The sequence below is a fragment of the Microtus pennsylvanicus genome, chromosome 6 (genome assembly GCF_037038515.1).
Source record: "Microtus pennsylvanicus isolate mMicPen1 chromosome 6, mMicPen1.hap1, whole genome shotgun sequence".
Taxonomy (NCBI): domain Eukaryota; kingdom Metazoa; phylum Chordata; class Mammalia; order Rodentia; family Cricetidae; genus Microtus; species Microtus pennsylvanicus.
In genome coordinates, this window is record NC_134584.1 from 7,058,316 (window position 1) to 7,202,494 (window position 144,179).

At 45.6% G+C, this 144,179-nt stretch overlaps 1 protein-coding gene across 1 annotated transcript; it reads left to right on the plus strand.

Annotated features, from left to right (window-relative positions):
* Positions 1-10,861: 10,861 nt before the first annotated feature.
* On the plus strand, positions 10,862-104,035 carry Adamts16 (ADAM metallopeptidase with thrombospondin type 1 motif 16). The gene is made up of 23 exons (XM_075977796.1): positions 10,862-10,921; positions 11,030-11,132; positions 17,973-18,304; positions 40,615-40,876; positions 44,194-44,393; positions 45,783-45,866; positions 49,335-49,494; positions 50,723-50,828; positions 56,792-56,929; positions 63,611-63,764; positions 65,701-65,796; positions 68,840-68,988; positions 69,969-70,141; positions 71,896-72,026; positions 73,440-73,563; positions 74,130-74,374; positions 78,623-78,761; positions 83,571-83,697; positions 93,456-93,657; positions 93,789-93,983; positions 96,350-96,574; positions 102,575-102,722; positions 103,907-104,035. Exons 1-23 carry the CDS (start codon positions 10,862-10,864, stop codon positions 104,020-104,022), a joined length of 3,669 nt encoding a protein of 1,222 aa, XP_075833911.1. The 3' UTR covers positions 104,023-104,035.
* The last annotated feature ends 40,144 nt before the right edge of the window (positions 104,036-144,179 follow it).

A 144,179-nucleotide genomic window follows, 5' to 3' on the forward strand; every position in this document is an offset into this window, starting at 1 on the left:
GATGTCTCACTAGGTGCCCTGATCGAAACTCCGTGCTGCTTGGTTCGCTTGCAGACAAAGGGCCCACCCTGCTTGCTGCAGGCGGGCTATGGGGACAAAGAAGCCCCCGAGCTCCCCTTTACTCTACGCTTGGGGTTAGGACCCAGCGCCCAAGCAGGCTGAGCACTAGGCGCTCTGCCACCAGGGAAGGGAGGGGGGAGAGAAACAGAGGGTGGGGGGATCTGGATGTAAGCTGGATGGGATAGGAGGAGAGAGGAGGTACCGGGCAGTGTAGCCCTGTAGGTTGCTCAGGAAGTGTAGGCGGGCTGTTCCCGGGTGCCACAGCACTCACTCACCACAATGATGTCTCACTAGGTGCCCTGATCGAAACTCCATGCTGCTTGGTTCGCTCGCAGACAAAGGGCCCACCCTGCTTGCTGCAGGCGGGCTATGGGGACAAAGAAGCTCCCGAGCTCCCCTTTACCCTACGCTTGGGGTTAGGACCCAGCGCCCAAGCAGGCTGAGCACTAGGCGCTCTGCCACCAGGGAAGGGAGGGGGGAGAGAAACAGAGGGTGGGGGGATCTGGATGTAAGCTGGATGGGATAGGAAGAGAGAGGAGGTACCGGGCAGTGTAGCCCTGTAGGTTGATCAGGAAGTGTAGGCGGGCTGTTCCCGGGTGCCACAGCACTCACTCACCACAATGATGTCTCACTAGGTGCCCTGATCGAAACTCCGTGCTGCTTGGTTCGCTTGCAGACAAAGGGCCCACCCTGCTTGCTGCAGGCGGGCTATGGGGACAAAGAAGCTCCCGAGCTCCCCTTTACCCTACGCTTGGGGTTAGGACCCAGCGCCCAAGCAGGCTGAGCACTAGGCGCTCTGCCACCAGGGAAGGGAGGGGGGAGAGAAACAGAGGGTGGGGGGATCTGGATGTAAGCTGGATGGGATAGGAAGAGAGAGGAGGTACCGGGCAGTGTAGCCCTGTAGGTTGATCAGGAAGTGTAGGCGGGCTGTTCCCGGGTGCCACAGCACTCACTCACCACAATGATGTCTCACTAGGTGCCCTGATCGAAACTCCGTGCTGCTTGGTTCGCTTGCAGACAAAGGGCCCACCCTGCTTGCTGCAGGCGGGCTATGGGGACAAAGAAGCCCCCGAGCTCCCCTTTACCCTACGCTTGGGGTTAGGACCCAGCGCCCAAGCAGGCTGAGCACTAGGCGCTCTGCCACCAGGGAAGGGAGGGGGGAGAGAAACAGAGGGTGGGGGGATCTGGATGTAAGCTGGATGGGATCTGTGAGTTCCAAATTTAGTGAGAGACTCTGTCTCAAAAAATAACCTGGAAAGTGATACAGGAAGGTATTTAGATATATATGTTCACACAAACATGCACACACACACACACACACACACACACACACACACACCCCAAAAACTAAAGAAACGAAGTTTGATTTGTATAATAATTTCATCTGACCTCATAATTCGAATGTTTTCGTCCCTGTAGAACATCAAGAAAGAATTGACATGAACGACTTAAAAAATGGAAGCAGGATGAGCATTACCTATGAGCACTGAGGCTCCCACCAAGCCTGTCCACGGCATTAGGCACAGAATGGCTGTGCTGGCATTCGGACAAGACATACTTCCTGAAAATGGCTGCTCCCCACCATGCCTCACAGTGAGCGATGCAGAGTCTCTTCTCCCATCATTCCTGTGACTCTGATGGACGGTGTTTTCATTTGCGGAAGGCGTTTGCAGTGAGACATGGTGTGGGGGAGAAGAGACTGACCTCACCACCCTGCTGTGCAGCTCCTGTCTCCAGCTGCAGAAACGAGCCAGTCTGCTCCAAAAAGGCAGCCTTCATCCTTGAAGGCCCCTGCAACTGTTCCTCACGTAAAGCAACTGCTTGGGGGCTCCTGCTCTATTTTCAAATGACGTGTAATATTTTTCATCAAAACATTACACTTTTTAAAATTAAAGTTGTTTTAGATTCAGTAGTTTATCCATTCTATGCTCTGTTCTAAGTCCTTTTTATATTAACTCAACCAATCCTTAGAATCTCCTGTGGGGGGATGGATAGATAGATAGATAGATAGATAGATAGATAGATAGATAGATAGATGGGTGGGTGGGTGGGTGGGTGGGTGGGTGGGTGGGTAGATAGATAGATAGATAGATAGATAGATAGATAGATAGATAGATGGATAGGGAGAAGAGGAAGGGAGGGAGAGGGACAGGGAGGGAGGAGAGAGGAGAGGGAAGGAGACAGCCCTGGCTGGTATCCAGCACAGAAGTGCTAGGATTTTGGTCTGAGTCCTGGTTTCATCATACCCATCACAGAGATGAGAAAATGAAGACTCTGCATGGGAGGTGAATATTTATCCAGGGCTATATCCTGTTCTCCATTTTTTATGTTTACCTGAAAAATATAAGCCAGTTTAGTATTACTTAACAATTTTCGTATGTCTAGCTAACAAATATAAATTAACTTAATTTAATATTACTTAATGATCGCAATAGATGTGTGTTTTGAATACATGACTAAATCTCACTTCTGAAACAAAACCTAAGACTTCTAAAATCACCCTCAGTCCTGCTTCGTGAGTCAGACCCAGCAGGGTTAAACTTCCAGTCTACGAGCGGGCTTTCTCGGGTTTAGTTCCCGAGTAGCCAGCCATCTTGTATTTTATTACTAAAATTCCTCCCCATGCTTCTATCTTTCACGTATTATGTATGTCCTCTTACTCACTGTGGGGAGTTACTCCCGATACAGGGTGGAAGGCTGAGCTCAAGTTAGATATCACCAGGGAGGAACATTGTGGCTTAATACTGATTTTAAGTATTAGTGTTAATGCTAAGATGAATTTTAGATAATTTCCAAGGTTCCCGGGCTCTATAATGTAGCTTCTTAGCAGGAATTTGACTTCACTTTTCTGCCTCCTCTTCCCTTTCTGGGCCTTGAAAGTATTTTCGGAAGCATAAGCCCAGGATTTTACCAGCCTCGTTGATTCACATGCACATACGTGCTATGGTTATTTCGGTAACTGCCCTGGTCGTTCTAGGGTTTCATTAGGACCTAGCCTCTCAGTTATTGATCACTATTCATTCTTTATCGCTACACCTCCCAACAAGGAACACGTCCATGTGGAAATAATGGTGCCCAAGCAGGGGGTATACAAACAGGAGACACACAGGAATGGAGTGTGAGCTTAAGGGGTTCCAGGACGGAAGTGATGGTAAGACAGCCTGCCAGACCCATAAGAAAAACACAAACTCAGTGCTTCTGGAGAACTCTCTGTCTGATCAACAAAACAATAAAGGCACTCTTGTGCCTTCCACCAAAGGAGCTGTCGGGGGCAACAAGGACATCTCTGCAAGAGAAGCAGCAAGGTCTGGAGTTTTTATTCCAAACCAAGTTGTTGGTGGTTGGGATGGGAAATAAATTGTTCACTATGCAGCCTTTACCCACGGTGTCCCTTCCTGGCGGCATGTGACTTGAGCTCTGCCCCTATCCTGCATTCGAGAACACCTCCTTCTGCTCCCTAGGTACTCTAAGGGCGGTGGGGTGGGAACACCACAGGGGTTTGTTGCTATATGTTTAAAATATTTTAACAAAAGTGTGAAATTGCAAAGAAACCTGAGATGACAATGGGGTGAAAATAGAATCATTTCTTTATTTAATACATATTTGCAGGTCATAAGACCCAAATGTGCAGAAAATTTAAGTTCAAATTAGACAAGAGCTATGGAAAATCAATAAGTAAACCTCAATAAAAGTCAAATAATATGAAAAATAAAAGCAGAGGAAAGACAACTTGACGTTAGTAGATAAAAGCCAGGGACCAGCAGGGGCACTCAGCAAGGGACAGGATGTTGGTGTCTGCAGATGAGATCAGCACTCTGGCAGGTGCCATGCCATCTTTAGGAGAGCATCAGAGACTGTCTACCACTGAATGGCTGTTACTGGAGCCTGAGGAGCAGAGGTGAGAGACTGAGAGAAGGTATGGAAACTATCACTTCATACCATGGTGCTGTAAGATACAATCCTGGCAAATTTTCATAGAAGAAATACCCTTTCTAGGAAATATACATTTAAAAATGGCTTCAAGAAGAAGGAGGATGCCCAGCCTAGTGTTTTATGCCTGAAAGTCCAGCACTTGGGGGCTATAGAAGGAGAGGAGTGATATTTGGCATAGCTGAGGCCACAAGCTCAGTCTTATCTCATAAGAGAATAAAATAAAGAGAAGGTAGAACTAGAGAGAGAAAGAAAAAAGAGAGAGAGAAGGGAAGGAGGAAGGGAGAGAGGAATGAAGAGAGGGAGGGAGGGAGCTCACTTTCACTATTTATAGTCTTTGTCACCAAATCAGCTCACAGTTTGACACACAAAGCTTCAATATATAGCTGCGTGAGGTGCACACCTCAGCAGCTCACATTGATCTACTGCCGGCCAGCACCTGGAAATGGAGACCCCCCCCCTCCCCTCAGCTCTCCCTGGAGAAGGTGATTGGAGGCTGAAAAGGGAGTCTGACTCTATGGAGCTATTACAGCCCCAACGGAGTATGGTGCTGATCCCTCTTCAGCCCAATCCTGACTTCTTAGTCACTCAAATACAGAACACACTCTCCAAAGGCTAGCCCATGTCTCAGGCCACTGAATGGGTAGTGTGGTACCATGGTTTGAGCCTGAAATGTCCCTGCAAGCTCGGGTTCTGAGCACTAGTGAGTAGCCCTCTTCTGAAGCTGTATATGTTTTAGGAGTTAGCACCTGGATGGCAGAAGTGGGTCCCTGGGGAGAACCAGGGTTATCCCCAGCTCCAGTCTGTGTTCTCTGCTTCTGGTCCACACCACACAACAAACCTCTGCCTGTGTTCCCAGCACCATGCGCTGTAGGCTCAGCTGAGCCTCTCTCGGTGAGGGACTGTTACCCTCTGGAACTGTGAGCCAACATCGGCCTTCTTTCCTTTAAGTTGCTGAGTCATAAAGGGACAAACACACACAGAGAACAGCAGCATCAATGTAGGAACAAACACACAGAGAAAATAGCCCCATTGTAGGAACATAGGGAGACAGCAGCACCTATGCAAACATGTACAAGGATGGGGTTTGTAACAAAACTTAGTAGGCTGGAGGTGAAAAAAGCCACTCTTCTCTACCCTTCACGCCAACCTTCACTGGAAAGCCATAGTGTACATTCCCCTGCATCGGTACAGCTTGTGGGAATCACTTGGTCAGCAGAATGTGGCGGGGCGGGGGGGCAGTGTGACAGCCTCAGACTGAGACTGCTCGTGTCTCTCATGCAGCTTCTCCCAGGAAATATGGCAACCACCCCGACAACATTCCCATGCCAGCCTGCGGGGTAGGACCAGGAGCACAGGCCAACTGAAACACAAGAGAGTAAGCCAGATGATGTCCTAGGACCAGGAGCACGGGCCAACTGAAATACAAGAGTGTGAGCCAGATGCCCTCTTACTGGCAGCTCCTCCAATTCTGGTGGCTCCCGTGTGGCAGCAGCTGATTGACAGCCGTGACTGCCCAGTTCCCGTTACCTCTATGCCCAGGGGAATTAAGCAGGTGGGCTAAAGTCCCCACATTGGCGTACTATGGTCTTGGCTTAGAAGAGTTTTTACTTTCAAGGTGTCTTAGCAACAGCTCTGTTGTAGAGTCTACATTGTGGAAAGGGGAACAAGGCTATCACGACAGACACATGTAGAACGTTGGTACATTATTTCACGTGGGATAGTGGGCCTCACAACTTATGATGAAAACTTAGTCCAACAACTAAGATAGGAGAGGAAGAGGAAGTCCAGGGGATAAACACACAGGAAGGAGAAGGAACCCTGCAATCCAGAGTCCGATTGCAGCCTCTCCCCAGCTGGGGATCAACAATGGCTGCACAGTTCGTGTTTGCTGTGAAGGCTGTCAGCATGGACAATGCTCTTTTCACACGGAGCTGTTTCCAAACAACAATGTTAAAATAGCAATGGTCACAGTTAGTGCCGGGTCTCATATGACCTTGAGTGTGGCCTTACTCCTTTCCCAGATAAGTTTTTTAAGAATCTCATAATCAACATGTTACATTGAATCTGTCCCAACTTCCTGCACACCCTTGTGACTTGGCTTTTTACCTTGTCTGCTATAACTCTATACTGCCCTCATGCTTCTTGGGAGCCACACTGTGAATTCGAATCCTAGCAGGACTTGAAAGATAATAGCTTCAGAACCTGCCAAACTCATGTATCACTAACATAAAGACAGTAAAGTGTGACCCTCATTTGGGACATGATTTCTTGCATATCCTGATCTTCTACAAGAACCTCCCTTTCCATTAACCCTACCACCATACACACTTAAACCTATGTGTTAAAAAGAAAAACTTCTTTAATAAATTCGGCTTCAGGTTGTCACATCCTGAAATTCCTTTCTGCAGTGAAGTAATGAATCCAAGCTTCACCTTACTGGAGGCCTCTGTCAGGACCACTGGACTGTGTGTCTCCTACTGCACCACTGCTTACATAACTAAACATTCTATATTTTTAACATAAATACTTATGGATTGACTAATATGCAGTTACTGTTATGGATAGTGTAATTGCGGGACAGCAGTATATACACAGTGTAAAGCATGTTTTGATCAGAGACAAACTTCATCATAGTTAGTCAGGGAGGAGGAACACAGAGTGCACAGTTTGGAACTCAAGCCCCAACGTCATCTGTCCTCGTTTTCCATTTTCCCTTCCTCTGCAGACTTCGCAAACTGTGACCCCTCAAGGTGAAGAAGAACCAAAGACTCCTGGGATGTGGAGCAGCAGGTGGCAGGAATCCAGTATGGTTCCCCCTTCCCCCGCCCCCGTCCCAGCCATCAGTACAGTTCTGGTTTGCCCCGGAGACCCAGGGATCGCAATCCTATCGTCATTGCTCTGGTCAGGATAAACAGGGATCTTGACGTGATGTAGGCCTGGAGTAAGACTTTCCGTCTGGTGCCCCCTGATCTCCAAAGCAACACTTTCCTGTGTTCACAGGAAACCCTAATGGATAAGAAACAAAGGTCACAATGCTTATCTTCTCGCAGACTGAAATGCTAAATTTTCTTCCACAAAAAAAAGGTTATTTTAAATTCTTATTTCTTACTATGCTTAATTTTCATGGTAGAAGGAAATTCTATTTCCAGGCCTAGAACTCGCCCTCGAGTGGGGCGGAAGGAGTGGCTGGGGAAGAAGTGAAGCCTGGCCTGGTCCACCCTGCCCTGGGACACTGGAGCTATGTAGTATGTGGTGTGGCCCCCTGGCTGTTTTACCTCCTCTATGGGACAGCTGCTCGCCTGTGACTTGCAGTGGGGAGCCTGGAGCTTCTCAGTCTTCCAAACAGCAAAGCTTCTCGGCAATGCCACATCCCTGTGCAGATGGGACGGTGCTCACCCAGGCTACACAGTGTGCCAAGCACTGACCCAAATACTTAAGAAAAGAATATGGACTGCAAACCTTTTCCAGCAGGACCTTCTATTAGAGTCTTCTTCGAATATCTGTGACCACTGAGACTCCAGCTATTGGGCTGACTTCTGTGTGGGGTGAATCAGGAACCACAGTACGGCCTAAGCAGCCCCCGTAGCATGCACACATGCACGCACACACACAGAGACACATACACATGCACACACACATGCACACACACACACACCCCTCTGTTAAGCCACTTGTGGGAATGGCAGTTTTGCCTTATAGGTAACATGTCTCTGTCAACCTGTATTGCTTGGGTTCAAATCATACGTGCCTGACAAAGTCTAACAACTAAGCCGACTCATGCTCTAAAATGCTGTTCCCATAAAAAGTGGCTCTGCTTCTCCAGTCTGGAAAGGGTTAATCAGCATGGGAAAAAAATTCAGCACCCTGTAGCTTCTTTACTCCAGATGCTTGCGTGAGATCGTTCTATTTTCTCTTTTCCATTCCCTTAAATGACTCTGTCCTATACCACTAAGAATGGGACTCATGGCCTTCCTCATGGTACACAAGTGTCGTGGTACACTGAGGTATGCCACCAGTCCTTCCCAAGGGTTTCTTAAATGAGCCCCTGCTGTCACGAGGGAGATGATGCCACTGCGATTAGAAGAAGCAATGCATTGGCATAAAGAACCAATGGTCACAACCACTGGAATTAACTACAGTCATAGACTGTTTGTAAACCCATGGGCCAACTTCCACAACACCTGTATTCCAAGCCAGGCGGCAAAGCGGATTCTATCCAGGCTGGACCATGCTGACCTGCTGCTTAACAGAGGTGACAGAATGCATTCTGCATCACATCCAGAGCTGACTTCTCAGGGAGCTGCAAGATGAAGGGTGTTAGGGTCCTTGCCACATGTGTGCCCTGTGCTTTGAAGTGGGACATTTTTATATGAGAGCCATTCACATTCTGGTATGGATTATATCTTCTCTCTATACATGTGGAAGAACTGGTCCCAGTATTATAGGCCACGCTCACTAAATGTGACCATTCAATTCCACTCACCCATTTCAAGGAGGACCTGTATCTCACTGTTTGCCCTATTCTGCCCCCTTCTCTGTGGTTCCTCCTAAGACTGAGGGGTGGGTTACTTACTGAGACCTAGGACCTTCTGCTCTATACAGTCTCAATCCTCCCTTGTGCTGTCCCAGAGTCTGGTTCTAGGCTGATGATGAGACTCCTTGCACAGCCAAGGGAAATATCAGGAGCCCATCCTTGTACAGAGCTCAGCATCTTACCTCCCAGTGGAAACAGTCTCCTTAGAACTGTGTTACATTGTAAGGGTAAATGTTTAATGTCACCCATTCATCCTTCTCTGTGACTGATGGAACTTGTGCATGAAAGGCCCAGACATCTCCACAGGACAGTCTGGCTCCCTTCATGTTACCAGGAACAGGACTGGGAATAATTAGAAACCCCACTTACCAAACCCATGACGATCTGCACCCAGAGGAAAGATAAACTTCTCCTCTTTCTGGGGAACATTTTGGAGAACTCCAGGCACTGCCCACCTTAGTCTGTCTTTGCTGATGGGTGAGAGCAGGTACCCTGAGGTATAAACTAGAACAGACATATTCCTGGCATTGGGGAAGGGGCAGAGAGGGATAACAGGTGTTTTTAAGGCCAGTTTCAATGTCAGATCTTTACATAAAAGTACAAAGATACGTTTTGTTTGTGTTTGTCTGTGTGTGTGTGTGTGTGTGTGTGTGTGTGTGTGTGTGTGTGTGACTAAGGCTGAGAACAATGCTATTCTATGGGTGCACTGGCTGGTCATGCCTTTACTGTATCAGTGGGTAGTTCTTGCCTGGCAGACCAGTATTGTGAACTCGTTACATCACTGGTTGCTTGCATGAAACCTTCATAAGACTGCTGCCATCCATGTTCCACCACAGACAAGTCTTATAGGCCCCTCCCCTCCCAGAGGGACAAGACAGTTAAAGGTTGCAGGACTGAGGGTGTTGTATTCCTCTATTACATAGACACAGGTATGATTCACATACGTCAGGGAATCTCCATCCCGCTGTGTCCTTTCTGAAATGTATGACACCTTCAGCCAATGAAGAGCCATCCTGGGGCATCTCAACTCAATGTAGAGAGGGGCAAGCACCCCATAGACCACAGCCACTACCGCCCATGCATCCCTCCCACCCCTACAGACCAGGCAAGGTCAGTCTAGCTACAAATGAGGGACCCACAGAAGGTAAGTGGAGGGCAGCTGTTGGGGTGGGCAGTCGTTGGGGGTCACACGTGCAAACACCTACCTGTACACTCCTCTGTGCTGGTTGTACCTGTGCCCACACTGCAGCAGACACTATCAGTTGTCAATGGTCACGAAAAGCATTCCTATTCACAAACATGCACAGGGCATGGGTGGACTAGAACACAGGCCTGAAGGGAGAGCATTCACTTGTCGCCTTGAATATGACTGGTCTTGTCTAGGTTAGGGTCCCTAGACTTCCTAATAGGATGCCCAGTCATCTGACACTTGCTCTCTCAACGGGCCAGCCAATGGCTAAGGTTAACCTAGAACCAGCCATTGCTGACCTATACCAGACTATAGATGTGAGAGACCCAGCTTCCTGACTAGCTTGCCCTGCCCTGCCCTAGCCTGCCTTGTCCCCCATTCACCCCTCCACATCACAAGCCCCAGGACAACTCACATTCATTCATAAGCAGATCCACCCCTCCCGGTGCACCCCTACTAAAACCAACAGAAAAGAAGGCAAGCTCCAGATTGGTCCTTGGCCAGGGAAAGAGGACAAATGCCCTGCCCCTATGCTGCACAGTCCTGCCCTTAGGTGAGAAATCCCACGGAGTTGCAGTACTTGGGAGTCCCACACCAGGGCATTTAGTCGCAAGTGCACAGGGGCAGATGGCTAGATACTACCCCCTCCTGGCTTTGCCTCTTCCCCAGGCTTGCATGTAGGTGGGCAAAACACCCTCGGGCTGGGTTGTATGTGTGAAGGATGCCCAGTCCCTGGAGTGGATCCCCCTTCTCCTGATCTCTCCGCCCTGCCACTCTTCCTGGCCTTTTTTCCTACTGGTACCCCTCTCTCCTCCCAGCTTTACTTCCCCCCTCTCTCCGCTCCCCTCTCTTTCTCTCCTTTGCCCTCCCTCGCCCTGCCCTCTCCTTCCCTGCCCTCCTCCCTGCTGTCCCATGCTTGGGGCGGGTGTTCCACCGCCCCCGCCACCACTGCCACTCCACCCCTGGTTGCAGAGAGAAGCTGCAGTGATAACTCTGGTGTGCATAGTGGAGTCGCTGCCTGGAATCCCTGAGCTTCTGTCGGATCCGGCCCGCTGCTCCCTAGCACATTGCTTGCACCGGAGCTATCCAGTGACCCAGTGGAGACAGCTGAGCAGAGTCTTGTGAGCCCTCGCTGCGGCGGGGCCATGCAGCCCCGTGGTTGTGTAGCGCTTTGGGTGCTGTTGCTGGCGCAGGTCAGTGATCAGGTGAGTCGCGCAGGTGCCGGCGGAGTCCCTAAGACCGGGAAGTGCCTTCCTCAGGTGACTGGGCTCTGCAGCCCCGCATTCCCACTGAGGTGCTCTCACTTTTTCTAGCAAACACCTGCTTGCGCCCTTGGACCCTCAAATGCAGCGTCTGGGAGTCCGGGAGACCCGCAAACTCCGCTATCCTCCGGGTCGGACTGGCTGGAAACCGATGGTAAGTCTGCGAGGTGGGAGCTCGCGGATTCCCCCAGGTAAGCGTCCGACACCCCCCTGCTGCTAGTTGGCAATCCTCTGGGGCTCAGGACGCCAAGAGCTTTGAAGATGCGATCTTGCTTTTAAAACATTGTGAGCTCCTGCTTACGGATGACCTCCCACAAATATCTGTATCATATTTTCCAGAGAAGCGGTAAAGGCATGCCAGTGTTACACTGGAGAAAGGGTACTATATCTGAGCGTAGGAAGATCCTAGAACACTCTATATACTAACGTAATAAACGCATCATTAATGTAAATACACCAAACCTAACCCAGGCAGCCTTGCTCCCACGCCAGCTTCTTCACCGTCGCATTTCTTTCCCGCTGAAGTCTTCTCCGCCTTTGACTGACACACCTGGAGACAGAAGTGACCAAATCAGTATCACTAGCAGGAGGACATCACAAGTGAAGCTTTCCCTTGTGAGATGTTCTAGCAAGGGCGCCCGATGACTGAGAAAGCAGGCTAGCGCATAGTCGCTAGGAGGTTCTAGTCTGCGCTGGGTCCGCAGCACCCGCAACACGCAATACGTGTTAGTTACTCTTCTGTCCTTTCCTGGGTCGGATTAGCTGGAGAGTGTTAGCAGCATTGGCGACCAAAGGCAAGCCAGTTTTAATCTTTTTGGTGGATTTTCAGAAAATTCCCACGATTAAAGAATTGACCCTTTGGGAATCCTCATTATCTCGCTCTTCATCATGGTAAATTTATAAGAGCTGAATGTGCACACTGGTCGCTGAAATTCCCGATACTAAATGCGAGGGTAATTAGGAAGGGGTGGATGAGTCTCGACCGTAGGACTGAGCACCGCTGGAGGGCGCCAGATGCAAACAGTATAGTGCGGTTAGACCGGTTGTCAGAGGGTTTGGAAGGGAAAGTTATTTAGAGCCCACCTTCTGCAGCCTTCATCTCCCCCCGCGCTTCTGCCTCTCCTCACAGTCATGACCTATAGACGATCTTACCGCTCTAACATTGCACTTTACCCTATGTTCAGAATAAAATCATAAACATTCCATGGGGACTCATGATGCCTTTGGCATTTGTTTATTGCGTGATTTGTTTATTGCCTGTGTAGGGTGCAGGGTGCTATGGTGGTCAGAGGATAGACACTCTGATTGTCAGATCAAACACTGGTTGTCAGGCTTAGCACTGAGCAGGCTGGGGAATCCAGCCAGCCCACCCGGGTCATGTTTATTGCACTAATGAAGACTTTTCTAAGATGATGCCATTATAGACAGAACATCTCTTCAAGGAAGAAAAGACACGCTTACTGCCTGAGGCCACAGGCCTCTCACTGCCTGGCATCTCAGTTCCTGATCCCAAGGGCAGTGTTTCCATGACAGGCACTTACCAGCCTGAACGGGGCTCACAGTACCGAGGGTGTGAGCCTTTGCCAGGGTGGCACTTAGTGGAGACAGGATGCCTGCACAGCTCTCTCCTGGTGCTGTCACCCCTTAGCTATCACAAGACAAAATGAGAGCATGGACAGCCATCACCCAGCATAGGCGAGATGTGTCAGAACAGAGAGTGTCGGAATAGAGCGCAGGGCCAAGAGTGCTCTGTGACTCCGGGTCTGCACACGGTGAGACGCCTGGTCTCCAGGATACGCGCTGATTGTTAAATTAGCTTTGGAGCTGAGTTTGGCTGAAAGTGAGACTTGTGAGGTTCTTGCTATTTTTCTGGATGCATGAGGTAATTGTGCAGTAGGAAAGAGAGCCTCACATGCTCCTTGAGGCAATGATGGCTAAATAATTTGAGATCAATTTGATTAGCGAACATGAGTGCATCGGTTTACTTTTTTGATGACTCTATTTCATTTTCTGTTTTGTTTTTTTTTATTACTCAGCGGTTTTCCTCATATTTGTCTCTGTAATAGCATCCATGGTTACCGCCAAGAGCATAGCACACATTTTTAGCTTTTTAAAAACCTTAGGCTTCCAGATCCAAGGTAAAGTTCAAAAGTTCATTAGAATGTTAGCAGAGGGGGTGTTGTTGAAGTGATGGCTCTGAGATTATCTGAGTGCCTGCTGCTTTTCCAGGGGTCCCCATCTGGGTCCCAGGACCTAGGTGCCTCAGAGCTTCCTGTAATGTCAGTTCCAGAGAACCTAGCAATCCTCTGTTGGCACCTGCTCTCAGATGGTACATCAAACACACACACACACACACACACTCACACACAAAGACACACACAGGCACATACACACTCACACACAGACACACACATTCACACACACCGACATACACACTCATACATAGACACACACACAGACACTCACATACACAGACACATACACACACAGACACACACAGACATACACACTCTCACACACTCCCACACACAGATACACACACACACTGCACACGTACACGTCTAGTTAAAATGCATTTTTAAAAGTTACCTAACTGGACATAAAGGATTTATATTTTTGACTGTATATTCCAGGTTTGCAATGACGTTTATTTAGACATATATATCCTGAGACAGAGCAGGCCCAGGCCAGGCTGTGCTCATGAGTGTTTGGGGCTTGTGGTAGGACTGGGGGCTCTGACTCATGGCATGTACAGATTCCTACGATGGCTAATTTCAAGCAACCAGTGTGAACGCATGTGAGGGCTGGGTATTCCAGACCAGCCTTCACATGGCTTTTTGCTGTCCTCTCTACTAAGTGGTGGCTGCTAACCTGGCACACCCACGGGTACGCCTGATCTCAATGCCATCATTTCCAGATGGGAGCCTTCCCAGACATGAGGCTGTGCTCATGAAACCTCGTATAATCAAGTCACTGGGGGTTGTGAGTCAGGGAGCCCTTTGTGAACTTTGTCTCATTGCAAACATCTGCATAGCCCAGGCTTATTTAAAGGATTATCAGGCTGCAGGAGTCTTGTTCCTTTTTAAATCATAAGTCACTGGTTTGGGGAGTGATTATCTTAACACATTACACATTAAGTCAGGTTATAGCTTTCAGTTTCCTGCCGTTATTCTTTGTCTTCGCTGGTCCAGCAAGTGCGGTGGGATGCTTGCCTTCTGAGCTCACTCACTGTAACCTCCAGCCCTGAGCCGTCCACACATTTGTGAGCATTTGATTCTAGGCCTTGATAAAATCAAGGTTTCTCAAGCCCTGGCAGGAGTAACACTTTGCTGTGCTGCGAGATTCGCTGTCCACCAGCCTCCCTAGATGCAGGGGCAGCATTCATTCTCCTTTCCCCCTTAGTGACAGCCAAAACCATCTCCACAAAAAGCAAAGCACTTCCTAAGAGAAGCAGCCTTGCTGAGACCATGATGCTACCTGGAAGCCAGGTCCTGTCACAGCAAGGCATTCAGTCCCAGGTCTAGCACACAATTTCTCCTGAAAGCTGGCACTGGCCTTTCCAGAGAGTTTGGTAAATACAGTGAGATGAATTGCATCAAAAACAATTATTAAATATCAAAATGCTCAAGGTTCACAACTTAAAAGTTTGGGGCATTGAACCCTCCCTTGATACTGAAGTTTTTGAGTCATGGCATTAATAGCATGGTTCTTCGGAATGTCTCTTCTTCATGGTACCGTGCTGGTCACCAAATCATCCCCAATGAGAGTGTTTGCAAATCTTTATCCATGATTCACACCAAGTCACTCACCCCAGGAAGCTGGGTGTCAGACATTTATCTAAACAAGACTCATCTATATAAAGGCAAATTATTAATAATTGCCAGACACAATTAATACTCTATGCCCCTTTCTCAAATAAAATAGATTATCTCACCTCTAAAGTAGAGGCCCCAAGAATATAGGTTATACCGCTGGAGCATGGTTTGCATTGTTAGCTAGCAGTCACATCCTTACTTACTGATTGGCATAGATTCATTGCACATACCGGTTTGCAGGTTTCCATGCTTCCTGAGGACTTTTGTACATAAATCTTCCACGTACCTTAACACACCCACTCTCTCACCCTCTCTTCTCTCCCACCATTCTCACTCATTGCCCCAGAGAGGCTCACATCTTACTTAAATATTGTATATGAATATAAGGTTATACATCTGTGGAAAATACAGGCTCTCCACAATAATAGAGAAGATGGTATATTTGTTTTCTGGGTCTTTTTTTACTTACTATGATGATCTATGGTTGCATGCATACTTTGTCCTGCAAGCAAAGAGCTTGGTTCTTTACCCCTTTCTTGCATGTGTGTGCAAATCTATCTATGTCTATGTGTGTGTGTGCATGCGTGCGTGCACATGCTTGTGTTTATCATTTTCCCATATCTGTTCACCTGATGGCCAACACCTAGGTAGATTCTATCCCTTGGTTACTTTGAAAAGTGTTCATTGTCTCTGCAGTATGTTGACTGAGAGCCCTCCAGGTACATATCGAGGCAAGGTGTGGCTGGATGATGTGACCATGCTCACCCCTCTGTGTACAGTGACGCTCACTAGTTAGGCTGACAACAAGATTTGTGCCTCTTGCCTTTATTGCACCACCCTTGCAGGAGGGGGAGGCATCTAGAAGCCATACGGGGGACCCCTCATGAGGAGCCAGGTGTGCTAGCTAAGAGCACCCTGGCAGCTATGCCTACCCCACAGTGCAGAGAGCAGGGGAGCTGTCCCTCTAAGGAAAGTGCTTTGGGGAACTGCAAACCGACAATGTGCGGACAGAGGATATACCTACACTGTCTCCTCAGACATGCTGAGGCCTGCTGTGCTTGTCTGTCTCCCTTCACCAGATACCAGATCATCTGATCCTTCACACCCCTACAGAAAACAATAAACCAATGTGTCTGACCCCACCAAAGCTCAGTCACCAGCTCTGATGCAGGTGTCCAGTCACCAGCCAAGGCCTGCTACCTTCCTAATCTATAGTTGCTACCCAGTCCAGTCTGTTAATCTTACTTGCTAGATCTACAGATGAAGCTTGGGACTGGAGAGAGACACAGAGATGCTGTGGACCTGAAGGAGATGGGAATCTTAGGAGCAGAGCCCTGGCCTCCCTTCTGCTATGTGGCAGGCTCCATAATCTTGTCATCCTCGTGTCTTCACCCAGCATGGTTGTCAGAAGAACATCCTGACAAGGCACCCTGCTTTTAATCTCCAACCTTCCTCGCCTCTCCTAAACCCAGCCACATGCCTTTTGTGGCCTGTCATTGACTGCCACGTGTTTCTTCTGTTTCCCCTGTTTATTGCTTGGCAGGACAGAAAAGCATCACAGACAAGTGACTGTGTTCACTCAAAATAATTTAATGATAAGTACATGGATATTGCTTCCCTATAATTAAATAATACTTTAGACACAGTCTGAAAACTGTGTCTGCTCCTGATGAATCAGAAAAGAAGCCTTGGTTACCAGGAGTCTAGCAGAGTTACCTCTTATGTAGAAATCTGTTTATACTCCAGGGAGAACCCATGTGTTTAGAAGGTTGGAACCAGGAAAGCTCCAAAGGTGCTGTCTGAAGGATGACCCCTCCAGTCCCCATGCTCAGAGTGGGCTCTTTGCAAAGACACCTGGCAGTACCTCCAGAGCAAGGCCTGACACCATGCCGACATGTTGCTTTCAGCTATTAGAAAAACCGCAAGCACAAAAGCCAGCCAACACTCATACACAGTCGGACACATGCACTACATGCTTAATTAAATATTTTAAAGACATAAACCGAGCTAGCTAATCTCAAACTAAAATATTTTTTTAACCTTGGCCTCGACAAAGCTACCTTGGCCACAGGTCTCAGCTGATAACACGGCTGAGCAGCCAGCTGGGACCCTGACCTAGAAGCCCAGCCCGTGGCTCCTACCCTCCTGGAAATAGCCTCTTCCCAGATGGTAGACACAGAGAAGATATTGTAGACGGTGGTATGAACCGGGAAAGTCCTGGTTATCATCTTAAAAAATAAGATGCTTTCTCAGAATGGCAGAACAGCTTCGATATACATAGAACCATGTTGGAACTCAGAAAAGAAAGCCCCTCTCTGCTATCTGCGGAAGGTGGGGGTCCAGGTGTAGGACTAGATGATTCTTCAGTCTTAGCTATGTAGGTCTGATAGGATCTTGGAGGGTTTTTTATGGTTTTTGTTTTGTTTTGTTTTTGTTTTTTCTTTTACTTTTATGAATTAATTTAGTTAAATGTTCTTTAAACCAAGACACCATAGAGTATAGTGGTAAGGCCTGACCCAGAGATGTCCTGCTGACAGTGTCCTGAGAACCCAGATGGACAAAAGGGAAACCAGGGCAACAGGAAAGTCTATGGTGGCTCAGAGGGTCCAGCGCGAGTGAGCATCTCTGTAGAGTAACCCATGATTCCTGGGAGGTGTCTGCAGCCTACCATTCCTCCTGTGTGTTCAATGACTTCAGAATTAAATAAACAGCAAGAATATCTACCATGGTTTTTTTCTCTTTCAATTATGGTACTTGAAGCCAAAATGTCTTGTCAGTTCAGTATAGGTTTTTATACAAAATATAAAGCACATGAAGAAAGGAGTGCTTCACAGCTGTCATAAAACATAAGACCATCTGCTGTTTCCACCCAGTAAATGATGGGGGAGGGGGGCTTCAACATCCACCCAGTCTCAAATTCATATGGAGGGATAAACAACAGAGCTAAATGGGAAAGTGTTGGAAGCGACCTTCCGATAAATCTCCACTGCCGGGACAGTTTGTTACCCATACAGCAGATTCCACTATACATAAAAGGGAGAGCCAATGCCACATCAAACAAGAATTGCTCTTCCAGGGTTATGTTTCATTACTAGCCCAAGAACTATCCCGTGTAGCCGGTCTGAGACTCTTCTCAGAACTCCAGGATTCCTCAGCCTCTGTTTCTTTTTCGATTTCAGAGTATGACCTGGTTTCTGTCTATGAGGTGGACCACAACGGAGATTATGTATCCCATGACATCATGCATCACCAGCGGAGGAGGCGGCGGCGAGCAGCGGCCCAGCCAGGAGGTGATGCCCTCCACCTGCGACTGAAGGGCCCCAGGCATGACCTCCATCTCGACCTGAGAGCTGCCAGCGATTTAGTGGCTCCTGGATTCATGGTGCAAACTCTCGGGAAGGGAGGTACCACGTCTGTGCAGGTGTTACCACCAGAGGAGTTCTGCTTCTACCAAGGCTCCCTACGGTCCCAGGGGAATTCTTCAGTGGCCCTATCGACCTGCCAAGGTTTGGTGAGTATGGATAGCTATCCAAGGGGAGTGAAGTATCAATGGGGGCAGGAGAGGAGAGGCAAAACCAGAAACCCTGGAAACATTTTCACCTGTTCTGTTACCCAAGGAGACATTTTTATGGTCTGTGACAGCAGGTGGAAATTGCCAAGCAATTTAAAATTCTTTCAAATATTCCATGCTCTTTTCTTGGGTCGATGGGGGTCTCTGTACCCACCCTTTTGTCTTCTAAAAAAGGAAAACCGTAAGAATACTTCTGTTTTAAAGGAAAGCATAAGGAGTTGTGCCCAGGTCTGAAGACATGAATGAATGATTGTTATTGTTCTTGTTGTTGATTTCATGTGTGGGCCCACAGGGAAAACTGTAGAAACTGTCATTGTTTTGAACCAGTCACGGTGTTAATGACTTATTCATCTTGGCTATTTGATGGGTTGTCTGAACCCACTAGAATGTTGTGTCGTCCATCTTGACAATGGCTATGTACTTACAATCGGGACATTCATCCATGCTGGGGCCATGCTGGGTCCGTGCTGGGTCCGTGCTGGATCCGTGCTGGGGCCGTGCTGGGGCCGTGCTGGGGCCGTGCTGGGGCCGTGCTGGTCCCATCAGACTATGAATCTATCTGGTGCTTCCCTATCTCTGAGAATCTAAGCAGACATTTCTCGCAGCTTCAGGGATCTCAGAACAAGGAGCATGTGGCCAAACTGGGATTTTGTATCTGCGTCTTTTGTCTCATTGCTATGACAAGATGCCCTCGCAAAGGGGACTCAAAGTGTCTCAGTTTTCAGTTCAGGCCATCGTGGCGGGAAAGCCACGGTGGTAGCAGATGGTGACATTACATCTATGGTCAGGAAGCGCAGGGAGACAAATCCTGGCACTCAGCTTTTTCTCCCCGTTTGTTACAGTCTAGGCCTCCTGCCCATGGAATGGTCTTCCAACTCAGTGGACCTCATCTAAATGGCCTGTCACAGGCACAATCAGAGGGTTGTTTCTATGGACACCCTCAGTCCTGTCAAATGGGCCTTAGACAGTAACCATCGCTGCGGATATCCCCTAGGCTTATCCAGGTCTGGTTTACAGAGTAAGTTACAGAAAAGCTAGAGCTGTTACACAGAGAAACCCTGTCTTGAAAAACCAAAAGTGGGGATAAAAAAGAAAATACATAGTGTCAAAATATTTCTAGGTCTCGAGGATGTTAAAGATTTACCAGAAAATATGTGAGCATTGACTGCACCTCTAGAAAAGACTTCTAGTCTGCCTTATATTGAATCTCCTCCTTGCAACGGGAGAACTCAGTCCTTGTGTCTCATCAGAAATCTGTGCTTATGTGTGAGAGTAACAGATGCACAAAGGATGGTCATAGCCGGCTCCTTATAACACCTAAGCACATGCAAATGTCAAATGTTTTAAAACACTTTTAACATATGATAGTTTCCCTTTGGTGAACGCTGATGTGCGCTGATCTCATGCTGGCTTCTATTGTCAGAGTTTTGGGTTAGTGAGTGGACAAAGCATACGGGCTAGGGCGGGGGTTACCTAGAATTCTTGTCAAGCATGAAAACACATGGATGACTTATTATACACTACCAAGAAAAATAAATCTTCTGTGATTAAGGACCCAAACTTTCCAGGTATCACACACACACACACACACACACACACACACACACACACAAGACATCTTTGACTTTCTTCCCAAAAGACTTTAATCCAGAAAGGGAAAGTGTCTGTGAGCTCTGCCTTTCAAAATTCAGCCACCTTGGATTTGTCCATGGAGATTTGGGAAGGTGCTTTTAGTCAGCACTGGGTATGGAGGTGCAATGATGACCTGGGGGTTCCCAGAAGCAGAGCCCCCAACAGTAGCTTGGTTACTCCCTTTAATATGCCCGTTAGTCTAGATAATTGGCAGCAGCTTGAAATTTTTATTGTCTTTTAACTTAGGGGAATTAACATCCAAAGCTGTAAGCATACATTGTTTGAAGACAGAGCAGTGAGAGAGAGTAGACCAGAAGGCCTCCTCTGGGCTATAAACCATGGGAGCCGATATTGGGACCACAAGAATGTGCTTCATCCTTGACCAGATGCACAGAGCATAGCTTTTCTTTCTCGTCTAGCAAAAGGATTAGAGGTGTTCCAGGCAATGTAGGGCAAATGAATGGCATTTTAAACAAAATCACACATGTCCTCCATCTTCAGACAATACAGACATGGAGCTGGTCCCCAAAGAGCTGTGTGCTGACGAAGTTTATGTCCGCTTTTAAGCTGGAGTTATCTGGAAAGAGGGAACCCCAACTGAGCCAAGGCTGCCCTAAGATCCAGCTGGAGGCAAGCCTATTAAGGCATTTTCTTAATTAGCAATTGATGGGGAAGATCCCAAGCCCTAGCTGGTGGTGCCATCCTTGGGTTCTATAAGAAAGCAGGCTGAGGACGGTATGAAGAGCAAGCCAAGATGCTTGGTCTCTGCATCAGTTCCTTCCTCCCGGTTCTTGCTTGAGTTCCTGTCATAACTTCCTTCAGTGATGGGCTGTGAACTAGAAGCATAAGCCAAAGAAAATCTTTCCTTCCCAATTTGCTTTTGGTCACGGTCTTTCACACAGCCATAGAAACCTTAATTGAGACAAGTTGGTAAGTCCGCTCTGCGTTCCTGATTGTGGTCACCCTGTCGTTCAAACCTCTGCACACTGGGTGACAGCGCCTTTTGTGTTCATTGTTCTACTGATCCACATATTCAGTTGAAGTCAGTGGCAGATATCAGCTCTCCCATGAATTCTCCCACTTGCTGTTTATCCTGCGGATACAACCAAGGCCTCCCTGCTGTCAGGCAAAAGCCGTTCCCTGCAACGTACCTGAGACTCGAGCTGAGACTCACACAGGGTTGTTTCTCCCATTGGCCCCATGGATGCTGCTCTCCAATGGGAGGCAGGAAGCCAGAGATTTTGTGCTCTTCTTGACGTGTGTCCATGGTAATGTTGAACTTTTCTCCATGCGCTGGCAGTCAGCAAGGAGGCGGGGTCAGGGCGCTGCAAGCTCAGCTCGGCCTCTTAGATAGGTCTGTAATGGGAATTTGTGAGGTAAGAGAAAGGAGAAGCCCTTGTTAGTTTGGACGATGAGATCAGGCTTCAGACTTCTTCGTGCAAACGTAGATTGTCTCTGTGGTTTTATGCAGGCACGTCAGGTCCTACAGGGGAAATCTTGAGCCCGTGACAGCTGACGGCCTTTACATGAACAGTCTGATTTCTGCACAAATCCAGTCTTGTAGAAACAGCTCTAAATTGTCCTCCAGCGGTATCCGGAGGCCTTTTCTGGAAAGACAGCTTAAGCACTTTGTTATCTAAAGGATTTGTATCTAGTGAGCACAGGCTGAAGCCATAGATTTCATTATTACCCATGTTTCGGCTGAGGCCAGCTGAAGTGCTGGAGGCAAGATCTGTCTAGCAGGAAATGCTGTGTGCCCTCTGCTTAACCCAACTGCTTTCCATCAGAAAACATACATGCTTAAGAATGTAGTGTGTTTGCCATTCGCTAGAGAGACTGGTGTATGGCTGCAAGAAAACCCAATTTTCAAATAAGTATGTGCAGATACACTGCCCCCCCCCCCATCTATCTCCACCAGCACATTTGATCTCGGAAACATTCTCCTGATAGTCTTCTAGGGAATGGAGGTTACTGTGAAAGTTAATTGATAGTGCTATCCTGCTGGTAATAAATAAATGTTTACTGGAAAAATAAGATTAAAAAAAAACTAAAACAAGCAGTTCTTTAGATGCTACAGTCAGAACTTGGCATCCTGTCCAAGCTTAGTTTTTATTCTCAGCTTGACAACAGTTGGAATCACCTGTGAGAAGAAACCGTCAGCTGAGTAAATTGCCTCCAACAGGTTGGCTTGTGGCCGTATCTGTGAAAGACTGTTTTGATTGATGGTTAAGGTGGGAGAACCCAGTCCACTGTGGGTAGCACCACCCCTAGGCAAGTGGGCCTAGGCTGTGTAAGAAAGACCTCAGAATGAACTGCGGAGCAAGCCAGTAAGTAGCATTCCTCCACGATTTCTGCTTGTCTTCCTCCTTGAGTTTCTGCTTTGATTTCCCTTGGAGGTAGACTTGCAACCAGAAGGTGGAACCTGAGATAAGCCCTTTCCCGCCAAGTTGATTTTAGCCATAGTGTTTTTTTTTTTTTTTATCAAGCAACAAAAAAGCCATCTAGAATAGTTTTAATAACAAATGACCCCCAACATGGTAGTAGCTCTGCAGCTTGCTCACTCTGCACCCCAGAAGACGCTTGCTGTGTGAAGCAAATGGACAGACGAGGGAACAAGAAGTGTGGGCCGGAGGAAAACCAGAAAGAGGGTACCTCAGCCCATCTTGGTAGGAAGTGGGGACTGTCCAAAAGTCCAAGCTCCAGTCTCAGGCAGAGTTGGGTTGCTATAACCAAAAATAGAGGCACAGCAAACAGTGTATGGGGAGAGGCTGCTAACACTGCTAAACTCTGAAACCCCATGACAGCACCACCAGGGAGCCCTGAGGGGAAGGATTTTACATGTTAAACCTAAGAATATTACACTGGGTAAGACCTCTCAGTGCTGAAATTATTTCTGAGCATCTTGGTAACTGCCTCCAAATATTTTGACTGAAATTACATTTTGCTAAATAAACATACACTTTCTAACAAAAATTGAGTCTGTTAGACTACATCCTCTATCAAGTTGACATCCCCATGTCTGCTGTCACCGCCTACCACAAATACACTGAGCTGTGGCACCCCTGGACATCGTTGATACTTTGATAGCGTAAGAAACATTCCAGAGGGCAAGAGGAAGGGCATAAGCCCCGTTGTCTCTTTTCAGATAAGGAAGTGTTTAGTAATGAGACTTCCTGGACAAGGGTGATGATAGAAATGCAGTAAGAGTAATATTAACTTAGAGAATGGATGCGTCCATGTAACCTACTCAGAGATAAATACTGCCTGCTTGGTTGCACAGATTTACTGAGAGTGCATGCAGCTCCGTCTTCTCACTGTAAAATGTGCAATCAGCACAGTGTAGCTATCACCACACTCTAACCTGACACAGACACACCCACTCCCCCAAACTCCATACGGTTTGCTCCCTTCCCCTGGCCCCAACCCCTGTCAGTGCACGTATGCAGCTACCCTGTGGTGTCTAGAAAGCACTGGTTATGTTTATAATTATGGTTATATTGCATCATAATCATTTGCTGGTCCTAGGTCTCACAGGTTTTCATCCCCCCTCTCCTGTGATGATCCTTGAAACAGGGACGAAGAAACCAGATATGGGTATTCCCTTTGGGGATAAGCACTCTGCAATTCCTTGTTCTCTGCTCAATGACCGGATGTGAGTCTCTGTGTTGATTGTCATCTCCTGTAAAAAACACCCTTATTGAGCCAGACGATGGTGGCACCCACCTTTAATGTTACCCAACACTTGGAAGACAGAGGCAGGTGGATCTTTGTGAGTTTGAGGCCAGCCTGGTGAGTTCCAGGTCAGGCTCGAAGGTGACACAGAGAAACCCTATCTCTAAAAAAATAAAAATAAAAACGAAAACAACAACAAAACCCTCTCTGATGAGGACTGAGAATAATAATATATGTGCATAATAATAAGACACTTGGATGAGTTAGTTTGGTACTATGTAAATTTTAACAATGTAAAATCTTTAGGTTCTCCTCTAAGGCCTGTGACTTTCCTAGCTATAAGTTCTTGACCATGTTAGAGATGCCAAGCTTTTTAGACTAGCCTATGAATCTTTCAAGAGAATTTGTGTTCTTATCTTCGTGTCCTCAAATTGTTGTTATTTACTAAGTAAAATCAGTTTTCTTATAATGAATTACTGTCTTTCAAATTTATAAACAGAAATATTAGCTCTGGGAGGTAGTACAGTTCCTGAATATGTGCCAAACACCTAACAAGCCCTTGGATTCAGACCTGAGAACCACGCTATCGGAAGAGAGAAAAGGGGGAGAGAGGGAGAGAGAGAGGGATAAAAGTTATTTCCTTCTTTATTTTGGGATATTCATAAAAATAATATTAGTTCTATAATCCATTTCATCCAATTTCTTTCTACAATAAATGCTAAACACGAAATTCTCCTTTGGGGTCTATAGAGTGGTTTGACTGGCCACTAGAAGTTTCGATGAAACTATTTTAGATGCTCTATTAGTCGGTGCTTCCAGATGAGTTTGTTAAGAAATCTGTCTTATTGGCAATGACAAGAATATATTTCTTAAAGTATTTCAGGCTAGTTATATACTTGGAGTTGCCTTTTGTCAAAAAAGCAAATCTGGTTTCTTAATGATATTGGTCATAATGTTTATATAAAATTTAGTACCCCCAATACAAAGTATCATTATTTCATCACTACTCCTGAAATTAAGTTATTCTCTTGCTTTCAAAAATAAGAACACATACATGTCACAGTGATGTGATAAACACGTCCTTGGTGTGTAAGCGGCCCTCTCACGTGGTTGGAGAGTCGCTTGGGGAACTGGTTTGAATTGTACTAGGTCTCATTTCCAGCCACAAACTCCAGGAATTCCCTGGAAACTCCAGTCATTGAGAGATTTTTCCAAAGCAGCCAGTAAATCCTAGAAAATGTTGAAACTCTGCCAAACTGTCAACCGACGGGAAAATGCTCTAGGGCCAGGGCTATGAGAAAGCAGGAGTCGGAAGGAAGAAGTCAGCATTGAGGAGACAAAGGGGAGGATCCAAGTTTTAAAGCCTTGTCTGGCAATGGCATCTGAGGAAATGTCACTGACGGCATTGACTCCACCTTGGGAGACAGGGCCTGTGCTCAAAGGAGGTTCTTATAAGGAAGTATGTCAGGCAGCTGTGGGAAAATGCCAGGGGTTTCCAGAAGTCTCTACTGGTTACATTGGTTCCATAGGAATAGATACAATGGTTAAAAACAAAAGTTTGTTTGGTTTTTAATGTTTTGTGTTTTCAGATTATCATTTAATTACAACATTTCTCCCTTGTTTTCTTTTCCTCTAAACCCTCCCATACAACACTCATCTCTCCTCCAAATTCATGGCCTCTTTCTCATTAATTGTTATTCTATGCATATATGATAACACACACACACACACACACACACACACACACACACACACACACCACAATCCTAAATATAACCTGTTCAGTTTAGTTGGTGTGCTCTTCCCCAGAAAAGACAGGTTGCCTCGCCCTCTCTCAGATTTTTTTAGTTGCTCATAGTTCTTCGTATAGAGTTGAGTTTTATTATTCTTGCATCAGTTTGTTGAGGTTATGAAACTGAGATCTTAAATGGTGGTGTGCTTTGCCAACACACCAAGCCAGTGTGGAATTTAGACAGTCTAGAATGAGGCTATGAACATTGTGTGTGTGCGTGTGTATGTGTGTGTGTGATATTATATTTTTGTTAAAACACAAACAACTGGAAAACCTCAAATGGTAGACTTTGTGTAGTGTCCTTGGCAGTAAAGCCACTGTAGCCTTTGGAGTGTGCACCAAGCAGGCTGGGAGAATGGAGTGACAAGCTCCCCTCATGGTTTCCCTGTGGAGCTTCTAATGCCCTTTGGTGATGAAGCAGCGCTACCCCTGGCACCACCCAGGGAAGAACGCTTTGCTTTCTTACTGTGGTCAACCTTATAGCCATAATTTCTATACTGGTCATGGGATCCTAGTGGGATGGAGTTGTGCAGACCTGGCGCACACAGGCCTTTCTCCCCAGGCAGGCTGTGCTTGCCCTTTGTCACCGGTTAAAGAGCCTGTTCTTTGTGTGAAATGAAAAGCAGTGTAATTTTTTCCCAAGAGGCCCTGAGGCTGTATCTAATGACATGTACAGGGATAAAGTGGTGCTCAGGGGACTTGTATGCACAAGTGTATGTGTGTGTTTTCCATCTGTGCTTTTGGCACATCTAAATCATTCCAGAAGGAGCAACTCGGGAGCCATTATCCTTGACTGGAGGCCAGAGTCTGAATCAGTGCGAGTCTGTCCATTACCAGAGGTCTGTTCTTCCTCCTTGTGGTCAATTCTCAGGCACCCACAACTCAAGGGTGAACTCAAAACCAGCAGCCACGGCTGCACTTATGTTATTTCCCCATTCTTTTTCAGGTCTATATTGATTTACCAAATTTTATTTCAATCTAGAATATTATCATCCTTTGGCACTTACTGCTGTCTTTAGTAGTTGGCTTTTGTTTTTTAAAAAATTTTAGTTCGAGGACAGCCTGGTCTACAAGAGCTAGTTCTAGGACAGGAACCAAAAAGCTACGGAGAAACCCTGTCTCGAAAATTAAAAAAAAAAAAAAGGAAATATTTTTTTTTTTATTTTTTAAGGAATAATATCAAGCATTTTAAAAATTGGTGTTAATTTCATATTTTTTTACTTTGAAATAATTATAGGAAACTCAATAAAAGATAGCTGGTTTACAGAAAATCACTCTGTTTTTGGTTGTGAGTCTGGCCTTTCAACAGTGAGCCATCTCTCCAGCTCAGAAGGCAGAGGCAGGCAGATCTCTGTGAGTTCAAGACCAGCCTGGCCTACAGAGTAAGTTTCAGGACAGCAAAGGCAACACAGTTAGAATCCCTGTCTTAAAGAAAATGGATTTCCTTTTCTCAAACAACTGTAAGTAGACTTAACAAAATGACTATCAGATCAAGTCATAACAATTTTGAAAAAAATTTAAAAATGCCATTTTTTTTTAACAAAACTAAACCTTCCATAAGCTGGTTTGTTTCCAGCTCAATATGCATGAGGAATTGACTGAAGGAAACCCAGATTCGCTGATTTCTAAATTACAAACCTTGTGTTGATATTTTGCTGACATAAAACGTTGATTAAATATGCATTAGGAAATTACGTGATATCTGTTCAGTTCTGTCTTTGCACTTTCTAGAAAATACAGAGACACCACCGTGGCTGTGGCTCAGCCTCTCAGCCTTGTGTCTCACTCAGCAGGCACAGGGCAAGGATGAGGGAGTCTCTTGTGTTAGTGTCCTGAGAATGGGACTTCCTACCAGGCAGAGTCTTCTGTGAAAGTCCTAGCTTTCAGGGGTGGAGAGGCCACTTGGTGTAAGATAATCAGCACACTAGAAATGCATTTCCTTATGTCAGGTAACTGAGCCAGAGAGTGAACAGCTCTTCAGCCAACACGCAGGACTATCCCAGTCTCCTGCTGCTGGCACGAAATCCTCTGACAAACGTAGAAGATTACAGGCTTGTTTTAGGGTACAGCCCACGACAGTGCGAAATTAAGAAGTCAAAGCAGATGCTCACACTACACCCACAGTCGGGGCAGAGAGAAACAAATACATACATATGGAGACTCACCTCACACCTTCGCTACAGTTCATGATCCAAGCTGCCCACTTTAGATTGGGTCTTCCTGTATCAATTTAAAGTAATCCAGATCATACCCAAAAGACATGGCCACACCCCGTCCTGATCCACACAGCGCCTCACTGAAACTTCCCGGTGACATAACTAAGACCTCACAAAGACATAATGTGAACGGTCCTTCTAGAGCATGTACAACCCAGAACCCCAGAACGGGGGTGCTTACCTTGGAAAACAAACTGGGGGAGAGAGACTGATGGCAAGGGGATTCAATCAGGAAGCTGGTTGAAAGGGCACCAGGAATTCAAAGTAGGATGGAAAGGAGCATCCGGTGTGGGGCTGACATGCTTTCATCCGATCTGACACCTCTCGCCAGCCTGGCTGCTGTCCACAGAGCTTCTGCCTCCATTATTCGTGGGCAGTGGGGACCTAAAGGGGGAGCATGACCACTGAGTGAGGCTTCCTCAAAGTCCCCACCTCAGGACACCGTGCAGAGGAACTGTGTGATCCTGTTCTCCTCAGCCCCTCCCTGCCCATTATAAACAATATGGCACAGACAAGGCCAGAAAAATCATCACACTCTGTGACAAATATGGCTGATACTAACCTCTAGTGACATCCCACGACAGAATGCAAACAAGATTTCAAAATATTTTATTCTCTTCAGAAACGTTATTAAAACTAGACTGAGCAAAGAGAAGTATAAATATCAAGCCAACCCTTGGGTCAGGCCTTCTCCAATGTAAGGCATTGTTTGCACACTTAGGACGGCCGTTTGTGCCACACTTTGGGAAGAAGGTTGCCTATCCTCAACACCTGGGAGATCACTTGGTGTGCAACAAGGGGTCCTGAATGAATCAAGTGCGCGGAACAGCCAGCGCCTGACTCTGTACTCCCTGTGCAGCAGTCCTTTTATTTGCAGAGATTATGTAACTGAAGCCTGGGGAGTTTTGGCTATTCTCTCCGAGGGTCATCACTAGGCAATAAAATAAAGAGTGATGGATTGTGGAATAATAAGCCAAAAGAGAAGCTTGCATGTTTTATAGCCCGGATCTATTTCTAGTTAAAATGTACCCTTGCGAAAAATTCTGAAAAATATCTAGTAAATGCTTAATTCAGTACACAGGCCTTGTGCAAAGTCACAGTCGTTATCTGTTTCTGAAGGCCACTACCACAATTTAACATTTTCTGCGCCCATCCCCCACACAGCTGGCACCTCTCACGGCTGTAACCAGCTAAAAGCAGTTTGGATCTCATGTCGAGAACGGCTTTCCACCTCTTGCTCCGGCAGTCACTTATGCTAATTAGGAAAGAGCTCCGGGGTTACTCAATTTAATAAAGTTAAGCATCCAAATTGCCTGCGTTGGTTGGTTTCCTGCCCTCCCCCACAGGTAGGAATGGCCAGGAGGTGTTTGTCACTCAATCTGGTCTCTTCCTCATGGAAGGAATCCACCAAAGTACCTCCTGGTTCCTCAAAGTGTTAGGATTAAAAATTAAAAATTTTCTAAACAATCCCTTCAACTCCACTGTTTAGAAATAATAGCAGCATGGATACAGAACTTCATAGAGCCACGGTTTCCAATGAATTTAATTCTAAAATACTGACAAGAATTATGGAAAAGTTGCCATTTACTTAAACCAGGAAAATTATTCCTACTGTTGACTAACAACTGTAGAAAGTGAAAGGCAGACAGTTGAGAAACCCCCAGCAAAGCCTCTGGCTATGTCCTTATCAGCAGTGCCTGAACCTTAGAGAAACCAGCCTAGACCTCACCAGGGAAACTGCTGGCTCTGCTTGCCCTGGGGGAAAAAGCACATTTGCAAATCACAGGGTCTGAAACAACTTAACCACCTCTGTTTCCAAGTGAGAACAAGCCATTAATCTCCCAGGCTGTAATTTAAATGTCAAAAGGTCTTAAAAGCACACACTAGTACACTATTACAATTATCACGTAGCAGCTTTCATTAAAGTTGTATCTTATACTATGTGTGAAGTGATAAGACTGTAAATGACAGCAACCCTACAGTTTGTGTTCTTTCCAAAATCCAGATCCGACCACGAGGGCAGTGTGGATGGCTTCATTTTACAGCCTATCCCACTCGTTTGTAGAGTCTGCCATTTAAACCTCTTATTTGGCAATTATTCACAGATTATATTTCACATTCATGCCACTAGCTGCCAAGTGGATTAAACTTGGAGACTTCTAAGAAGTCTTTTCTGTTTGATCTTGGTTTCAATGCCAACCCTCAACCACTTCTGCATTCTCTAGTTTCATCCTTCATCCACCATAAAGAAGGTGTAACCATATCAGACTCTGCCACAGAGGGGGTGGGAGGTGGAGTGGCTGTGACTTCCCTGCAACAGATACAGTGCACACATAGGTGAGGCTGTGGAGTTGTAGGTGTGACTTGTATTTTATTCTTGGGCTAGGAGATGCAACTAAAGATTCAGCTGATTGCATAGCAGCCACAGTCAGAAACCTGAGACCAAGAGGTGCTGCTATCTAGCTGGCTTTCTCCTTTTCTACTTTTTATTCAGTCTGGCACTACCCGCCATAGAGAGCCAACCACAGTCAGGATGGGTCTTCCCTCCTCCTGTAATTCTCTTTGGAAGCGTCTTACAGACATGCTCAGTGGAATATCTAGTAGTTAATTAGAACTTGAATCAAGTTGACAATGAATATTAAGTACCATACCATCTTATATATAGGGGCTGAAGCATATGACCTGCCAAAAGCTGACATCTAACAGAAAGAGCCTAAATTCCAGCCCTTTGCCCAGAGATTCTGGAATGTGAGGAATTTTCCATGTTCCTCCTCTCAAGGACATTTCCACAATGTCTTTGCAGTTTCAATGACTAGCTGAGTAACAAAGGATCTTAGCAAGCAAAGAATTTAAATATATACAAGCCATGCCTTAGTCATTGTGCTGTGTATATGGGGTACCAGTTGGAAATACTACACAGCCTAGCTTAGTAAATGGTTTCCTCAAAGTTTGGAAGGCACCTTTGGCAATCCCAGCTCTAGTAATCATCCTTTTAACACAACATCATTTAGTTGGGAGAGGGGAGGGAAAAAGAAGAGAAGAGGAAGAAAAGGAAGAGGGCGAGGACAGGAGACGGAAACAAACACCAATAAAGCAATGCAATGCATTATATCAAACAACACAGAAGCCTAGAAGTTTAAATCACAGCCACAGTCGTGTCCTGACTTTAGGGACATGACAGTCCTTGACCTGTGCAGAGCTGTGTCTCTGGCAATAACTCTCCCAGTGTTGGGGCTCCCTTGATTCTTTAGGGGCAAAACCACCCTTCTTTCCCCTGGAAGTAAAGGCTCCCAAAGACAGAACCACAGTGGCTTAGAGTGACTGGCTGTGGCAGTCAACCTAGACTGGGCAGTTGTCTGCTGGGTATTTGTTTGCTAACCTTATTTTTTACCCTTTCCTTTTCTTGTTTTATTTTTCACTTTTGTTCTTCTAAAAGCAATGAATCCATCCAGGTGTTTTAGCAGTAAATAAACCTCCTGCAGATGAAGGTTCTTGCGGACTAATTGGGCAACTGTGACAACAGTGTTTCAAGGAGAAAAATTAGATACAAGCTGCATAATAAGTTCTTGACAGCAGCTTATTGTGGAGGTGTTCTTTAAAAGTCCGTTTTTGTGTGCTTTGTCTGGAGTATCAGTGGCCACGTCAAGTTGCATGATGATCACACAATCTGAGTTTAAGAGTCTTTCTGAAAATGCCATCTGTCCTCACATTTATGATCCTCCTGGGATACTGACGTGACCAAGAACATATGTAGTCATATGCATAACTGAGTCTGGAATTTATGAATGTTACAATTTGGTCTCCGTAGTAACGGATGTTTAAAGCAACTGCCTAGGTCTATACATGTGTAACAGAAGTCGGGTGAAGCAGAGAGTCGGGAAGCAAGTCCGGAGAAGACGATCACCTCCAGGCCAGGAGCAAATGGCCTTTGCAGACTGTCTGCTCAGCTCCTATGGTGAAGCTCGGAGACAGTGATCAATCAGCTCGCATCTGAAATTCCTCAATGACTTTTGCATCATTTAGGTGGCAAACGCTAACCTGTTTGTTTAAAACTAAACTAGGGGATTTATTATAAATTCCATCTGAACTCAGACTGTATCTGGCAGATAACTTAGGAAACCATGCTTTCCTTCAGCAATTGCTTCTGCCAACAGCTCCAGAAAACACAGACGGGGGAGCACAAGCCCGTAGGTGGGCAAGGCTCTGAGCGTGTCTTGGTGTCAGGGCTTGTGACTCTCAGGGAGCATTCACAGCGCAGTCCACACCTGCTGTTTCATATCGTCCAGAGAAGGCGGTGTGTGTCAGATTCCTTCAATACAAGGGTTTGGGCTGTGGGTGGACACGGAGGATGTGGCACACTCCTAGGTAACACTCCATCTCTAGCTTCTTTAGTAATGTCAGCTCTTCTACGGCATAGAACTCAGGGACCACCTCACCACCCTTCACTGGGACAGTATGGGAAAGGTTAGATCCCAGCTGTCTTCTTTAGTGATGGTTCTCAAAAGCATGGTATACAGGTCCTCTGCCCTGCCCAGGATCAAGAGAAGGTACTGAGTGCATGCTTGCTCCTGGGGCTGATTGTGTGCCCCCCTGCTTTTGCAACTCTCCTTTTGTAGACAGCTGGCCCTCTGTCATCATTTAGATCTCTGTGGGTTGCTGACTAGTTTGCATGCCTCCCAGGGTGCTTCTCAGAATTACGTCATCTTAGCTCTGCGTGAACTCCCAAGAACTGACATAGAGGAAGAGGCCAGCATAGGACCCCAGAGGTGCTGGGTCTCCTGCTTCTCAGTCCCACTCCCAGGGGCTCATTTATTTTGTTGTTTTTATTTTCTAAATGCTTTCTTGAGCTGTAGATGATGAAACAAGACCTCACCACTTCAAGTGGATAATTCACTAACATTTGAGCAGTTACACATAATCTAGTTTTAAAAGCTTATATCTGTGTGCATGTGTGCCCGTCTGTCTGCTGTGTGGTTGTCTACTGCTTCTGTGTGGGTACCCACAGAGCCCAGAAAGGGTGCCAGCTCCCCTGGAGCTGGAGTTATAGGTGGCTGTGCAGCGAATATGAGCACTGGGACCTGAGCTCAGCTCTCCTGCAGGAGTAGCGAGTACTCTGAACTGCTGATTCATGTCTCTGGTCCCCATATTCTGACTTTAGCCAGCCATGTGGCCCCAGAAAGAACCCATTCCCTTGATGCTCACTCTGTTTCCACTCAAGCATGTCAATCATTGCAACCTGCTTCCCACCTCCACTGCCTGCTTTGGAGCCCAACCAGCTGGGGACTGTAGCTCAGATTCCTCTCTTAGCATAAGGCATCTGGACTCCTCAGGACACTGTTTCTCAGCTTTTCAGTGCATTGGTAAAGGGCATCTGCTGTGTGCTCATGTCCAGGGCTGTCTATTCACTCACTAGTGGATAGGCATTCAGATTCTGACAGCTTCCATTTCTTCATAACGATAGCTGCTAAGCACCACTGTGCATCTCATTCCCCAGGCTCTCGTGATAACGTGGGACAGAAGGGATTATATTATAGGCAATCAAAGAAAGAGCACAATTCTCCAATGATGCATGATTAATTAAAACTCAGAGAGAGAAATTGAGGTTCAATCTGAAGATCAGAAAAGCAAAGCAGTCAGCCACTGGCTCTTTCCTCTTACTTAGTCTGAAACGGCAATCGTGTCTCCAGGAATCTCAGAAGGAGACTGTGGCTGAGAGCTGTCTCCCCCCCATTTTATAATCCTTTCTAGTTGTGGGATTAAGGGTATGTACCACCGCCGCCTGGTGTCTATGGCAAGCTTGCATGGCTACTGGGTTAAAGGTATGTGTCATTACTGCCTGATGTAAGGCTGGCCAGTGTGGCTGTTTTACTTTTCTGATCTTTAGGCAAGCTTTATTTATTAAAATACAAGTGAAATGCCACTACACTCTGACATCCACAGATACACAGGACACCCATCCAGGAGCCTGGGGCTTCAGGGATTCTCCTGTAGATGATGAATATAGCATGACATGAGAGAAAGAAAACACTGCCTCGGGGATTGTGTTGACAGCGGAAAAAGCAGCTGACTCATGAGCTAAGTGTCGGCTACATGACTCCATCACAGATTTCCCCAGCCTCTCCTTAAGTAGAGGGACAGGAGCCCAGCATTCACACAGAGGCGGTGCAGTCTATGGGGGAAACTTGCCTGTACTCATCACCAAGTGTGAAAAACCTCAGGACATACAGCTTCTGCTAGAAAACATGCGTGCTTTTTCTGGCTTTTTTCCAGAGTCCCCTTGCCACTGTGGCCAACTCCTGTCAAAATGTACCTAGCAATAGGTGCCCCCTGGCAATAACTGTCATCAGTGTGTGACTGGCCACACAGCCCGTGGAATTTTGGTATTTTCCTAGCTACACTGAGTCCCGCAAAAGCTGTGTCTGTCTCGTTTCAGGTTCTGAGCAACACCTCCCTCTTCAAACTCTGTCCTATGATCTTGACTGTTTACATTAACTTTTCCGCTCCACCTTTGACATAGGCATATTGAACATGCCCCGTGTCAGAGTAAAACAGCTACAGATTTATCCTGTTTCCAGAAATAGAAAGCAAGTCTTTCAACACAAACATATGTTCTGGTACACACAGGTGACGCATAAAGACACCTGCACAGATCAAGCCCTACAGAAAACCACACCAAGTCCTGGAGTCATGTCCAGTGGGAGTCACTGCTGACTGGGGAGAGCTATAGTACAGACACAAACCTGAGTCTGCATTAGTAACTGCACCACTGAAGAGTGCCGTGAACAGATATATCCATGATGGTTGATCAAAAGGACCACGTTTCTCCCACTGTGTGGAACTGAACCAATGTCTAAGTGTCAGACAACCTTGGAAAGGGAAGTTCCATCAGTGACACATTTCTTAGATTATGTTTGATAGCAGCGATAACATCCAGTCCTTGAGCAGGTGGTTGTTTGCTTAAACACTTTTGTCTACTGCTGTTAGTTCACATCGTTTTGCATCAACCCAGAGCAGTCTTAATAAGTAAGCAGCCTAGGATAGCACGTGCTCAATGTCTTAACTGCGGCAATATTGTTAAAATGCTATGCTGAGTGGTTGTTAGGATTCTTCATAGCCTGTGGCATACCATGCGCAAGGTCCTGAGCTCAGTCTTCAATACAACTGAAACAAAACTATTCCTTATGGACACCGTATGCTGTCCATCGCAGACAAATGTGAGAGAACCTCAGGCAGTGTTCTGAAACCATAATAACTATCTGACCTATCATACAGATATGGCGATATAGACATTAACACTGGCTCCTCTGCAGTGACATTTTTTCAGTTAATATCCTCTTCTTTAAATAGAAACATCAGACTAGGGTAGTGGCGCACGCCTTTAATCCCAGCACTCGGGAGGCAGAGGCCGGCAGATCTCTGTGAATTTGAGACCAGCCTGGTCTACACAGGGAGTTCCAGCACAGCCAGGGCTGCACAGTGAAACCCTGCCTTGAAAACACAGAAATAAAAATAGTAAATAAATAATAAATAAATAGAAACATCATTTCTCACCTCACATACTTGTTATTTGGACAGAAATAGCAACTACCTTATAAGACAGTACACTCCTGCCATGGGAAAAGTGTCAAAGACAAAGACATTTTTATATTTGTGTTTATTTTTTATCTAGTTAAAATATTTTTTAAATGCTTTACTAATTAATAATCTACCTAAAAGCAGATTAAAGACGCTGTGATTTGGGCTAACCTAATAAATTTTTTCTTATCTATATTATTAATCAAATGAAAAGCATGGCCTTAAAAGATTAACTCAAATACTAGACCCAATATTAATAGCACACCTCTGATCAAACTAGTTTTAAAGAAAGTGAAGTATCTGTCCCAGTAAGTGAAGCTTCTAAAGCTAAACTCCAAATTTAGAGCATGCTCTGGGCTTTAGAAGGTACCACGTCTCCGGTTGTCACCCACTTCAAGCAGTTGTCACCCAGCACCCAGAACTGTGCACGTGGTTGATAAACTGACCCCATGGCCAAGCCCCACTCACAGCGCACACTTCCTTGGGGAAATTTCTCCTGAGGGGAAAATGCTAAGCTGTCATGTTCTTATCTGAGCTCAAACTCACGTGCCAGGCCGCCTCTCCTCGGAGAGCAAGAACAAAAGGAGAAGACCTCACTCAACATGTCACTCCAACCTTGTTCTTCAGCCAGAACACTACCGGGAGCCACACGCGTCGCTGCAAGCCTCTGTGCGTATTGCTAAGCGGCAAGCAGATGGTTAACAGCCGTCCGGCCATCTTCCTACGGTTTTCTCTCCCCTTCTCCTTCCCACGTCCCAGGAGTCAGTGCTCCAGTGCCGAGCTGTGATCTGGTGCCAGCACAGCGGTAACTCAAGTGTGTGGGAAACCTAGGGCTGAGTCCTCTTCATTGCCTGCTGGTGACATGAGTCACGCCGTCACCAACAAGATTAAGCTTGAACTAGAAACTTTGTTAAGGCGTCAAGTGTCAAAATATTAGTGTTTCAAGTTGACAGATGAGCAATTGGAAAGTGTCCAGGAACCGAGTATCGACCTGAGTAGATCACAGAAACGCTGAAGCCCGGGTTTGTTTGGGTTTAGGATGACTGCGGTCCCTGTCAACTGCACACCAGCCCACTGTTTGTGAGGAAGCAGCACCAAAAAAGTCTAGATCCTTAGCCAGGTGAGACAGTAAGAGAAAAAGAACCCAACCCGAGAGGCCCTGGGAGGGCAAGCGCTTGGGCCTCTTGAGTTTTTGCAATGGTTTTGGATGAATTTTTACTTCAAACCATCACATGTCATCTTGGAACAAAACTGACTATAGTTTGAAGCAGACGTGGCTCATCAGTTGCTGGTTGTGGGCCAGGTTCATTTTGATCCTGAAGCTACGAGGAAACAACAAGCTGCTGGCTTTGATAAACACTTGTTGGGTGCTGAGACTATTGTAGCGTTTTGGGAGCATCACTAAAGACTCCTGGAATGAGCGTGATGTTGCTCCTCAGTACACATGTTTGAGAATAGGAGGCGTGTCCAAAGAGTATCATTTAGGAGTTAAACACCCGTGTTCATGCTGACACGATCCTTTCTTCACTGCCTGTGGGTAGACAGCTCTCCTGAAAGGGCACATGGTATCATCTGAGCGCCTTCCATGCAGTGCCTGATGGGTGGGATTCTATCAACCTGCAGGAGAGATGTTTCATGGATGAGACATACAGCCATCTTCATACCATTTCTATGTGTGTTTGATTCATTTAACTTACATGGCTAGATATTCTATGTACCCATATCAATGGATGTAGTGAGCAAAGTGCACAGGTCATAAAACTCAACCAACTTCTGTGTGATTGTGAATAGCGGCTACCAGAAGGAAGAGGTTCCGTTTTGACACTTGCTGAGAAACAGCAGGCTCCAGTGCTAACATACCTGTGTCCTTCCCTCCCTGATGGGGACAGCAGGAGACTACTCAGTTTCCAGGGACATTGATTGACATGACTGGCCGGCTGTGAGACGCAGGCCCTGGGAGGGCCCCTATGAAGCTTAGGAGGTACCAACTTCTGCTAAAGCCTGGTTAATAATCCACCCTCCGACAGCACCGGGAGGAGGTGTAGCAGGGCATGCACTATAGATATTTCATGAGTTTCCAAATTAATCCTCTTGGTTCAGTAAAGAAACACTTTCATAGCGAGAAAGCATATTCCGCTGTTTACCTATTCTCTTGAGTTAGCTGCCAAAACTGAGGTAATAGAACAACTTGTTAAAGCATTTCACCATCCATTGCTTTTCAACAGTGACCCGAATATCATTTTTATCAGTTACTGTGCTAGATGGTTAGTGACATTGAAGCTTATTTAAATATAAGGTATCATAACCAATTAAGTTATTAATTAAACAAATGCAATGCTTGAATACTTCGTTAGTGAAAAATACGCACAAATTCCCCTTGCTGTCTCGGGACCCCACTGCCTGAATGTGAAGTCTATTATCCAAGCCACAGAGGACAGCCTGAACCTGAGAAGCTGAAGATGATACTAATCTAGACAGCCATCATAGAACACAACGCCATCACACAGGAACCTGGAACAAGCCCACCACACAGAAGTGTCGGATTTGACTGTCTCATCAGCTGCTTCAGGGATCAGGGCTTCAGAAGGACTGGAAGAGGATCAGAGGTCATCAGGAAGGAAGAATGCCACATTTTGTTCTTGTTTGACTCCGCCATCTTCTCCCAACTCTTTATTAGAATGTGTGTTTTGAATAGACTAATATCTTTTCGTCTCCTTACCAGATGACAAATTACCAGGAGAGGCTGAACAAATCATCCAAAGTCACACAGCAAATATATGTTAGAATCACAAGATAAAAGCTGGGGGTGGGGGGGTCTATGCTACGTCCACCCTGGGCTTTCTAGAAACATCTGTGTTGGGCCTTAGTGATTTGAGGGTCTGATTTTTCCCTAAGAGTTGGTTTGGAAATTAAGAATTGTACACAAATGAGAAAGTTTATAAGAGTAGACCATGGTTTGTCTTTAAATTTAATATTTATTTATTAATCAAACTTGTTGCCTTCAACAGTGTAGAAAGCCAGTCTGAGCAGCACACGAAGCTGAACACTGTCTTGATTATTTATGCCACTTTGGGGTCCACTAAAATATCCAAAGAATGAGACTCGGCTGCTGGCCAGGGCTGCTATGGAATTCCAAATTTGTCTGTTCCCAGGTAGAGCCACAAAGCAGTAGCCCTCTTTCAGCTGAAAGTTCCAGAAGGCCAAAGTTGCTGCTCATGGGTGGCAGGCTGCTCCCTCTCTGCCTGGTTCGGATTAGACTTTTCAAGTACTGCCACTTCCCAGACCTGGGTGGCATCTGGGCCCCAGGAGGCAGACCCCCCCCATGGTCCTGATTGCTTTTCTGATAATTTAACCAAGTTTTCCTTTGTCCTTTCTGCTTCTCCAACAGGAGCTATGTGGCTAATGCTTAACTTTCCTGGTGTGAGAAGCCTGGACTCTTAGACCTCCCACTCCACAGCATTGTTCCCTGCCATCGAAACTGGCCTTTTCCTGATAGCTAGAAAATATTTCTCCATGCTTATCAAGGCAGCCTGTGTGAAACCGCAAACTCATGTGGATAACCTGGGGAGCTCAGGGTTCATTTGGTGCATCAGTGTTAGAGAGACCCTGTTCCCAACCTCTCCATGAGAATGGGTGGCTAAGCTGAAATCACAAGCTTAGCCATGTGTCCACCTCATCCAGCATGGACTGAATCATCAAACTAGGCTCGATTCACACACAAACAGCACGATAACAAGGCTAAGTTGCCACATACACGGGCAAGTTAGACTGAGTTTAAAATATCCTTCAGCAGTCATGAGCACTATGTGTCCTCCGTCAGTGTGTGGTAACTCTCCTTGTGGGGTCTTTGAGTCCTTCTTTTTTCTTTGTACCTTTTGTGCAAATGCTTTCCTGATTTCTCAGACTATCTCCCCACTGTTACTGATTTTCCTGCTTTAACTTTGTGACCTTCAAATATTTTTGACGAATTCTGGTGATTTTCCATGTGTATCTTTCGACAGTGCAGACAAATAGGCAAAGGGGGGGAGCTGAGGCCACTGTCCTCTATACATGTAGAAAGGTGGCTTTCTCCTTTCCTGTTTAAATGCTTTTCATTTCTTTCTCTTGCTTGATGGCTCTGGCTAAGATTGCCAGTCGTTTGTTGAATAGGAGTGAAGAAACGGCATCCCTGCCTTGCTCCAGGTCACAGCACACACACATTTATCATTTCTGCAGTTAGAATTCTGAGGCTGGGGCTGACTTTGAGTATGGCCTTTACGATGCCGAGATTCAGTCCTTCAATGCCTGCCTTGTTCAGGGATTCTATCACGAAAGGAAATTGAACCTTATCCAGTGCCTTTCCCACATCTGTGGTGATGATCACGCGGTTTCAGCCTTTATTATCCAATACGGCATTAGTAACTGGTGTGTATTGAACCATCCTTGCATCTCTGTGGTACCCTACTTGATTGTGGTGATGTGCTTTCTAACACACTATGTTTTCCCATACAAAAGTGTGCTTACAGGAAATAATTGTCAGGGATTGTTAAGGCTTAAATCCCAGGGTTTAGTGGTGAGTTTATAATATTGACATGTTGGGTAGCCAGGAAGCATGCCTGCTGAGTGTGGCCTAGGTTATCTTGCCATGTTGGACAGCCATGGAGCATGCATGCTGAGTGTGGCCTCGGTTCCTACTTTCAATTGTTTATTCTCTTTCTCAGCAATGCTGTGATATCAAACTTTGAAAGTGCTTGCCATTCTAAAAGACAGAAAATACAATCTCTTAATTTGTTTCCTCAACATATTTTAAATGTTATTTCTCTTATTCAATTTTGCTATATAGGCATTTTACTGTTGTTATACAATCATTTATCACCCATTTCCTAAAATATCTTGTCTAGAAAGATCTTCCTGTGCTCTAAGTGATGACTTTATGTTTTATTCTGCATTAATTCTGTTAGCATATTTTCTCGAATGTATCACATTTATTAAAAATTTGAAGTTCATTTGAATAGACTTGGAAATTATTAGCATTTTCTTTTCCTCTCTCTACTGGGACTAGATGCCAATATCAATATCTAACCCTGTGCACATTTTCTCAAAGGTCAAGTCCTTGTGGCTCAAATTCACTGTCTTTGGTGGACTGTGAGCCGCCCCACCCCCAGTGCATCTACAAATCAGGCTACAGACCGTTCTGCACCCCAAGCTCTCTGAGAAGGTGCAGATGAGGAGAACTCAGACCGATGCCGTGACCTTCCTTCCCTCCCTCATCAGCCCGGGTCCATCGGTGGGGCAGCCATGTTGGAGAAAGACATCACATTCAGTAGGGAACACTAGCGCCTTTTCTAATGGTGGTGTTTTCTCCTCCCCCTCCCTTCTTCCAGTTAGGCATGATAAGGACAAAGGATGCTGATTACTTCTTAAAGCCACTTCCTCCACACCTGTCGGGCAAGCCCAGCGGGTCTGCACAGGCTGCCTCTCCCTCCCACGTCCTGTACAAAAGATCCACGGAGCCCCAGGCGCTCAGAGAAAACGAAGTCCTGCTGGTCACCAGGAAGCGAGATCTGGCAAGATCTCACCTTCACCATGGCAACTTCCATCTGGGCCTCCCACAAAAGCAGCATTTCTGTGGTAGACGCAAGAAATGTATGTGAGGGTGATTTCGTGCATTGAATGACTTGGGTAATTATGTCAGATAATGGAATGCTTTCAATTTATTAAAAGCGTGTCTCCCCACAAGGTGAAACGTACTGACTGTCCCTGCTGCCATCAGGGTTGACTCTAGGGATGGTATTATGTGTCTCATAAGTGATGGATGAATGTGGAAGATGATTTTATTCTTTTAAATAGTGAGCATTTTAAAAAGACACACTCCTCAGAACATCTTAGAAGAAACCAGAGCCCTGGCATCCCCCTCAGTAACTCTATCCTTGAGGTTTAGACATATTAAAGCTCACATACTTTTCCCGCTGAGGTAACTCCTTTGTAAGCATACATGGAGTTTTCCACTGCCACATCAAAGAGGGAGTGGGAGGCAGAACTTACCTGCAAGTTGTCAGCAATCCTTTATGAGTGGGGCATTGTCCCGATTCCTCAGAACTGTCATTTGCACATTGTCTAATCGTATGCTCCAGAAACCCACAGCTCTCTAGGGTCTCCTCTTGGCCTAAGCCTTCAGGCATCACCTGATGGGCCTTCCCAGGGGAGACAAAGGAAACCTAGGCCTCCAACTTCAACCTTCTCTGGCTCTCAGGGTGGCTTTATCTGCCTCTCTGAAGCAGAAGAGAAACCTGGCAGGCATTCTGTGGATCTTGGAATAAAGAGGATGGATGAAACCACTGGTGCTCACTGAAGGAGCAGGTGTCCCTGAGGTGTCAGAGCCCATGCAGTGTCTGGACCCATTTTAGCCCATGAACAAAACACAAGAGCTGTGGGTGAAGGTCCTGGAAATCTCAGAGGGAATCAAGTTCAGGGGGGTTCCTCTTTGGTCTGCTTGGCTTCTTGTGGGGTAGGTCGTGATCTTCTCAGTGGATCTCACTCTTAGAACAACTGTCCCCATTAGAACCCCTGCTTTCAAAGAAACGTGTGTGTGTTCTCTGTACTCCCTGAGACATCTGAAAACAGGTGACCAATGCAGTGGATTTGTTAAAGTGGATGCTGAGGCTAGAGGTAGGGCTGGTGATGGGAATCTCACCCGTTCTCTCAGCTGTGACCATCCACTGACGTGGGGTTAGCTAGACTAACATGTTCTCTCAGCTGTGAGCACCCACTGACTTGGGGTTAGCTAGACTGACATGTTCTCTCAGCTGTGGGCGTCCACTGAAGTGGGGTTAGCTAGACTAACATGTTCTCTCAGCTGTGGGCATCCACTGAAGTGGGGTTAGCTAGATCACCTGTCCTCTCAGCTATGAGAATCCGCTGACTTGGGGTTAGCTAGACTAACATGTTCTATCAGCTGTGGGCATCCACTGACGTGGGGTTAGCTAGACTAACATGTTCTCTCAGCTGTGAGCACCCACTGACGTGGGGTTAGCTAGACTAACATGTTCTCTCAGCTGTGGGCGTCCACTGAAGTGGGGTTAGCTAGACTAACATGTTCTCTCAGCTGTGGGCATCCACTGACGTGGGGTTAGCTAGATCACCTGTCCTCTCAGCTATGAGAATCCGCTGACTTGGGGTTAGCTAGACTAACATGTTCTCTCAGCTGTGAGCACCCACTGACTTGGGGTTAGCTAGACTGACATGTTCTCTCAGCTGTGGGCATCTACTGAAGTGGGGTTAGCTAGATCACCTGTCCTCTCAGCTATGAGAATCCGCTGACTTGGGGTTAGCTAGACTAACATGTTCTATCAGCTGTGGGCATCCACTGACGTGGGGTTAGCTAGACTAACATGTTCTTTCAGCTGTGGGCATCCACTGACGTGGGGTTAGCTAGATCACCTGTTCTCTCAGCTATGAGAATCCGCTGACTTGGGGTTAGCTAGACTCACATGTTCCCAGGACGTTCAGAAAGCACTGACCTAAAACAGACAGTGTTTGTTCTCAGGAGCTTCTGAGAGCTCTAAGGTCACACCACACATAGCTGAAATTCTTTTCGATCACTTTCTAGAGAAGAACCAGGAGTTGGTTGTATTTACTCCCTCTGCCTCTGTGGTCCTACAGCATCCCATACAGTAGCTGACGTAGAGACTGAGTGACCCAGGACAACACCTATGAGGGCGTCCATGCAAGTGCAAGTTACAACGGCCACAAAGGGTCCATCACCCTTAGCTAGGGCTTATTGAGATACAGGCTGAATTTCTCACAGATGAAATATTTGTGATGGGAAAATATACATATTTCATCATATTTTGATTTGTACAACACTTGCGTGTACACATAATGAACGACCTTGGGGATGGATTCCAAAACTGAACAGAGGCTTCATTATTGCCTATATACCTTAACATGTACCCTGGGGGTAATTCTAGAGAATGTTCTTAGTGCACATGGGTTTCGGGTGTGACTTGACACAAAGACATGATGTAGAATTTCTACTTGTGGCTTCGTGTTTAAACTCAAATAGTTTCAGATATTGGGTCACTTCTGGATTCAGAGTTTTTAATTCAGGATTCTCAGTCTGTATTTCCAACTCACCAACCAACAAAAAGATTTAAAATCCATTGGCTGTGAGCACGAATCAGGCAGAGTTGTGTTTGTTCGTAGCCTCCAAGGGCAAGCTTGTATTAGGTGGAAGTTCAAATCACCAGGATGGGGAATCGAAGTACACTTCCCCATGAAAGGATTCTGTGTTGGCTTAGCCATCTTCTAAAGTTAACTGTTAGTGTTAATTGTCATAATTATAAAAGCATTCTAAAGGAATCCCTCCACAAGGGCAGAGTGCAGTTTGCTCTGTAATTAAGTCTGCTCAGCATACACAGCATCTGTTAGGCTCTTCTAACTGTGGGCAGCTACCACTGACTGTGTGAGACTGACTGGGAAGGAGATTGGAAAGTTAGTTATATCCAGATACCAGCATCGACGGTGAGAAGAAGGAAAACCGCTTGCTGTTCTGAATGTCACGGTGTGAAGAAGCCCTGTTTTGTAAATCCCTGTGCACTAGTGCCCTTGGTCCTAGGACATGCTCCTTTTAGATACTAGAGTTCAGCTCTTATTTTAAATCAGAACAAAAACAATGTGAAGTTAGTTCTAGCAATGATTTCCAAAACACCAAGACTATTTGAACCTCATTTAAATTTAGAAGGTGACTTGAACACGTCTTGGGTTACAAAGGTCGGTCAGTTCTGGGTTCTATAATGAGAATCCTATTGCTGTGTTTTAGATTCTTTATGTAGCCTAGGTTTTCTTTAAACTTGGAATCACCTTGGTCGGCATGAACATTCATTTTTCACATTTCTGTAGGATCAGTTGTGCCTCTGGTTTTGTGTTTTGCTGTAGCTTTCTCTCTCCATGCTCCTCCACAGACATGCCCCAGCCTCCCAAGGATGACCTCTACATCTTGCCCGATGAGTACAAGCCTAGCTCCCGACACAAGCGCTCCCTCCTGAAATCACACAGAAACGAAGAGCTGAATGTGGAGACCCTGGTGGTGGTTGACAGAAAGATGATGGAGAACCATGGCCATGGCAATATCACCACCTACGTCCTCACTGTACTCAACATGGTAGGCCTGGCCTTTCTGAAGCCACGGGCATATGTGTGTGTGTGCGCACTTGTCTGTGCATGTGTATTTCTGTATGTGTCTGCTTTTGTGTATGTGCCTGTGTGTGTCCTTGTTTACATTATGTGTATGTGCTCATGTGTGTGTGTGTTTGTATGTCTGTCTCTGTGTGTGCACACCAATGCAAGTTTCATTTCTTATTTGTAAACCTGTGTCTTGGTATAAGAAACTCTTATTTTACTAATTTCCAATCAAAAGGTGAAATTTCAGAACTTTGAGGAATTGAATAGGGGATCGCTAACTTGATCATTGTGGCAACTTGGTTGTTTCTGGATCACTTAACTCACTGATGCCTTCATATACTAAAAGTCTTACCAGGATGTTGACACATTTTGAGGCAACAAAGCTGTACCAGATTGACACACAATTTTAGGTTCAGATAACGCCTACCACTTTAAGAAGGTTAATGCTCAGGTGTTGATATGAAATATTTAATCTGCAGGCACTGAGAAGCTCCTATTTTGGGATATCTTCCCAGATGAAACATGTCTTTGTCTTGAAGGGCACATGTGGGAGCTACAAATGAGTCAGGAAGTGTGCTCTGTGCCTGATAACTGTGAGTGAAGCCCACACCACAGAGAGAAAGGCGGGGCTGCCCACTTGTCAGAAAAAGTTAATGGCAGTGTTTTAAATATATATTTTGACCTCCTAAATCCATGAAACCCCATATAGATCCGTGTTTCTCCAGAGTACTCCAATCATGTCTAACTTTACACAAGAACCTCACTTTTCTCCCTCCCCACAAAGAAACTTATTGTATATCTCTCTCTCATCATAGAAATTCACATGGCTCTGTCTTCACTGATCACCCACGTGGCTCTCTCATCACCTGACTCTGAGGCTGAACTCTGCATAGAATCTCAGGGCCCTGCATCCCTGATCTGTGTCAGCTATCATTTGCCTGTGTTCTGTAGATGTCCTCCAATACAGAACTCCATGGTAATCCGCAGCCTCCATGTAACCTGATTGTTCATGAAGGAAGCGGAGAGCAAGGGAGTGAGAATCAAAGGCTAGCCAGCCTATGTAGCAAGACTGTTGCCATAGTAATGGTGATGATGATGGGGATGACAGTAAGGAGGAGGAAGAGTTTTGAAGGCTGTCTCTCCTTCATGTTGGGTAACAGATGGACTTCCTCTGCCTTCTCAAACTTCGACTTTCGCTCCAGGCTCCCTCAGAAACAGCTCCATCACCAGCCTTCCCACACAGCTAGACTATCTGAGAAATGTCAGGATGCTATGCTCACTGAAACACGAGGGTTTGCTCTGACGGGCACGAAGTTGGGCCATGGCTAGCTATGACACACTCACGGCTGATGCCGATCTTCTGTTCCAGGTGTCTGCTTTATTCAAGGATGGAACAATTGGAGGAAACATCAACATCGCCATTGTGGGGCTCATTCTGCTGGAAGAGGAGCAGGTACTTTAGCTTCAAAAGCAGCTGCTTCAACGTGCCCTGCAGGAAAATGAGTGGGAAATGCCCTTTCAAAAAAATGCAATTGCTCTGTGTAATATATTTTTATTTCTCTTTTACTTGGGAAAAGAAGGATTTCATACTCTGCATTTAAAATGACTCACTTGTTTTTCAATTCTTTCTAATGGTGCATGTACATGCGTGTGTGGTGTATGTATGTGCATGTGTGTGTGAGTGTGCATCTATGTGTGTGTATCTATGTGTGTGTTGTATGTTTGTGTATGTGTGAAGGAGATGGTGAGGTCATATGTGTGTGTATGTGTGGTGTATATGTGTGAGGGTGGTGGTGGGGTTGTGTGTATGGTGTGTATGTATGTGTATGTAGTATGTGTTTGTGTATTTTTGAGTATGGTGGTGAGGTTCTTTGTGTATGGTGTATGTATGTGTGTATATGAATATGTGGGGTATGTGTGTGTGTGTGTAGCTATGTGTATATGTATGTATGAGTATGTGTGGTGTTTGGGAGTGTGTGTCATATATCTGTAAGTATGTGTGTGCACGCCTATGTGTATTGTGTGGTGTGTGTGTGTGTGCCTGTGTGTATTGTATGGTGTGTGTGTTATATGTGGTCTCATGGGAAAATGAAAAGGAGAATGCATTTGTTATGAGACTATAAGAAGGAAAAACACTGGTAGTTTGAAGACAAATGTGTCTTTGGCCTTCCTGTCAATGCTTTACTGAAAGATGAACTATGTCCGCACCATGGATGGTGACCTGTGCTGTGCCCTGCCAGACTGTGCTGCTTTACCCTGCCAGATTCTGCTTCCCAAATCCCCACAGTTCTCAGGCTTAGACTCTGGATGGCAATGGGGGATAGTATGCCCTCTCCTCCAATCCAAGCCTCCTGTCCCCCTACACAGCTGCATGCTGTGCACCCCAAGGAGCCCCTCGCAACATTAGTGGCATGGAAGTCTTCACTATAAATAGGTTCTACTTCTGTTCCTCCCATGCTGATTACTGACTCAGCAAAGCGTGGGAGCCCAGGGCCTGAGCTCGACAGACACCCAGCCTTCACCACCCCTAGATGACGTCTTCAGTGTCTCATGGTAGCCACAGCATTCTTGTTTATACAGCAAAGACTTGTCAGATGGAATCGCATGATTCAGAACATCTGTGGGGCACCCCTCTACGCAGGTGGGGTACAGAAGGACAGGCTGTCTGGTCTGTCCAACGCTGTTGTCTGTTCAGAGAGCGTGCATCTGGGAGGCTGCTGAGCTAGTCGGGCTTCTCAGGTGACAGGTTAATTATTCCCTGTATTAAAACGCTTTCACTTTGGAATTCATCCAAGCCGCAAAGACTAAGCAGCAAGGTTATCGTTTGATCGTACACCTGTGTTTCGCTTTAATTAACAACAGCTTCCTGGAAGTCGCCAGCTGAGGAATGCAGGCGTGTTCCTGCACTTAAGTGCAGCGGGCTGCTTCAGCGCACAGGGCTCCGAGAAAACAAAATAAACAGCTAAGGGGCGAATGTCTGTACGACTAAGAGACAGCCTTTTCAGTAGTGGCTAAAGCGTTTTACAAGGAGGCGTTCTGAAACAGGGCATGTAAACTGATATTCTCTAATCCGCCCTTCCAACACTGTAGCAAACCTAGAAGCGGTTCCATAACTCAGTGCACCTGTTGTCATGGTGCTCCTGGCCCTGTATCCTCTATCCCTTCTAATTCTAGACTTCAGGCCATAGTTCACTGCTGCTCCACAGCCCTTCATACAGATGGAACATTTTTTGTTTTTTGTTTTTTTTATTGATAAAAGGAGAATAAAAAAAAATTCCACCTCCTCCGAGCCTCCCATTTCCCTCCCCCTCCTCCCACTCTTCTCCCCCTCCTCCCACCCTTCTCCCCCTCCCCTCACTCCTCTCCCCCTCCCTCTCCAGTCCAAAGAGCAGTCAGGGTTCCCTGCCCTGTGGTAAGTCCTAGGTCCTCCCCCCTCCGTCCATATCTAGGAAGGTGAACATCCAAACTGGCTAGGCTCCCACCAAGCCAGCACATTAAGTAGGATCAAAACCCCGTGCCATTGTCCTTGGCGTCTCATCAGCCCTCATTGTTCGCCATGTTCAGAGAGTCCAGTTTTATCCCATGCTTTTTCAGTCACAGTCCAACTGGCCTTGGTGAGCTCCCAGTAGATCAGCTCCACTGTCTCAGTGGGTGGGTGCATCCGTCGTGGTCCCGACTTCTTTGCTCATGTTCTCCCTCCTTCTGCTCCTCATTGGGACCTTGGGATCTCAGTCCATTGCTCCAGTGTGGGTCTCTGTCTCTATCTCCATCCATCACCAGATGAAGGTTCTATGATGATATGCAAGATATTCGTCAGTATTGCTCTAGGATAGGGTCATTTCAGGTTCCCTATCCTCAGCTGCCCAAGGAACTAACTGGGGACCTCAGCTTGGGCACCTGGGAGCCCCTCTAGGGTCAAGTCTCTTGCCCACCCTAAAGTGGCTCCCTTAACTAAGAATTGTGGTTCCGAGCTCCCCTATCCAACCTTCCTTTATCCCAATCCTCCTGTTTCCCCAAGTCCTTCCCTCCTTCCCTTCTACCTTTTCTCTCCCCATCTCCCCTTACCCCCATCCCACCTCACTCCCAAAATCCCAATTTTCTCCCCGGCAATTTTGTCTACTTCCCTTAGCCAAGAGGATAACTATATGTTTTTCCTTGGGTTCACCTTCTTACTTAGCTTCTTTAGGTTCACCTATTGTAGGCTCCGTGACGCCTATTTATGGCTAGAAACCAATTATGAGTGAGTACATCCCATGTTCATCTTTTTGGGTCTGGGATACCTCACTCAGGATAGTGTTTTCTATTTCCCAGATGGAACGTTTAATGGTATTCTATATTGTCTCCTTGATGTCTGTTTTCAGGAGTAAAGCTTTAGGCCTTGGCCTTTTTCTGTAAACAGGTTGCTTCTGTGTAGAAAACTTTCTAGCTCCATACTGTTATAGCAGGGATGGAAATGCTGTTGTTCACTTTGGTTGTGAATTCACCACTGGTGAAGGTGAGTGTGTGTGTGTGTGTGTGTGTGTGTGTGTGTGTGTGTGTGTGTGTGTGTACTTTGCAAGCCATACACAAAAGACTATTCTAGCAACAATTTTGCAAGGTATTATTTGAAGATATTTTTATGCAAAAGATTCATACTCACATTTTGTCTTTATTGGTCATTGAATCCAAGAGTCAGTAAGATACATTACAATTGATTACGTATAGAAATGCATAAATGTGTTCTCTGGATCCATACTGATTTGTAGAGTACACTGTCTTTGGGATGGTAATGCATCATATATAACTCTTATATTCTCTACATTCTGGGTCCATCTGTATGTTGTAAATCTCTCCACTAAGATATCTTTATCCTGCTCTATTGACAATGGCTTGACCATATTTTCCTTACATTTCTATGGGTGTCTTGGCCTCTCTTGCCTAGCCAGGGCTGGCGATTAGTCACCATGCAGACCATACTTTAAGCAGCTTCTGCCAGTGGCAATCTGGATTGATGGGGAAAGATGGAACTCGCCATGACCACGCCATCTTACTGACTGGTCTGGACATATGTTCCTGGAAGAATGAACCCTGTGACACTTTGGGTAAGATTCTCCAGTATCCCTCGGAGGGCTGTGGCAGGGCGTCTCGTTGGAGGGTGATGTAGCTACCATCACCTCAAACACTAGCCATCTTTTATCTCTCAACAAAAGCCCATCTCAAATTCCAGAGTTCCTACACTTTCATCTCTTCTGCCATTGAAAATGGAACCAGGAGACTCAAGCTTGTTTCATGATGTGGCAAGAGTAATGGACATGTTGATACTGATGGAGATGCCACAAAAATACTGTACAGCATGTCCATCTCCATTTTTCTCTGTAAAGATCTGAGCATCAGCATTCTAGTCGTGTTGCAGATGTTCACAGAGTGAGTTCCATGTGGTCAAAGAGTGTGCTACTAACCAGGACTCCACAGGCCATTTCCTTTTTACTCTGTTTCTTCTCTAAGCTCAGAGGGTAGAGTTTTTATTTAGAAGTTTCTGGATAGGACCTCGTCTAGCAGGGGTTAGCTCTGCTTCTCACCACGGCTTGCTCATGAAACTGACCCTCAGCCAGCCTTGGGAGCTGTGCATTTTCCCCACCCTAGTCAGCATGGCGCACCCGGTCTGCAGCGCTCGCCCACTGTCTTCCCATCTGCTTTTTTTCATGTGTCAGACACCAAGTACCCCCATTACCAGCTCCCAGGGAGCACTCCAGACACTGAGGACCTAGTGCAGTTTCTGGATAGATGGTCCTTCATGGATGTTACAGTTCCTTGCTGGGGATATCAGCATGCCCTGTGTGACTGCCAGAAGGGAAGTCTCAGAAGCCTGGCATGGTTTCTCCTAGTGTCTTCCACGAGCTTTTCCTTCTTTGCCTTTGTCTTTCTGCAGTGTTAAATCATGACTCAAACACGGCAAGTGCTTCTCGTGGCAAAACTGAATCACTAAGCATGGGGTGTGATCCTAGGGACCTCACCACACACCCATGCTCTGCCGTGTTTCCCCTTGAGGCTTTGGCGGGCAGATATTTCTAGGAAAAGGCAGAAACCATCCTCATCTGCAATCAATCCTCTCTTCTATTTCCAGCCAACTTTAGTCTTTTCCAGGAATGTTGCATAGAAGCTGAGCCCATTTACCAGAAGACAGTCATCTTTACATGACTGTCCAGAAGCAGCCCATCTCACATATCCCCAAATGAAGATGAGGACCAAACTTTACCAAGCATTAAAAAATAAATGTATAATCACTCATTACACATCAGCCCTACTGTGTGTTCTCTTCATGGCCTACAGGGTTTGCACCCATAAGTGGGATGTGCAGTAAGTACAGAAGCTGCACCATCAATGAAGACTCAGGACTTGGACTGGCTTTCACCATTGCCCACGAGTCTGGACACAAGTAAGTCTTTCTCACTGGGAGCACTGGGAACAAGAGCATCTCCTGACTACATGACTTCTGCATTTCACTATCGGTTCTGTGATTTCATCTTATTTTACAATGGCCTGCTGTTGTGGTACTCCATTTGACTGAACAGAGGAACAAGCTTTCTTGTCAATGGTAGCTACTATAGACTCTGTCTCTCTGTCTCTCTCTCTGTCTCTGTATCTCTCTTTCTTTCTCATACACACACAATTAATAGATACACACACATACAAACTCATATATTATTTGTACACATACTATACTTGGAGGCATACAAGTGGACCTTGGGATTGTGGCCACTAAGAAGTTGCCCCAGTAGGAAACGATTGACTTCCCATGTTCTGCCCTGACTTCTGAGCTCTTGCTCATGAAACGAGGTACCATCAGGGTTGTGCCATGAACTGGGTGGCTTATCCTGGGTAAACAGGGTCTTGGGCAAGCAGCAACCAACAGCGATGATGTTGAGCTAGTGAGATGGATCAATGCTTGAGATGCTTGCTGCCAAGCCTGACGATATGAGTTTGATCACAAGACACACACAGTAGAAAGAGAGCTCCGACTCCTGCACATTGTCCTATGACTTTCACACTCACGTCTTAGCATGTGTGTGCATCCACACAAGGAGAGAAAGAGAGGAGAGGGGCAGCAAACAACAATAATAAGTCATCTATGGTGTTCTTTTTTCGTGTAAAAGAATCTTAAAAATCATACCCACAACAACTTACAGAAATTGTTATTCTCATTTAAGATTTCATGCTCATAATCCTGCCATCTGATTCACCTTGGGGCATGGTCTATTGAGATGTTTTCAAAAGCCACATTGGCCCCCATTTTGCTAAGGACAGCCACTGAGTGCTCTGAGAACTACAGAGTTCAGTTGTTGTCATAGAAGTTACTTCTGCCCTGTTTAGACCACACTTGAAATGTCTCTTAGAAAATGTGCAAGCTGGGATTCCCCTTTTCTGCTAATTATCTGTCTTGAAGCTCGATTTTCCTGTCAACAGAACAATGGGGGCAGTGTCTTTTGTTTGTGTTTTGACAAAGCTGTTCTTCCCATCTCCTAGGAAACGCACCTATGCTCAGAATAACATGCACACATATGTGCTCAAGTGCATGTATGGCATGCACACACACACACACACACACACACACACCACAGGTGCAAGTGTGTGCCTTTGTTCAACTGAATCCCACAGAGACCCCTTAGGTCTTGGCTTTGTGTGAACTATTGACCTGAAGGCAAAGCTGTAAGTCCATTAAGCAATCCCTTCATTATCACAGGTAGTGACTGATGACTTTATTGCCTAGAAAATTCCACCTACACTGTATAAGGCTTTCAATTAAAACATAATTGTATTTTTAATAGTCTGCTAGAGTTAAAATCTTTCATTATTATAATGACACGAGGCTCTTGTCCTCTCAACCATACCTGAACTTAATTAAACAACCAAGGCATGAAATATTTAAGTGACTGAGAACTCAGCCCACAAGAGTTTGATAAGCAGGTAGACAGAGAAACGGGCACTGGCATTGTTACCCACTATGGCAGGTGCAAAGCTAACTGAAATTCAGCTTGATTCTTCCCAATTTGAGCTCACGGTCTTCAGTCTTGACTGACCCAGGCCCTGAATTTGTAGAACTCAGGGCAAGCCAGCTCTTGAACGATCACCTAGCTTAGTGATTGTCTCAGCCCCCAGAGAAGGCCTAGTGCTTATGTTGGGCTATGTATCACCATTCCTCTTAGTAGCTCTTATATTCAAAATCTCCTGGTATTTGACCGTTCACTCCACTATCCTAACACCACACACATTGCGCCATTCATACGTGAAGTTGTCTCTGTGTTGGGGCATGTGTCAGCTCAACGTATGCTCACTGTGTTTCGAAGGCTTTGTCCACTCAGTTTACAGAGGGAGAAACTGAGACTCAGTGAGATCAACAGTTTGCCCGGTACCAAACAGCTCACGTGTGATTGAGACAAGATTTGACTAAGTTCCCTCCCCTGACATACACACCTCCCTAGCTACCGCTCAGCTCACCCCAGCAACCTGTCTGAGGTCTCCTTATCCCAGCCCAGCTGCTGTCTCCACTTCAGCCCCACCTCCTCCTGAGGGTGCTCTTTGTGCCTTGGACAGTCTCTGTCAGAGCTGTACGCGTTCTAGTCCTCCCCAAGGAAGATCACCATCTGGATGGCATTGCTCCATGCCCCACTCAAGGGCATCTTAAACACACTCTCCCAAGAGCCTGAACCATTGACCAAACCTTCTTGCTGTTCATCATCCTGGAGACAGGGCTAGTGAGGAATAGGTACTTTCTGAGAGCAGTGGGGCCACGCAGAGGGGACAGTGGAAGACATGAAAGGCACTGAGCATTGTGTGCGCTTATAAAAGCCAGTTTGGTGTAATTTTTGTTTACTTCATGTTATATTATTATTATAGTAAGTGATGGGTTTGTGATAAGATTTTCTTATATATTGTTGTACCCTGTTCTTATTTTCACTGGTTTCCCCCATATCCCACCTTGCTTGGGGCCCCATTTCTCTCCATAGTCCCCATATATATGTTCATACATGTGTATTCTCCATACGAGAGAGAGCAGACACCATGTTCTCTTTCTTCCCTCACTATCCTGTCTTGCTGCTCATCTCTTTATATCTCTTCCTCCACCTTATTCTTCCATTTCATATTGTAAGTATGTTTCTATGTATGCATGTATATACATATGTCTATATGTGTGTACTTATACATATGTTTAATTCTAGACTACAAATGCAAAAGAAGGCAAAACTCTTTTGTCTTTCTGATTCTGGCTTATTTCACTTCGCAAAGTGGCCTTCAGGCTAATCCTTTGGTATTTACATCCCAATAATCACTGTAAGATTGTCCTAGAGTCAACACACAACAATGGGTAAGCTGCTACGGACTGTTGTGTTCACAGGCGGCATGGGTGTGAGCACAGGCGGGAGGCATGTAGATCCTTTGGAAGACAAATTCTCAAAGGTGAAGGGACAAATACTAGTTATTATTTAGCTTGTAGAGTGATAATTATTTTAAATAGAGTGTCATGGGGCTGAAGAGATGGCTCAGTGGTTAAGAGCATTGCCTGCTCTTCCAAAGGTCCTGAGTTCAATTCCCAGCAACCACATGGTGGCTCACAACCATCTGTAATGAGGTCTGGTGCCCTCTTCTGGCCTGTAGGCATACACACAGATAGAATACTGTATACATAATGAATAAATAAATATTTTTTAAAAAAGAATGAATAAATAAATAAATAGAGCGTCACCGTGCGTGGGAAAAGATATTCTGTGTGGCATACATAGCTAGAACTGTGCTTCTTGGTGATATACACCTGTCTTCTCCTTGAGATACATCTGCTCTTCCATGACTTTCACACAGATATCCTATGTGGTCCCTGTGGCATTTTTATGTGATAGACACATTCGTCATGTCTGTACATGATGCTCTGAGTGGAAAGGAAACTTAAGCTGTACTAGGGCACAGATTTGGCAGGCACTGGAATCATGGGGTGGGTGAGCCCACCAACAGATGCTTGCTCCTATCTGCAAGTATGCCAAACGTCTGCAGGAGCGGTCTTGGAGTAGCCAAAGGGTGTAGTGTATTTCCCTGATGTTTTAATACTAGCAGAATTTGAAATTTGATCATTGAAAATACCTTTGATGAAAAAGAAAATAAAACTAAGAAAGCTCCAGACCCCAGGCATTGTTATTTGCATTCCTGAGCACGTAGGCTGAAACTGTAGTAAAATTATCTAGGTCATGTGTGGGGCCATAACATTCTCCACTGAGAGCGGGTCAAGTGTCAGCCAGGACAACGTGCTTTGGCATTTGGTTGTCATTGCTCTCTCCCCAATGCAACCTCACTTCTGGGATTTCAGCCCAAATCCTCCTCACAGCCATGACACATTTCGCCTGCCATGTGGTTGCCTTGGTCTTGATTAATTGCCTTTAAAAGAACTTCAGAGAATGGGTGGAGGTTAAAATGACCACATCCACATCACCCTTGGTACTGACCAGGAATGTTGCAGAAATCTGACAATATTTGCCTGCAGGATATCCTTGGATACACCCACCACTCATACTCCACTTAGACCATGGAACCTGCAGGCCTTAATGTCTGAGTGTCTGAGCTCTTGGCTTTACTCTGGGTGAAGGGCTCTCTCTAGTCCTTAATTTTGTCTTTATTGGGGTCTAGTATAGTAAAGTAGCAATTATAAGTCATAGGTCTAATGCCATGCAAACATGGCAAGCATCTAAGTAGATGCATGTGTCCCCAGCCTCTGTCCAAGGATGTATTTTCTTTTGTCCTTTAGGGGCCACCCACTTCCATTGTGGGCATTTCTGTCCTAGTTCCCTTCCACCAGTCATCACGGGAATCTTGATCATGGCCTGATAATCCAGTCACTATTCATTGAACAGTTGCCAATTTCTATTTTCTCTCATGTCTTTCTTCTTTCCGTGGATCCCGTTCACTCAACACCTGTTCCTGGGGAGTCAACCTAAGGATGGCCTGTCAAAGAGCAGCAGCCAATAACAACTGGTCCTCCAATAATGTGTTTACACTCATGGAATATCCATGGGGATATTCCAGGTGCCCCAAGCTTTCCTTCAAGGCAGTTTGAAATGCTCCCTGGGAGAGCTGAGAACGGTGGTGTGAGCCCTTCTGCAGGCAAAACTCGTGGAACGTGAAAGATGCAAAGCATCAGGGGGAGGTGCCCGCTGAGTCCCTGGTCATTATAGGTCAGGGCTGCAGTGGCCACTTCTCTCCTGAAGATCATGTTGCTTGGCAGGGAGGGATATGTGGGCATCTTTAAGACCCTCGTTCACAGCCACTGTTGTTTGAGGTCTGGCTATATAGGAGGCCAGGGCAGAAGCCCCAAACTGTTCTGGTTTCCGCTCTGTCAGAATGGGTACATATTTAAATAGTTCCCACTTAGACTCCTAACCTTGCTCACTGTTTGCAGAGAGATGCCTTCCAGAGCAATATAGGGATTTGCGTCAGAGAGTCAAGTCCTGCCTGTCTGGCACAGCCTTCAATTTTGGGGAACCAGCAGTGTAATGAGCACCCTGGCACAATGTTACCTACCTAACAAATACCTGCAGCTGCTCAGTAGTTCTAAAATCAGTCTGAGTATTCACAACCCGGGAAAAGCTTATTTGAAAACCTCAAACACCTGCATCTTATTTATTTATTTATTTGTTTTTGAGTCAAGAACTTCTACCTGGAAATCTGATTTTCATTGTTTCTTTTTCTCATTTAAATTTTTAATCTTTTGAGAATTTCATACATGAATACATCATTTCTCCCTCTTCTTTTCCTTCTCTAACTCTTCCCCTAAGCACCCCACTCCCTGTCAAATTCGTGAGTGCTTCTATTACTGTTGTTACATATATACACACATGCATATATACATATGCATCTATAAATACCACCGGCTGAGTCCACTTCATGCTAACTGGAAGTTAGACCCATGAAATCTCAACAATATGATGGTCTAAACAAGACTAGCACAATGGCAACACCAGTTGACATTCCAACATGGATGGGGGCACCCCAGATCAAGACTTACAGATAATTAATGGCTCCTGAAAGAGAAAGATCCAGTATACGCCAGGGAAACCTCTCTGGTATTAAATTTCAAGTTGTCAGCCCTAAACACATACACTTAAGACTTCTGTATTTCTAACAAATATCTCTGAAAATTTTCGCAGTCCTGGTAATATGTGTGAGACCTCTGGGATCTGGCACATTGCCCTTTGAAGCTGTGTGATAACTCATTCGTTCTTCTGGAAGGATCCATGAACACACAAATACTCTCCATGGTTTGGCTGATACCAAAGGAGCTGAAGAGGGGTGATTTTCACACACTACACTCGCCCTTACAGACTCTGATTTGAAATAACCATTTTCTGTCTTCTGTAGCTTTGGTATGGTCCATGATGGAGAAGGGAATATGTGCAAGAAGTCCGAGGGCAACATAATGTCCCCAACACTGGCCGGGCGCAACGGTGTCTTCTCCTGGTCCTCCTGCAGCCGACAGTACCTGCACAAGTTTTTAAGGTATGGATCCCTCAAGATGGTTTTGTGATCACTCTGAACTTGGGAGGGAGGGTTGGCTTTTTCTTTTTTCATATCAATATTCTTGATTACGTTACACTTTTATTTATGGCTTTTATTTTAAATTTTTATTTGACAATTTTATACATACATATAAAATGTTTTTTATCATGTACACCACCATTAGCTCCTCTCATCCCCTCCTACTTACAGTAAACCATCCCTTCTTCTGAACAAGTCCCCCTAGTATCTGTCTGTCTGTCTCTGTCACTCTCTCTTCTCTTTAGTGTATATGTGTGTGTGTGCATGTATGCATGCATGAGTGTGTGTACATGCGTGTGTGTATGTATATGTGTGTGTTTGTGTATGTGTGTGAATGTATGTGTGTGTGTGTTTATGTAAGTGCAGGGTGGGGACCACACATGGGTGTGAGGGTCCAAGGTTGATATCAAGTATCATTCTTCAATCACTTCCCACCTTTACTTTCTTGAGACAAAATTTCTTCCTGACATTCAGGTTTGACAGTTGGAATGCCAGTGAGCTTCAGGGACCTGCCACCCTTCTGGTCCCCTGATTCCCACCCCCACAAAGTTGGGGTTACAGATGCCTGCTGCTTACCTCTACTGTTTACTTCTATTGTGGGAAGGATGTGGGGATCTGAATTCAGATCCTTGTCTCCTGTGTCCAGCACTTTACAACTAAGCAATACCCCCAGCCCTACACATCCTTCTGTTTCTGCTTTATTTTCTTGTTGCTTTAATTTTGCGTCCCATTGAGTTTCACCGGGGAGGGTTTTATTTGCAAAGGTGGGGGTCACTTATTGGAGCATGGATGAGTTAATAGTGGCTACACCTCTGGAGAAAGTTTATTCCCCTTCCAACAGTGATCTCTAAGTGTCCATGGGTTCTCAGAGACACCTGAGACTCCATGCTGGGATATCAGTCTTGTCTTGCACAAAGAACCATAGTTTCTATGAGTTTATAAATCCAAAGACCATACCATCCCCAAAGGACACCAGCGTTTCCCGACAGCCCACCTTCCTCCCACTCCCTGCATCCCCTCGCTCTTAAATTCTTTCTGCACCCTCTTCCACAGTGTTCCTTAGGACTCAGAGAGGATTATGTTCATGTCCCATTTAGAGCTGAGCACCCAAAGCTGCTTATTCTCAAACCTTGACTCTTTCTAGCTGGGGCCACATTAAACAACGTGATAACGGCTTTGACCTCTTATCTGGACTCCTCCCATTCACCGAGAGCTCCCTGGGATCCCCTCCCACACTGGGGACCAGGCGGACTGTCTTTAGCTCTTTCTTGCAATTATTCATCTCTTCCCAGTGTCAGTGAAACTTCCTGTAAGAAGGAAGAGTTTGTTCTTTAACATGGTTCTGTTCTGACTTGTGTTAACAGGGGAGATGGGAGTTTCTTTACTCAAAAGTGTTTCCAGAATTTACTTGGTTCTTGCTCCAAATTTTACAAAACTCTCTTTCTTCTCAATGTCTGTGAGACAAATATATCAATGTTTTTATAATTTTAAATTATAGTCTGACAACTTAGAAGTTTAGAGGATGAAATTTTGGGTATGTAGTAAGAATTTGTATCATGAAAGAGTCAAAAAACTGAGAAGAAGACCCATGGCAAGGAAACCATTGTCCGATCACAGAAAAATCATCTGAGGATATTAGAAGTGCAATGTAATCTTCAAATCAGAATGTGATTCTCAGAATTACTATTAAGATTATAGATTATATAGAATTAAAATCCAGTTTTGCTCAGCAGTACTGAAAGAGTAAAATCAGATTCTGAAATATGCTCATTTGGTTTTAGGGTAAGCAATAAAATATTGTTCAGTTGTTTTTGTAATGAAACTCTCTTCAGGGACTTTACTAATTTGTAGATTTTGTAATTACAAATACACATGCAATATTCTGCACTGTCATTTTTTTTAATATCAAGCTTTGCAAGAGAGCATCGCATTGTTAAATCACTGTGGGGAGTCATTGAAATTGAAAACATAGTTTTCAATCGGACAGCCTCACATATGTGAAACCTAGAGTTCTTAGTCCTAAGGAACCCAGGACTGCCTGTCTGTCTGATGCTGTGGTTGCTAGCTTCCTGATTTCCACATATTCAAAATAGTGTTCTATCCTCCACCAATTAGGTAGCCTTTGGGATGTGTTCCCAGCCATGAGTAAGCTGCCACCGCCGTCCTGGGTCGGCATCTGGGAAATGGATGGCCTGGGGTGGCCAGCTCAGCTTTTCTCCACTCTAGGTGGAGTCGAGAAGAACAGATACTTCTTTGGAGAAATTCACCCGGTGAAGTCATGTGTCATTTACCATTAATACACACTGTCTGAATCAGCGAAGTCCATGACCGAGGGAAACGACAGCCTGTCATTCAGTTCCCCGTGTCTGTGTGCTGGAGCCAGTGACCTGGGGAGACTCTAGACTGTCATGTTACATTTTACAACACAGACTCATCTTTACTTTATTTTTTTTTCTTCATTTGGAATCTTGCCCTATGGGTCAACGCCTCTGCCTACCCTTCACCTATATGAGTCTAGGGGTTTAGTGAATAATGCATTGGAAAGGGACCTCCTGGAAGAAGGGAGGGGGTGAGGGGGAGTGGCCTCTCCTGCCATCCTCAGTACCGTACAGCTCTGTGGGTGAGGAAAAGGGATTCCCATGAGAGGCCATTGGGATGGTTTCCTTCTCGACTGTATCCAGATACTGTCGGGTGCTCACCTTGAGGAATCCTAGCCAGGACTGACCTTTGTGCTGAAGATATGAGAGGGAACAGGGACCACCATGGAGGGAAAGGGAAGGGGTCGGAGTGAGCAAGCAGAGCTGCACTAAGTGATCTAAACTCACTTCTCAAAGGCATCTGTGGTAACAGAGAATGTTTTCTGAGAGACCCTGCTTTCTCCCTTGGAAAATGAGGGACTGTGACTAAGCTGAAAAAAATGTCAGGCACTTTGTATTATGCAACACAGTCGTGAGAGTGGTGAAGGGTTTTGAAGCCCCCCACATGCTGTCTCTGGCCTCAGCCGTTGTTTCCACACTATTACTACTGTTGTGGTACCACACACAGACAGACAGTAAGAATACAATTCAGTGGCTCTCTATGGTGGTCACGTCCTGTAAATTCTTCCAGGTCATGCTACAGAGCCTTGATCTAGACCCCTCAGTCTTCTCTAATAGCTCTCAGCAATGGCCAGTCTCCAGGCAGAGTCCTGAGGGCTGTTCTTCCTTGTTGTTTTAACTCGCTATGAAAAGAATCATAAGATAAATATATGAGATTCATCCCATTTACTACCTGTAGAGATTGAATTCATTCATTTGTTTTTATTGTATGAACATAAAGCAGCTAACAGTAATGAAACATTGGACAGTTTTATGTAAAGGTCAAATTATTTTGCAATGAAGTTCGTGAGATGTTTTAAAAGTTAGCTGGCCATTCAGGCTGACATAATTCTAGAGCCTCTCTTCTGTTTTATTTACCAATATACCTAGCCTTTTGTGAAAACGAGAGGAATTTAACCACCAGGAGTTCATAGAAAATCTTGAAATGAGACTACGTGAGCCCTCTAACATAATGAGAATGTGTGTGTGTGTGTGTGTGTGTGTGTGTGTGTGTGTGTGTGTGTGATTCTGTATGTGAATATCCAGTTACTCAAGCTTCATTTATTAAAAAGGTTATTCTCTCGTCTCTTGTCTTTGTTCCTTTGTTGTGAATGAGTTGAGTACATCTATGTGGGACTCTCTCTGTGCTGGTCTATTTTGTTCCATTGACTGAGTTCTCTGTTATTTTGCCACTACAACTTTTTTTCTGATTATTGTGAGTTCCTAGGAAGTCTTAAGATTAGGAGGTATTGCCTTTCATCTTTGTTCTTATCATTAAATTTTCTGTAGATTATTGTAGATCTCTTTTTTCTCCATATAAATTTGAGAGCCAACTTCCATATCCATAAAATGACTTTTTGTATTTTGATTGTAATTAATTGATCAAGGCAAGAAGAACTGGCAGATACCATCTCTACTTTATTGATCCCCCTACCTCTCTGAGGACCTCGAGTGTCTCCTCATTCATTCGCTTCTCCAATGTCTTTCATCAGGGGTTAATGCCTATCGGATTAAAGATATCATACATACTTGTCTAGATTTATATTCCTGCTTCATTTTTAGAGCATCAGTGTAAATGACACCATGCTTGTCATTTCTAATGAGCTCTACTTCTCTTTGTTGGTTTATATACAGCAATCTATCTTGTGGACTAGCCGTTCATGGTGCAGCTTTCCTAAAAGCACTTATTAGTTTCAGGAAGTTTTCTAGTGGTTCTGCATATTCTGTGCAGACAATCATGTCAGCTGCACAGACGACAGATAGTCTCATTCCCTCGCTCCGTATCTACAGACATCCCCTTATCTTGCTCCCACTGTCAGCTGAGGTAGGACCTCTGGTACAGTGCTGTAAATGATCAATGAGAAGGCAATGTACTCTGTGTCTGGCCTAATAGTAAAGTTTCATCTTCTCACATCATGACTCTGGCTTTTGAAGATGTTCTTTATCAAGCTGAGAGGTTCTTCTCTTTCTCCTAGTTTTCTAGGAATGGGTGTTGGGCTCTACTACATGTTTTTTTGCAACTCTTGATATCATATGATATTGACAAAGTGGGTTATGGAATCTGACTTTTAATCCTTTTAAACTTTTAATTATTATTGTATGTGCAGGGGTGTCCTGCCTACATGTATGTATATGTACCATAGGGACACCTGTAGCTGGAGAAGCTTTTCTGTGTCCCACCAGTTCCCATGACCAATTATAAAATAATCAATCAGAAGCTTGATATTAATTATAATTGTTTAGCTGATTGCCCAGCTTATTACTGGCTAGCTCCTAATTTTTAATAGTTTATATTTTCCCATGAGGCTGGCAGCTTGTTACCTCACCTCTTGTTTCTCCAGCAGCTGCTGGCTTCTCTTTCCACCCTGCCTTCTTTCTCCCTGTCTTTAGTTAGGCTTTCCTACCTAGTTGTATTTTGCCCTGCTATAGGCCAAAGAAGTTTTATTCATCAACCAATAAAAGCAACACATATTCTCAGCATACAGTGGAACAACACACAACAAATGCCCAGTTCCCACAAAGACCAAAAAAGAATGCTAGATCTTTTGGAACTGGAGCTCCAGACAGTTGTGAGCCACCATGTGGATGATGGGAAGTGAACACAGATCCTGTGAAAAAGCAGACAGTACTCTTAAAACTGAATTATTTCCCCAGCATGCCCCTCCCAACTGACTTTTGAATTTTGAATTACGATTGAGCCCACATGGTTGTGGTATATGTTATATTTTTGAACCTATGATTCAACTTACTTGGCTGTAGACTATAATTTATTTTATGCATTTTTGAACTCTTTACTAATGTTTTTAAAAGACTTTTGCAGCTCTCTTCATAACAGATTTTAGTCTGTAATTTCCTCTAATATCTTCCTCTAGACTTGGTTTTGGGTAGTGCTGACCTCATAGACTGAAGAGACTGCAGAGAGCCCCCAGTTTACCCCCACAATGTTTGGTGGAATCCACAGTGAACGCTTTGGGACTATACACCACCTTGTTGCAGACTGATGAGCTCAAAGGTGTACGGTCTGGAAGTAACACCATGAGAGGACAAACAAAGTTCTCCTAGTCTGGGATTCAGTCTGTTGTAATGATAGCACTTAGGTCTAGGAAGATGTTTAGAGAGATGTGGGCTCATGGAACATATAGGCATGACTTATTTGCTACATGCAAGCATAAAACTATTAAATACTCACCATAAATGCACAAACTTTGTTAATTATATTTTGTTGCTATGATAAATCACCTGAGAGAAATACTTTAAAGAATGCAACAGTGTTCTGGTCTCATAGTTACAGAACTTTCAGCCTTTGAACATGAGGAAATGTTTATTGTATAGTGTGTATTGTATAGTGAAGAGATTGCTCACTTCACAATGGCCAGAGAGTAGACAGAGAAAGAGGAGAGGTGGAGTGGAAGGTTTTATTTCCTTTCTTCAACTACACTTGACTTCACAATAGCTCATGGATTACCATGGATGAGCCAGTAGCCTCAGGAGCCAGTCGCTTCCCCATAGGACCAAGAGTTGGGGATCACACTTCAACACATGAGCCTTTTGAGGGGATACTTCAAATCCAAATGCATAGAGATGCTGTGTTTGTGGGCAAAGGAATCATTGGTCAGACTCTAGCTGCCTACCAGTGAGGTTAAGCCATATTTAGTCCCTTCTGAAGACAGGAAGACAACGAGGAAGTGAGTTGCTGTATTTGAAGTAGTTTGATTATGGTTTGATTTTTTACAGCAATTTCTGTAGTCCAGCTGTTTCTAGCACAAAGGGTGTGTGGTAAGCATTTGCGTTAGAAACCTCTCACTTTCAACATCTGGTCACAATTTTTCAGTTTCATTTTCCTTGATTTTGAGATATCTATTGAAGAGCAATTTGTTTTAGATAGGTCAAATATTTTATGAGTAATTTCAGGAAAAAAAAATGACTTCTGGCTTTAAATCTTTAAATAAAAAAAATTGGTCTTGAACTTTGTGGCAAAGAAAATAAGCATCTCTCTAAACAAAATGCGTCATCAGATCGCATGAGGAAGGATTAGTCCCTTGATAACGCCTCCTGTTTGCTTCAGCACTGCCCAAGCCATATGCCTTGCTGATCAGCCGAAGCCCGTGAAAGAGTACAGATACCCAGAGAAGCTGCCAGGACAACTGTACGATGCAAACACACAGTGCAAGTGGCAATTCGGAGAGAAAGCCAAGCTCTGCATGCTGGACTTCAGAAAGGCAAGTGCTTACTGTCACATGCTTCCTCCACTATGATTCATAAAACCATTTTATTTAGTGTAACTGACAGTGATGGATTTTGCATTTATTGGGCACCTACCAAATGTCAAATCCTATATGCCGGGACCGGCCCAATGTAACAGGAAACACATGCTTTCCTGGCAGAGCAGATCATGGTTGATATTGCTGCGGGTATCAGCTTTCGTTTCAGAGTTGACTTGGCCTATTAGGTCAGATCTTTCTTCCTGATTTATCATGTGGGAGCACAGTAATAACTTTTAGTTGGTTTAAGTTGGCAAATTAATACTCCGCAATTTTTTTCAGATAGTATTAAGGAAACAATGTTCCCCACTCCCGTCCCAACATGAGCACAGTCTACTGGAAGGTAACAGCAGTACATCATGAGGCTCCTGACTATTGAGTTTCCCAAGTATAATTTTTATAGAGCAGTTCCTCACACAGGGTGATGCCTCTGTAGCCCTAGGGATGTCTCCCTGGTGATCTCCCGCATAAATCCTTCACGGAGCACAGATATGCATTCTGGCTAGACAGGGAGCGTCCAGATTTAGGAATTTGCTCTACTTAAAACCACAAGGAGAGCTACTCATAAATCACATGAAAGTAACTAGTTTTGAAGTTTCTTTTATTCTAGTTTATAATGAAATCAAGAATAAAATACACAGAAATATATGCAGTCTTCCAGAAAGCCCTCAAGACTTCAGAAGTGTTAGTAATGCCCCTGCCTCTCCTCTATACAGCATAATCATCTAAAAACGCAGCTGGGATTCTGCTAAAGGCCAGTTTCCCTTTTGTGGGAAATACCAAGAATTTTTCCCTACATCACTCTTGTATTTGTTAAGAGGAAAGACATATAAAACTAAAGCTTTTGTTAAAGATCAGACTTTCCAGACTATACTTCCAGTCTCTGTGTTATGAGTGTCATGACTGAACACCACACTGTCAATGGTATCCCAACACCATCTATAAGTTACAAGCAATATCAAGCTAATTGTAGGCTGCCTTTTTATTACTGATGAAATAGTTACATGCAGCAAAATGAAACAAATGAGCCTTGTCATGATCAGCAAACAAGGTGTTTGTTTAAACAAGCCACAGACCCTAGGGCATGAGTCCAGACCATACTTACAACAAATACCTTGCTTTTATCCGATGATATTGTCTATGCCTTTGGTCCTCCATGTTTCCATCTGTTTCAGCAATTCAGTAGAGAGGGGTTTAAAACCTCTGACAATGGACCTTCACATTTCTGTTTCTCCTCTTAGTTTTACTTCTGCAAGCTGCTGCTTTGTGTAGCCAGGAACTCCGGAAGTAGGTACATACATATATGGTGAGAATTTTGTGCCTCTGAGACTCCTGCATGGATGGATCAGTGACTGGGTAGACAGGTGCAGGCCTGCACACAGGTGAAGAGACATGTGGACACGCCAACAGTGTCTTGATCATGGTTAGTTCAAAACCTGAGGAGTAGGTACAGTATCAAGTACCTGTGGTCTCTGATACTCAGGAACCTAAGGCCGGAGGTTCATTTGACCCTGTGAAGTTCGGAGACAGTATGAATAACAGCACAAGAGTCTGATTTCAAACATAAAGGAATTAATAAAGAAAGAATAGAAATTAATTTTCATATGTGAGGAAGTTAGTGGAAATTGGGATGGAGAAGAATACATGATAAAATGTCATTTGGTTTTTTAAAAAATTACATTTCTATGGGTTTTCTTAATGCCAAGATTAATCCTATCTTACCCTTTGGTTTACAAAGTATGATTTTCAAATTTCAGGATTGCAAAAGTGGAGGCCAGGGTTCAGATTTTCCAGCTCCCTCTTGACTTTTCCTCCCTGTGGCTGAGGGACGTCCCTTCTCATTTGCTGACAGACATGCAATCATCTGCGACACTAATGGCTTCTCCCCCTCTAGGATATCTGTAAGGCCTTATGGTGCCATCGGATTGGAAGGAAATGTGAAACGAAGTTCATGCCAGCAGCAGAGGGCACCCAGTGTGGGCAGGACATGGTAAGGGGTGGACTCCGGCAGCAGAGGGCACCCATGGGCACCCAGTGTGGACATGGTGAAGTGTGGACTTTCTTTGGAAAGTTGTGTGTCCTTTATATTGTCACACCACTGAGTTGTTCATACCTCAGACACTGGGCTCTCCATGGCAATACTGACCTCTCTGGGTGATACAGCTGCTGTGTTCCCTCAATGTAACTTGTACGTTCTTGCTACATTTTATTTAGCTTCAAAGTAGTTTCATTTTCCATAGTAGTTTCGGTTATTTTCCCTTACATTCTAAATGCCACCTTTCTCCCACTTCACGTTGGAAAGAATTAGAGCTGGTTTGTCGGAAGTAGTTTCTTGGGGGTTATATTGAAGAAGCACAGGCTGAATGGGCAGTGTTGTGCCCAAGATCACATGGTGCCTTGTCCTGGTGGCATTGCTGTTAGCGTAATCAAAGACCCTGACCGTAAGGAACTTAGCTCGTATTTCCAGGTTAGAGTCCGTCATAGCACGAGAGTCGAGGCAACAGCAGCTGAAACAGCTCATTGCATCAGGCCCACAGTCAGGAGCAGAGAGGTGACTGCGTGCATTTCTACTCCTTAGCTCAATTTCTCAGCTCTTACAAAATATAGGGCCCAACTGAGGGACTGGGGTTGCTCACTTCTAGACTGCACCTTCACTCTCAAATTGATAGCCTCTTCTCCCTAATTAGTAGTGTGTGTGTGTGTGTGTGTGTGTGTGTGTGTGTGTGACATAAATATATATAATAAAAATGTATGCCCAAATATATATACACAACCTGCTGAGCCCATTCTTACTGTGTGTGTGCATATTGTTTCGAGGCTAAGCACTCTGTACTGAACAACCAGTTAGGGCTCTCATTCCTGGGAGTGCCAACTCTACCTCTGCCAGTAGTTACCAGTTGCTTGTGCTTCCTTGTCTAGTGATTGGGCCCCATGAGAGTGTCCCCTTTCCACATTTTCATGTGTATTGACTTTGTTCCTGTTCAGATGTTGGTTATGCAGCCATTCCCACGAGAGACTGATTCGGGGCAGGCTCCCTGGCATTCTGACTCTTACAGGTTTCTGTTGTCTCTTTTGAGACGTTCCCTGAGCCATAACTGCACGAGCTGTGCCACAGGTGTATCCACTGAGGCTGAGCCCCGTAACTGATTGTTCTCTGCGCTGTGCCCAGCTGAGGTTCTCTGTGGTGGTGTCCTCGGATGAAGGGAGATAGATATACCTACACGTAGACTTAAAGATAGGATTTAGAAGGTAGTTAAGAACCATACTGCTTTAACAAAGAGGTGGTGGTACATTCTCTTTGAGACCCATGACCTCACTAGCCCCAGGTAGTGTTGTCTAGGTGACTAGTACCACAGTGACGTGTGCTTAGGTCCAGCCAGGCAGTTGTTGGTTACCACCTACGTGTGAGTGGCATCCTCTGCACCGTTACTGATATCTTGTCATGTGGGACACTGTTGTGGCGTCACAGCTGGGTGCCATGTTGGTCTTTGCGATGTCACAGCCTGGTAAGACCGTTTCCTCCCTTAGCATCTGGCATAGGACTTTCTGGCACCATGGGATCTAGATTTAAGAGAGGAGTCTTTTAAGTTAGATCCAGCTCAAATTACCTAAGTTCTGTATCCTAAGTATGTAGTGTCTTCAGTTACAGGGTCTCACCTTCAACATCAGAGAATCAGGCATTGGTAACTACCATATTTTATATTGTTTCAAGATCACTAGGACTATCCTGACCAACCATTCTGAAGTGGATTTCTAGTGGCTGGTGCCAAGAGTTTTGTTAGTCTACAATTTTTATAAAGGGCATTGTGAGCCTTGGTGACATAACTTTCTTTAAGCTACACACACACACACACACACACACACACACAGAGAGACATATACGTATGTATTGTGTATAATTTTAGGTCGATGTAAAATAGTATGATTACGTGAGGCTTTGACAAATAGCCTCTGTGTTCTTTGTATCGTCTCTCTCCTCCCTCCTTCTCCTGAATTGACCTCCATTGAGTCCCTGTCCCCATTTTTCCATTTCCTGCTTCATCTTACATGTATCCTACTATTTCTATAATATTGGTCGAAACCATTTGTATGGATCAACAATGGCCAGATGTCAGTAGTTGATTTGATGTGTTTTACTCATGCACCAGTAATAGGCAATTGAAATGTTGTCATTTTCCTTTTTTAGGAGTAGCATTGCTTTCCCTCAGTACCAAGCTATTGGTTCAAATACTAGAGATAACTGTGTTGCCTGTACTTTTTGCCCACAAACCAGGCTCTGTTTATTTAATGCAGACAGCAAACCAGATAAGGCATCTATCTTCTCTCTTCTTAATAAGATATCCTGAATCACTGTGCTCTTTAATATTAAGGCCATACTACAATACTATAGGTTCCGGAACAGAAAATCACAAAGTAGCTGTGTGTGTGTATGTGTGTATTGAGCCATTCTCTTACAAAATGGATATTGGTGGCATCCCTAGTCCTCATGGGAAGAGACTCGATTTCTTCCTGAGCAATTGCCTCGCCCCTGCTGAAAGCTGGGTAAAATCCAAAGTGCTCTAAAGGAACAAGATGGTTTCCCCAAGCCCAGGTGTTTTGCAGTAAAATCCAGGAGTTGACCAGAAATTACAAGGTGCAAAGTCCCGGATCTTCTTCATCTGGACTTTTCTGCCCTGAGACTCTCTTCAAAATGCAAGCTAGGGGCTGGGAAAAGAACCCTTTTTTTTCATAAGTCGGGGGTCATGACTTTAGAGATGAGTAATCAGACCAGATGTTCATGTCAGTTTTCAGCCTTCTACAGTGACTGATCCATACCTCTCCCCTTTACACCAATTCATCAGGTGATGCTGGGTTTGGAAAGGTAGACAAAGAAAGACCAACTGTGTCTTTAGTAGATGTCACTTGCATGTAGAGATGCCAATGTTGGTATATTTTACAAGACGCCTTCCCCTTGGAGTTGCAAGAAAAATGAATTGAATCCAATTATGCAGGGCTCATGTCAATGATTTTAAATTTATGTTTAAAATATTTAGTGGTGTCGTGGAGGACAGTGTGTGAACTACGGTGATGAAGGCCCCAAGCCTACCCATGGCCATTGGTCAGATTGGTCCTCTTGGTCCCCCTGCTCCCGGACCTGTGGGGGAGGAGTATCTCACAGAGACCGTCTCTGTACCAATCCCAGGTATGTACCCCACCTGCTTCCTTCTGAATGAGCCTTCCTGCAGCGCCCAATCTTGTTAGTAGCAGCACTATCGCTTACCAAATACTGTAGAAAATGCTAAGAAGGGAATTCCACTCCATTTCCGAAATGATTCTCTTGCTTTCATGTGGTTTATGATGCTTACCACTTCCTGACTCCCGGCAAAATATAACCCAGCCAGCAGGGCCAGGGCAGAACTGGGTTTTAACTATATGACTTGAAACTAAGATGCTATCTAACTGGCTACTTTATTTAAAGAAAAAAAGAAATGGAATATGAACAGAAAACTCCAATAAGAACAACTCTTTCATAAAAAGCTTTGCTTTTCTGTCAAATATTGTCACTTTTACAACAAAGTAGTCTAATTTCAGGGACTCACCCAGAGAGATAGTAACCTACCCAGGGAAGTAAAAGGCTCTCTGGTTTGTTTCAGAAATGTCATGCCACTTTGTTGCTCTTATCTGTAAAGCATGCGGCTCCAAAGTCACTCTTCTTTCCACTGTCCTCTTGAGTGTGCCCATCCATATTCTTAGAGATTTCCCAGAAATCAGTAGGCTCGTGCTGTCCAGTGACTCTCTGACTTGGTCCACAGGCCTAACGTCCTGGCCCTGTCCTAAGGGATCTGGCAGAAGGAAGAAGATGATGTTGACTTTCTGCCTCAGTATCTTACTCTAACTGGGCATCCTGGAAAGCCATCCTCTTTCTCAGCAGCAAACCTACTCCCCTATAGGGTGTGAAGGTGACTCACTTTCCTGCCTCCTCCAGAGGATGCTGGAGAATAAGGAGCAAGTGCACACAAGCCTGGATCTTGAACTCTGCTTTGTCCTCCAGCATCAGGACCATAACACTCAGGATGGACTCAGGATGCTTCCCTTCACGGCCTGCTCTACGACGTTGGGATTAGCAGCTACATCACCCCAGTAAACATAAGTGCTTATCTCTGGCTGCAATATGTTTTCCAGGCCGTCTCATGGAGGGAAGTTTTGCCAGGGCTCTGCACGCACACTGAAGCTCTGCAACAGTCAGAAATGCCCTCCGGACAGTGTAGATTTCCGTGCTGCACAGTGCGCCGAGTACAACAGCAAACATTTCCGAGGGTGGCTCTACAAATGGAAGCCTTACACCAGAGTGGAAGGTAAGTTTCCAGTCCCACTCTGTAGGGGGCCCATGTCTTGTTACCATTTTAATACATCATGTGACCAGCACTGCCGTGTTCAGACGGGCGATGGGCAGACACTGTAGGTCTGGAAGGCCATCATACCAGGGTTCCTTCGGGTGACTGGTTTGATTTGACCCACCCCACTGCCATTACATCTTGCCTACACTTGATCGGTAGACAGAGGCCCACAAGCCAAATATGTTGAATGAGTAGCTATTAAAAATGAATGACTGTAGTTGATTCTGATGTGACTATAAACACATCACCCACATTCTTAGATATTAAAAGCTGAAAGAAAATTCTAGTATGCTTCATAGAAAATGGATAATTTTTCAAGTATACTACAGCAACGAAATCTTGTTCTGTAACCATACAGTGAGAAATTTATTCATGGAGTGAATGAGATTTACACTTGTCAGTGGGAGAAAAGTGAGCAAGATGTTATGATATAATGTAGCTAACATTATAAAAATGTTGGTAGTTCAAGAGGCATGTCTCAAGTATATTTAAAGATTGTCTAGTTATCTCATTCCTTGAGACTGGGAATTCTGTCCAGGCCAGTGGCACGTGTTCCGGAGCAGGCATAAGCAGAGGTGTCCCTCTGGCTCTATGCCCATCATTTCTGTGCATCTGCTCCTGGTAGGGAGTTAGAAATGATAAGCCCTGTGTAGGGAGCTGTGAGCAGTCTCATGCAAAGCAGATTTCATTTGTATCTTATGCATAAACTGTAAAACTAAGACTAAGACACATGATCAACAGAGCCCTGAGCCAGAAGGAAAACAGTCTGTAGGGTTTGAGAGAAACTGGACTAACCTGTGACATGAGGGTGAAATGTGTGTGCTACCCTTGACTTTCTAGTCTGTGCCAAATGATCATATTAAGTACATGCAAGTTTTAGTTTTAAAATCCTTGGGTAATTCTCCCATCTTGAAAAAAATAGCACAAGAATCTGTGAGTGAGTCTTAGACGGGAGGAAATCCCCGAGAGTGTGAGGCTCCCCAGAGGCAGCTGCCCTGATTTCATCCAGAGAAAAGAGGTCCCCACAGAAGCTTCAATTAGCCATATGAACTGCAAAGCCTGAAGCCTGGGGGAGTTCAGATCCCTGGGGTCATACCAGTTTTCCTATAGAACACATCACACCCTGGAGTTCTTGTTTAACACTTCTTCTATCAGTTAAAAGACAAAGTTTAATGTTTTTTATATAATGTTATAATGTTTCTTATGTGCAAGAATTTTGCACAGTGTTACAAAACACAACTCAGCAGTTTACATTCCTGTAACATAGTCTTTATATAGTAGATCATGACCATTGTAGCCCAGCCAGCAAATGTATAAAGGAGCTGTCGGGCAAGGGACACTAGAGAAAAAGTACCAGCGTAGCATTAATAAATAATATTAATAAATTTAGAGGGTTTTACCAAAGATAAACATTAAACTTTCTTTGCAAGGCCTAGAATGGTGGCACACACCTTTAACCCTTCACACGGGAGGTAGAGGCAGATAAAGCTATGTGAGCTCAAGGCTAGCCTGGTCTACTAACACATTCCAAGCCAGACAGGGCTACATGGTGAGGCTCTGTCTTTTAAAAAAAAAGTCTTTAAAATGTGTTATTGTATGGGACTTATTTTATGGGGGAGACAACCAAAGAAAAATCTGTCTAAAACTCAGAGCAAAAATAACTGAGCTGAAGTGTCTTTCTATTTGTGTTTGTGTGTGTATTTCTTTTTAAGATCAGGACTTATGCAAACTCTACTGTATCGCAGAAGGATTTGATTTCTTCTTTTCTTTGTCAAATAAAGTGAAAGATGGGACTCCATGCTCGGAGGATAGCCGTAATGTTTGTATAGATGGGATATGTGAGGTAATAACGATTGCTTATTCATTCAACAAATGTCTCCAGACAGTCTGCTTTGTGCCAGGCATCCTGTAAGGGCTAGAAAGACCAGACAAAAGAGAGGAGCCCTTTCCCTCCAAGTCCCAGCCCAGGGGGAGAAAAGCCAGAAGAGCTCATGCTGATGGCACTGCTTTGTGACGGAGGTGTGTACAGAGCATGAGCAGACGGGACAGCTGATGTCAGATGTGGGTGTGGAGCACTCATGGGGACCTAGGAGGAGGGAGCACCCACACCTGAGCTCTATCTGGAAGGGTGCACTGGAGCCAAAGGGTACTGAGAGCAGACCATGGGAGTGTCAGGAAGCCAAGGGGGTGCTTAGAAGGCAGTTGGGATCTTGGGGTTCTGAGGAGATGAGGGCATGAACAAGAACTCACCAAGGGTGATCATGTAGATTAGAAATTGGGCTGGGGACAGCAGATCTGCAAGGGGTTTCTGGGCAGAGTCATGAGAAATCAGTGAGAAGCCACTTAGCTACCATAGTGATCTCCACATGAGGACTGTCCAGACCTCAGCTGCAGCAGGGCAAGAGGATTCAAACAACTCTAAAACCCAAAGTCTAGACCACTAACTTAAAAATCCATGAGAGATTTGGGAGACCTAAATTCATTTGGTGGCATAACCTTCTCTCTCACGCATGACTGTTGGTGGATTTTCTTCCTCCCACTTCTTGTAGAGATTTGCAGTAGACATATCAATGTATAATCTATAGAGTATGGCAGCCTCAAGCCCCATGGAGACCCATGCACATGACAGCCTTGATACAGCTGACCTTTTAAATTTACACACCACAGCATTACAAAACATGTCTGGCCCTGAGGATTTCCAGCATGGGGCTATGACCGTGACGGCTTTGTTTCTGAATAGATGCTATTCCTAGACACACCTTGGTAGGGAATATGAAACCAGCAAGCATTCTAGAAAACACGATAAGCACCTTAACTTACGCAACCTTGCACAGATGTTGCTCGTATGCATCACTGATGGCAAGAATGTCTGGGTGGTGTCAATCACTTCCAGCCACGTGCTCACTTCAGCAGAGCCTTGTGTGAACACACCGGCAGTCAGTCATCTTACCAAGTCAGCATTGCTCTGCGATTCACTGCAGCACAATCTAGAGCTTTAACTGAGTGTTCAAGTACTACAACTGGGGATGAACTCTATAGAAGACAGATAGCACATCCATCCCAAGAAAAGAGGCCAGGAGACCAGGACAAGCCATGCTGCACATGCATTGGGTATCCAACACCGATTTGTTAACTATTCCATGTTGGAAACGTGTTCAGCTAGAGTGGGAGGAATATCTTATTGTGAGGTTGGTGATGTTGTTGTTTGTATTGTCCTTTCTTCCATGAATGGTCTGTGACCTTGTGGGACCTTCAGAGAGTTGGCTGTGACAATATCCTTGGGTCAGATGCTGCTGAGGACTCCTGTGGGGTCTGCAAGGGGAATAACTCAGACTGCACAATGCACAGGGGACTCTACAGTAAACACCACCATACCAACCGTGAGTAATGACGAGCCATGTACATCTGAGAAAGGGGTTCATCAGAGCATTTGCTGGGAGGGGCTAAGGGAGAGAAAATGGTGAGAGCTTAGAGTGCTGAGGTCTCCACTGTGAGGTTTCCTTTGCTTCTGGAACAGCGGTCTCGCCCTATGGGTTGCAGCCTCTTTGAGGATAGAATGACCCTTTCACAGGGATCATCTCAGACCATCAGAAACACAGATATTTACATTACAGTTCATAACAGTAGCAAAATTATAGCTACAACGTGGCAATAGAAACAACTTTATGGCTGGGGATCACTACAACATGAGGAACTGTGTGAAAGGGTCACAGTATTAGGAAGGCTGAGAACCACTGTTCTGGGGCTTCTGATTTTTTCTAGAAGTGGATACTAGGCTTTTTGAGCTAAAATGATCCTTGGGAAAGCGGCAGATTACAAGACCTCTCCTCCAACTGTTGAAAAAGGACAAGCAGAGCTAGCAGCAGATCCACCAGCTCTAAACATGGGCTCTCATAATCAATTATGGGAAGCCAGGCTAAACCAAATGCTACATTCCTCTCTCCAGAGTACTACCACATAGTTACGATTCCGCCTGGAGCTCGGAGCATTCGTATCTATGAGACGAACATATCTACCTCCTACATCTCTGTGCGCAATTCTCTCAAGAAATACTACCTGAATGGACACTGGAGTGTGGACTGGCCTGGACGATACAAGTTTTCAGGTACCGCCTTCAACTACAGACGGTCCTACAAGGAGCCTGAGAGCTTAACCTCCACTGGACCAACCAACGAAACACTGATTGTGGAGGTAGAGACCAGCTTTTGGTTCTGGGGCTGGATTTGGTGGCCTGGCACTTTTGTCAGCTTATCGCTGTGGTCTGAATTGGATGTAGAATTGTAGCAATCAGAAACAGGAGCAATCCATCCAGCAGGCTCAAGGGGGCAGTAGACTTATGGCTATTGTCTTCCCTTGCTTAGTGTTTGAATGTGTATATGTACCTACCTGTGTTACCATCTCTAGGGCTTTATCAGTAGATTTTGTGGGTGATTTATTTTAATTAGTATTTTAGTTAGCACACACACTTAAAGGTTTTATTATAGTATTTCTGGACCTGTGTCATTTGTTCGTATATTGACTGGATGGTCTGAGTTTAGGTGATTGGTCTCCACAGCTCTGTATACATATTAGATATTACTCAGTGATCCGGTGTACATGAGCAATGGCTTTCTGTAACTTTGTCTCCTAGTGCAGAGAGAGTTTCTTCTGCTGTGCTGTTCTTTTATTGGTTGATCTTTTCATTCAGTATATTCTGATTATAGTTACCCTTCCTCAACTCCTCCCAGATCCTCCCACTTCCCACCCACACAATTCCATACCCTTTCTTTCTCATTAGAAAACAGACATATAATAATAATGATAATACTAACAATTTTTTTAATTTGTCCTATTCTGGTTTTGTTTATTTTATCTGCTATGATGTTTGTTTTAAAATTATGCAGTTCCATTCACCAGCTTTAGGTATTTCTTTGTTTCCCTTTTTTCTTTTTTTAATTTTACATTTTTAAATTGATTTTATTGAGCTATACGTTTTCTTTGCTCCCCTCCTTTGCTTTCCCCTCCCCTTCAACCCTCTCCCATGGTCCCTATGATCCTAATTTACTTAGGAGATCTTGTCTTTTTCTACATCCCATGTAGATTAGATCCATGTATATCTCTCTTAAGATCCTCGTTGTTGTCTAGGTGGAAGATGAAATCTCTGAGTTGTTTTGATTTGCATTTCTCTGATGGCTAAGGGTTGAGCATTTCCTTAAGTGTCTTTCAGCCATTTTAGATTCCTTTGTTGAGAGTTCTCTGTTTAGGTCTGTACCCCATTTTTAATTGGATTATTTGCTCTTTTGATGACCAATTTCTTGAGTTCTTTGTACATTTTGGAGATCAGAATTCTGAGCTTATTTTTTTTAATTTGCTTATCTGGTCTTGATTTAATTTTGGTAAGTGATATTTATAGAGAAAGTGTCCATTTCCTTTATGTTTTCCAATTAAGTAGAGTACAGGTTTTTGAAATGTGACCTAATGATTCTCTAAATTTCCTCCCTGTCTGTTGATATGACTTCCTTTTCATTTCTGATTTTGTTAATTTGGATATTTTTTTCTCTGCCTTTTGGTTAGTTTGGATAAAGGTTTGTCTGTTTTGTTGATTTTTCTCAAAGAACCAACTCTTTATCTCATTGATTCTTTGTATTGTTTTCTTTGTTTCTATTTTGTTGGTTTCAGCTCTCAATTTGATTATTTCCTGCCATCTAATTCTCTGTGTTTGCTTTCTTTTGTTCTAAAGTTTTCAAATGTTCTGCCAATTCACTAGTGCAAGATTTTTCCAGTTTCTTTTTGTAGGCGTTTAGTGCTATGGACTTTCCTCTTAACACTGCGTTCATTGTGTCCCATAAATTTGGGTATGTTGTGTGGTCATTTTAATTGAATTTTAGGAAGTCTTTAACTTCTTCCCTTTATTTCTTCCTTGACCCATTGATGATTCAAGTGAGCATTGTTTAATTTCCATGTGTTTGTGGGCTTTCTGTCATTACTGTTGCTGTTGAATTCTAATTGAAGCCATGGTGATCTTATAAGATACATGGGGTTATTCCAACTTTTTTGTATCTGTTGAGGTTTATTTTGTTACCGAGTATGTGGTCAGTTTTTGAGGAGGCTCCATGAGGTGCTGAGAAGAAGGTATATTCTTTTATGTTTAGATGAAATATTCTATAGATGTCTATTAAGTCCATTTGAATCCTAACATCTTCCCTTATTTCTCTGTCAATTTTTTGCCTGACTGACCTGTCCAGTGGTTAAAATGGAGTGTTGAAGTCTTGCACTATTAGTGTGTGGAGTTTAATGTATGATTTAAACTTTAGAAGTGTTTCTTTTAATATGAGGGTGCCCTTGTATTTGGGGCATAGATGTTCAGTATTGAGATTTCCTCTTGGTGGATTTTTCCTGTGCCTAATATGAAATGTCCTTCTTTATCTCGTTTGATTGACTTTAGTTTGAAGTCTATTTTGTTAGATATTAGGATAGCTACACCAACTAGTTTCTTAGGTCCACTGGATTGGAAAAAACTTTCCCAACCCTTTACTCTGAGGTGATATCTGTCTTTGAGTTTGAGATGTGTTTCTTGGATGCTTTTGGTATTCCTTGAACTTTGGAGGCCTTTATGAAGTTTTTACCTACAATGATATTGTGAGTGTATTCTCTCTGTTTTTTTCCAGCAATTTCTGAGCCTTATAGCTAAAGTCATTGACCCATTATATGGGTTTTTAAATAAGATGAGACCTGTGGGTCCAGTTTAATTTTTCTAACGTAAACGTGCAGTTTTCCTGGCATCACTGAAGATGCTGCATTTTCTCCAATGTATGTGTTGGGAAAGTTGTTGACAGTCAAGATGCTATTTCTGAAAGAGTATGTTTCATTATCTATTTTATTTCATGGTCTCAATATCCATTTTTGACCAGTAACAAGCTGTGTTGCTACTATGACTCTGTAGTATAAGCTTAAATTAGATATTTTGATGTCTCCATCTCACTATTTTTGAGTAGGTTGTGTTGGCCATCCAGGATGCTACATGCTGCCTGGTGAGTTTCAGAATTATTTCTCATATCTCTGTGGAGAGTGACACTGGAATTTTGACAAGGATTGTATTTTATCTGTTAATTTCTCTTGATGGTGTGGCCTTTCTCACAGTATTAATTCTGCCAAACCATCAGGTCTTTATTAATATTAATGTAGTTTATTTTTCAATTTCTTCATAAAATGTTTTGAAGTTTTCTGTACTGAAGTCCATCAGCCACTCAGTTAACTTTATTCCTAGGAATTCTTTTTGAGGTTTATGATTGCAGTTGTTTTCTTGGCATGCTCACTATTTGGGGTAAAGCTACTGCTTTGTGTATATTTTCTAGTAATTCCCGTTGGCTGCTGAGCGTGGTTTATTCTGTCTCTTGGATGATGTGTTTCGTAGATGTCTGTTAAGTTCCTATGAACTATGGCAGGGCACAAGTTTAAGCTTCCTTTGTTGTTTTCATTGTTGTTGTTGTTGTTGTCTGTATGTTCTATTAGTCAGTATGCGTTCACACTCGGGGAAAGTGTGGCATTGAGCTCATGCACTGCTGCTGCAGCTGGACCAGTCAGGGCCTCTGTGTCTATTTCTGTTTCTTTCATGGATTAGGATTTATCAGTGTTTGAAGTCATGTATATATGATTCTTATACCATATTGATAGATTATTTTCTTTATTGATATGTAGTGACTTTCTTATCTCTCCCAACTTGGGCTTAGGGTCAGTTTATCAGAGAGAATAGCTGTCCCTGCTTTTTTTCTGTTTCACTTCCACAGCTTCACTTTCAGTATGGATGCATCTTAGCCAGTTTCTTACAAACCATCCATGCTTACTTCTTAGTTCAACAAACAGCTCCACTTCTTCATCCTGAGATCTAGAGGCTTTCTGTTGGGAAGGATTTGCGTCCTGTAATTCACATCTTCAACCCGAGACCTGGAGGCTTTCTGTTGAGAGGGATTTGAGTCTTGTAATTTTGTTGGTTTTTTTCCTAGTAGATTTATTCTTCCCATTTCTTTCTCCTTGATTCATATTAGGGTTTTGGTGATTTACTGTGTGGGACTTCATAGTGTTTTCCTATATTTCCCTTTTTTAATCTCCTCCCCACCTGAAACTTATTTGTTATGTTGCTAGTATAAAGCTACCTTAGCTATCCTCTGCAATGGCTGCCAATGGCCATGTCTTGCTTCAGTTCATACTTGTATTAAAATGTCTTTAGTTCTCCATAGGTTTTATAGTATTTATTTGCTCATTTATTTGTGTGTATTCTTACTCATTTTGAGGAGATAATTTTGTTGCATGTATGTGATGGGCATTTTAGAAAATAGACAGTATTTTATTGTGTGATTAGTTTTATAAGGTATTATTTTATGTAGTTTAAGCAAACTAGTTATCAGAGAGTCATTGATGTGGCTCTAATTCACTTAATGTTTTCCCTTTCATCTTTTGCAGCTTTTATTCCAGGGCAGGAACCCTGGTGTGGCCTGGGAATTCTCACTGCCAAGGTCAAATGATAAGAAGATCCCAGCTGTGCAACTCAGCTACACATGGGCCATCATACGCTCAGAGTGCTCTGTTTCCTGTGGAGGAGGTAGGTCACTTTTCCTGCTGCCCCAGAGGTGGAGAATAGGTACCAAATTCCCAGCCCAGCTTCACACGGGCCATCATATGCCCAGAATTATCGTCTCCTGTGGAGAAGCTAGGACACTTCTTATACTACTCCAGAAGTGGTGTGTGGGTAACTGAATGAAACCAGGCCATGAATGCTGAGAAACAGACTCATACACAGAAAATATAGTAATGGAGAGTGTGATATCTAATGAACCTTACTGATGAAATTAACTGTCATTTGTCACCAACTCATATACTCAAATCCCCCAGAAAACTTCATGGTGTAAAAACTATATTGACTATGAAAAGAAATATAGTGACAGAAAGGCATAGTACTTATAGATTTATTATCTTAGTATAAAATAAGGTGCTAAGGTTAAGTGTCTATCCTGGGCCCTGGGCACAGAACACCAGCCTTACCCTGGTGGGCACAGCCAGTTCTTCTCTACATGCAACCATACACATGTGTTCTAGACATGCAACCGTACACATGTGTTCTAGGCATGCAACCATGCACATGTGTTCTAAGCATGCAACCATACATGTGTGTTCTAGACATGCAACCATACACATGTGTTCTATGCATGCAACCATACACATGTGTTCTAAGCATGCAACCATACATGTGTGTTCTAGACATGCAACCATACACATGTGTTCTAGACATGCAACCATACACATGTGTTCTAGACATACAACCATACACATGTGTTCTAGGCATGCAACAATACCACATGTGTTCCAGGCATGCAAGCACACCACATGTGTTCTAGACATGCAACCATACACATGTGTTCCAGGCATGCAAGCACACCACATGTGTTCCAGGCATGCAAGCACACCACATGTGTTGTAGATATGCAACCATACACATGTGTTCTAGACATGCAACCATACACGTGTGTTCTAAGCATGCAACCATACACATGTGTTCTAAGCATGCAACCATACACATGTGTCCCAGGCATGCAACAATACCACATGTGTTCTTTTGTAGCCTTTTGCCTCATTGTCTAAATCACCATCCCCACGATACTTTTAGCTGACAGGGATAATAATTAAAATGATTTTATTATTCATGTCCTTGAAAATCCTCCTTGATTCTCCCATAATACTAAGTTCTAGGTCTAATTAAAGAATAAGCATCTATTTTTATCAAAAATGGAAGCTGAATTTCACATGTAGAGCTTATTATATCTGCAGTTAAGTTAGGGTTTGCTTTGTGATTCACTTTGTGGTGAAATCTGCTCACAGTCCTTACAGCCAGCCATATTTACATTCTTTTCCAAAGGGCTGTTTGACGCTGCTAGCTCCAAACTCAGAAGTATTTTCTACATCAGTGTGAAGTATTACCCAACTGTAGTTTTCTTTCATGTGATAAAATGTACAAAATTCATTTTCTTTCCATGTTGGAAACATTTATTTTTTTTATACTTTGAAGCAATTTAAGTAATGTTTGTATTATGTTTCTAAGCTTTCAGTAGAATTTACAATGGAAGCATTTAAGAATCTTGTTTATTGTAAGAATTAGATATTTATATATTTTTATTTTTGTAGTAATTATATCACTTTGTTTACCCCCTCTGAAGTTAGTATTTCTAATGAAACATGTTTTTCTACAAGACCTTAATTTCTATTTTATATGCTCAAATTGAATACTTTAGGAGCTTTTGTGTAATTATCATTTATTTGAAATATTTTTCATTTAAGCTTACATATTTGGGCTCATTTCTTATATTATTAAGTAAGAATATTGGTGACAGATTAGCCAGGAAGTGAGAAATCATTCTAGATATTTAAATATGTTTATTATGCAGATTAATTGCTTATAAAACAAAAACAGTGACCACAGATAGTCTTCTGTAGACCTCTGAGTTACTCTGGTTCTCCAAAGATCCTGAAAGATACAGAAGTCTCTGGTGATAAGAAATCTAAGCAGAAATGAAGAGATATCTCATCAGTTAAGAGCACAGGCTGCTCTTCCAGAAGACCTGGGTTCAGTTCTCAGCACCAACATGGTGGCTCACAACTGTCTGTAACTCCATTCCAGGGGATCTGACAAGACAGGCATACATTCAAACAAAACACCAATGCACATAAGATAAAAAATAAATTATAAAAAAGAATTCTAAGCAACTGATACAAGCAAATGCGGCCCTTCCAATCCAGATCTAATGCTTCTGTCCACTGCAGCAGAAACATGCCAAACCCTCTCAATTTCCTTCTTTTGAGGGATTACACTAAAGCTCCCATTGTTAAAAATCAACAATAGTAACCCAACTAAAGATGAAACTGCTCCAGAAACTGGGGTAGGACTAGAATGTTCAGGGAACATTGATAGACAACAATGTCTAGCAGAGCCACAGAAGGGCGCAGCCTGGCCAGGCCTTGGTCATGAGCATTTCGGGATGTGACATCCTGAACAGTGTGCAGGACAATGCACACAGCCTTTCACTGTCCCACACTCACCCAAGTGGAGCTTCCTGGCACAGTGCTTATCAGTGTGAGGTTCATCAGCATTGTCTACCCCCCCCACACACACACACTCCTGCTCACAACTGCTCTGTCGCTTTCACAGTGAGTGGGGCCTCTGACCCCTGGAGGGTCACAGGTTCTTCTTTGGCTCTCTTCTGTCTGTGACACAGGGTTTGGTTTATCTGTAGATCTGATATGTGGGTGTCTGGGCTTTATTATTCTCCCAGTTCTGTTTGTAGGCAGCCTGTACACCCCAGAGCCATACTAAGTAGCTTTTCTCCATCTGAATCAAATGGGAGGTAGGCTCTCTCAGACTAGTCAGAAAATCTTCTGTGATTCCCAGGACATGGAGCTACTATAACTCACATAGATTGTATATACACACACACACACACACACACACACGGGACTGACGATCAGTGGGTACCACCTCAATTTCATATTCAATCTCTGAAATCATTGTGTATGATGACATCATAGTTTTCATGATTAGCATTCCAGATATACTATATTCGCATAAATATTCTTTTACTTTTACAGAATATTGTATGATATTTATCAGTGCTTTTAAATAAACCACCCTCATCAGAAATCATTAAAATAAAGTTATTTCAAAATTCTCACTTGAGGAATTCCAAAGAGGACAGATTTGATTTGGTTTATTGTGTTTATATATACTCACTGCACCCTGCTGCTAAATAATTTCACAAAGGCTGCCCCCTCAGGAAGCATAGAATGGAGGCTGAGTCTCAGACCTGTGGGCTTGCAGAGGATCTTGGTTTTGAATTCAGGAGAATGAGTCTTTAGTTTGGCTCTCATGTGTTCTCAGAGACTTTCACTTCTTTGAAAATGCTCAGCTCTCTGGGAAAGAGAGTCTTGGGAGTTGCTGGGTTGCTTTGGTTCCTGGAAACCATCTTCCCCTTTTGCTCATGAAAAGCTCTCACTGCCTATAGCCAAAGGAGTTGGAGTTGAGAGGGACATGGTCAGAGGCCAAGCTGAGTCCTATAGAGTAGCTGCTGCCTAAAGATCAGAGGGCCCTCAAGGCAAAATGTAGCCTCTTTGTCAAGTTGTCAAGAACAGTTGTTCACCTGTCTTTGTTTGTGTTCATCTCATACTGACACAAATATGCTCCTCTTCTTTCCTTCTGTTAGAAGCATTTAATTGCCACCTTTCAAAGTATATAACTAGTAAGAGCCTATTTTTATATCATGGCAATATATATATATATATATATATATATATATATATATATATTAAAGTGTACCATTTTAAACCTTGATGAGAGTACAGTTTGAAGCACTAAGTGTGTTTATGTTGTTGTACAACCATGAATACCTTACATCCCCTGGACAATTTTAGCCCCCTAGATCTCTGTGCTCATTAAACATCAAGCCCTCATTCTTGTACTTTCTTGCCCTGGAAGCTGCCAATCAGATTTCTCTCTGTATTTGGCTATTCCTGATATCTCATATATGTCCTGTGGAAGAACGTAGCTCATTGGAACATTGAGCATAATACAGGACACGCACAGAGCCTTAGATTGTGCATGTATGAAGGCCAAGTATCAAACCAAACTTCGGTGGTGATCTCTTGATGCTCTCCTAAGCCATAACTGTGAGGAGCATGATGTTTAGCTACGGGTTCTCAGCTGAGAAACTGATCATCATTTTGTTGTTGTGTTTTTGCTGATTTATTCATTAATTATTGATTCCTCTTACCATTTCATGAACAGATATGTGAGACTAACATTATTAATATCATATTTATTTAAATCAACTCAGTAGGTTACATATATTAACTATAATAAATAAAATGAGGTCATGAATTTGAGAGGGAGGGAGTGGGAATGGGATCAGAAAGGAAAGGGATGGAAATGGTATAAATGTAGAATTCACATATAAAATGTTTAAACATTAAATTTAAAAAATTAAATTAATATATTGGGGAAATTAACTTTTTTGCAAAATGACTTTATTTCATCAAATGAATGACAACATTGCTTGCAAAACTATGTTAAATTTATTTATTATTTTGTTTGTTCATTCTTTACAGTCCTAGGGATTGAACCTAGACTTTGTGCTTACTGGGGAAGCAATCTACCACTAGGCTATGTCCTCAGGGCAAACACATTGAATTAAAAAATGTTAAGCTGTAGAGAGAAATATGTAAATTCTAGAGCATTGGGCATTAACACAAAGGCATGCAAACACAGTTAAGGTTTTTCAAACAATTTTAAAGATGGCTTTGCTAGCTCTTCTGCATCTTTATCTCTGGTCATGGCTCCTTGTCTTTATCGCATGTTCCCTTTCTACAGGCAAAATGAACTCAAAAGTGGGATGCTATAGAGACCTGAGGGTTCAAGTGAATGCATCCTTCTGCAACCCCAAGACTCGACCTGCCACAGGGCTGGTGCCCTGCAAGGTGTCAGCCTGTCCTCCCAGGTAAGAAGGCTCAGGGTCCATGGATCCTTGGAGCTCATGAGTCTAGAGACTGAGAATTGATCATTGCCAGCTCCAGGTTCAGTGCAGCAGAGAGGCAAATGGAGCAAGAGCTGACTTAATGCAGGATCAGGAAAAAGTCTTTTGGGTGATACATAGCCTGGAAATTCTTTCACCTATGAGAGGGAGTTCTTCCCTTAGCATCCTGATGTTTTTATAAGCATGTCATAGTGCTTGTAATAGGAGAATAATGGATTCTCCTAAATTCTCCAGTATCAGTTGCTACTGTTTGCTACTAGTGACAGGCACTGGACAAGTCACTCCCAGGGTCTGCCCAGCTTGTAAGCAACTGGGACTTACTGTCACACTCTTGTGCATGGGTGAGCCAAGCTGTCTTTCACCTCTTTTCTTCCCTGGAGACTACCACCCATCTCTTCTTTGAGATGTGAGGTTGGGAGTTTCCTGAGAGATAGGAGTTGCTGACCATCTAAGTCCTGATCCTGGGACTTTTCTGTCTCTGTCTTTATGGAGGACAGGTCACAATGGGAGATGTTGAAACTTTAACTTCAATGAGCCCCTTCACAGAGCCAAGGGAACTCAGACAATAAAGACAATCATGCTGCTTGGTGGTGGTGGAGCACAACTTTAATCCAGTACTCAGGAGGCAGAGAAAGGCGGATCTCTGAGAGTTAGAGGACTGCCTGGTCTCTATAGAGTGAGTTCCAGGACTGTCAAGACTGATGCACAGAGAAACCCTGCCTTGAAAAACTAAACAAGCAAACAAACAAAAACCCAAGAACAACAAAAAAGAGAATCCAAAAAACATATTTATGTGAAGATCCACAGAGTATGGCAAAGGGATCCTAAGTTTGAAGAAACAAAACACTCTGCTAAAACACATAGCTACTTATGTGTCTCTGAGGCAACTCTCATCATTCACCAACAAAATCAATTCAATCATCAGGGTGAATGTTGGCCCCGGGGGCCCAATGCAGCTGCAATCAGAGCTGCATGTGTGCTTAGAGCTACGGCTGTAGGTGGTGTGGCAGTTCATGTCTGCATCTGAAACAGATCACTAAACTGAGCCTTTCATTAGCTGACCCTTTTCATAGGCTATTTGCCTCCCCCCTGGCCAGGGGACGGCATCCCCCACCCCCCGTGTGAGAGTGTCCTCACAGAAAGCATTGTGTCTGTCTGTGTCACCTTTCATGGGAGACAAAATGATTGTGTTACCCAAGCTTTGGATGCCAGGCTGATCAGGAAAATCTCACAGGCGTCTTTTAGGGGTGATTTAGATGATGTTTTCCTTAGCAGATTCATCTTCTGAACAATTTGGGTGGAGGTTATCCTCAGTCAGGAACAAGGCACATTCTAGGACAGGAAATCTCCCAAGGGATAAAGCATCTTAGGTATAAAATTCTCACACCTATGTAGCATGCAAGTTCATGTTCGTATAGATGGTTTTCACCTAAATGTTGTAAGCAGGACATTCCCTGGCCAGCAAATAAGATGTCTAGGAGAGCCTGTGCCTGTGAATGTGAGTGTGAGCGTGAGCAGGAGGAGGAAAGACCTCACTCTCTTTGGGAGCATCAGGTGGTGTTGCCTATAAGCAACACAATGTACCTCAGGGTTCTCCTTCCTTTACTCAGTGGGCCTCTGAGGCTTCTCCTGGGGGCTGTTCAAGTACCTGGTTATATTTTCCATATAAAGCACAGGATTTGTGAGAGCCAGACATTTCTTTCCTATGCTCACGCACCTTTATGAGCCCCGGAGGGAGGGCCCTTTTGCAGATCTTGCTGGTATTTCTAATCTAGTGAATCGCTTCCTTCTCTTTAGAGATGCATTCATGTACTTGGTTTTCTTTCCTTAAACTATACAGCTTTCTTCATTCATTCTTCTTCCTCTCCCTCTCACTTGTAGAAATTTAAAATTTACAATATTGGCGACAGACTGAATATTTCGGCAGATTCTCAGCATCATGTTCTCTTTATTACTTTATATTAGTATGTGAAGGGAAAGCAGTAAGATGTTATACAACCAGTGTTCACGTCTCTGTGGTTGTTTTGGCTTTAAAATAATTCATATTGATTGGCTGTGCTTTTAATGGCCTTTCACAGAATTTCTGAAAACAAACATATAAGTAATGCTATAGGGAACAGTTTTACCTTCCTCTTTGTGCATTAAGTAGATAAGGGACTGGGTTTATTGAGTCCTGTATACCACGTGGGGCATCATTACTTTTCTGAACAAGCGATGAGGAGCAGAGGCCAAGGGAAGGGTGAAGAAGAGAGGATGGCTGCCTCCCTGAGAACTGCAGCTCAGGGTTCAGCAGCCCCTGCTGTATGCCAGCTCCTGTTTCAATGCTGCATGGGGGAGGGGCATGTTAGGATGAGCTCCAGTCTACAGCTGCTGATATAGCTAAGGATACTCATGATTCTCCAAAGGCCTTCTAAGGAAGAGGGGCCGAGGTAAGACACCAGACATCCTCGCCCAGGGCCACTTTTCTATCCCACATCATGCTGCCCCCATGGTCAGAACCCAGAAAGTGGGAAGCAATGTATCCAAGGTCAGGAGCAAACGCGGGCTTTGATCAGCACAATCCTGTTCACACATGGTTACAGGTTGATATATTTCTATACCAATAGGAAGAATGCGCTCTCCCCAGCACACGTTCACTGCGGTGAACCCACTAGGAAACCGTGAGGGGCATCATGGTTCTCACACAGCGGCTTCATGTCTGGGCTCGGTTGCTGGGGACTGTCAATTTGTGGGACTCTGCGTTTTCTTCAACCTGTGAATTTCACAAAGGCAATGATGACATAGCCAATTCTGTAACATGTTCTGTGACCAGTCACTGTGAGCCACATTTGTGAGTAACCTGCACCAGCACCTATGGTCACACTGGCATCCAGTGGGCACAGCATCTTCAGTGGCGCTGTCTCTGCTGGTCCCTCCCTTCTCTGGATGCCTTCCAGTCAGTCTCCTCACCATCATCCTCTAGAATCCCAAATGCCACCCAGGCCTCTAGCTCCCCACAGCCCTGTACTGCCATACCCTGATCCTCTTTTATCTTTGTTCTCCAACACTCGTCTCTGCCACACTGAAATTGTCTATCATTGTCACCTTAGAGGCCCATGCGGCCCATCTTTACACTCACGATTCTAGATGTGACCGTCCTTCCCATAGGCTTTCTCAAAGTCTGTCTGGCTAGGAATGTAGCCTGGTCTATAGGGGCTGCCCTGGGGACAGCATCTACTGAGCTAAATAAAGTAAAGGCTTAAAATGGCTTGAATCCCCACGGCTGACATGAAGAGCTTTGCTAGGGAGTAGGATGGTGGCAGTAGGCTAGGGGACAGTGGCCAGGGTCCAGTTACCTACCCAGGTAGTAGGGGCTGAGATGGGCCACTGGCTGTTGAACGAAAATGTTCATAAGCACAGGGTCCGCAGGGTGGGTGAGGAGCCATCAAAACAAGGCCTGTCTACCCACTGGTTTTCAAAAAGTGCGGAATATACAAGAGAGACTGGGAGGGGGTTTAATATTTATTTCCATTTGAGATCCATAACTGTGTCACTTGGTGAGTTTCTTAATTAATGACCCGACCTTTCTGATAACTAAGGATCCACCAACAGGCTCAGGGCACTGGTTTCCAGTTTGAGTTTCTGAAATGCATGAGCTCACGCCATTCATCCCAGTGCAAAATCATTTCAGATTGTTTTTTTTTTCCTCTGTGTTTTAGTTTTTCCTCGGCCACACCTAATTTGACAGCAGTCCCATTTAATGACTGGTCTTTACTGAGTCATTCCCAAGACTCAAGTTCATTTTCTTAGAAACAAGCCTCTCTTTTCATGCTTGTGTTTCACAAAGTTACACCAAAGCTAATTATGTTACATAGTTGCAGTGACAGGACCCGTTGGCATAAACAGGCTTTAAGGGCTGACACAGCAGGGTGGATGGAATCCAAAAGACAACAGCAAAAACAAAAGACTGTGGACACCCAGGGGCAATATTGGCATCTCCAGGCTGGTGCTTCATTGGCGAGCAGGGCCAGAGAGCTCCCCCGATGCCCTCCGTTCAGTGAGAATACACACCAGATTCTAATGAGGCCAGTGTGAGCCCATGGGCAAGGAGGAGACCGCTTGGGCCATGCGGTTGGTGTCTTGGAAAGAGGACAGCTGGTACAGGAAGCCAGTGGGACAGAAGTCCATCTGAGTGGTTCTCTACTGAGAGAGGAACATGAGAGGGCACAGTGAGAACCTGCCCGTGAGAAAGGCTGCTGTAAGTACAGTCTGGGGAACCTGTACTCAGCTGTGAACACCCCACTACCTCACTCTGCCTTCTCCTATGTACTTTTGCCCTTCACGGGCAAGAAAGTCCCCCACTTCCCAAGGTGGACTGTCTGAGAGATGTGGAGGAATGAACTATTGGGGACAATTTCCTCTAACCTCCCAGGTGGCTTTGCTTTAACGCCAGAAGTCTTGTAGTCTTCTGCCAAAGCCCAGCGGATGGCTAGGTCCCTGGAGGACATCCTAAGCCAAGGACCTTGCTGACCCAGTACCCAAGGAGTAGTTTCCTTCTCAACAGCAAGCTGAAGGGAGTTGTAGCCACAAACTGAAATTTGAACACAGGAAGCCCTAATTATTTCCAGCAGAACAAAGGCAAATGTAGGCCTCGGTTTGTCTGGGGGCAGAGCCTGCTCCTGTTTCAGGTCACTCACGCACTGGGCACCAGACCTCTTAGGCTAACCTCTTGGAGACGAAGCTGGTCAACAGGAGTCACCTCTGCTGCCTTACCAGGATCAAATGCCCACCCTTTCCACCCCATTCGTGGTGGAAACTGTATGGAGGGCAGACTCCCCAGGAGCCATGACTTCACTTCACTCCAGAACTAATCAGTCCCTCTAAGGCATCCAGAGAAGTTTACTGCAACAGCCCAGTGTTCTGCAGGGAGTAAACTCTCAGATGTGCTGTGGGACAATGGTCTTGTATTGTTTTAATAAAATGCTGATTGGCCAGTAGCCAGGCAGGAAGTAGAGGCAGGGTGACAAGAACAAGAGAATTCTGGGAAAAGGAAAGAGTCAGTCTGCAGTTGTCATCCAGACACAGAGGAAGTAAGATGAGAATGCCTCACTGATAAAAGGTACCAAGCCACGTGGCTGACACAGACAAGAGTTATGGGTTAGTGTAGGATGTAAGAGTTATTAGAAGTCTGGGCTAATAGGCCAACTAGTTTATGATTAATGTAGACCTTTGTGTGTTTCCTTGGGACTGAACTACTGGGGGACCGGGCAAGTCAGAAACCTCTGTCAACACAGATGGACACTGTTGGTTGAAACCTAGAAGAACTGAGACCATGTATAACTTGGTGGTCAGCTTGCTGTATGTGTGTCTTCCAGAATTCCCTTTTTCCTTTTCTTTACCCTGTGGTCCTTTCTGTTTGTTTGTAAGGTAGTCTGCAATGGCAGGACAGTGAGAGAAGAAAATCTGGTAAAAATAGCATCTTAATATATAAGTGAGCCTTTATAGGCTTCTGACTCCTCACAGTTTATAAAATTAACAGTGTGGCAACTCCTTTGGAGTAAGTTTTTGATGTCTGGCTCTGCACACTTCTGCAGAGAAATCCTGCATCTAGACATGAAAATAGTTCAGGGTCCATGTCTGGTTTATTATAAATCTGCCCTTCAGCTCTTCAAAGGAAAGAATGTGGTCCAACTTTTTGAGGGTAAAGAAAATGAAGTAACTGCTGAGTGGAAATCCTCAAGGTGCCAGGGAGGACTTGGCTTCCAGCGCTTGCCCCTTGCTACCAGCCGTCAGTCAGAAGTGGGCTTTCTGCTCTGACCTAGACAGCAGAGGCAGACGCCGATGAATCCCTGAAGAACACATCACAGAGAAGGTCCCTGCCTGCTGATCAGTATGTCAGTCACCTGTGTAAACCACCTTTGGTGGAGGAGGAGGAGAAAGCGTGCCAGCCAAGCCGCACCATGACTCTGAGCCTCTAGAGCTTGTCACATGTCAAAAGAACCTGGAGATTCTGGAGATTCTCCTGGGCTCAAGGGATCAGCACATGCCCCAAGACTGTAGCAGTCTGCCATGCCTGTCCACCTGATCCCACAGCTTGCACTTATGCATCTGGTTACCTAACAGGCTCCCTGACTCCTGCAGAGATGGAACTTGTTTTGGGGCTGGTGCTGAGAGATGGTGACAGAAATGTCCTTTGGCAGAGAGGCCAACCCTAAATTCTCATCACCTGATAAGAAGGGAGACCTACGGGGCCCTGATCACCTGCTTCTTTCATGTCCTCCATCCACTGACCTCAGGCGGTGGCTAGCCAGCCGGCTTCTGCTCTAAATTAGCTCATTTTGTCCTATGGAAAGGGCAGCTGCTTCAAAGCGCCTGTGTTCACTGCTGGATGTGAACTGTTATATTTGAGACATTTCATGTGAAAAGGGTGGTGGATCACAAACGACTTACACATGCTGACGAGGTTTATGTGGCTTCGGAGCATGGCTAGCACCCATTCTCTCAAGCCACAGAAGCAGCTGGAAGCTGCTAAGCGCTGCTTAGCACTTAGTGTGTGTGTGTGTGTGTGTGTGCACTGGGTGGGAGGTATCATGGGACTCATTAGGGCTCACGTACACATGTGAAGAAGATGGGTTTAATCCTAAGAGACCTGAGTGTTGTGACAGAGGCTATTGCGTGGGAAAGTCAGGTTGTAAAAACCCACCTGATGATAAATGCTCAAGTTAGAGCCTCCAGACTGTCTGTCAAATGACATCTATCCTCATCTGTCAAATGACTTCTCTCCATGGGCACAGAACGCTCATCACAGCTTCTTGCAGGTGGGTTGTGACTGGGATTTGTCTGTCAGTCATTCGTCATGATTACTGCACCCAGAAGTGTTCACTGAGAGTTAACTCTGAAAACAGAACAAAATGCCAACAAAGCCAATAGACAGGATTAAGCCCCATATTATTTCTATCTTAAAATGGTACTGGATGGGAAGGAGGATTTCATTGAGAAACATCTAACACCTGGTGTGTTGATCAGTGCTCTGTTGCTGGAAGAAAGCCAAGGATGAGTCAACTAAGAAGGAGAAGACTTCATTTTGGTTTGCAGCTTTGGAAGTTTCTATAACTGGTTTCCCTGTTGTGGGGAAACATCAGGAATGTGAACCCGAGAAATCTGCTACCTCATAGGGTTCCAGAAGCAGATGAGAGGCCAGAAGGGTCTGGAGTCCCAGCAGCTCTTTCAAGGCTATGCCCTGGTGACCTTAGTCCGTGTAACAAGGCCCAGCCTCTTAAGAGATCCTGCATCACAATAGATTGCAATAGCACTGAGGGCTGACATCAGTCTTCAACACCCCAGCCTTTGAGGAAGAGTCCAGATCCAAACCTTAGTAGCTGTTGATCAGTACATATACTTAATGTGGAACAAAAGATACCAAGAAACATAGCTTCCAGTCTGAGATAAAGCAACTCTCTGTACGACTCACAGAGATCCACACAGGCAGGCCCTGTGAGAAAGCCCCCACAGTGGAGGCTGGGTGCATCCATGTCCTGCCATGGAACCCTCACTGCCTGAGGAAGAGTAGCCTTCTTGTTTCCACTTATAGACACAGGCAAACTAAACAAAGAGGTCGTTGCTGTGGTCCGTGATCAGCTGCTGAACGAGGCTCGCTCCAGCATGGGGAACCCTCCCTCGGGCGGCATCAGAACAGTGTGGACTGAAACTCTTTCCTAAGCTGGAGTGAAGCCATTTCCCTTGAGCTCCCTCTGTGAAGCAAAACAGACACTTGGCGCTTGCAGAAGCAATCTGCGTGATCTCTGTTCAGAAGGCTTTTCTTAATGACCTGCAGTTACGGGAGCTGGTGGAGAACAGCTCAACCCAGTTAGAGTGGCTGGAGATGGTGGAGACAGGAGACTTAGGGAGGAGGTGTGGAAAGTGTGCCAGCAGCCAAGCTGTCTTTCACGGCCCCAGTGTGGACACCAATTACCATTTATAAGGCTGCAGGGCTGAGAGCAAACATAAGAAATGGAAAAATATTTTTTAAAAAACAACATGAAAGCATACAGAGGTGGCCAAGGAGCAGCCAAGAGGATCCAAGTGCGGAGCCGTCACACCACTGCAGCAGACACCAGTCCCTCACCAGAAGGATGTGCCACTCACTTATCTGTTAGCGTGGAACAAAAAACACTCATCTTTCTGATTCTGAGAATATGGTGTTCCCACAGTTGACATGGGACCAGTTGCAAGAGCCCTTGTGTGTTTTCTTTTTATATGTTCCAAAATTACAGGCTCTTTACAGTTTGCTTCAAGACGTAATGAAATCTCTTCAAGAGTAAAGCAGCATACGGTGCCTCCAAAACAAAAACTAAGCAGAAGCACCGGGCTGCTACCGAGTTTGTAGGTATCGTGGAACTCAGAGTGGGGGCTTGCTTCCCTTTCTCTTCCAGAAGTGTTCTCAGCGGCCTCTCTTTTCAGATGTACCACCTTAGTCTTAATACTATCCAAGGAGTCCCAAACTAAACCAAGGAAATGGCTCAATGGGCAAACTTCCCCACCACATATGTGTCCTCACGGCTCCTGTCTGGCTGAGCATCAGCCATGGCCACACCATACTGTGTGTCCTCACAGTCCCTATACAGGTTGGGCCTTGTGACCATGCCAAAGTGTGTGTCCTCATGGTGCCCTGGACTGGTTGACCATCATGGTTATACTGAAATAGGTGTCCTCATGGTCCCTTGTTCTGACTTATCACCGTGGCCACAAAGCCTTCCAATGCAAGGCTGTGCAGTCAAACCCAGGCTTAGCTCACACCTAGTAGGGCACCATTGGGCTGAACTTGGACCCACCTCCATTTCATCCCCCAGTTCCAGCCAGCACATTCACCAACAAGGATACTTTTAAAACCAGAGACGGAAGTCACAGTGTAGCTTAGGGAGAAAACACTGTGGAGAAACAGAGAAGATGATGAGATAACACAGCATCCTATCAATAGGTACACCAAGCCCTAGTTGACCACAGGTGACATCAAATCAAATCTGAATTACCCAGATGCTAAGTAATATAGGAAAGACAAAGACACAGCATCCAAAATTCTGTAATGGGGGGGGGGGACGACAGACTGTATAAAAGATAAGGATCATGAATTCATACAATGTATTTTGATCATGCTTCCCTCACCCTCCAGCTCCTCCAGAATCTCACCCCATACACACATGTTAAATACCATAATGTGTTAGATATAATGATATTGTGGTTACATTTTTAAAAACACAAGGAATTTGAATCCTCAAGGAATGCACATGGAAATAACTGTCTGAAATTGACATACACATGTTATACTGAAATAGCTGCATTTGAATTTTTCACACAGTTACATAGGTTAAGGTCAAGTGTTAATGGCTGTTGAAGTTGAGTGGGTGTAAGCACAGAGGTCTTTTATTTGGGATATGATTGGAGTTTTCTGTTTTTATTAAAAAAAAGTTTAGAGGGAGATTAAAGATCTGTTCTAAGGTGGGTTATTTGCAAATATAGGGAAACCAGATTCCCCTTAAAGGCATAGAGTCAGATTCAGCACCAGCGACACATGGGCAGAAATGGCCTCTCTATGAAAACTGTGGCTGGAAAAGATTACATTTGTGTCAGGTATCACAGGAAAACAATGGGCCACCTCTCAACACATACATGTACCCACTGACTTGGAGCCATGGCGCCATCCCTCCCCTCACTGTGGTTTTCTGTGTTTCCGGGTCCCCTGCCAGCTGGTCTGTAGGAAACTGGAGCACATGCAGCCGGTCGTGTGGTGGAGGCACTCAGAGCAGACCTGCGCAGTGTATGCGGAGGTCGCACTACCGTGATGAGCCCATCTCGGCCAACCTGTGCCCGAAGCCTGCACCCTCCAGTCACCAGGCCTGCAACTCTCAAGGCTGCCCACCCGCTTGGAGCACAGGGCCCTGGGCCGAGGTAACCAGGTGGGGCGGAGAAGGGACGGAGGCTGGACCACACACTGTGGGATGCTCTGTCTGAGGCCTGGGACATCCAGCCGAGTCTGAAAACTGTCCCACCTTTGTTGAAAGTTTCTCTCTCTTGCACAGTGCTCACGGACCTGTGGGAAAGGGTGGAGGAAGAGAACGGTGACCTGTAAGAGCACCAACCCCTCCGCCAGAGCCCAGGTGCTGCACGACGCTGCCTGCACCTCGGAACCCAAGCCGAGGGCCCACGAAGTCTGCCTGCTCAAGCGCTGCCACAAGCACAAGAAGCTGCAGTGGCTGGTGTCTGCCTGGTCTCAGGTATGCCCACCAGATTCCCTCAGAATGGGGTCATCCTCACTCCTCCAAGCAGCCTGCTTCTGCCTCCTCTAGCTTCACCATGTCTTCTCACACTGTCCAAGTTCTGTTTCCCATGCTTTGAGTCAGTCCCCTCCATCAGTCATGGCCCCAGATCACCTGCTTCCCTGGCATCCTTGCTGCCCTCCCCCAGTGCCCAATCCCTCCTCACAATGACACTGGTAGCCTTTCTCAAGCCTTGGGCACATAGGGAGTGGATTTGCTCATTCAGAAAGCACAGAACGCATTTCTGAAGGGGGTCTCCGTGGGCAGTCAGTTCATGTTTGCAGAAATGTCTTGGGTTGCACTGCTGAACCACTGGCCATGGAGCCAACGACAGCAGGGATGGCGATGAAGAGCACATCCCCTTTCATCTGACTGGAGATGTCCAGACCCCACGGGAGAACTAGCCATGGAGCTCTGAGCTTGGAGTATAGAGGTTTCCTGACTAGCCTTGGTCTAAGTAAGCCCAACAGGCCCCCGGAAATCTTTCCACACCAGCCAAGGATGTACTGTACCCCAAGGCCAAACTTCCACCTTCCCACGGCAGCTGGGAAAGAAATCACTGTTTCTGCTCAAACTTCTCAGGGTAGGGCCAAAGGTGCACTGTCTCTCCACACACACCAGGTATTGCCTTGTTTAGGAGGAGGGTTGGTGTGACCCCCGGGGCTTTCCATCTTCCTGAGACACTGTTTACCACTGAAAACTAAGTGCAGCATTGTCTGGTGGATAGAGTAAGCTCGCTACTGCTAGTCATGTGCACAGGTTCACGATACCCAGAGCAAATGCAAGGCGACTCTGGATGGGTTTCCAACTTCAGTACGAAAGTCGAGTCTACTGGGCAAACCTCTGAGGCTAGAGGCAGACAGCAGGAGGCTTAGGCTGCATAGTCGATGGGCTCTGTCCAGGGAGGAAATTCTTGATGTGGAATTTAAAACACTACACATGGAGGCGGGGGGGGGGGGGGGGGGGGGGCGGCGGCTGGAGAGATGGCTCAGCAGTTAAGAGCACTGACTGCTCTTCCAGAGGACCTAGGTTCAATTCCCAGCAACCACATGGCAGCTTACAATTGTCTGTAACTCCAATTCCAGGAGATCTGATACCTTCACACCAATGCACATAAAATAAAGTTAAATAAATTAAAAAATAAAAACAGTAACAAAAATAAGAAAAGAAATTCAAAGGTTACCACTCAAAATAATATATGTACACATACATCTCACCCAGAGAAAGAGATGTATGTATACATATATATACATTATATGTACACATGTTATATATACATATAGAGAGATGTACACACATATACATACATGCACATACACAGAAAATATGCACAATCACACACATACTCATACAGACTTACACACATATACCAGAGTTTCTCTCTGTGCTATACTCAATAGGCAGCAGAAAATAGTCTAATAGGGATTCTGTCTTGGATGGAGGGGACACAGAGGCATTTGGAAGCTAGTAAGTGAGTGTGAGGAGCTCTGCTCCCTTAGATCCCCTGTTGGCAGCTTGACCCAGTGGTCCTGAGGCTGCCCAGCATTGCCCCTCTACCCAGCAAAAGCCAGCCATATCTCAGAGCTGGGATCCCTACTGCGGACACCGGCACTGGCCTGAGGTAATGGAGGATGTAGCCTCACGTGCCATTTCTGCTTTGCAGATGCTACAGCTTCTCATGTCCACTCACTGGTCCATCCAGGGCCTCTCAGCTCATGCAGGAGCCAGGCAGCAGGGATCGCTTGGGCTTGGCTTGCATCCCAGAGAGAGCAAGTGCTCTCACACACACCCCAAATGCTCTCAGCCCCGCCCCCATGCCTAGCTGCTTCCTTTCCAGGAATCACTCAGGTTTCTAGGGAAGGTTTCTGAACCCTGGAATACTCTAGAGGCCCATACTGTGGCTGCAGAGGAGGTGTGGGCCGATACAGAGGGCTATGATTCACTGCATATCTTTGTTCATATTTCTCTGTTGTTATCAGTGACAGCCAAGCACTTAAATTTACCAGTAGAAGTGTCCACAGAATCTCACCACGAGGTTTCCTTCTGCACCACCCCTATGTATCGCCTATAGTATTATCTGCTGTTTGTAGTTTTGTTTTGAGTCGGGGTCTTCAGTTTGCCATGCTCCTGTTGGGAGTTTCTGTACCACAGTACCCAACCTCAAATCCTCCTTATTGACTTTAATATTGGATATTATAAATGTCTTTTTTTAAAAAAATGCCAAAGCCCAAGCCATGAAATGTCTATATTTATGTGAGTGTTAGAGCTGGTGCCATCAGGGAACACCTTGACTGTTGAACCCTTCTTTGCTCTCCTCTTCCCAGTGCTCTGTGACATGCGAGAGGGGGACACAGCAGAGAGTTCTCAGGTGTGCCGAGAAGTACGTCTCTGGAAAGTACCGAGAGCTGGCCTCCAAGAAGTGCCTGCATCTGCCGAAGCCGGACCTGGAACTGGAGCGGGCCTGTGCCCTGTTCCCCTGTCCCAAGAACCTTCCATATTCTGCTGCAGGCCCCCCACGAGGCAGCTGGTTTGCCTCACCCTGGTCTCAGGTAAGACGCTGATGCTGGGGACTGGCTCACATTGGTTGGGGGGCAGCTACCTGTCAGGGTATATACCTCAAAGCCCACTGAGCCATTCCGGCCTTTCTCTCCCACACGTGGGTGGCCCCTCGAGGGTGGGTATGGCCTGCTGAGGATGGACTCCACATGTTGCTGGACCTTATTGGGCCCCTGGGCATCATTGCAAATGTTTATGGCACCAAGTGTAAGGAAATGTAATACTCTTGGTAAAACCTGGGCAGAGATCCCTAGAGATGGGTGTGAATGGAAAAACCGAGATCCATAATAAATCAGCAGTGGTTAGTTTATAGCCAAACCAGGTGGCTGTGAAATGAGATGGGGATTTTCTTGTTGTGCCTGGGCCCTTGGAGCAGCAACCTGGGCTGAGGGTATCAGAGTCCCCCTGCGGCAGTGGTTCTCTACGTTCCTAATGCTGTGACCCCTTAATACAGTTCCTCATGTTGGGGTGACCTCCAACCATAGACTTATTGTCATTGTTACTTCATTACTGTCATTTTGCTACTGTTGTGGATTGTAATGTAAATATATGATAGGCAGATTGTCTTTGGTGACCCCTGTGAAAAGGTTGTTTGCACCCCAAAGAGGCCACAATCCACAGATTGAGAACCACTGCTCTAGGGGCTTTTGGCTTCCCCAAACTCTCCTCCTTGCCCTCTTCCTCACCTCTACCAAGACTCTTCTGGCTTGCCTTTCTTCCTTGTCTTGTTGCTGCTTGACTTCCCAGAAGCTTAGTCCCATGGGCTTCTGTTCCTATGGCCCTGGTTTCTTGATATCTGTCACTCACCTATGCCCTGCCTCCTTCCTCAGTGCCCAGTCTGAGTGCTGCCAGATTGGGTGAATGAAGACCCTAAAGCTTGCATACAGCTGATAGACCTCCAGCTGCCTGCTCAGGGCTTTCCTTTCATGCCTCTTTGTTCTAGGACGGGGGGGGGAGGAAAGGGAGAGGAAGAGAGGAGGGGGGAGGGGAGGGGAGAGGAGAGGAGAGGAGAGGAGAGGAGAGGAGAGGAGAGGAGAGGAGAGGAGAGGAGAGGAGAGGAGAGGAGAGGAGAGAGACAGGCACACATCTGAAGGCTGCCCTCTCTATGACCCACTTCCTCTAGCTAGGCCCTACCTCTTAAAATGTCCACAGCCTCGAAAGAAAAGCGCCACCTACTGAAGACCAAATGTTAAAACACCTGATCCTGTGAGAATGGTTGGTTCAGGGTCACATCTCAACAAGTGGCTGCAGTCAACCTCTCAGGCTGACGATGGCCTACCTAGTTCCAAAGGCTAGTAGCTATTTTTATGTAGCTAAGTTTATAAGGATGCGAGAGTTAGGCAAAGTCACCGCTCACTACAAGCAAAGCAATGCCAGTCCTCACACTTTGTTCTGCAGAGGAAATGACTGTAGAAATAGGTGCTTGATCAGAGCCCAAGAACTAGGGGTGGGGGGGGGAGGTCATGTGACCCAAGTGACTGGTGGAGTTGACCAACCGAGATAGTCCATGCCAGCACTGACCAGCTCTCTCCAGCCTAGGTCTATTCTCTTGGAGTGTATAAAGGTTTATCATCACTTTACTTAAACCCAAACCTAAAACTTAACCTATTCTTCAATTGCTTTGGTAGCTCTGAAATCCCTGATTTGTCTAATGATTAATTTGTATTAACTGGCTATGGTTTATATCCTCTGTGATCAGCTTGTTGATTTAATACCATAACTTCTACAGGGAAAGAATAACTTATGGGGAATATTTGCTGTAAGCATTTGTACCCATGACCCTGCACATAAACTGTAGAAATTTTACGGGCTGGAAAAATTTCAGGTAGTAATGGATGGTCCAAGACTGGCTGACCCTCCACGGTAGACAGGTTTATCCTTGTCCCAGTTAAAGGACATTGTGGTGATTTGCTATCTGGGGTCTCTTCAAACTCAAATAGCTTTGTTTATCCTCTCATTTCATGGTGAGCCATGGTATAAGGCTGACCTAAATCATTCCAGGCATGTGTACTGAGGATCAGGTGGTTCCCAGGCCATGGGATCTGGGAACAGCTTAAATGTAGTCACCTGTTGCTCTCTTCACTTCACGTGTCACAGATGAGCACGTCAAAGGTTGGCAGAGCAGAGCCACCCCACCAGAACAGCACAGATTATTTGGGAAGGACATGGCCTATGAGGGGTCAGCAGCTGGGTCCCAGATGACACCATGCCTGATACATCATGGCAACTGCGGAGAAAGAGACAGAGAGAGGAGCATGCCCAGAGTACAGGAAGACTTCCAAACCAGATGGATGCTGCCCTGTACGCACAATGGGATCACTCATCTGCTCTCAACTCCCGAAGCTCTAAGTGGGCATGGGAAAATAGGAACCAGCTGAGAGCTATTGATGGATAATCCACAATCTGCGCCTCCTTGTGGCAAGGGAGTTCATGTTTGGGACCGGGTGACTTTGCACAAAGCTTCACAACTCCATCCATAATTATGTCAGAAGCTATTACGATTAAGGCCACTAAGGTATGTGCAATCCCATACTGCACAGCTTTGGTGTGTGATCTCCATGTCCCTGGGAAATGCTCTGGATTTGGAGAGTACATTAAGGGGCTGACTTAATGATGCCTCTTAATAGAGGCTCTAGAGAGAAGAGGTGGCAGATTGGAGACCTGGGTTCCCAGAACTGCTGTGTGCATCTCTATCTATTGTCCTCTGGGTTTTGAGGGGTGAGCTTTGCACTGTGTTAAGTCCATGGTCTCCATCTCTGTGGTCCTACAAGTCAGAGGGAACCCAGTTGCTAACCACCATCCTTACTGAAAGATTAACGGTGACCATGTTCTAGAAAGACCAACATTACAAAGGAGCAGGCTTGCTCTCATTACATTCAAAAGCAACTAAAGCAGACATGATTATTTGAGGCACACCTGTTCATCACTGATGGAATGAATAATCCTTCCTGCCACCCATCTAGTACCTTCTGTGTGTGAGTCATTGATCTCTTAAACATCGGGATCTCCTCTGATGCAGAAGCACTCTGAAGTCTGAGAAGCAGGAATGGAGACGGTTTTGAGTGAGAAGTGGTCAGCAAAGGTCTTCACTTAGCCTGTCTACATAGTAGAAGCAACCCCATCTGCAGTCTCCCTGAGACTGGAGATTTAGTGTGGTGGTCGTTTTATTCAGAAATAAAATGTGTTCAGACTGGACAAGGTAATTTCATCTTAGAGCTGTAGAAGGGCACTGCTTGCTGCAACCTAGAGAGGACCATCTTCCTGGGCATAGTGGGGGCTCCTTGTCACATCCAATCTCTAGAACTGGCAAGAGTTCTTGGGTAGTGACCTGTTGTATAGAGTTCTCCAAGTGCTTCTAATGTGAAAGCCACAAGCCCAGCATGAATCCACCAATGGGGGGGGGGGTTTGTACAGGTATCTGCAGCAGGTGGCTGTGTGGAGAGTCAGCTGAGCCAGTACAGACCAAGGTTACAAAGAACAGGCTGTCTGGGCCATGAAAAGATTGCTCAGCAGAAGTCCTAAAAAACTATAGGAAGGTGCAAAGCTTTGAGGTGCTACAGTCTCCTTTGAACATTCTTTCTTGATGTGGGATGGCCTTGTGTGGGTTGGGTTGCTTTTTACTGGTAGATGAATAAATCTGTTTGGGCCAGTGGCTTAGCAGAGCAAAATCAGGCAGAAAATCTGAACAGAGATATAGAGAGAGTAGGTACAGTCAGAGAGATGCCATATAGCAGCTCAAGAAGCAAGGGGTAACAAATCGCAAGCTTCGTGGTAAAATATAAAATAATAGAAATGAATTAAGATGTAAGAGTTAGTCAATAAAAAGCCTGAGCTAATAGGTCAAGCAGTTTTGTGATTAATACAGTTTCTGTGTGATTACTCAGGTCTGGGTGGCCAGGGATGAACAAGCAGTCTATACTGACACTTTCTCTCAAAACTGCTGTCATTGACTTGTCCACAGCAAGCATCCAACTGAACCTCCTGGTTCCTGCTGCTTCCCTGGCTCCTTCTGGCCCTGCTGCTTCCCTGCCTTCTTCTGCTTCCCTGTCTCTTGGCCTCAGTTGCCTTCCTGCTTTCCAGCCCTTGATAGGGGGCTCCAGGTGTGCCTTATGTGTTTATGAATGGAAGACCTAACAAGAACCCTGTGATAAAAACCCTAAACATACAGCTAAGTTTGAAGCCACAATGTTTGCATAATTGATAAACAGTTTCCATCCTTTCCCTTCCTGGAAAGAAAAAGAAGACACATTTGTTAAACTTCGTATTTTCTTTTCATCTCCTTATATACCACAATCTTTATCAACTCAAAACATTTCCAAAGTTTTAAGCTGAATATTTTTTTCTTCCAGCCTAATGTGGAGAAATGCAAATATTGAGAATCTGAGAGACTGTTTCTTACATAAATACGTGGTTTATTTCTCATGAGGAATTCTCAAACTCTCTAAACCAGGGCTTCTGAATCACCAGGGATAGTGCCAAGCCTGAAGCAGGGAAGAGTGGGAGCCTGGGAGGTAAAGATGCCAGAGTTGGCCCTGCTGAGGGCCTGAGCTCCCACCGCTGCTGGCACTGCCTGGCTTAGGACCACACTTTGACCAGTGGCTTCCTCAGGTACCCTGAGGCCAGGTACTGAGTCATTCATGTTCACCACTGAGCATGGAGTACGTAGAACATGCCCTGGCACAGGAGCGATGAGTGGTTAATATGTGACCATTAAAGGAATCCGTAGCAAAACACACCAAACCGCACATGAATGGTCTGGAAATTGTGAAGCCCCATTCAGAATCATAAATGTATGTAAAACATCGGGAGATTTTTATAGACTTTATTTTGGTAGCTCTATTGCACGGTTCTCAAGGACAAGCCTTGTAGAAGACTCTGCGTGGCTGTATTTTACAGCCAGACATATCTCACTGTCATCCTGAGTATAATCTTCAGCTGAACAGGAACAGGATCAGCTTGAAGGATGAGAGGCAGGTGGATAGAAATGGCTGCACATGTCCCCAATGAGACCAGGTCCTCTGCTGGCTTGGTCCTGTTCGCCCATAGGCTGCTTAGGATGCTAAGACGTAATGCCCTAACTCAAACGGCTCCTGGCTGGCCTGCTGGCCTAGGCACAGGAGTCCTGAACCTGGGGTCCAAAAGGGTCTGGTTTGAACACCTCTGAGGCTCCCCAGGTTTATCAATAAAGGTGCCATTTTGTCCCCCAAAACACTGTGCATCCCTTCATGCCATGAGAAAGCAGCCTGGGATCCTCCTGCAGGCACTAGTTCCCTGTGTCCATCGGACCCTCAGTATCTCATCCAAGAACATTCTAGACAGAGGTTTGTATGTGCAATTACTCTGAACACAGCTACCTTCAGGGCAGAAGAGAGCAAGGGAAGAGGCAATAGGGTTTTGGCACCATGGACATCATCAGACCTGGTTCAAGACAAAGCCCCGCACAGGTGAGAAAGTACCTGGCACTGGTCTCAGTGTCAATCAGCAATTTCATTCTCTCAAATACCTTAAACAGAAACCAAAATGATGGAGGGGGGATTGTCCCTGATTTTCTTTTTAACATAAGAGTAACCTGGAGACAGGCTCTGAGTCTTCATTTTCCACACTGTCTATAATTTGAGGAGATCCTAGGCCAATCCACAGATACCTGTGTCCTTATGCAATACTCTAATGCTTTTAACAAGTGTGTTATTCCTAGGAAACCTTAATAAAAGTTGCAGTATCAAATTCCCACTGGAGCACATCCTGAAAGACCAAGGCTGTCTTCTCTTGATTTCTGAGGAGGGTGGGATGGCAGCCACATCACAGGGCAGATATATATCACAGGGCTGCTTTGTGGTGTCCTGGGAGAGGGCCAAGTATCATCTCACTTCAGGGATCTTTGTCCCTGTTACCATCACTTCGGTGTACAGCTCTGCCCTCTGACAAGTGGCATGCCAATGGTTGACTTTGGCTGATGTCCTGACGGCATGTGACTGTGGTTCTTTGCTTTGTAGTGCACAGCCAGCTGTGGGGGTGGTGTGCAGAGGAGAACCGTGCAGTGCCTGCTGGGGGGACAGCCAGCCTCAGATTGCTTCCTGCACCAGAAGCCAGAGACCTCCTCGGCCTGCAACACCCATTTCTGTCCTATTGCAGTGAAGAGAGGTGAGTGTTGGAACCCCTTAGCTGGACTTCTGCAGAAGTTCCTTAGAAGATCCCAGGAGATGGGGTGCTGGCTGGAGCACCCTGGAGTAGGGTCTTCTACCTGTAATATTCTGTCCCTTTCTTCACCTCCTCCACTTTTTCAACCAAAGAGTCACAATGCTGTCCCTGCCACTCTCATCCCATTGCAGAAGGGACAGAATCATTGGTGATGTGTTTGTCCTCTAAAAAGCATATGCTTACCTCTTTTTATATACAGTTTGTGGCATTTAGAAGGACAGTTTTAGCAAAAGTAGTATCCTTGAGATGCACAAAACCTCCTTATTCCTTGGGTAGACTCTAAAAACAGTCCTTGTATCTGCACAAAATGCCTCAGGCAATTGCCTAGCCTGATGCCCTGACTTCCTGGGCTGCATCTTAGGCAGACTGTCTGGGAGGTAGCCTACAGCTGGGCTGGCTAACCCTGAGAACTAGGCGATTGGCATTCAGTGCCCATGTTTTACGCATCCTTCCTGGGCAAGGAGTTGCGCTAGCATATTTAGAGCCAGAAGGCCCCAGTTTTGCAGGAAGGACTTTATGGAAACAATGGTCCCACGGACCCCATTTACCCCTCACTGCTACCGTCTCATTGCTATGGCCAAATTCCTGACAGGGAGTATCTTAGGAAGCTTGGGGTTTTCTTTGGCTTATATTTCCAAGGGGTACAGTCCTGGTAGCAGGGGTCAGGGAAATGGTGGCAGGAATATGAGCAGCTTGACACATTGTATCCAGCAGGGGTCAGGGAAATAGTGGCAGGAGTGTGAGCAGCTTGATAACATTGTATCCGGCAGGGGTCAGGGAAATGGTAGCAGGAGTATGAGCTTGCCACATTGCATCCATCCATAGTCAGCAGCAAAGGGAAAGGAAGTGAGGGTCAGACTACACAACTTTAAGACCCACCCCTTACAGCACCCTTTTCAACTTCCTAAGGTTCCACAGCCTTCCATAACATCACCACCAACTGGGGACCAAGAGTTTAGCCCAAACAATCTGTAGGGGATATTTCATACTCCAACAACAACTGGTCTAGAGGGGAGCTCCTCCTTGGCCATAACAAACTCACGTTTCTCTGTGTACCAGAGACGGCTGGAAGAGTCCAGGGCTGCCCATAGGAGCCTCAGGCTAATACACAGTGTTCTCGTTTCTAGATACCTTCTGCCAAGATCTCTTCCACTGGTGTTACCTAGTACCTCACCACGGCATGTGCAGTCACAGGTTCTACAGCAAGCAGTGCTGCAACACCTGCTCCAGATCCAACCTGTGAGCTAGGACCGGTCCCGGCAGCAAGAAGATGCCCCCTGAGAGCGGCAGAGCGAGGCCAGACCAGACAGCTGTGCAGTGTGCATTGGAATGCATCCAGAAGACAGGAGCTGGAAGGAGACAGATTGTCGGGCTTCTGACCCAGGGTGCATCAGTGTGTTTCTGAGTATGGGAGCACATACTTGCACTCACAAAGGGCATGTTCTGATCTTCTGTTAGGTGGGAAAGTGGGATCCCGCTGAGTGACCTCCTGCATATGGACAGGAGGGGCCTGTGCTATGGTGCGCAGGAAGCAGCCGTTCCCTGTGTTGGCATTCAGCCAAACTAAATGCCAAAGACAGGCAGCACTAACAGCAAATGCTGGATGTATTTCCAAAAAGAGAAGTGTATAAGAATCATGAAAGGGTTCAGAGCATCTGCCATCCAGCACACTGGCCTCCCTCCAACCTCGGGGGCTCCACTGTCATTGTGGAAGGCTTGTGGGCACTGAGGGGCAGGAGTGAGATAGCTCTCTCCTACCCCAGTGGCCCCTAGAGCAGGTACCTGCTGGGGCCTCTGATTTAGGACTTTGCATACTTGGAAATGGGAGAACAAAACCCCCACTAAGGTGCTTTCTGTACTTCCAGACCTTGCTCTGGAGGAGCAACTTTGATACTTTGTTTTTTTCTTGGTTATTTACCGTGAGTTACTGTTTCAACCCATTTCTCGGTGCTGTTCTGTTTTAAAGGAGGAATCAGAAGCGTGGGTTACATGAGAATATAGGTGTCCCTGGAACATCAGGGTCCCCAGTAACCGATGCCAGCCAAGTCACTGATATGCTGTTAGTGTTAAGCCCCAGGCTGTGGTTTGTGTGTTGAGTGGTTTTAAAATCCATTCTGTAAGTTTGCTTCTGAGCTGAGAGCAGAGACCATGGCAACCCTCCAACCTACCCCTGTACCTCTCTGTCATTATTGGTGCTTATTTCTGATCTCCCCACCTAGGCCTTCCAAATAGGCGCCTAGATATTTATATTTGCTGAAATTTTATAATAAATTTTATATCGTACAGTGTGCTTTGAAATCGCATCATGGTTTGTCATGAGGTTTCTTCCGAGGGGAAGGGCTGGAAGAGGATACCAATGTCTAGGACAGTTTTAGAACACATGGGCCATTTTCTACTCCCGTTGTGGAGGAGGAGATAGAGCTGCAGGAGAGATGGACAGCGACAGGTGACAAGGCCGTGTAGAGCATCTGTGCGCAGGCCCTACTGGTCTATGTGAGGCTGTGCTGAGAAGCAGAGCCCACAGGCGGCAGAGAGAAGAGAGGTCATTCAAGCAACTGGCCACTGATGACAGAGCTCAGTCCCCTTGAGGTCTGCACTGGACCCCTACAGTCTGAAACAAAGTAGTGGACATTTTGAGCATGAATCCCAAAGGACATCAGGCTGCAAACTTGGGTGTGACTTCCATTCCAGCTGCCTTTTAATCCTCTGTCTAGCCAAAGATGACCACGAACTTCTGGCCACCCCCTTGCCTCAATGCCTCAAGTACTGGGATATCAAAGTGTGGGACCATGCCTGGATTATGATGTGCCAGGAATGGAACCATAGTTTCATTGGTGTGAAGCACATCCTCTACCAACCAAGCTATAGTTTCAGTGTTGGCCCAGCCTCTTCTAGGGAACCTCTGTCTTTTCTGTAGTTCCCCTAGGTTGATCTGCTAAGGTTCACTCACATGTTGGAGCATCTTTCTTTTAAGGCTAATAATGAAATGTTAATCACCCTAGAAAACACTTTGACAGAGCGTGTTGTCTGGCATTTATGCCCTGGCCAGTCAGAATAACCACCACAGCACTCCCTCTGGTTCAGAGATATCCAGCCCTAATAGAGGCCCATGGGAAGTCATTGCTGTTCCCATGACTGAGGCAGATTCCTTCCCACAGGAACTCACCAACCAGCCCACTGTAAGAATATCAGCTCCTCATGACTGGCCCACTTAACCAGCATAGACTGCTTTGTTTGAAAGTGTCCCCTGCTAGGGCAAGATTACACCATAGCTCCATCTCATCTACCTGAATGGAGAGACCCCACAACCCATTTTATACACAAACCAAGAGAGAAACTCTATGAAGTGTTCCCTGAAGACACAGACCAGAAAAGGGCTTTATAGGTTTCTATAGTATGCTGTATAACTTAGGGTGGCACATTCCAGAGTCCTAGCTTTCCTGACTTCGCAGCCCTGTTGGTTTACCAAGCCTCTAAGGCAGCTTTCCAAGCTGCTGCCAACAGAGCAGATGCTTGGGAACCCATTATGTTCTCCACTGGCTCCTCCTAAGACACCTGTTGGCCTCGTTGTATGAAAAGAGCAAATATGACCAAGACATGGTCCCAATCCCATAATACAATAATATGCAGTTACAAATTGACACAGGCACCCACAGCAGGATTCCACATGGGTAGGACCAGGCAGGCAGGTGCTGGCTTCTCCATGGAACAACAGTGTGGAGGAGGAACCGCCTTCCACATGGTGCTCAGAGGGAGGATGGACGCCTGACAAGGTGAAGATGTGAGTGGAGCAACCACCATCTGCCTGTGGCTCTGCTCTCGGGGAAAACAGTGAACAGGGGAACTGAACCTGCCAAAGTCAGGCTGATAGAACTGAAAACTGGGGCCCTTCTCAGCGCCCCCTCTCCAGGTCATCACCAGGCTTCTTCAGAAGGGCACAGAAGAGCTCTTACCCAGACTGGACCAAGTCTGATCAGAGACTTTATCTGCTCTCTGCCATCAGTATTGAAGAAGGCAACTGTCCAGGACTGCATGCAGCTGGGATGCGTTAGTGCCTACTGTGTATGGAGCCGAGATAAGAGACTAACAGTGCTGAACATTTGACTCTCATTATGAGGGGTCATTCCAGTTTCAGAGGGAGGAGGTGAGCACACAGGACAGCTAGGTGACTTCCAGACCCTCAAGCTGCAAGTTGCAAAGCTGGTTTGGACCAGAAATCAGGAGTCCAGCAGTGACAGCAGCCACAGTCTTCGTCCTCATGTCCACAGCACATAATCTTATTCCACTCTGTCTGGTTCTTTCCCTTGGTGGACACTCCTATCTGGACAGTACTGCAGCTCCCTTGACTCACTGTCAGGCGTTCTCAGTCAGCCTCAACCACCTGAGCTATCTGCCAGTGCCACTGAGCACTCCAAAAGAAAGAGACATGCTGATGCTTCTCACTGGTAGCCCAGGGTCTCCTTAAAGAAAAGTGCTGGACTTGCCCGCTGGGCAGGGATCCACCCACTGGACCTGGACCCCACTTAACACTCACTCTCCAGTCTCCAGAAATAGCAGGTCATCAAATAATCTCTTCCTAATTAAGGGATATTTCTCAATCTTTTTCAACTTGGGTGGGTCAGAAAATTGTCCTAGGTATGGAGCACAAGAATGCCACAGAGATGAACTCAATTCCAAGGAGATGGCAGAGCCCAGTCCTTCTACACTCACCACCCCAACACCCTCTATGAAATGTTTGTCACTAGTTAGCAGTGGACCCATGGGGATGCTCAGCACACCCTCCTTTCTCAGGGCTTTTCCCTCACCTGTGGCCACTGGTACTGCTCAGGAAGCATTGTGTAGTTCTGAGCCCCAAAGGCCTTTGCTCACTTGGTCATCCTGGAGTGTCCTGTTAGACACGGGTGACAAAGGGCGTTGGGAGACTTCCTTACAACCTCTACATGCTTGGTGTCTGATGACTTCTCAGTGAGTCAGGACCCTGGCTGCACCTTATCACGGGGGCTTAGGTGGGGATTTTCTCTGCTCCTTTGTCAATTGTTTTCAGAAGCCATGGCAGAGCCACAGACAGCCATCGTCCTGTCTCACTGGCCTCTTGGGAATCGTGCCAGGCGCTGCGTTTTGGAACTTGATGGGGTAAGCCCAGAATGTTCCAGCAACAGGAACCACAGCCCTCTGAACTACATGCAGACCCCAGGAATTCTGGGCTGTGAGGGAGTCAGACAAAACAAAATTGTGACGAGACAATGTGAGGAACCAGCCTCAACGGGTCAAACCAGAGCTGGAGGCCCTCTCCTCCCTGTCTGCCTTTCTGTCCCTATATATAACCACCAATTCTCCCTGAGGCAAACAATTCCTCCTGGACTAACCCAACAATTTCAGTGCCTGACATCTGTGGGAGACTTTAAGATAAAGAAAGTCTCTCCAATACCCCCAAAATTCCTATGACAGTACTCACCCTTCCCCACCCTATACCCAGCCTTATTGCTTATCTTTCTAATGCTGAGCCTGTCTGGGAAGCCAGAGCAGCCACGTCTCACTCCTGGCTTTGCTCCTGGTAGGTGCTTGTGCCTCTGTATCTCATGGGGCGCATCAAAGCCCTCTTGACTCTGTGTTAAGCTAACCTACTCCTGCCTTGGGCCAGAGAACAGAAAGCAAGCTTGTCTTTCTTGGCTCTGGTCGTTGTCCTCTAACTCTGATATGCCTCCTTTCCCTAAGCTTCCCATCCTCATCCTTTACGGTAAGCAAGTCATATCCCTAGAACTGCTTCTCCTTTACTTCAGGAGGCTGAGGCTGGTGAATCCTACAAGCAGTGGTCCCCAGTGGGAGCAAAGACTGTGACTAAGCTACCTGAACAGAGACTGCAGGCCCACCTACCAAGACACCTCATTTGGGGGCCTCTCCACACATTCCCGATATCTGTTTCTTCTCTAAATACAAAGGGAAAGGCCAACTGCTCTTCCCATGATGGGGCTTCTCTGGCTGAATCTGAGTGAGCCACAGGCAGAGAGACCAGGAGGGCTTCCCAATAAAAGGCAGCCCCTGAACCTCCCAGTGAGCCACTCGGCTCTGACCCAGACAAGAACCTAAGCAAGGGCAAAATAAATACAACTTCCTGTTGGTGTGGTTGGTTCCTGACCCCTACCAGGGGCCACTCTAGAGATTGTGCAGTCTGACTTCACCCTGTGGATTCCAGATTTATAATATTTCAGCCCGTGGGAGGCCAGAAGGCAGCGTAACAGTGTCTGGACACTGGAACATAAGACAGAGCAGAGCAGACATTGTGGCCAACTCCTCACAGTCATTCTGTCTTAACAGAGAAAGTATCAACTCTTCTAGAAGGAAGGTGGTCAGATTTGACAGATGATCACACACCCCCTCCTCACCCATGACTTCTGGCATATGCCCCGAACCTTCCCATGAGATAGCTGTTAAAAGAGGCACTAAACCCTCCTGGTTGTGAAAGTCAATGGCGCTTCTCACATGGATTCCTTCAGTCCCACACAGTGGACACCATTGCGTTATAAAATTCCTCCGCACCTTGAGCACTGTCTGTCCTGTGGCAAGCACAGGCTCTCCACCACAGGATACTCCAGGTTAGCCTCCTCCTTCCCCTCTACATGCATAGGTATTCCTCATGTCTGCCCTAACTTGGGGCCATACTCAAAGTGTTCAAAACCAGAGAGCTTGCCACTGTTCTTGGCAGTCCCTCTTTCCAGGGCTCCTCCAGAACCCTTACCAGCAAAGAGCTCTCCTACCCAAGCACGCCCTCCTTCCTTCCTCTAACCTGGACTGTGGCCAAGGTCACCCTCCTCCCGGGTGATGCCAGGAAAGACTTTCCTCATGGTTCATACCTGGTATGGTCCACACTGCTATTCACTGAGGGCCTGCACTGGCCTTCCTTTGATCTACCTACTTAGCAGGAACTCACGTGGTGCACACTGCCATTCACTGGAGCCCCGTGTCCTCTGAACACATCAACTACTTCACAGAAATCTCACACCACCATTTACCTGAAAATGTCCTCCTTTCTAACAAAATAGAAAATTCTAACTCATCCTTTTGTTGTTGTGATAAAGATACTATGGCTAAGGTAACTTCCAGAATGAAGAGTTTATTTGGATTCCAGAAGGATGAGTCAGTCATGGCAAGGAAGCATGACAGTAGTCATGCAGCAGGAATCTGAAAGATCCATCACATTTCCACCCTAATGTGAGAAGCAGAGAGAGTGACCTAGAAGCTGGGTGAGCCTCTAAACCCTCACAGCATACCACAATGGTGTGTTTTCTCCAACAAGACTCTATTTCCCTAAAACCTCCACACGAAGAGCACCATGAATGAGTACTGAGAAGAGAGACTGAAAACACAACCTATAAATTCAGAATCCTGCTTTGTTTCTACATGCATGTTCAACTCTACAGAACCAATATGTAAGTGATTTAGGTGTACTGGAAGCCAATTCTTTTCATATCGACCGATTTTAGCCATCTTCAATTCAACGCTATCAAGGTCTTTCTCCTTTACACTTCGCTAGTCATACTTGGTAGTACCCAGATCAGGTAGCTTTGCCGTCGTGTCTGGGTTAAAGCTAGGGTGTGGACGTGTGTCATTATCAAATGGAATCTTCTTGAGATTATAAAAGGGCTCATGACATGCACACTTCTGGATGGGAGCAGTACAAGACTTACATGCATGACACATACCTACCTGCAGTAGCTCCCAGCCTTCTGCAAAAAAGACCACAACCTGCCTTGTGTTTCTGACCTACCAGATGTTTTTCCATGGCCAGAAGTAGCCATGGGAGCTCATATCTTCTGTGAATTACCGGATATGAACGATTCATCTGTCTAGCTGCTCGAGACATATCCATCAGGCAACTGCAGCAGGCTAGTGCTACACACATCTCAGGTTGAATTCACGAGGATGCTGATCAGCTCACATTTTCCATCCATGTCATATTCCTCCAGTGTATCCTCATCTACCCTGCCCATGACTTCTAAGGCAGTGGCCCAAGTGTGAATGAATCCCACAGTTTTTAGGAGGTACCCAGCAGGAAAGAGTGTGACTCAACAGGTATCCTTTTCTTGAGCCAACACATCCTCACTGCACACCTTCCCTTACATGTCACCATAGCAACAACCTTAGACTTCACACTAGCCGTTTCCCATGTGGACTGCACAGTGCCTTATGGGTTGTTTTGTCCAGCTTCCTACATGGACATACTGCTCCATTGGCCCAGAAGAACAAATGACATGCTTACTTGCTGACTGGACATGCCTGCTTCCTCTGCGCTTCTGCTCTCAGTGAGAACACTGGCGTTTTAGCACACAGTCCTCTGGCTAGAGCAATGCATAATATCCATGAGGCAGGGAAGGAGTTCTGGCCGGGTAGTTCTGTGTGGTCATTGTTCACTAGCTAAAGCAATGCATGATATCCACGAGGCAGGGGAGGAGTTCTGGCTGTGTGGGTCCATGTGGTCATTGGCAGTGCAGCTGTTTGGTGCACTGCCACTGAAAGGCTCTGAAGAGCAGTACAGGGCTACTGATCATGCCTCCCTGTACAAGGTCCTCTACTGTGTCAGCCCTGCCCTAGGACCCATGGTGGAACAGGGGTGTTACATCAGCTTGGACTCTACTTGTTGGTTTTATCATCTATAAAACAATAAATCCAATCCCTGTGAGTTCTCAAAAATTCTAAGCCATTCTGTTTTACTATCATTGAGCTATTTTTTTAAAAAAAAATTATTTTATGTTAGGTATTTTGCTAGCATCTGTGTCTATGTACTTTGTGCATTCAATGCAATGCTTGCATAGGCCAGAAATGGTGCCAGATCCCTGAAATTGCAGTTGGAGAAGGTTAGGAGCAGCCATGTGGGAGCTGGGAATCAAACCTGGGTCTTCTGGAAGAGTGAAATGTGCTCTTAACCACTGAGCAACTCTTAATGTCATGAACCAACCTTGAAATTAGGACGTCACTCATCAGGTGACTCAGCTAGCTGGTGGGAAAGTATTGCTTTGAAACAGAAACAAAATGTAAAGAGATTCTGTAGGTTTTTCGGGGATCATTTTGGCCTTTGCTGCTGTAATCCTCATGCCCAGACCCAGACTCCATGTCACAGGCAGAGCAGGAAGAGGCCGGGTCTGCAGAGTCCAGGGCTACCTGGCTACTTGGGAAAGGAGGAGAGATGCAGACTGAGAGTTTTCTGCCAGTGTCTCCCCACAGCAGCCATTTCTATGTGCAGGTGCCTCTTGACTGGATCTGAAGGCAACCCAGCTCCCTCATTCATGCCTGGGTGCATGAGCGGAGAAGCTCAGGGCACCCACCTGGGACTAACACCCACCGAGCCATGCTCACAGCGATGGAGATGTGCTTTTGACAGCTGGGTTAAACTGCCTATTCAGCTGGGAACTAAGACCCACAGAGGATCAGGGGATTGCTAATCTGAAGTGAAGGATGAGCTAGCAGCCATTGTGTACCCTGAGGCTAGGGGTGTAGAAAGAGCTGGACCCTGCTGTGCTCCTAGGCAGGTAGCCTGGGGTACAGAGGCTCCACTGAGTCTGCCTGCTATGCTCATACATCTGATCACCACCACCCTCTTTCCAGAGCCGAGGAAGGCATGCTGTCTATGTCTCTACAAATCCCAGGAGATTTGCTTCCTCTCTCTCATTTGCTTCGTGTGTCTCTGTGTCAAGGGATGCAATTAGCTGCCAACTCTCGCTCGCACTGAACTCTGTGCCTCTGTAGAGGCATTTGATATCACAGAGCTGTCCTCCCTGAAGGCAGCATCTACCAATTCAAATGAGGTCACACGGCTCTGTTTTCTTCAGTAGCTGGGATATATCCAAACCTCCCTCGTTACCCTGGCAATGTATCACTCACTGAGAGGAAATGGACCAAGTATTTGTTTAATTATACTCTCTTCCCTTACACTTAAGTGGCTGTGATTGTTCTGGAATTCACAGTGCTTGGCCCTGCTTCTGCCCTTGTTGCTATTGTTTCCAGGACCCTAGGAAGCTTAAGATCTCTTCCCCCAGTCCATGTTATTCATGGAATTATGTGTGTTCCCCAAGTCCACACACTGATTCCCTTAACTCCAGTGTAGTTGACTTTAGAAACAGGATTTTAAATGAGCTCAGAGAAGTCTGATGAGGTCATGAGGGCAGGACCCTGATGCAATAGGACCACTACTCATAAGAGAATAGCCCCCAGTCCCGCCCACCCCTGCAAACAAAGGTCATGTGTGGTGGTTTGAAAGAAAATGGCACTCAAAGGGAGGGACACTATTAGGAGGTGAGGTCTTGATGGAGGAAATGTGCCACTGTGGGGCGGGCTTTGAGGTCTCTTTTCTCAAGCTTCACTCAGTGTGATTGTCTGTTGACTTCCTGTTGCCTGTCACGATGTAAGATTCTCAGCTCCAGCACCATGCCTGTCAGCATACCCTCCTGTTTCCCGCCATGATGATGATGGACTGAACTGTAATTGGAAACACGTCACCTCTGGAGTGACTTTTTTTTTTTGCCCTGTTTCGACCCTGGCATCCTGCTCAACAGGCATTGTGAACTGAGCAGTTGGCATGATGGGAGACAGTGGGTGTGGGCACTTCCTTTATACAGAGATTGTCAGGCATAGAACCAAGCCCCTGCCTCTGGGACTGCCTTCTGCCCCATGTGCCAACCATCTCCTCCCCAGAGGTCACATTGCCTTCTGCCCCCCTTTTGCCAATCATCTCCTCCCCAGAGGTCACATTCTGCTGAGTCAGGAGACATTCCTTATGGTGCTCCCCAGAAACAAGCAAGGGTGGCCTTGAGTCCTGGGATTAGAGGTGTGTGCCGTCACTCCCTGGCCTCTAATAGCTTAGTTCTGCACTCCAATCTTCAGGCAAGCTTTATTTATGAAAGCACAAATAAAATATCACTATAGAACCATCCTGGACTGTTACAGATACCTGACTATTCTCCTGGAATTTCCCAGCATTCCTGAACTGGTTAAATGGATAGTGGTACCAGAGGAATTAATGGAATTTTATAAAGTTACCATGTTTGCTTTTAGGGATGAGTTCTACAATGTAGGTTCCACTACTCCGGGGAGGATAATTCTCCACTCTGAAACATCATCCTTTGGGATGCTTCATGTAATGTGATCTTTATGTCAAAAGAAACTCCGGGCATGCCCTCCAGGAGCAGCTCATGCCCTCCAAGGAAAGCCAGTGCCAGGTGCTGTTGAGAAAGCTTTCACCCTGGCTCAGCCGTGGGTGCCACACTCACACCTGAGCGTGTTTGTAGCCAATCATAGGGAAACAGGGACAGGAACCTAATAAACAGCGACAGATCCATGAAGACAAATCTGCCACCAGATCACACAAAGTACACAATCCAGAATCCCGTGAATATGCAGAGGATGCCCAGGGTGACCCGGCCCGAGTCCAAGTTCAGCCATAAATAGTAAGAGGATTTTAGTGCCCATCACAGTGGGACAGTCACTGGGTCATTGCAGGTATGTTTGCTTGCAGAACCCACAGTTAAGGCTTTTCAACACCCAGCATTTGTACCTGTTTTCAGATCATTTCTGATAAAAGAGTTAAAGTCCAGGAAAATTTTAAGAAATACTACCCAGTGGAAATCAGTAGAAAGTAATCTAAAACTATGAAATTAGAAAAAACAAAAAGGTCAGATAATAGATTTCATTTACTCTGAAATTTGGAACAGGACAATTGAGTGGAATAGGATCGTGTTTCCAACACCAGACATTCAAACAAACCATGGAGCGAAAGAGTGAAGTTGGCTCAGGTGTGGTGGCCCACACCTATAATCCCAGCATTTGAGAGGTAGAGGTGGTAGCATCTGAAGTTAGGGGTCATTGCTGTCCACACATCAAATCTGAGGCTACATGAGAGCCATTCGTGTGTGTGTGTATGTGTGTGTGTGTGTGTGTGTGTATGTATTCTATATGACCACCTCTATTCTACCGACACACGGAGATGGGTACACTCACAGACATATTCTACAAAGACACGTATCACATATAGACACATACACACTGCACAGAGACACTCACACACTCACAAAGAAGGAATGAAGAGGCAGGAGGGAAGGAAGTGGACTCTGGACCTCACTATTCCCGGAGGCCCGTGCACTTAGGATTTTGTCTCCAGCATGAGGCACTACTAGAAGGTGGTGGAACCTTTAACAGATGATGCTTCACCTCCTAGAAGGAATTTGTGTCAGTAGAGATGTTCCCTTGAGAGGAGATAAGGATGCCAGCCCCTTTGGTCCCCGCTTCCTGGATGCAGAGCAGAATACAGCTTCTGTACCACATCTTCGCCACCATGAGGGACTCTCCTTTCTAATCCTTCACCACCTAGGGACTGATGCTGCCAAGGCTGAGCCAACACAACTTGGCTTCTTTGGTTGACATTCCTCAACTTCTCAGATCCCAAAGCAGTTAGGTAAGCACTGGTCTATGGATTTCTCAGTCTGGTAGAAGGTAGACTTGACCCCACTGTGACTTAGCATGTTTTCAACTGCACTGTGCTGCAAAGCTACCCACACACACCTGTTCTTGCCTCCTTTTCAGCATGGCGCTAAGAACATTCCATGAGCCACACAGTACTCTATCACAATGTGCACAGTGTGGGCTTTCTGGCCGATGGCCACACCTATCTGTGGGCTGAAGTATGTGTTCAGAACATGGAAGATGCATCCTAGCCTAAACCATGATGTTGGTAAGGGGTGGAGGGGGATACATGAAATGAGTTTTTAGTTTAATGATATTCTCAACTTAACACATTTATCATGGTCTATCAACATCCCAAGTCAGAAAGCAACTAGGTAACGCAATGGCCCAGAAAGATAAAGACAAGGCCTACAATCCAGAAACTGCAAAACTTTTAAAATAGCAAAAGGGCAAATAGCTCAAATTAAAAAAAAAAACTCACACAAAAAATATTCTTCTCTGTTTTCCCAAAGAGCTACAAATAGGCACTAAGAAGATAAAGAGCTGGTAAATGTTATTAATCATCAGGGAACTGCAAGCTAACGCCACAGTGAGCCAGCACTTCACACCCACGAGCAGAGAGAGCTACAATAACAAGTTCATTATAAAGTCTTTAAGTGCCAAGAACTGAAAATGCGAAATGCCGCAGCCAGCCCCTGCGGGAAGCAGCTTGGCTGTCCCTCAAGTAGCGAAACAGATTTATCACACGACACAGCTAAGAAACCTTTATGTATAAGCACAGGGAAATTGAAACCATATTCACCGGAAACCTTATGAATATGCATGGTGGCATTGGTCATGACGGCCCAGCCTGGAGGGTCGGCCACATACACAACTTCATGAGGATGAATTTTGGGTCGGCTCTTGAATGATCCACTGCAATTCTTACCCCTTTCTTAGGAGTCCGGGAGAGCAGTCACGGCAGACAGGATGCATGTCCAGCTCTCTAGCCCATAGTCAGAGTGGCCCAGGAGCAGAGGTCTCTGGAGAGTTCTAGACCACACCCGCACTGTTCCTCTGCAGGCGTCAGGTCTCGATGAACACACCTCAGGAGGCTGTATACCCATGTTCCTTAGACGCAACAGACGCATCTAAATGCCCCCTGGGCTTCTCCAGGGCTGTTGCTATAGCCACTTTCCAGAGTCAAGTCTAGAACTCACAGCTAAACCTACAGATACATTTCTTTTTTTTATCTAAAAAAAAAATGCCATTAAGCCTTTTTGGAAGCAGGACCCTTTTGGTGCTAATTGCCCTGTTTCATGAAAAGACATAAATTGTTCACAAAATCCAAATTACAAAACAATTATCAATTGGCCTCTATGATTTGTATCAAGGAACTTGGCATCTACATTTTGGTATTTCCATCCCCCTCTGGAAGGGTCTGAGGTCAGAAGAGAGCTGTGTGACTCTCCAGAGAGCCGAATCCTTGATAATGGAAGGAGATGGAGGTAGGCTAAAATCGCGAAACCACATAGCCGAGGAAGGCAATTAATCTACCGGCCCACGCAGGCAAAATTTACTGTGATGAGAGAGCAGGAAGACTACAATTAGCAACAAGGGAATGAGCTACGGATGAGGCTAAACATTAGCATATTTTTCCCAGCCTGCCCACCCACACCCTGAGTTCCGTCCCACCAGGCCCCTCCCACCAGGCCCCGCTCCAGCCTCCTCCATTGGTGGGATCCTCCATGCCTTTGTTTCCTGCTGACATGACTCATCTTGTAATTATCCAGCTTTCACACGGCATGGGACCCCGCACATTCCCACAAGGCTGCGGATCCCCTTCCCTACTTCTCTTTGAATGGAATCTGATTGGCTTATCTCTAAGTGTGTGGAAAATCAATTGCAGATGGAACCTTACAGCCTTTCCCTCTTTCGCTGGGTCTTTTGTGCAGCATGTGTAAGTTCTTGGAGACTAGTCGTTGGATGGTCCAGGACTGAGCTCAGAGAAACAAATGACCTTCCACTCATGAGCACTACCCATGAGTCCAGACCCTAAAACTGATGAGAAATTGATCTGAGTAATAACCAGCTATCCCAAAACTGCACAGCATTAAAAATTGGTAGGCTGGAGATCTAGTGATGGTTCTATGTTTAAGAGCATTGACTGTTCTTCTAAAGGACTGAGGTTCAATTCCCAGCAGCCACATGGAGGCTGAGAATCATTTGTAAATCCGGTTCTAGCTATATACGCCCTCTTGTGTCCTGCGTAGGCACTGCATGCAGGTGGTATGAGGACTTGGAGGCAAACACTCAAACACAGACGAAAGAAAGGAACAAAAAAAGAGGGAGGGAGGGAGGGAAGGAAGGAAGGAAGGAAGGAAGGAAGGAAGGAAGGAAGGAAGGAAGGAAGGAAGGAAAGAAGGAAAGAAGGAAAGAAGGAAAGAAGGAAAGAAGGAAAGAAGGAAAGAAGGAAAGAAGGAAAGAAGAGAAAACTTGTACAGTCGCTTTGGAAATCAGTATGGTAATTTCTTAGAAAATTAAGAAACAATCTACCTCAAGACCCAGCAAAAACACTTTTGGGAATCTACCCAAAGGATGCTCAATCATACCACAATGATACATGCTCAGTTATGTTCACAACAGCATTAATTGTAATAGCCAGAACCTGGAAACAACCTAAAAGCCCCTCGACCAAAGAATGAATAAAGAAAATATGGCACATTCACACAATGAAGGACTACACAGCAGAAAAAAATAATGACATTTTAAGCCAGGTGGCGGTAGTGCATGCCTTTAATCCCAGCACTCAGGAAGCAGAGACAGGTGGATCTCTGTGAGTTTTAGGCCAGCCTGGTCTACAAGAGCTAGTTCCAGGACAGGCTGCAAAGCTACAGAGAAACCTATCTCAAAAAACAAAACAAAAAAAAATGACGTCTTGAAATTTGTAAGCAAATGGATGAATCTAGAAAAAATCATATTGAGTGAGGTAACCCAGACCCAGAAAGTCAAATATAATATGTATTCACTCATAAGTGGCTTTTAGACATAAAGCAAAGAAAAATCAGCCCATAATTCACAATCCCAGAGAACCTAGACAACAATGAGGACCCTAAGAGAGACATATATAGATCTACATAGGGAGGAGAAAAAGATCTCTTGAGTAAATTGGGAGCTTGGGGTCACAGGAGAGGGTAGAAGGGGAGGAAGGAAGGGGGAGGATAAAAAAATGTGTAGCTCAATAAAAAATGTCTGTGGAGCTTTCTTCTGCTCCACAAAATCAAGACAGAATGCAGCAAAGTGCCTCCATGGCTGTTTTAGCATATCCACGGTTCTCACCACCAACCAATTCCAGAACATTTCATCATCCCACAAAGACACCCCACCCTATAGCACTCAGATTCCCAGCCTCTGGCAACAACTAATTGACCTCCTGTCTGCACGATTTTGCCTACACAGCGTTTCACACAGAACATGGCCACTGTCTATGACCTGTCACTCGTGGAGTGACCAGGCTGACCTTCACACAGCTAACGAGAGCAGGTATTCTGTTTATCTGCTCTCCTCGTCGCTGTCCCACGCCATCTCGTCATTCTCCATCCAGTAGCTGCGCCACTGCCAACTTTCTCAAAACTCACTGGATAGATTTAAAACAATGCAAATGATAAAGCCCTTCCTGGAAGCTACTGTACATTTAGATTGTTCACACTTTAACAAAATCTAGGACCCAAACTTATCAAGTAATTTAAAGGTGAGATTTTGAGTGGCAGATACTCATCAAGAAGTTTCTTCAGAATATACAAGTGGACAGTGCCAAAAGTTCTCAATCTGTCTAAGGTATCACAGCCACACCCTTGGAATAAAAGTACTTGAAAAACAAATTTTCCCCTCTACTTTGAACAACATCAATTGCTTTGATTTGGTATCTGAAGCACATAAGTTATCAGAAGGTAATTACTGTTGTGTTTTTTTTTTTAACAGAGGACTAAGAAACAAGCAACATGTTCAAGGCTCCAAAAGTTGTGAAACAGGATTGCCTTAATTTATGGAACAGTAGAACGAAGCTTTAAAATGTCTAGTAATCTAGTAATTGTCTGAGTGAACTTCCCATTTGTCTTCTCCTTGACAGGCTCCATCCCCTGAAACAGATCCTCAGAAGGATGGAATGCCTGTCCCTAGCTCTACAACCACACATTCAGCCACATGTTTCTTGAATGAATTCTTCTGGGTCTCAGGCTCCTGCTCTGGGGGAAACAAATCCATAGAGTTGATATGGTGGGAAAAAGAGGCAGTGGTGTCTGAAGGGCTTCACCCCAGGATGGGCAGGCACTATGACACAGCATACCTGCTTTTCTAGCCGAGGTTTTGTGTGCATTGCACCTCTAGGGTATGGCTCAGCTACCTCCAGTGTGTACTGAGCACCCTGCTCTGCTATCTGTACATAAAACTGGTACAAGAGTGGCAGAAAGTTTATGGCAGTCAGCAACCACTATCTGATTAGATTTAGGCCGACTTCATGAGATGGAACCCTAACCACATTCTGCTGCACCCATAGATCAGTGACTCACTCAGCCCTCATCAGGGAAGCTTCCAGCTGAGGTAGAATGGAACAAATACAGAGACCCGTAACTGGGCTGTGAGCAGAGAGTGAGAGACTTGGAATGCTGTTGGGAGCAGTGAGACCCCAGATCCTGAATTTCATGTAATCCTCTGATCTGAATGCTTACAGCTGCTCTGAGCAGGAGACCTTCAGGAGTTCCTGATGGCAGGAGAGTGGTTTCTGGTGGGTTTGTTTGGGGCATGGCTATCTCTATATAATCTGCCCCTGAACACAATAAAGAGGGCATTCTTGGGGAATTCAAGGATGACCCGTGTCTCTGTCTCTCTGTCTGTGTGTGTCTGTGTATTTTAACCTCCAGCCCCCTTGCCCGAAGCTTGGTAACTGGGTTCAAGCGCACAGAGCGCAGACGCAGGGGAGCGGTGCGCTGCAATTGGAGGTGCCAGCCAAGTTATCGGGAACTAGGGAACTCTGAGAGGTCGCCCTCAGAAGGTGAGGGTGGATTGGGGAATGTGTTAATCCTGACGTCCTTGGCTCGGTTTGGCAGCAAGCGGAAGTCAACGGAAAAAGAGGGGTAAACGAACACGGTTGTCCCCGGCTGGAAAATGGTAGTAAATTGCAGTAAATACCCCTAAGAATGCAGCGTACCCGCTCAGCAGGAAGTAGCCAGACAGACTGACAACGCCCAAATTCCCTAAAAGATAATTTAAGTGGGGCCCCTTCTGTGGTTGCAGAGCAGCAAGCCCGCTTCTCTGAGTTCCGCTCCACTCCATGCACCAGTTTGGACCCAGAACGAATGCAGTGGAGCTAGAAGGCAGCTGGAGCAGAGCTTTCTAGGTGGCTGTGGTGGAAGGCACATTGCCTCAGCCCAGACTGTGCCTAGCCTGGCGGATACCACAGCAGTGCCAGGAGTATACAACAACAAGTGCTGGAGCTGAGACAAGCTGGAGCACAGACCCCACTGGGCTGCCAGAGAACGTAGCAGCGGGACAAGGAGAAGGCAGTGGCAGTTCCAGGCTCTGCACACCAAAGAGTCTGCGGTAGAGCGAATTTAAATCAACAGACTGCCCTATTGTAGGAGCAGGTGGACTTATGGCTAGTACAACAAATATCTAGTTCACATCTGTTAATATTGCTAATGCCTCTTATGTGGTAAAACAACTCAATGGTTACTTGAATAGCCCTTAAAATGTTACAATTAGCACACCAGATTGTACTTCCATGCACTCAGCTGACAAGAATGAATGGCCACGGGGGTATGGCAGCTGGGGTATGTTATTTAGGGGACTGCTGAGGGAGCAGTGGTTTCTGTCTGCTCCTGGGGTCATGGCAGAGCCACTCCTAAAAGTCCCGAGTCTGAAATGGTCACACACCTCTGTTCACTTGAGGGGAAGAGGGTGTGTGGGAAATAGTATGAGGAACCAACAGTCTCTGGGATACTTGAATCTACCTGTCTTACAGGCTTAAGTTGCTCTCTTGTGTTCCCTAAAAGCCAGTATTCTCCTGAGGAGATGTGGTCACTCTCTCCTGAGTACAGGTTCAACAGAGTGCTGGCCAAAGTGAATCTAGGTGCAGGAGAGACCAAAAGGCTGTGTGGTCAGGAGGGTCTTCTGTTTTATAAAAAATTTAGGGGGGAGATGTTGGGAGCAGTGAGACCCCAGATCCTGAATTTCTTGTAATCCCCTGATCTGAGTGCCTACAGCTGCTCTGAGCACGAGACCTTCAGGAGTTCCTGATGGCAGGAGAGTGGTTTCTGGTGGGTTTGGCTGGGGCGTGGCTGTCTCTATATAATCTGTCCCTGAACACAATAAGGGGGCATTCTTGGGAAATTCAAGGATGACCGTGTCTCTGTCTCTCTGTCTGTGTGTGTCTGTGTATTTTAACCTCCAGCTCCCTTGCCCGAAGGTCGCGAACTGGGTGCCAGCACACAGAGTGCAGACGCTGGGGCATGGTGCACAGCAGAATGTGGTGTTCTAAATGGGATATCCCCATGAAATCCCTCTCCTCAGGGATCAGGAGGGAACTTTGCTGAAGAGGAAGCATTAAGGTGATAAGAGCCAAGGGGGAACAAAGACACCAAGGAAACAAGACCTTCTAGACACAGTAAGAGCGATGCGCATAGGAACTCACAGAGATGGCGGCGGCATACACAGGGCCTAAAGAGTCTAAACCAGATGGGGAAGTGGACACAAGCCCCTGTCCCTAACAGAAGCTGTCTCCAACTGACAGCTGGTCACAAAACTAGAATCAGTTTTCTCCAGCGAAGTCTTAGTGAGCATAGGAACCACACTGAAATGTGTCCTCCATGCCCAGCAGCAGATGGCCAGAAGCAAACTCAGCCGTGCTTTAGAGATCGTTTTGTCTCACAATACGTTCTCCGCTCATTTTTTAAACTTACTGGTCTTTTGCTTAAGACTATGGTTCGTGATTGTATGCTTTATGGATCTCTCTCTCTTTGTGTATGAGTGTGTTTGTGTGTGTGCTTTTCATGTTTTTTCTTTTTGTTTGCTTGTTTTGTTCAAATTTGGTTCCTTTGTTTTTTATTGTTTTTACGTGGGGTTGGATAGATAGAGAGGTGGGGAGGATCTAGGAGGAGATGAAGGAGAGAAATTCATGATCATGACATATCGTACAGAAAAAATACATTTTCAATTTCTAAAAGAAAGGAAAAAAAAGAAAAAGAGCCATTATTCCACAGACCGTACTCATTTGAGCACCTCAGGCCTCTGGAGCTAGGAGGTGGTCTTGTAGAATGAATCGCTACATGCAGCTCTAGCCAGGATCACACGTCATTGTCCCATTCTGAAGTCCAGAGTGCCAGCGTCTCTGGAAGGTCTACCAAACCAGCTATCCATTTCCACATTGGTTGCAAAGACTTTGTCCCAAGGCATGGTGGTATCTTCAAGCAAATTCCTAAGTTGCCCCTTGTGCAATTTACTTTCTATATCCTTTTCAAAATCTCCAAAATTCATTAACTCAGACCTCACAGGTCTACAATTGCACAACCTTGAAGATGTCTGGTTTCACCTGACCTTAGAGAAGAAAAGAGTTTGGTGTTCAGGAGATCTACATACATCGGGCTTGAGAACCCTGCATAGCATCCCATCAGAGAGACTCGGTTCATTAATTTAAGACCATTAAACCATGGGCGGGTGGATGTACAAAACTTGATGTGGATAGCAGAATTATTTATTTTAATATAGTCAGAATATCTGAAAGAATACTTGCAGGCATCTAAATTACTCAGCAAGTAGAAATTGAAAGTAAAATATTGCTGAGCAGAAATAATAAATCACTTGTAAAGCCTCTGGATTAGATGTGCATTTTTAATAAAAATTAATTCTTCTACAGTAAAATTGGAATCATAGAGATGTGGATATATCTGTTTCTACAGCCCTCTTAGAAATAACAAAGGATCTTCTGGTTTTAGCTATTCTGCATAGAATATACAGTCCAATCAGTCACAGGTCTGCTAAGTCCCAGACTCGAGATGTTCACTTAAAAAAGATGTGGTCTTTACTGCCTAAAGTTACCTCCTGAGAACATCTCTCAACAGAAACCTTTTGGACAATTCCCCAGATAGACACTTTGAGAACAAAGAAGATTGATTAATTTATTCTTTTTAGGAACTGCTGTGAAATATTTTCATTAATTGTCTTCAAAATACAACCTATGATCATGGATCAGAGACTCGTTTTGGACTTGAGATATCCCACATCTAAAACCAAGATGAACCATCCCTAATGATACAAGCAACAGAGTGTGATCCAGGAGGATGGATCCTGCTGTAAGACGTCAAAGAAACACATGAGAATGCAAGCTCATTTACAGCGGGGACTTCACCTGTAGCCAGAGACCTCATCCACCTGGAAAGCTGTCTGTAAGAGATCTAAGGAGGAGACTCCCAGAAAACCCCCATATTCCCAAGAAGAAAGGAGAGCTTGGAGAATCACTGTCCCCACACGTGATAGTTTTTGATCATTCTGAACAAGGAAATGCTGTGCTTTGAGACATGTTACAATACCAAGACAGAACTCTCCCAGGCATGCATTCTCCAACACTCTCAGAAAATGAATGCAGCATACACTATAGAATGACTGTTCTGGATGTTTTCATATTTGAAACTGACATGTGAGTTGCTTACCTGACTTTAGGAGTCAATCACGGGTGTGGCCTATCTTTGTGTGCTAAGGTACAGCCTGCACAAGCGTCTGCAGGGGTCCCTGCCGCCACCACAGCCAGCAGAGCGGTGGTCCACAAGAAGCAACAAGGCAGTTTGATTAAACACGCCTCAGAAGCCAGTAGCCAAACTTAGAGACTCTGATCTTAAGTAGTTTATTTTAGGCGTATTTAAGCACAGCACAATTTGGACAGAAGTTTCCTCGTGATAATTAACTCAATTCTACGTGCACAACAAAGCTTAAGGCATGAGTACAGAGATGCTCTTATAAAGCCCAAGCAGCAACTTCTACAAAGAGAGGTGACTCAAGAAAAATGAGCTCAAGATAAGGGTTTGGGGGAGGGTCCATGGTGGCCTTGGGCACAGGCACAGATAGCTCAAAAGTCACTAGGCTATTAACTATGTCCACTCCCAGCCTCCAGGATGGAAAAAATGTTATCCACCTCTCTTCCTTCGAAGAAACAACCCTGTGTTTAACATTCCTGGCTCCCCTGGTGCTTATCTACGAGCACAAGGACCTACCTGCCTCCTCCAAATGTTCTTGTAATTCCTTATTTCAAAGAAGTCACACAGTGTGCCTAGCTGGGGCCTCACCAACAGAGAGAGTGGGGGCAGGTGAACACAGCGTATATGGCAAACTCATCAGCGTTTTGGGGACAACATGAAGATCATTCATCATTTAAACCTAAATTTTATGTAAATTTAGGCCAAGTGTGTTCAGAACGTCAAGTGTGTGCTGATAAGGCACGGACTCTGAAAGTGAAAATATTGTTTTAAGAGTCTTGGTTAAGAGTGAAGGCTACTGAGACAGATCTCCAGGGAGACGAAGAATGTCTCCGTACCACTGTGGAATTTTGAAGAACCCATCAAATCCAGTAGTCGTTAATACCAGCCAGCCTCTAGCCCTCAAGATTAAGCTTTTCTGACAACTGGAACAATGTCATTTATCATTGAGGTCAATAGAGGAATCACACAAGCATCCATCGCACTACCTTTGGCTTCTGGCAGTCTCTTGGAGAAAAATGTCTTTCATTTACTTTCTCATAGAGACATGCATATCCAAGAGAATGGATGGGAACATAGGCCCAGATGTTCGGGAGCAAGTGGGAGTGATCAGCAAGCCAGCCTGAAAACAAACGTCCTGGGGACAGTGAGGGAAAACCATGTCATCTTAGCAAAGACAGCTTCCTCTCTCCATGGCCCGGCTTGCTTCCTTTACTGTGTTAAAGGACTATCCAGCAGCAACTTGGGGAGGAAAGAGTTTAATTGACTTACATGTCCTGATCGCAGCCCATCGCTGCTGAGGGAAGTCAGAGAAGGAAGTCAAGCAGGAGCAGAGGCAGGAACCATGCAGGAACGCAGCTCACTGGCTTGCTTCCGTGGCCTGCACAGCCTTTCTCATACATCCCAGAATGACCTGCCAGGGGCAGCACTGCCCACGGTAAACTGGGAGCTCTCACATCAACCGTTAATCCAGAAAGCGCCCCCACAGACTTGCCTACAGTCTGATGGAGATGGTTTTATATTTGAAGTTACTTCTTCCTGAGTGACTCTAGTTTGTGTCAAGTTGGCAAAAACTAACACACTGGCTGTATACAAACCTCATGTCATCTGTAAACACTCGTGTTCTCAAAGACCAAGAAGACGAAGATGCGTTCTCCCACCCACGCATGTTTAAAGAGCAGCCACACTGCCTGTGGACTCACCTGGGAGAAACTGTCCGTTCTCCACAAGAACGCGGGATTCTGCTCAGTCCGCCCACTGCTCAGGCTGGAGAGCTATTGAAAACTGATTTTCCCATCTTCTCTGAGCTCTCCTCGTGCCGTCTCTACTCCCGTGTCCTGGGTTTACTAAGGCAGCAAATCCCTCTCTTTTAATGTTAGTCAGTGCCCAGCCCATGCACGCTCTCAGCCACAGCCTGGCAGTAGCCAGCATTCCTGCCAGCTGTCTCTTCTCCGAACCTCACCCTCCAATCCGACATAAAAACCCAGATGCAAGCTCTGCTCTTGCCTCAAGTTTCTCAGAACCAGTTCATCCTTTGGTTCTTTGTAGTAGAGTTGGGCAGAGTGGGAAAAGGGGACTTTACAGGGTCGTGGCAGGAGGGAGGTATGGTGCCTTTGAGCTCCCTTCCAGGACAGGTGCCTGCCACCTGGGGTCAGCATCTCCTTAGAAGTGGCTAGTGACATGTGCACACTCACACAGCACAGACGTTCTGGTGTGCACAGCTCACTATCTGAAGAAGAGTTGAAAGAAGGTTGTAGGGTATTTGTACACTTTGGGGAAATGTACTGCCGTGATTGGTGTCATAAAAAAACTGAATGGCCAATGGCTGTAAAGAGGTTAGGTGGAACTTCCAGGGACAGAGAAGATTCTGGGAAGAAAGGCAGAGTCACCCGCAGCCAGACACAGAGGAAGCCACGTGGGCAATATGGAAAGATGAGGGGGAAAGCCACACAAATGAACTTAGATTAAAATAAATGGGTTAATTTAAGTTATAAGAGCTAGTGGGACAACCTAAGCCAAAGGCCAAGCTTTTGTAATTAATAAGAAGTCCCAATGTCTTGAACTGAATCTCCAATACTGGTTTTACAATGTCAGATAGGTTGCCGATAGAAAGCCATTACATGAAGATTCCTACATGATTTCTGTACCACCACCACCCGGCCCCCCGCCCAGCCCTCTCCCCTCTCCCCTCTCCCCTCTCCCATCAAGAAAGAAGGTCCTATGACACGTTAAGAGCCCTGGCAGCACAGTGAGGTGATGCTCCTGCAAGGCTTCCAGTAATGATGAGAAGATGGAGCAGGATTCAGAGGAGCCTTTTCCAGCTCAGACACCCTTGTTGAACACAGCCGACTTCAGTTAAGCTGATGAAACTGGCACTTTTTCTAGATACTCACAGTGCTGTGGGTGGAAGGGAAGTGATTCTCGGAGCATCCTTGATAGACACCCATCCAGACATCTGCAGAGACATTCTGGGACTGAGAAAGGGGGTCTTTTGGGTGGGTAGCAAAGAGACCTGTGTGTCAAGGAGGAAGTAAACTGGGAAAGCGAATCCAGGGAAAAAGAACAAAGGAAGGAAAAAGAAAGGTGCTGCCCGTGCCATATATATGCTCCTGTGCTGTGTGAGTGTGCACGTCACTAGCCACTTCTAAAAAGATGCCCTCCCTCCCTCCCTCCCTCCCTCCCTCCCTCCCTCCCTCCCTCTCTCCCTCCCTCCCTCCATTCCTCCAGAGCACCTCCTTGGCAGAGTGGAGGTAGGGGAAGAAGGCTTGGTCTTTTCATAGCAGCAGCTACAGATTCACAGCAGTAAAAGGGGCCCACAGGGAGGACTGGGAGAGTAAGGCATGAGAGAGAGGGGCTTCAGAATCTCAGAGAAAAGTCAAATGTGGGACAAGGAGGGAGACCTGTGCATGACTCAGGACAAAACCACAAGCCCACCAAGTCTGCTCTGCTGCAGTTGGGTGCTTGAACGGGGGGCTGCTGAGATTCCACACACATTTGCAAGTTCTCACCTTCCAAATGCAGACTATGCTCTCTTGACCATGGCGTGTCCACAGTGTGCCCCCAGCAGGGCCTGCCTAGGATACAGACAAGCACACCCAGGAGCGATGGGAGGCACCCACCAGGAGCACAGAGCATCTGTCTCCTGGATGTTCAGACAGGGTAATATATTTGACAGAAAGCAGCTAGCTAATATGATAACTACCAATCTAGCTCTGTCCCTATGCCCTTCGGTATCCCTTTGGAACAAGGATGAGCATCTCTCTCCCCACTGAGAGCCCCTATGGCTTGTAAACCTCCCATCTATATATCTGCAGGTGAAACATCCAGGTCCAGCACTGGCTCTGGGGAGATGTGGGTGTCTACAGCCACCATGGACTCCCCATCCTTCGGGCTGGGGTATAAGCTTCCTGTGAGCCAGAGAGCTGGCTTCTCTCTGCATTCATGGTCCCTGCCACAACCTAATGTAGGGGCCCGGAGGCAAAGAGAAGTAAAAGTCCCTCAGGTTTTCCTTTCTAAACACTCAGCCATTCTGTGTTTAGGAAGGGGTACTCAGTCAACCATTTTGCAATGAAGCTGAAAGGGTCCAGGTAGCCTAACCCGAAGAAGCCAAGCGAAAGCGAGGTGGAAGATGAGGAATTCTGTCCTTGAATTTGTGAAGAATGCCTAGTTTGATTTGAGTCCTGTAGCGCACCACGCCCATCTGCGCTCTGTGTGCTACCATACAGTTGGTGAACTGGGCAAGGGGCTGGAAATTGAAACACACAAAGACACACAGACACAGACAGACAGAGACACAGGTCATCCTTGAAACAGGAATGCCCCCTTTATTGTGTCTATAGGGATCCTTAATTGATAGCCACGCCCCAGCCGAACCCACCAGAAACCACTCCCCTGCCATCAGGAACTCCTGAGGGTCTCCTGCTCAGAGCAGCTGCAAACATTACAAGTTGTTTACCAGAAATTCAGGATCTGGGGGGTTCACAGCTCCCAACAGAGTCCCTCTAAGTCACCTGAGCGACAGAGCTGAGTCAGACTCCTTCTCCTGGGGCTGGTGACCGTCCTATGGGACTGAGAAGCACTTTACACTTCTCACATCTGCAAGGGCGGAGGAATCACACACAGTCCTTGGTGAAACACTCAAGAATTCTGAGCATACCAAAGATTCCAGTTGCCTGGGCATAGCAGGCCCTCAGAGCTACCCCTCCCCCTCGCCACCCCCTGCACCTTCCCCTCCCCCACCCCCATTTAGAAGCTCTGACTTCTCACAGCTCCCCTGATGACTCAGTGAGGGCTGAAAGCCCAGCATCTCTGTCTTTTTCTCTGCATCACAGACAGCTGGCTGCTGCAGGTTGACGTGTTTACCACTCAAGCAGGGCTGTCTACCTAGTTCCCAGAAGGCTGAAGGAACAGAAATTAGTCATTGTCTTAAGCCTGCAATCACGATGGATTTAAGAAGAACAAACTGGCGAGACAGACCGTCTCCCAGAGGAGGGCAGTTTTCAGTCAATGTGGCTTCTACCCTGTCCCCTCAAGCAAGTTCAACCACCTTGCAGGACTGAAGCTGAAGAAATAATCACAGACATCACATACAGACAAAGACTGCTCAGTTATACATACCCTGGGTCCCCTACTTTATCTCCAAAGATAGGCTTGGAGTCCTAGGACCCCTTATCTCCCCGTCTTCCCAGCATGGCCACACCGAGAAAATCTCTTCTCTCTGCATTACTCGTTTTCTTACTTGCCATGTGAAGACAGTGGCTGAGCTTAGCATATGGGGATGCCAGGGCTCTGGCTTCTGCCCTAAGATTCTCTAGGAACCAGGCTGCTGCTGCTGCTGGCCCAGTCCCTGCTTCAAGAACCGGTGACCTTGTTCCTTCAGCTTGGCCACTTGACCACTCTCTACCCTCCTTCCAACTGCAGACTGTGATGAGGAAGTGAAGTGATGGGTTTAGGAGCATCCTGTCAGTCGTGAGCAGCTCCAAGCTCCCGAAAGCACATGGCATGGATCTCCCTCTTGTCCTCTCAGACTGAGGATTACAGCTTCAGCTGTCAGCTCCTGAACTTTAAAAGAACCATCGCAATTAACAATGTTTCCACTTTCATTGGGAGTGTTAGCACTTAAGTGTGGCTTCCTGCACATGATGTCAGCTAAGAGTGGGCAGCGTCATCCCTGCATGTCACCATTTAAAGCCTCGTAGGTAGTTAACAAAGCTTTTGTTTCTAACATCCTGGAATCCTGAACTGACTGTTTTCCAGATTAAATAATCAAATAAAGGTGTGTGTGTGTGTGTGTGTGTGTGTGTGTGTGTGTGTGTGTGCGCGTGCGTGTGTGTGTGTGTGTGCTATTGACAGTATTTCTGAGGGCACAGTAGACCGGAGAGCCCAGGCCAGGGTTGATTGTCTACATACTGATTGTCCACACACAGCTGGATGGCTTTCACCCTTTGCTCCCTGAGGGTGAACTGAAATAAACATCTCAGAAAGAAGAAAGCAATTTTGCAAAGGCAAGGAGGGGAGGGAGCCAGGTGCTGCCTTGGGCCAGATGCTGCATACAGATAGAATCTGGAAGGACAGCGCACTGGCAGTGAAGGACCTGAGCAGACAGCCAGGGCATGGGGGTTACTAATCCTCAGCTTGTATTATAAGGATGCACACACATGTGTTGCGCCTGTTTAATAGGAGCCTGGATGGAGAAGAGGAGACTGGGGTGTTTATGTAGCAGCTAGAGGCCTTGCTCGTGGATGCACAGACCACACCCACTGCTCAGGCCTTGGCTACAGTGATACCCATTTTCTCTTCTCTGCAGCAACTCTGTATTTTTTGTTTGTTTGTTTGTTTAAGAAATCCATGACTTGAAACTTTAGAGATGCCTTTGTTCCACATCAGGACGGGGCTTTGGCTTTTCTATCCAAATCCAGAACGGTGACCAGCCCAATTTAGCCCCTGCTAGAGCAAAACCACCTTTGCCACCTTTGTTTTAATTTTGAAATATTACTGGCATGGGCTCCCAGGCACTGCTTCTAATAATTCATTGCCATTTTTATTATCTTAAAATTGGGATCGACCCAGGTTTGACTAGAGGGAGCTCTTTACGGTGGCTTCACGTGCCTGGGACACACCATCATGATTTTTGTAGCCTTTCCTTATTTTCTGAGAACAAAAGATGTTTTAACCTGACAGAACCTTCCCCTTGTTAACTTCTATGCAGGTTCTCTTGGGACTGGTTCCTGTGGATGTTCTGTCCAGTTCTAAAAAATCCTACCCAGTCAGTTTAGCAATAGCTTACTGAAGCCAATCATCTTCATATCCAAGCTGCTTCCTCCTCTCCCATCTCTGGGGCAGGCACCTGTAGTCAGCAGGATCAGGTTAGGCAGGTTTAGATAGATATCCTGATTCTCACTGTTTTCAGAAACTTTCTGTCTTCCAGCTCACACCTGATTCTCAACCTCAGGACCCACAGTCCTGGAGGCAAGCAGAGCTGAATACAGCTCCATAAAAGCTTCGGCTGAAATATCTGTTCTCAAATATAGATCGCTGCTTCCCTTGGCTGTGCAGCTGGGTTCTCTGTTGGACAACGCTCATCTGAGTTCATCCCTAGGACCTGCTGTTCTTGTGGTTGAGGTGGGGCTTCTGCTCTCCAGCTGGTTTACTTTAACAGTGTAAAGAGATTTGTGCTCCCTGTGAACCAGAAGTGCAGAGACCAAAAGCCACTGGTGGACTGGGGTTTCTTGGGTGCACAGAAACAGAAATTTAGACACAAACAAGCTTGGAAAACAATAGCCATTTGTCAGAACCCAGGAGAGACCTGGACTCTGTCTGGAAGGAAAACATCTCCTAGTCCTAGGATTGCTGAGTCTCAATGCAGGTAAAGTAGAGCATCCTTGGATTCAGGAAGCTGAGTCGAAGTCTCCAATGACCAGCTACATCCTCCTGACCAAGGCACAGCAGTTGCCAAGTTCCACCAGTTGAGAATTTCTGATCAATCCCCCTGGTGAGGAGGCTCACTTTCAGGATCTGATTTCCTACCCCAGGTACATCAAGGATCCCGTAGACATAAGCTTATGGAAGAGCTGGACAGTTTCTGATTTGATCAAGTCGAAGGCAGAGGAAGAAGAGCAGGGCCTGGAAGCCCCGAGGAACCTTGACCATCACGCCAGTGAGAATTTACAGACCTGGTGTTCGTGTATGGCAGATGGCATCTGAGTTTGTTTTTCTCCTAAGTGGTGCTTCAGTTTGCCCTTTCCAGTGGCCATAACCCTGTGTGATTTCTCTGACACAACGACCCAGTGACTCAAGTCTAACCAGCAGCATTTCACTCTCTGTCCCTCAGAAGGGAGGTCACCAAGAGATGAGTCCTTAGTCCCTGTGACCTCAGATAACAGGCACAGCCTCTTGGGTCATGGACTGGGTGGAAAGTCACTTTGTGTTCAGACGTGCCATGATGATGAGTCTGTATTTGAGCAGACTTATTATCCTGACAGCTTTGGCTTTGGCTTCCTGAGAACTCAGCCAAGCCATGACTGTTGGTGACCACAGATGGACTTGAGAGCCCAGTCATGGACTCCTTTCCCTCCCCATTACCTAATTCCCAACTCCCTTCTGGCATCCTTTTGACATTCTTCTGGTTTGGACCCAATCTATTGGGTCTTGTTTCACCCAGCAGATTCCAAATCAGCTGTGGCTATTGTCATGACAAGAACCATGAACCAAGAGACATTCACCCTGAACTATCAGTAATAGTCTTCACCATGCCAGTATCTACTTCACTACACAGAGAAACTCCTTCCGCACATATGACACCTTCACACAAGATCCTGAGAACAGTCACTGCAGAGCCCATGGGGAAGAAACTGAAGGAGGGCCAGGCATACCACCAGGTCACTGCCACAGAGGCCTTTGGAAGAGGATGCTCTTACAGCAGAGGCTCACGGACCCCGGCTTGGCCCTTGTGACAAACACATCATGTTTTTAGGGTCATGAGTAGGCCTGCAAAGTGGATTGAAGTCTAAACTCTTGGTTCCACCATGAGGGAGGGATTAGTGGTTCCTCAGGCCTGCCAGAAACCCAGCTGTGTAGACAAGCCACAGTGATCTAAGCTCCCTGGCTAGGAGCTGGCCGGCACAGCTGCACTGGGGGAGCACTAGCCTCAAGTGTGAGATGGAAGGTCTTTGAGTGTTTGTGGATGCTGGGACTGCTGTCTCATGAGAAGAAAAAGAGCTGTGTGTCACCATCCCAGAGGGACACAGAATGAGCAGAGCAAAACACAGAGGAGACAGGGCAGTTAACCGATAAAGAAAGACAGCCTTGCCTGGGGACAAACGACAGGCAGAAGAAAAGGGGGTGGGCCACTTGCACAGAGGAAGTGACTCATGCTTCGGTTTCAGAGAACTGGCTAATGAAAAAAAACACTCACTAGAAATCCATGTCTTAAGATATTTGGTAATTCTCAAGAAGGAATTAGAGAGACACACATCCTCTTCTTGACCAGATTTTTCCTGGTGGTGCCATTGGGCCAGCTCACATCCTCACATTACAAGTGCTCTTTGGGACTTGTGTAGGCTCCTGTGGGATGCTTCTGGACCACTATGTCACAGCTGCCAGCATCCTGCTCAAATAGTAGTCCAGTCATTAGCTGCGAAGTGGGAGGTGGTCCTCTCCTTCTGCCACAGCTGTCACGCCTTTCTCCCCGACCCAGGCTTACAGAGCAGAGACCATACCTTAAGGCAACGGAGTTTGACCCACGCTTCCATTTACTTGAATTAGCCTTTTCCATTTCCTTTTTAGCAGTGGAAAATGCAATCAGGGAAATTGAAAAAAAATTATTTTTGCTAGATCCTTTGAAACAAAGGTTTTAAATGACTTTCCAAGAAAAAAGGTGCAGCCAAAACATTTAGACAACAAACTCTGAATGTTCCTGTCATCTTACTCATTTCTCCATAGCAATGCTAAACTGATTCTTCAAACTAGAAATAATTCAATAAAATAGGGTGGTGGTCATTTTAAATATGGATAATGATAATTTGTTATTATTTTCAAATGTCTAAAACTCACGACTTTAGAAAAATCCAACATTTATTCCCCTAAGTAGGTATTAACCTCAACAAAGTGAGCAAATTCTTATACAAATGGATTAGTGCAGAAATAGCAGAGTTTGTGTGTCCCTCAGGGGGATTCCATTTTCCCTTCTGTTTTTCATGTTGGTCCACAGCATTGCTGACGAATCTATAAATCTGTCCTAAGGTCAGATTCTAGAGCCTATGAGAAGCAGGAAGCTGTAGCAAACACACACCTGTAATCCCAGGATTTCTACAGCATGGTGGGAGGCAGACACAGCAGACCCCACAGAAGCCTATGGGTCAGCTAGCCTGGCATAGGAAGTGGCAAATAAGAGATCCTGTCTCGACTCATCTAACCTGGGCTCCTAGGGACTCACAGAGACTAAACAACAACCAGGGATCCCTCATGAGACTGGCCTAGGCTGTCTGCATATATGTGACAGTTATGTAGCTTGGTCTCCTCGTGGGACTCCTAACAGCAAGAGCAGAGACTGTCTCTGAATCTTTTTTTTTTTACTTTTATGACCCTCTTCCTAATGATGGGTTGCCTTGTCCAGCCTTAATATGAGGGGAGGTCCCTAGGCATGCTGCAACTTGATATGTCATGTTTTTTGTTACTCATGGGAGACTTGCTCTTTCCTGAACAGAAATGGAGGAAGAGTGGATGGAGGAGCAGGAGAGTGGTAGGGGAGGGAGAGAACTGGGAAGAGAGGAGGGGTGGGAAAAGCCTTTGGGATGTAAAATAATAATGAAAATTAGTTTAAAAAATAGACCCCGCCTCAAATAAGGCAGAAAGTAAAGACCAATGACAAAGGCTGCCCTCTGACCTCCATGTTCGTGCCCATGACACCATACGTACACATGCATCACACACACACACACACACACACACAGAGAGAGAGAGAGAGAGAGAGAGAGAGAGAGAGAGAGAGAGAGAGAGAGAAAACAAAATGCATTCAAGCAACAGTGATGCGAAAAATGTGTATCCTCCCCAAGGCTCCCCAGGTTGCTCTCTGAATCCCTCCTCAGAGCATGCGCGCTCACACACATACACACACACACACACACACACACACACACACACACACGTATGTGAGAAGGGTGGAGAAACAAGATCCTGTGGGTGAATTGGACTCAAAAGTCACTTGTCTCAGAGACAGAGTGCTGCCGTGCTCTGTGTTCCTTCTCTGGGACCAGAACCATGAAAAAAGCAGCAGATGAAACCCCAGAGCGAAAGTGAAAGCTGACCAAGATGGCTGGAGAGACTCCCTGAAGCCTTTCGGTCAGGCTCACAGGTACAGAGTGATATAACCAAGGTGAGCTATGGAACATGGAAACCACATACAGGGGAATATGTTGAATGATAGAGAATCTATCCCATCTCCTGGATGACTATTGTCTTGAATTCCATGACTGCTTTGCCCCATGCTTCCCCTAAAGTCCTGGTCCTTAAATTTATGTACAAAGCCCCTGAATGAACAAGTTTATTACCATTTCAGATTCAAACGAGCAAGCTTCTGTCATACGTTTCTATCACAACAAACCAAGCCCTCCTGCAATTTTCTTTTTGAGTATCAAAACCTCTGTTTTTATGACTCTTCCAATCAGTCACTCAAAGGGATGATCTTAGACTCTGTCTACATGCCATGAGAGTAGCTTTCTTGATTGGCAGGAAAGAATGGGCATGGCCTCTTATACTATATATGCAGATGTAAAGCGTGCGTCCGGCCTCTTTTCCGTCTGAGGGACTCAGTTGCTGTTCCAGCACAGGATTGTGATCTCTGAGTCTACCCCTAAATAAGTAACCCTCTATTATTCTCAATTCTGAGTGTAGGATTTCTTTTAAGCATCCTTCTTCATAATGGTGCATTCTCACCGAAGTGTGTTTTGGTGTATATGCATAGAAAGGACAGGCCTTGCGGGACTCTTGCTTTAGGGTTTTGGCCTCCCTTGAGAATTCTAGAACACAGCATCCAAGGGTGAGAAAGAGAGCTATTTGTGTGTGTCTGTATGTGTGTGTTTGTGCATGCACATATATGTATGAGTGTGTATATACGTGTGTGTATGTGTCTGTGTGTGTGTATACAATGAAACCCACATGCAGCAGCTAATGGCATTGCTTTCTTTTCAAACAGGAAAGGGTAACCATAGCATACTTTGAATTAAAGACCCTGAAATGTCCTGGGTTTTACTGTTTTCAGAATTCTATGTTGAAATCATCCTGGTCAGAGGAGACCAGGTGTTGGGCGATGCTCTCAGGAAACGAAAGACGCACAGTAGTGCCTCCCAGAGCAAGGACGGGAGTGTGATGGAACTGCCTACCTTCCACTGTTCAGCAATCTCCCAAAGGAGAGTCTGGAAACTCGGTGGTTAGTCCACTCAGTTCTACTGCACGTTACTCTGCCCTCCCAAAGCTGTCTGGACTTGGGCGCGAAGGTGCTGTCTTCTAAAAGGAGTCATGACTTCTCAAATTAGAAAAGAACTCACACTCATTTCTTTCTCCTAATGCACAGTCTAGACAGATGCTGCCCCTGTGAAAGCCCTCGGTACTGTCCAGAGGAAGAGCCCTGAGGTCTTAGGTAGAGTAGGAGCACAGAAGGGTCCCTGGCAGAAGCCTCCTCAGACGCACCCTTGTCCCCTTGTCCATGCAGTCCCAGGTGCAGTAACCACTCCCCTACCCTGTTCCAGGGAATATGTTCCAAAATGCCAAGGGACATCTAAAACCATAGATGTCATGTCTCCTTCATATATATTAATACATGAACTAACATGACATAATTTTTCCAATGTAGCAAGCAGTCATCTACACTGTGGTCAGAACACACTGTGCCCCTGGGGGAGACTGAACCTGAATTGCTTGTTTGTTTCTTCAGTCTCCCAAATGGAAGGTATTACCTTTTCTTACCTTATCAAGTTGAAGATTTCTGTCTTTTCCTTTAGTAGAGATATTTTATGGCTTCTCTAGGGAAGATCTGAAAGGATAGCCTCATGACTCTTGTGGCTAAATCTCTTTTTAAGTAAGGATCAGTCCAACAAAAGCCCTGAGATACCGTACAGCAGAGGTGACCATTGAGATGACTACTGAGTGACTAGCAGGCGGGTAAGGGGCAGCACTCAGGCACACTGGACACTGGTAACGCATGTCCCTAGTGGGACACACAGAGATGACCCTGAATCTCACCATGTTTCCCCAAGTGGGTGATTTAAAGCTTACAACTTGTCTATTTCTAGAATTTTCCATTGAGTGTTGTTGAACTACACTAGACATGGGTAACCTGAGTGTACGAATGAGGTGACGATTGCATTGAGCTTCTGTTTGGACCCTGAGTTCTGAGGCAGGAATGCGGAGCTGAGGGGTCCCTGTGACACCGTGGGTGGGACAGAGGACGGTTGCAGCTCACTGAACTTGCACAGTTTGCCAACCCGGAAATATTAAATTAAAACCAATCATCTCGCCCGTCACTTGTAGGTTTCTCAGTAAAGGTAATGAATTGTTTCCCTGTTGAAATTGCCAAGCTCAGAACACGATGCAGCTCTTTAGTGAACTCAACTGGAGAAAACCCAGAGGACCGGGGTAAGTGTGCATGCTGTCCAGGAGGTGGGAGCTGGTCCCAAGTCCTCCTGGAAGTCTACAAACTTCTGTCATCAGCGGTATGCTCCCCTGAGTAAGCAAGAGAAATCCAGCAAGGCTCTTTGCTCTGCTTGCACAATTTGTATCTAGGTTTGTTGGAGCCTTTTCCCTATGTTTTTACCTAGTTTGCCTCATAAAGTTAAACCCTACCCAACAAAAAGGCAAGCCCACGGAAACAAAGAGATAAGACTGTTTGTCCAGAGTGAGATAAGATCTGAAACTGGACTCCACTCCAGGGCAGCCCTTGGTAGTGCAAAGAATCCCCAGGAAGTTGAGACTAAACCACTCTGGGCTGCCCTCTTCCCTTTGCCTTCCATCCGGCAGTCTGGGTCTTAGGAGGGATTCAGATTCAATAGGAGCAGATAGTTAGGGAGAAAGCTCACTTGGTTTAAAAGTTCCTTTTATTAAACACAAGGAATTTGTCTCTGTGATCCGATGACTCAAGGCTTCATGCTGGCCCCCTCTGAGGGTTTTGGAAAGCCTCTCATGCCCACAGCGGATGCAGCTGGCCAAACAGAGGCAGCCAGGGACAGCTGCATATCCCAACAGCAATGGTGTGTTTTTTGGTGGATTCCAATGTAATTGCAATGCTGTGTTTGCCCAGACTTCCCCAGTACAGAAAATTAGAGCTGGGTGTGTCAGCCTAACCCCAGGTTAGGGACACTATCTGGGTTCTGATCATCAACCTCTTAGGACTGTTTCCTAAATTGAAGAAAGCATCAAGCCTCCAATGTGTGCAGGCCTCATCTCCTCAGCACACACTCTGCAGATGTGAGGAAAGCCAGGAGCAGGGCAGATCACCCAGAACAAGCCCAGGGTAGAAAGACGTCCCTTCCAGCACACACGCTGCCCCCTCCTCATGGGCGCTGACCAGAAGTCCTGTGATTGTAATCACATTCTCCATGACAACCACAACTGTGGCAATGTGTGGGACGTTATGTGCAGATGTTGCCTGCTTGAATGTCTTTCACAATGGATCCAGTGTTTGAAAACTCTGTCATCCGTAATCACACAGACACCTATGAAGACTCTACAGGAGTCTCTGTGAGGGGTCAAGGCTGGGAGACACTTGGATTATAGGGCTAGATGGGACCATCTGCTTCTGTATAACAGGGAAAAGAAAATTGCCCTCCCTAAAAATAACTCCATAACCTGATATAGCAGCAGACAGACACCACTGTATTAAATTTTACTAAAGAATGAGGCAAAACTCTTAAGTGGATGCACACGCACACTGTTCCAGGATTCGCATTTTTAATGATCGTAATTAATTATGCAATTAATTAGTAGAGTGGGTTTGGCTCTGAGGAGCTGCGCTTGAGCCTGCTGCAGCCTCACATAAACCTGGAGAGCAACATCTCTATCTGTAGCTCAGAAACTGTTGACACAGATGTTTGCGTAATCATTCATAGCAAACAAGGATTCTCATAAAGGCTAAGATTATTCGGACTTGGCCTGCAAGGCTTTCTTCTGTGAGTCTCATCTGATTATAGATGATGTTTTGTTAGAATGTATCCATGCAACCTCGTAAATGATGTAAAGCCCAAGAAAAACACACCGTCTTTGCCAAAACCAAATTAAATACTCATCAAAAACTGTGAGTTTGATTTAGGCTCAGGTACCATGAAACTAGGCTTGGTCTATTGTTGTATGAAACTGAGCAAAAGCTGTAAAAAGCAACCTTGGCATTAGTATCATTTTAAAGTGCACTCGGCTGCCAACATTCATTCATTCTGCTCACAGCAGCTGGATGTATCATTTCAGTGAATGTGGGGGAGGCATCGCAACTTCCAAGGGCTGTGAAAAACTGGCCTTGCAGGTGGGCAAGGAAGCATCTGGTCTGTATAAACGGCCTACCTCTGTGATGGTGCATCTCAGTGTGGGCATGGCCAGGAGCTGGTTACAAACACCCTCATCCTTTCTGTCCTGAGTGGCAGTCTCAGAGACTGCTGTCTAAGTGAAGTTCTCCTTTCTCCATTCATCATCTCTCCCCACAAGACTCAATCGGCAATGCTTCCTCCTTCTGCACAATGACTGTCTTCTCCTCCCAGTCCCTGGAAATGGAATTATCTGTGCCATCGTTTCTGGAGCTCCTGCTGAAGTCAGCAAGTGCTCTGTGTCATTTCTCTGCTCCCCTGCAGTCCAAGGAGGGCAATGAGACTGAGATGGACAAGAGCAATGTGAAGCCCTGCTTTCTTACGCCATAGAGCACCATTTCAAAAGGCAAGTATTTGAAGGTGAAATGCTCACTGCGGGTTCTACCAGGTGCTGAAGGGAAAGCAAAGACCTATATAAAGCATTTGCATAAATGTCCCCAGCCAGCCTGAACCAGAGGTCACAAAGCAGAGTGAATGGAAAGCTTGGGGACAGGCTCTCCCGTGTGTGCGTTCACCACTTGACCACATATCCTGTCAAGAAAGTAGCTGCCATGGAAGGAGTGGGAGAAGAAGCCATTGAACTCCCAACAGGCAAGAAGCCTCAGCTCTTGGCACTAGGGACACAGGGAGCCCTCAAGTTTGTATGTGGAACCTGTCTCAAGCTGAACTCATGTAAAGCATAGGTATGTCCTCCACAGAGGGTAGACTACAGTTGGTGTCTTACATACATGCTAGCATAGCTCCTGCTTTGGTTTGAATATGACCTTCCCATCTGTAGTAGTAGGAGCAGCGGGCTGAGTCCCCGTACCCGGCCGCCTGAACGGCTAGCTTTACCCGAAATAATTACACAGAAACTGTATTCTTTTAAACACTGCCTGACCCATTAGTTTCAGTTTCTTATTGGCTAGCTTTTACATATTGATCTAACCCATTTCTATTAATCTGTGTAGCCCACAAGATGGCTTACCAGGAATGATCTTAACCTGCGTCTGTCTGGAGTGGGAGAACCATGGCGACTCCTTGACTCAGCTTCTTTCTCCCAGCATTCCGTTCTGTTTACTCCGCCTACCTAAGGGTTGGCCTATCAAATGGGTCTAGGCAGTTTCTTTATTAATAAGAAATCACTCCCACATCACCCATCATTCCATTATTCCTGCTAGAGTTTCAACCATGGCCACATGAAGAATCCAGGAGCTTTAAAGCTGGGACTAGAATAACTAACTGTTTCTTTTCCATTTTTATTTTTGAAAATTTTCAAGTGTGTATGCCATGAAATGTGATCCTATCTTCTCCCATTTCCCTCCTCCACCTCCCTGCATGCCTCTCCCAGCACACCCCCTCCCAATTTCAGATCTCTTTTACAATAGCCCATTAATGGCACTTAGAGGTGCCCATAAAGGCATGAGTAAGAGTGTTTGAGAATCCACTGGACCACAGGGAGGTTAATCCTGAAGCATCAACTTGACCAGACTGAGATTGATTCAGTTGGCCACATCTGGATATGTCCATGAGATGTTTCCAGAAAAAACTGACAAAGGAAGGAGACCTGAAAACCTGACTTCGTGTGGACAGCACCGCCCCACAGCCCCAGATGGGGTAAGAGGAGGTAAAGAAAGGGTAGAACCCACCAGTGCATACAGGTAAATTCTCTGTTTGCTCCTGGAAACCACAAAGTTTCTCCATACCCTTCCTTCTCCATGGCGAACTGACATCTCTGGAACTGCCAGCAGTGACAGTTACCTCCCACCTTGAGGGGTCTTCCCAGGGCATTTGTTCATGGCAGCGCTAAAGGAATTGATATATTGACTAAATGACTTGATTCGATTGGTGTCTTAAGAAAGGACCAGAGGGATGAACTCAGGCCTTTTTTTTTTTAACCACGTAAACTCACAGGATCCATCTCTCACAGATGATGCATCAACAAGGGGCCATGACACTGAACCATGGCCTTAGACTTCCCAATCTCTAAAGTTCTGAGAAAATCAATTTCTGTTCTTCTTATTTCTCTGAACCAAGCTCTTTGTTATAGTACCAAAAATGGACTAAGGCAAAAGCTGTGCAGCCTTACACAGTCTCTAGTTGCCCCTTAGGCAGCATTTACTGTACCCAATAGGACCAATATTTCACTGTGGGATCTCTCAGTCGATGTAGGTCTGGGAATTTAAATGACAAGTTTATTGCTTTTTCTTTTAAACAAAGCATGCAAAGAAGAAAAGAGAGAAGAGCCGGCAGCCTTGGAGCCTTCCATCCCTGCTAAGTCTCTTACATCTGTGTTTATTTTCACAGTGCTTGCTAGATTCACTCCATGATCTTCTACAGTCCGTCTTTTCCTGGTAATCCCCCCTCATCTTAGAAGATAAACTCAGGGATCAGCAATTAGGGGTCCTCAGCTTCTGTGCATCCCTAGCACAGCAAATGACTGAGGCCCTAGGCATTTTAATGGTGTTTTGTTTTCATTAAGTTTGTGTTTCAATAGCTGCCCATGGTCAGCAACTGTGCTATGGAACGGACTGCTTAGATACTTCCGAGAGTATCTGGTAAACCTTAGCTCGTGGTTTAAGTGGTTACACCTTTGGAATACTGGGGAAATTGCTCATTTTATTTATTCATGCATTAGCTGTTTTTATCATTGCTAGGACAAAGTACGTGACATAGAAATCTAAGGAAGGAAGAGATTGTTTTAGCTCATAGTTTGAAGGTAGCTCATTGTGGTGGGAAGGCACCCTACCGAGAGTATGCCCAGCTGTGATAATGTGGCAGAAAGTGCCCGGTCACACCATGGCAGCAGTCAGGAAGTTGAGAGATGAAAGCCTATGCTTAACTTACCTTCTCCTTTTTATTCAGTCTGGGATTTCAGCATTCAGGATGCCTCCCATATCAGAGTTTTCCCCTCTTCAGCCAATCGTGTCTGGAAATGTTCAGAAACACACCAGAGATGCATCTCCCAGCAGGCTCTATACCCAGTCTAGTTGACAATGATTAACTATCATCATCTATTCATTTAGTTCTCAACCATTTGAGAGAGTTCGATATGAGTTGGTGTTACCTGAGGACTGGGGTCCCACTGGGCTCATGTTTCATGGAGCCAGAGGAATGTTCTGGAGAGTTGCATTTGAACTAACACATAAGTGCCATGGGACAATCCAAAGGGAAGGATTGCATTTCAGACAGAAGGCTCGGGGCCTAGACAGCAAGTGGAAAAGGGCTGGTGAATTCTCCAAACTCAAGAAAAACAGCACTCTGGAGATGGGCAGGTGCAAGAACTGGCATCAGAGAATGTGGGTTCTATGGAGCTCAGAACATTAGCCCTGGAATTGAAGCAAGATAGAAAGCCATTGGAGGACTTTGAGTGAGGACATACATGATGCTTCTCAGACATTTAACCTTTTCCTCTGGCACCTGTGAGGACAGGATTTAGTAGGGAGGGGTGGGAGGATAGGGAGGAACTTAGAGTACTTCTGGGAAAGAAGCAGCCCACTCAGAAGGGAAGAGACAGGTGTGTGAGATCTGGCGGTGAAACAGAGCTCTGGGTGTGAGTCACAACACTTCTAACAGGTGATGGCACTGCTTAGGAGAAGAGTGTATTTCAGACAGTGCTAAGGATATGTTGGAGGTGGTGAGTTCCAGGTCCCCAGGGAATTGGTACAGTTAGTTTCAAGCAAGTCAGGGAATGGCCTGAAGCGCTGGCTCAGTGTCTCTACCACTCTGAGATTTAAGGTCTATTGACAAAAGCAGACATTGTAATAGAAGCAAACCAGAAGCCTGTAGGAGGAGGAGTCCAGTCTCGCACCTGGGTTCAGACCGAGCAGGGGCCAGGTACACTTAGGGAGCAGGAGACTCTTGAGTAACTGTCACCCCACTTTCTTTCCCATATCCTGACCTGTTAGAGTTCTAGAAAGCCGCACAGTTCTCCGCTGGTTTTATTTCTCACAGAGGACCATCAGCAATGAACTAAATTTAGATTCCCTGTTAAGCAGGCCTTACTCTGGTAATCGTACAAGTATGATGTTTTAAATCATACTTTTATTATCTCACCTTTCTCTTCCAACTACTAATCCTTATTTCTCATTGCTCTCTGCTTGTTCCTGTTCACCATCCCTGTCTCCTCACAGGACAGGCATTAAACTGCTCCAAATGCCTGCAAGAGGTGGAAAGGGTGAAGGGTTTGGCTCTCAATGCTCCTCAATGGGACAGTAGGGAGGTGGCTGGAAATTAAACCCGGGCAGCTTGATGATATGAACACAATGTCCTGTGTCCCTGGGCTTGGTGTTATCAATGACATCAGTCCCCCAAAAGGACAGCTGCTCTGGGATCCCGCTGGTGACCAGCCTGGAGTCGAGTAACAGTGCAGGGGGCCTTCTCTTTTCTGTCCAGGCTAACTCTGCCATGTCTCATGAATGTAGGGACTCACAACTTCCTCCAGTCATGTAGAAACTGATGGTTTCTGCAAGGAGGACTAAGGATAGAGTTCTAACGGGGCCAGCCCTTAGCATCTCTCCTGCACTCATTCCCAACACTGCCACAAACAGAGCATACAGCCGATCAGCGCCAGGGAGTCTGATTTGGCTGCTGTTTTCTACTGACTAGAATTTTGCTAACAACTGTTCAAACCCAGGGACTTTTGCAAACTTGTGATTTCTTAATGAATGAGAGATCCAGAGAATGAGATCAGGGTGGCCTGGGAAATCAACCGCACAAAGCAACAATGTGACAACCACATCAGAATGTCTCAACGGGGGAGCTGGGGCTGGTGGTTTCTTTCCTCATGAGGGCAAACAAAAGATGAATTATATTAGTGTCTCTTGGTACTATGGTTATTATTTAAGTCTCCTTGTCCGGGTATACAGAGTGTCCTATCAACTATGAACAACAAAGCTTAAAGCAGATCCTGCAAGCCATTCCATCTGCAGTGTGCAGACTCATTTGGTTCCTAGAGCAGAAAGGGGCAGGCAGCAAGGAAGCCCTCCTAGCAGGGTCAGAGGAGGCCTTCTTAGATGGGCAGCATCCTGCTTCCTGATCTGAGGCATCAGCGCACCCTATCAGTCTACTTGCAGATCACAGGTGACACACCTATCAAGATCAAAGCAAAAGGGAAGTCTAGAGGAGTGGTTCTCAACCTGTGGGTCGTGACCCCTTCGGGCACAGGAGTTGCCTAAGACTATCAG

Bases quoted from the DNA above. Each gene is read 5' to 3' on its own strand.
- Adamts16 (XM_075977796.1), top strand. From the start codon at position 10,862: ATGCAGCCCCGTGGTTGTGTAGCGCTTTGGGTGCTGTTGCTGGCGCAG. The intron at 45,867-49,334 runs GTACTTTAGCTT...TCTCTTGCCTAG, and splicing joins TTCTGCTGGAAGAGGAGCAG to CCAGGGCTGGCGATTAGTCA. The intron at 50,829-56,791 runs GTAAGTCTTTCT...TGTCTTCTGTAG, and splicing joins GCCCACGAGTCTGGACACAA to CTTTGGTATGGTCCATGATG.